General features: G+C 40.1%; 7 protein-coding genes across 8 annotated transcripts; 5 read left to right on the top strand and 2 right to left on the bottom strand.

The window, feature by feature from the left end:
- The first annotated feature begins 369 nt into the window (after positions 1-369).
- On the top strand, positions 370-26,644 carry ssh1a (slingshot protein phosphatase 1a). 2 transcript variants are annotated; one of them, XM_034692468.1, is made up of 15 exons: positions 370-589; positions 4,175-4,212; positions 13,959-14,059; positions 17,607-17,671; positions 18,324-18,445; positions 20,596-20,664; positions 20,851-20,916; positions 21,188-21,382; positions 21,493-21,586; positions 21,985-22,113; positions 22,309-22,355; positions 22,472-22,618; positions 22,881-23,081; positions 23,197-23,896; positions 24,020-26,644. In XM_034692468.1, exons 1-15 carry the CDS (start codon positions 509-511, stop codon positions 25,091-25,093), a joined length of 3,129 nt encoding a protein of 1,042 aa, XP_034548359.1. In that variant the 5' UTR covers positions 370-508; the 3' UTR covers positions 25,094-26,644. The 2 variants fall into 2 exon arrangements, with proteins under 2 accessions (XP_034548359.1, XP_034548360.1); XM_034692469.1 differs by lacking the exon at positions 370-589 and adding an exon at positions 11,717-11,933.
- An 8,427-nt stretch (positions 26,645-35,071) lies between these two features.
- coro1ca (coronin, actin binding protein, 1Ca) lies at positions 35,072-74,535 on the top strand. The gene is made up of 11 exons (XM_034692470.1): positions 35,072-35,218; positions 53,418-53,614; positions 66,202-66,324; positions 67,993-68,122; positions 68,277-68,458; positions 69,338-69,457; positions 69,804-69,908; positions 69,995-70,140; positions 70,377-70,434; positions 70,567-70,809; positions 71,824-74,535. The coding sequence occupies exons 2-11, from the start codon at positions 53,420-53,422 to the stop codon at positions 71,941-71,943; spliced, it is 1,422 nt and encodes a 473-aa protein (XP_034548361.1). The 5' UTR covers positions 35,072-35,218; positions 53,418-53,419; the 3' UTR covers positions 71,944-74,535.
- Positions 74,536-76,995: 2,460 nt separating this feature from the next.
- Positions 76,996-84,062, top strand: tmem119a (transmembrane protein 119a). The gene is made up of 2 exons (XM_034691528.1): positions 76,996-77,041; positions 83,332-84,062. Exon 2 carries the CDS (start codon positions 83,550-83,552, stop codon positions 84,060-84,062), a length of 513 nt encoding a protein of 170 aa, XP_034547419.1. The 5' UTR covers positions 76,996-77,041; positions 83,332-83,549.
- Positions 84,063-88,354: 4,292 nt separating this feature from the next.
- LOC117819386 (oligodendrocyte-myelin glycoprotein) lies at positions 88,355-91,416 on the top strand. Its single transcript, XM_034692704.1, has 2 exons — positions 88,355-88,374; positions 89,432-91,416. Exon 2 carries the CDS (start codon positions 89,438-89,440, stop codon positions 90,836-90,838), a length of 1,401 nt encoding a protein of 466 aa, XP_034548595.1. The 5' UTR covers positions 88,355-88,374; positions 89,432-89,437; the 3' UTR covers positions 90,839-91,416.
- iscu (iron-sulfur cluster assembly enzyme) lies at positions 91,055-93,607 on the bottom strand. Its single transcript, XM_034692706.1, has 5 exons — positions 93,453-93,607; positions 93,151-93,264; positions 92,020-92,130; positions 91,848-91,926; positions 91,055-91,468 (listed from the first exon to the last, which is right to left on the bottom strand). The coding sequence occupies exons 1-5, from the start codon at positions 93,552-93,554 to the stop codon at positions 91,377-91,379; spliced, it is 498 nt and encodes a 165-aa protein (XP_034548597.1). The 5' UTR covers positions 93,555-93,607; the 3' UTR covers positions 91,055-91,376.
- Positions 93,608-95,079: 1,472 nt separating this feature from the next.
- Positions 95,080-103,383, top strand: sart3 (spliceosome associated factor 3, U4/U6 recycling protein). Its single transcript, XM_034691222.1, is given in 21 exon segments — positions 95,080-95,235; positions 95,238-95,335; positions 96,646-96,772; positions 96,855-96,876; positions 96,878-96,957; positions 97,040-97,224; positions 97,463-97,568; positions 97,880-98,001; positions 98,129-98,284; positions 98,953-99,091; positions 99,282-99,389; positions 99,499-99,576; positions 99,670-99,728; positions 100,027-100,136; positions 100,237-100,349; positions 100,439-100,515; positions 100,602-100,770; positions 100,873-101,330; positions 101,642-101,795; positions 101,894-102,077; positions 102,174-103,383. Coding segments are annotated over 21 exon segments (2,820 nt in total). The 5' UTR covers positions 95,080-95,138; the 3' UTR covers positions 102,352-103,383.
- Positions 103,384-104,323: 940 nt separating this feature from the next.
- ficd (FIC domain protein adenylyltransferase) lies at positions 104,324-107,008 on the bottom strand. Its single transcript, XM_034691223.1, has 3 exons — positions 106,812-107,008; positions 106,384-106,711; positions 104,324-106,046 (listed from the first exon to the last, which is right to left on the bottom strand). Exons 2-3 carry the CDS (start codon positions 106,652-106,654, stop codon positions 104,974-104,976), a joined length of 1,344 nt encoding a protein of 447 aa, XP_034547114.1. The 5' UTR covers positions 106,655-106,711; positions 106,812-107,008; the 3' UTR covers positions 104,324-104,973.
- Between the last annotated feature and the right edge of the window lie 26,024 nt (positions 107,009-133,032).

A 133,032-nucleotide genomic window follows, 5' to 3' on the forward strand; every position in this document is an offset into this window, starting at 1 on the left:
TACCTCACTTACAGATGAGTACTGATTGGTTTTATGACCTTTTCTCCAAACCCAGCAGAAAAAAGGACAGTTTTTTACACCATTCCTACCAACTGCAGCTTTAAGATTAATTCAGAGTTTTTCATCTGACTGAATTCATTTTTTCATCAGATTTTTTCTGTTTTGGAGAAAATACCACATTTTATTCTCTGTCTTTATTTTATGTTAATCATACGTGTTTGTTTTATTAAAAAGGGTATTATTAGCTTTCTGTAATTCATTTTATTCACTTTTACTTATTCCTGATTATTATTATTTTTTATCACTATTTTTGAAATGATGATTTAATTTCTGTACGATCACAGACAGAACATGCCATGAGAATGGACAGGGGCTTGACATGACTACTTCCTGCACACACAGCAGGATCAGCTCCTCTCCCTCCCTCCATCCATCAGTGAACCGTTAGCAGAGCAGCTAGCAGCTCTCCAGGCCCAGCGGCCGGCCGGTGCATCCTCAGCCTCCAGCCATGGCGTTGGTTACACTGCAGCGGTCCCCGACCCCGAGTGCCGCATCCACCGCCAGCACAGCAACGACAGCCGCGGGGGAGGTCAGTCTCAGGTGTTGGTGTAACACGGTGCTCCGGTGTAGTGAGTGTGAGAAGCGGAGAGGCGGAGAGGGAGATGTTGATTGAAGCTAAATTAGCACCGTTGATATTATGCTAGCTAGGTCTTTAGCTAACGTTTGCTAGCTAACGCCTTCGTTCCTGATAACCATACATTTCCCCACAACATATACGACTCTACGGGGGATAGAGTCCTCATTTTCAAGTTAAATTAAATCACAAAAAATCCTAAATCTGTTGAGTCCGATGAAAATGTGAAAAAGCTAGTTGAGCGTGACATATATGAATGATATTAGCTGGGGCTAACATTAGCAGTTTCATGATATGACTGGCTGTCATTGAACATTACGTTTATTTTATTGAAAAATGCTTGTTTAACACGTACAACATCAGCACAGTGACATCAACGACACTGTCACAGTCCAATCACTGCTACAGACACATGCCAATATGAAAGCAGAGGTTTGGAGGATTAGTCTGTTTTCCTGGAGCTTTGTTCTCTTAGGCAGACTATATATTAGAGATAGACAGACAGGGAATGAGCATTACTGTTTTTGCTCCTCTGATAGTTCCTGGAGCAAGCACAGGGAGCATATCTAGACTGCTAAGCATACTTCTTGGGGCAAAATATTCAACTTTAAGATGTGCTTACACTCCCTCCGAGCAGTGGAGAGTCATAGTTTGAGCTTGCCTGTATTCCGGACTCTCTAACAAAGGTTACGTGATTACCTTAACCTCAAAAGTGCTATAACTGGAAGATAACTTCCTTTTCTTTTTTCAAGTACAAATGTTTTTGTCCACTGCCAGATGGGGGCGCTAATTACCAAGCATACTCACAGAAGCTCATCCCACACCTCTCTGTGTAACTATATCAATGGAAACTAAGTTGCCTGTTTTCCACCAACAGCACCAGATTCAAAATTAAGATCCAGTAACTTTAAAAAACACAAAAGGACATCCTGACATGAGACACCATCAAAGGATTAGAAAAACAGAAGCAGAGAGCACTACAAAATGGTGAAAAAAAGTATATAGTCAATGGTAAACACAGGTGCCACACTTCAGGATTCCTAATTTTTTGGTCCAATAAATAGCACAGAGAGAATCTGATCACTTACCAATCCATCAGCCAGGGTAAGTATGTATTACCCTCCACCATTAGAGCAGTATTGAACCAGCTATAACTGAAGAGAGTTGAAGAGATATTTGTGTTGGAGTGAGATAGTTTGTGACACTGAGCTATCCATTCAATCAGATTCATTTTATTGAAGCAAACTCTAGAAAAATATTTGATTGTCCCACAGAACGTTCAAAACTAGACAAATACAATGTCATGCCAATGTTGAAACTGCACATGGATTAGAAAGGATTTGGTTTTGTTGGTTTGGCTGTCTTTTCCCCCCTGTACCTTTTTAGTATTGCTGCTGTTGGTGGCGTAGTCCAGCTGCATGCTGAGGTGTGACAGATACAGCCAGCAGGGAGCTGCTGCAGCTATGATGTCATCTACTCATGAGGGGTGGGTGGGGTGGAGGAGGACTACTGAAGGAGAGCGAACAGTGGTAAACAGATTTGATAGAAGATGGCATGAGGGAGTTTATGAGTGAGATTATACAACACACAACAATACAAAGTTAGGTCTACGTCACATGCTTTCCTTGCAGAATGATTCTATTTGAATGCAGTCGTTTTCTCTGTTTCTCCGTATTCCTTATGATTACTATTTTTTCCCCTTTGAATGTACATGATGTGCTACAGCCACTGTTTAGCGAGTAGAAACGTTTCCTCCCATTGAAACATAATGCCTTCTTTCAGTGACAGACATGGCGTGAAATTTTGAGTCTCGCAGGAAACCAGTTTATCTTTTGTCACCTTCACTGTATTATTTAAATACATACCCTGCTTCCCTTTGTGGTACTCAGAATTTTTTGAATGCATAGGGTAGCAAAATTCCTGGAATTTTCAAAATTGGAAACTTTCCATGGGAATTAACAAGAATTTATGGGAATAAATCAGAAATTTACTAAATTGGAGGTTGGCTCTTAATAGGGAACTTAATTATAGTTGGGGAAAATATATTTTAGCATAATCCTGACTAAAACAACCAGATTTCATGGAAGTACAGTTGAATATCTATGCTATTCCTCAATCACATGCACGTATCACACTGTTTACTGTAGGGCTATGAGACCACGCCCCCTACATGCACTTTTTATTTGCATGTTGAATAGGACTTTGTTGGGATTGCATTTTTGTTAATTTTCAAAGGGGTTGGGTCGGGGGATGAGTAATATTTAACTCAACATTCATATTTTGGACTTAATAAAATATTTAACACTTGATAAAGTTCGACTTACAAATAAATCTGTTTTAATTGAATTATTTTGGATGGATGTCTTCTTAAAACATAACAATTATTTATGCTTGGATATGATACATTTCCATTAAATTCCCATAAATTCCTATAATTTCCAATTTTGAATATTTCCAAAATTCCCCAGCTTAACTTCTCATCGGAAATGTTCCACCCCTTTGAAACCCTAATCATGCATTGTGTTTTTCAGGCAGCATGTGTAGAGTTTCTCAAAATTGGTAAAAGAGGATTTAATGAAGATTAATCAGACATATGGTCCCTCCCTAAAAATAACTAAGATTTAAATTTTAATGTACCCTGGCTGGTTGTTAAACCACAAGACACAGTATCATCTTAACCATCTCCTGCATCATCTGTCTTGCCTTATAATCCTCAGCTGTTTGGTCAGAAATATGCCTCAAATTGTATAAATGAGGCATCTCTTTTATGGCACTTTTAGTCATAAAAAGAGACAGGTGCGTAACGTCACCAAGCAATGCTTTTGACTGATTGATGCAGTGTGTGCTGGCTGGTGTCAAAAACATGTATACAGTTCATCAGCCCCCATTATACTCTTACCATGTCATTGCTTGTCATTTAATTTGTACCGAATTGTGCTATCTGCTAGATGATCTGACTGATTTAAGTCTGCTTACTTGTTTTGTTCATGTCTGCTCCCTCTGCGTTTTACAAGCTCCTCAGGCTCCGCAGATTAAATGCATTTATAATACACACCTGCATTTACGGTGACTGCACTGGTATGTGCTCGCAGCAAAGTTCTGACAGCAGTGTGAGAAGGAAAAGACAAGATGAACTTTTATTGGAGCATACTGTCAGACTAATGCTGAAGACAAGCTGCTCTCCTATCTACCTACAATACCTGTTTGATGCCACATAAGCAAGCCAAGTTTCACAGTATAGTGGGTACATAAATAGGTCAATACATTATTGTGCTGTTTCAGGAAAAGTACACAGCTGTCTCACAGACCATGTAATAAGTGGTGTGATCTGCAGTATAAAATAAACACCAACATGGAAATGTAACCTTTCTGTAAAACATCTGGCCTTGTATTTTTTTTAAAAAAAGAACATATCTGACATTCTTGGATTAAAATATACAAACATGCTGCTTCTGTTTTAAGCCAGCCTTGAAATGTTTCATAATAATGCCAAAGTTTGTACAATGAGGTATTTATTTTTTGCCCTTATCTGCATTTCAGGATTTTGGGAGTGAAGATGAACGGCGAATAAATCAGAGGTAAGTTTACTCTAAGTTCAGTTATGCCCTTCTGTTATATGGTAGTTTGTAAAAGCAGGTCAGATTCGACTACCACCACAGGTGTTGTTGACTTGTTGGCTGCATTTGTTTTTGAGTCACTTGGTGACATTTGGAGTGAAGGCAGACAGACTAGCTTGCACCAATAAATGAGGATACTTAAGAGTCAGTGTAATAAAACACCTGCATGTCTGTCTTGTTGGCAGAGTCATCCGTTCTAAATAAGAAATTGTAAAGCAGTGTTTTTCCCCAGTAGTCTGTCAAGTAATATGTTGACAGATCTGTCTACAGTTCAAACAAACCTTAGATTGATGAGCTTGTTCTTGAACTGTGCATCATCTGTTGAGTCACTTTGCCTTTCCACAGTGGGCATGTGCCTGCATCCTTAGTCATTTAGAAACGTCAAACGTTTGCTTATTGGAGCTTGTTAAAATTAACAGATTTCTAAACTCCTGTTTTGTCCTGTCAATTGAAATGATTGAACACATTGTTTCAACCTAAAGATGAAGTATTCACTCAGTAAAACTATATGATTCAAAGCAGCTGTTGTTTCCATCTTGGATGGGCATAGAATGAACTGCACATATTCTAACCTACAGGAACATGTCAAGGTTCGTAGTGTGACACTAGGAAGAACTCAAACACGGACTGGTCTAATACACTGATTTATGTGCATTAGTTAGCTAACATGCAGGTATTGGCAGGTAGGCAAATCAGTAATTGGAAATAGGCGCAGAGGTAGGCGGGTAGGAGGAAGTCGTGAAGGTCCAAGCACCGGAGAACTCTGAGAACAAAACACAAATCAGGACAGCAACACCACATGTAGCAAAAACCATGCACTGTTTAAATCATGGATGCAACCACAGTAAGGTTATCTATGTATCGACTTCCTTTTTTTAGGCCTTAAGTTTAGCATGTGGTCTCCGCTTTATTGTTTTTTTCTTAACCAGAAGAGATAGTCAGTAAAGCCAGTAAACAATGTTGTTTTACACAGAATGAAATTATTTTGTGATGGTTGTGGACCATTGTTGTTTAGGCCAGTGATTCTGAAATGGGGGTACGTGGGAGTACTGCAAGGGGTACAGACAAATGTAAAAAAAGTATATATAATAATATTTCAATGCAACATCAAATAGGGCACTATTTAACAATTGAGCATATTCATTCATAAAATATATTATTTGCAAAACCGCATGGACCAGAGGGCCTCTGTCTGTTGACGTCAATCGTTCAGCGAGCGATCACGTACATTTGCATGCTAGTAAAAGTGCAGCCAGGATGATAACAATGGGCAGGTGGTTGAAATGCTTCTTGTTTGACAGAAATAAATCGGTGTGCTCCTTGGGCCATCAAAGGTACTAGCTGCTTCAATCTTTAATTGTTTCTGAAAATATTGCATTGCAAAAGTATAGATTTTATGTCATCTTTCATTTCAATGTTATTATGACGCTGTAAAACCACATGCATACATTTATTTATTTTATTTTCCCATTTTATTTGCTGAAAATGTTTCTCTGCCATGCTTGGCAATGGAACTTGTTAAGGCAATGGAACTTGCAGCCGACTCCCCCAGATGAGTGACGGGCAGGTGCAGTGACTGCCACAAATAAAATTTTGTATATGAAACACACAACAGTTTGCCTGCCAGAAATAGAAACCACAGACACAGATACCAGCTATTTAGTGCTAAGATTTAAATACAACAATAATAGATGTTTCACACAGAATAACATGGATTACACCTATTTCATTTAACAAACTTGTGCACAGTCCAATAACATGTACAGAGCCAGCTGAAAGGTCAAGTTCAGTGAATGAGTTAGCATATGTGACACCTAGCAGACAGCCAGCAGCACCCACTTGTCTTTAGAAACCACCCCGCCTCTAATTGTGCACAACTTTTTGCTGTTATGTAATTTAAATGGGTGAGGTTTTTTAGGTTGTTATTCACCCCTGTACAGGCATTATAAATGGAAATATTTGATTGGTCAAATGAGACGCAATATTTTTTTCATCCAATTATTTTCATTGTTGATTATTTTATCAGTTAACTGATTAGTTGTTTCATCTTTAAAATGTGAGAAAATAAGGAAAAATGTAATTTCGTTTTTCCTCAAAGCTTGTGTTGTCCTTATCAAATGTCATGTTCTGTCCACAACCCCACATAAATTCATCAAACTATCACTGATGAGTAATTAAACCAGACATTTTAATGAACCCAACTATTTGTCTCTTTAAAAAACTTCTCAAACTCATTCTCTTGTTTTTAAAAGAAATAACAATTTATATAGGAAGTTACTGTTCTTCCTCTGCCAGCCAACCACAATAACTACAGTCTTTGCAGGATGGACCTTTCTTTTACAAACAAGACTTTTTCACCCTAAATGTCAGCCAACCTTGTTTCTAATAATGCAACAAGGCCAGGGAATACATTTAAAGGAAGTAATGAAGTCAATAATTTCAAGGAAACCACTTGGCTGGAGTGACTTGTGGTTTTTTGTTTTTTTTTGTGCATTTGATTGTAGAAAAACTTGCTGCTCTAGGATGTATAACTTCATTATATTTGGGTAAGAGAAAAGTGCTTTACAAATTGTGACAGAGTGACTCAGTCGTGTTTCAGCCTGATAGAGTCAGTTATCTGTGAAAAGCTGCAGCCCAGTCCCTGGGGCACTTAAAGTTATGAGATCTTTTGCATTAGAAAGAACTGGCAGAAGAGAAGTTGTACTTTCATTTGTAATGTCATGTGCTGAAGGCATTATGTACATTTCCTTGGCAATTTTAGCTTAATGCGGACTTCAGGATTCCTTTTTGGACCTTATCTTCTAATGATCAGCCTTAAGTTAGTGCACTGACTGCAATGACTATGTACCAAATATCGTATTTAAAATGACCAACAAGTGCTGCTATTTTATTCTCAGTCTGCTCTAGAGGTGTGTGACTGTTGATAATGAATGTTCTGTGTGGCTTTGGAAACATGCATACTTTTATTTGAGCTACACTAGGCTGCGAGAACTCGATAACAACTATCTAATTGTGAACCAGCTGCAGTGAAGTTGTTTACTGGAGAGATACAATTTCAGTTTGGATTAGATCAGTACAAAGAAGCTTTTGGCCCCACTTAAAATACCCACTTGTCCATATGATGGGAATCATGACTACGGGGGTCTTCATGTGTCATTCATAATTACAGAGCCCTCTGTTCAAACCTGAGTGCAAATGTGTTATTTTTTTCATTCTTTTAATGAAATGTCAGGAGAGCCTATTCACCAACACAAGTGCACAACACCTACAGTGGGGCAAAAAAGTATTTAGTCAGCCACTGATTTTGCAAGTTCTCCCACTTAGAAAGATGAGAGAGGTCTGTCATTTTCATAAGAGGTACACTTCAACTATGAGAGACAAAATGAGAAAAAAAATCCAGGAAATCACATTGTAGGATTTTTAAAGAATTTATTTGTAAATTATGGTGGAAAATAAGTATTTGGTCAATAACAGAAGTTCAACTCAATACTTTGTAACATAACCTTTTTTGGCAATGACAGAGGTCAAATGTTTCCTGTAAGTCTTCACCAGGTTTGCACACACTGTAGCTGGTATTTTGGCCCATTCCTCCATGCAGATCTCCTCTAGAGCAGTGATGTTTTGGGGCTGTCGCTGGGCAACACAGACTTTCAACTCCCTCCACAAATTTTCTACGGGGTTGAGGTCTGGAGACTGACTAGGCCACTCCAGGACCTTGAAATGCTTTTTACGGAGCAACTCCTTCGTTTGCCCGAGCGGTGTGTTTGGGATCATTGTCATGCTGGAAGACCCAGCCACGTTCCATCTTCAATGCTCTCACTGATGGAAGGAGGTTTTGGCTTAAAATCTCACGATACATGGCCCCGTTCATTCTTCCCTTAACATGGATCAGTAGTCCTGTCCCCTTTGCAGAAAAACAGTCCCAAAGCATGAGGTCATCATGTCATTTGAAACAGAAATGACCTTCAAACTTCTGGAGTACTTAAGGTGTTCTAGCATTAAATTGACCATAAATCGTTCTGTCCATTGAGCATGTGATGATAGTTAGCTGGATCTCCACTGCTGAGGGCGTTAATGAGAGTCAATGACAGTGAGAAATCCCAAAAAATGTACCTTAACTGTTACAGTTAATGGATCTGGTTAACCAGAGCTGTGTAAGTCTGAAGCATGTCTTCATGGTTAGTAATGTTCCCTACCTTTCAGATTTTCTATTGTGAGATTGGTGGTTTCCTTCCTTTGTGCAGAGAATGTCACTTTAAGGACTCTTACAACTAGGTGATATTTTAAAAAGCCCAACACTTGTGACCCTCAGCAAACAAAGTGTGTCATTCTAAAAGTTCCCTTTCCTGTTCGTTATATAACAGCTTTTGCTCTGTCCCAAAGCGATCCATGTGTGTAAGAATGATCTATGTGTGACACAAGTCCTGTCTTGCCTTGAGATTGCTTCCATATTTTAAAGGGCTGGTAAGTCCAATTATGCAATTCAACTGCGGGTGAATTCCTGTTTTATAATATTATAGCGTATTAAGGTGTCCTTTATTTGACAGGTGTATTTTGTTTAAGATCAGCGTGTACTTATCTAGTGCTCTCGACAGATAGCTCCATATGTTGATGGACAGCTAAGCGACTGCCAAGTGGGAGTATTTGGTGTTCCATGTTCCCGACTGACCTTGATAATGATGACGAGCCTAAGGGGTTGATGGAGGCCAACATAAACACGGTGCAGGTGTCGTAGGCACAGGCCCAGGGAATGATTTCATCTTACCACCTTGTACATACACAGCAGAATTAGGCAAGAAGCACAACTAGACAGAAATGTGTGTGTGTTCGCATGGTGATAGGTGGTGCAGTGTTTGGACTGAGGAGGAGGGATTCAGCTCTGAGGGTAAGATGAAAGATTTACAGAGTATTACCTCCACAGGAAAAATATACAGGAACATTCCTGCTTCTTACATGGAGCCAGTTTAAACTCAGCGCAAACTTCCTCTTGTAGATATCACTCGTCAGGGCTGGTAGCGATTCAGATGGCATAATACATCAAAATACATCTTGTAGCTTAGAGCAGGGGTTCCCAAACTTTCAGCCTGTGACCCCTAAATATAGGTGCTAAAGACTTGCAACATCGACTGTCCCTCAAACTGATTTAATGTGGCTTCATGTAGCTGGTCTGGAGAAAATTAGCCTACCTATATGAACATGTGGCTGTGTATCCTGTGCGGTTATGAATTAACCTACCGCTACTGATGCTTTTGATAATTAACTGTTCACTAACCCTAAACTTAGGAGTCATCTGACAAAAAGAAAGGCAGAAAACTCATTACATTTTCTTTTTTTAACGTTTTATTTCAAGGTTAGCTACTATTTTGTTGATATTTTTTAATATCGACAAAATTATTTTTTGGAGCTCACTAGCCAATGGCATATGAGGGAAAAAGTTGATTTTACGCCCTGCTTAGGAGTCATCTGGCAATAAGAAAAGCAGAAAACTCATTACAATTTCTATTTTCAAAGTTTTATTTCAAGGTTAGCTACTATTTTTGTCGATATTTTTAGCTGTAATGGGTAAAATGTACTAATTTTAAGATAATAAAAAGAAAAACATTCTGAAAGACATCTCACGACCCCCATTTGAGTTTTGCGACCCCCAGGGGGTCCCAACCCACACTTTGGGAACCCCTGGCTTAGAGTATCGTTTTTTCACGATAACATGATGATGTCATGCATCTCAAGCCCCCATGTTTCCACTGACACCTGAGGAGGTTTATTCCCCCCTGTCCTGTCCTCTCCATCTATTCTCTACCCTTCTCAGTGTTGTAAGTGAGAAAATGCCAGCATTATGCAACTGGCAGCCCCAAGATAGCATTTTTTCCCCTCACTGTGCTGGTGTGTGCAGAACACTCGAAGACCCTGAATAAACTGGCCTGGTCACTGCCTCTGTGAACTAACTCCCAAATGTAATCCAGTGCACACCTCTCACATACCGTTGATACCTGGTGATTCAGTCCATGGCTTAGAGGACATCTGGTCCTATCGGTCCATCTGCTGCAGCAGCAAACTATACCTTACCTCTGCGACATGCCATCATCCGTGCCTGCTGCTCGTACAGCTTGACATCATGAGATAAGGACGATCCTAAATCCATCAGATCCCTCCACTTCTACATACACCTGAAACATTGAGCTGTTCCAAGTTTCCACCTGGAACACAACTGAACCTATGTTGGCTTATCAAGTTTGGTTAATGGTAGCAACAACCTATAACAGACTTTTTTTTGAGGAGAATGGGAGGGCTATCTTGTTATCTGTGCCGCAGTACTATTGTTAATGTCTGTCAGCAAATCCTCCCAGATTAACTGAGTGGAGCTGCTTTATAATGCACGTGTGGGGGGTTGAATGCTAAGCTTAGAGAGAAAGTTAGGAATAAAGTTGTAGCTTATATTAACTTTTACACCCCCAACAGAGTCAAATCTGCATACTCAACTTCAACATGTTTGAACTTCCTTTGAAAGAATATATTTGTACAGTTCTGTTTTTTATTTTTTATTTTGCAACTAAAAAAAAGTTCACTGTTGTTATAGATTATACTTCATCAAATGTAAATGCCCTCTATAACCTGTCATGGTACCCTCTAATACTCAAACCCACTGGGGTTTGTTTGCAGTACATGGGAGTGAGTGACAGCAGCTGCTGGCCACTTGAAGGAGAGAGACAAGATAATCCCTCCCTTTATAAGCCTGGGTATAATGAGATTTGGGAGGTTTTGGAGGAATGCCAGCTCTCACTGTCCTCTCCTCCAGTGCTTGGCTCATGTGTTAAGCTCCCTGGAGGCACTGTCTTGGATTCTGTTGACCCTTATTGTGGCATGCAGACCGAGACGTCCCATTAGGATTCCACAGTCTACTTTTTTTGTCTCCTACTGATTGAACAAGTGGTCCTACTTTTCTCCTTTAGAGACAGTGAGAGAAAACAGCACTCCAAGCTTGGTTGGGATATTGTTTCTATTGGATGACAACACAAGAGCCTGGAAGTGGACGTGTTTTACATAAAGAGGAAACCCGTTTGCTGATTTGGACCTGGTGGGTGAGGAAAGTAAAGACCTCATGCAAAAGGATTTCTTCTGGATTCATTGTTTGCTGAAGTTCGTGATCCGCTTTGTCTCTAAAGGGAATTTAGCAAGTGCTTTCTATTGTTATCTTTTGCTCTTGATGTGAATGTGTAGCCCAGGGTGTACAGTTGAAGAGTGGGACTAAACAGACAGAGAGCTCAGTTGCGTGAGCCTGAGGCAGCGGGTGGAGACTGCAGTACGTCCCTCCAGGCGGGAGTCTGACTCGCACACACACACTCTGAGAGGCTCAGATGAGGGAGGAGGAGGAGGAAACACGAGGGTGTGGCATCTGAACAGACGGCTCTGCTTCACTGAGCAGCACAGATGACTGTGGACTGTCATTCTGTCTGTCACTCAACAGTGGACAACTAAGACCTGATCCTGTCAGTCTTCTACTGTGCTCCTACTGCTGCTTCTTGAGACTGATGAAGAGGAGGTAGCTCACATCAGATTGGCCCTGGTTCTGTTCCAGTCAACAGGATGCATCTGGTTCTAGAACCCATTCAGGAGGCCATGATGAAGATGATACCCTATTTTGTGGAGAATGCTGTCTTGACCCAGAGTGAGATCAACCGCATGTGAGTGAAGCCTGATACTGAGATTTAGGATAAAACATTTGACTTCGGTTTAGATTTCTTACTCTATTCTCGGTGTTTAAATCAACTTCTGATGTATTGCCGTAACTTTGACTCATCCGTATAATGTCAGATTTGAGTGTTGGCTGAGCTCTTTTGCAACAGATGCCTTGGTGTCGTATCAGGCCAGCAGTCAGATTTAGCCTCTGCACATGTTTAGTTAAAATGAGCTGATGGACTTCAACAAACAAAGTTATCACACAGCTTTAACTGAGATTCAGTTATGGCTGTTTAACTGTATGACCTGATGTGTTGGTGTTTTTTATTTCTTTGGTCTCTATGACTGTAAAGGAGGAATACGTGCAGTAGGTTGTAATCATGTGGAATCATTGAGGCTATCTAGCGAGCTTTACTATCCTATTCTTTGTATGCTTTGATAGCAGTTGTATTTTTAGCTCTGGTGTTTGAGGAGAAGCTGATAGCAGGGTGCTGCAGGGCAAGAGACAGTAGAGCTGAGGCTGTTTAATTAGGACGTCTGAGTACAGCTTGTAAAGCAGTGGGACAGCCCTTGATTTACACATGAGAACATGGTTCACACGTCCTCAAATTTCATCATTAGATGAAACGGCTGTTTTAGATGTGCCGTTTTTCAGTGCCACAGAAGCAGCTTGGACTTGAACACATCCTCAATTAGGCCATAGACCTCTTCTTGCTCTTGCTACTCATATTATCCATCATTCTCTGACAGCAGACCCTCCTGACACCCTCATAAATCTCAAACAGAGAACAGACTGAAACAAAAAAAATCTACCAAAGTGAGACAAAAGCTCTCTTTGAGAAGTGTCCTCCCCCGTGCTTTGTCACTGTGGAACTGGAGAATTTATTGTGAGGTGCACAAAGCGAGGTCCATTGTTCACACAGAATCATCTGTTTAGCCCAGGCCTGCCCTCCTATGTGGGTTTTGAAATTCTGATCAGTGAGAGCCGAGTGAGGGAACAGTCAGAGCTGGATTTGAAACTGTGGTGACATTTGTAGTTATTGGTATCATAGTTGGAGAACATGGATATTTAAACCTCAGTCAAGAGGTTTGATATCTTTAAGAGGTATTGATATGCATCAATATAGGTCATACTTTTTACGTTGTTACAAATAACCAGCATTTTCCCACATTTGACCAACACAGGGCAACACTGATTTTAAGCATTCTAGTGTTGAAAACTACAAATGAAAGACTTTTCAAAGAGAATTAGAGACAGGTTAGTCTATAGTACCTTTTTGGGTTTTGCTTTTGTCCCGTCAGTCGTCACTTCCTTCAGTTCTTTGATGACGTTCTGGTTTCCCAGACTGCACACACAGAATACAAGGTGCCTGTGTTCCACCCTGCTGCCAGCTAGATTTATGAATGCACTCACATTGTTTTTCAGTAAAATGGAATGATTGAAATCACCATGAAAGAAACACCTCACTTCCTTATTTTATTGCGGTTACTTATGTAATGTGTTAACAGCTCCAAATCCTTCCCCCACCAAAAGAGTAATTTTTAAAATGAGGTGTGAACCGCTAATCTCTGCTTTCGTTCATTGTGAACAAACGTCTGCAGTTAAGTTGATTATTTGGGTCTGTGTTGCATTACACCAAAGCAGCAGAGACCTGACGAGTCAAATCTGAACGCGGCCCATTCAGCAGAAAAACGCCAGATAAGCACTCAGGATCAAAGCTTGATTCATGGCTGCTGCAGACCCGAGGTCCTCCTCTGTAACGTGGCAGCTGAGCTATTCCCCTCAGCTGTTGAGATAATTGACGAGCAGCAGGAAACCATGATTTATGCTCATCTTGTTGGCTGTGTTTCTCATGAACTGAACGTGTTGGAAACTGAATATTTCATTTGTGTCATGTTCCATTTTTCAGTCTCACTGTCCAACAAACAAGCTGGCCCGAATGTGCTGAGCTGTTCCTCTGCAGCGCTGTGTCTGATGTAAAGCCCAATGTCTCACTGCCGGTAACCTCTTTCTCCCATCTGTTCTGCAGCCTGAGCGAGAGCTTCTTCATGGTGAAGGGTGCTGCCCTCTTCCTGCAGCAGGGGAGCAGCCAACAGGGCCAGAAAGCACATCCGCCCCACAAACATGCAGGTGAGAACTCGGTACACACAAACTAGATGTGTGCTGATATTAATCTTCCCGTCACACTTGTCTTTCAGGTAATGAAGTGTGTAACTGTTGTGCCCTTACACTCAGCAGCAATTTGTAGCTGACTTGAGGAGGATGGAAGGTGCCTTGTTGATAAGCATGTTCCAGACGTATAGCTTAGGCCGATTAGAGCTTAAACCCAGCGCATGGTAGCACTGTGAGCAAAACTACTTTGGGCGATTAAAGGAGGCCCTGATTGTTTGCATTACCTTGTGTGTCCCCCATGTGTTCACTTTACCAAGAGAGGGTACATAAGGTAAATGTGAACTACTTTCTCAGCCCTCCATAATTGTCCTTTATGATTTATTTGGTTCATGTTACTGAAGAAACATCACAACTCTAAAATTAGTTTTATAGTAAGACAGTTTGTGGTAGGGATGCACGATATTGGCCGATATCCGATATGAGACACGTTTTTCCCATAGACTGTATAAAATATGGACGTAGTATCCGTGACGTCACCCATCTGTTCCTGAGAGCTGTTTTGAAGCAAATCGACGGCAGCAGCCATATTGGTAATGCGGAACTCAACCAGGCAGAGTGTGACGTAGTGTGAGCCTCTTAGCCAATGGCTGTGTGTTCCCGACCGGGAGTCACGTCAGTCATGTCCTTATTTGGGCAAAACTCGTAATCCTAATATCTTCTGAACCGTCACGTTAGAAAAAAATTCACTCCCCGTACAGTGTGTGCCATTAGAGAGATTAGCTTCATAGGGCCAAGCCGTTTCTTGAACCAGGCTGTAAACATGTTTATTAATGCTGCAAAGATCGTCTTTTTCCCATTCATATCTATGTGGTTTCCGGTGTTTCTGCAGCCAGCCTCAAGCGGATTCTCGATGTACTGCAGTTTATAGCACTTCCGCATTGGCTTCATCGTTTGAGACCGGAGTTTGCCGCTTGGTTTTTCCGCACACCTAATTGCAGAGATCAACCATTCTCTTCTGTATTTGAATTAGCATACAGTATTATGGTGATCCTCTTATCACATTTGTTATGTCATATTCATTTCTTGTGCAAAAGAAGAAAAATACTTAAAACTACATATTTATTTATGACAATTGTTTTCAAACAAAATTCATACAAAAAGATACATCCTACTTAAAACTTGGATGATGCTCTCCCTGAGACAATCATAACAATACACACAACCAGGGCAAAGTTGGCCAATTTCACATTTGACATAGTAAATAAACCTAACCTCTGTTCACAGGGAACATGTGAAAAGTGCAACTGTACAGCAATTAAACCCAAATTAAATGAAATGGTTTACTCTTTGAAAGTAAATGTGCTGCTTAAATTCAGATTTAACTTAAAACATGAGCCCATATCGGTTAATTATATCGGCGGATATTGGCGTGTTGGCCGATATCCGATAGTTAATTTTAAAGCCAATATCGTCCGATACTTATAATGTGCTGATAATATCGTGCATCCCTAGTTTGTGGTATTCTGTAAGTCAGGGACTGGATGATGATGATGTGAGCAGTTGGTAGTTGGCCTTACAGTTTTTTTTACTCAACAACAGTCACTAAAATGCTCACATTGCCCCAGTTTATCGTTCTAATGTAATAGTCAGGTTCTATGTCTTTAATAAAAGGTTTTACAGTAAAATGTCACCATCGAAATTTACAGTCATTGCTTTTAAGACATGAGCTTAACCTCACAGTGCACTGGCATGATGGGAAATCCCCAACAGACTACAGACAAAATGCTGCCAAGTCATTTGGCCGGTCAGGGCCAGGGTTGGCAGCTATGTCCAGTCTCCCAGCCACATTGTCAGGTAGACCACATATTTGCAGGCTCTGCTTTACTTTCCAACACATTCCGGTTACCCTGGCCTTCAGAAGAGCAAAGACAGTGACCTGACTCGTACAAAGAGCTTGATAAAGCTATCCCTGCTCTTTATACTTGTTTCTCATAGCCAGTGGCCATCCCCATTGACAGGATACAAATATGATCTGGTCCCATAAGGACATCTTGTGGAAGTAAACATGACACAACAGAGCTTCAAGATAGAATAGAAACACTGTAATCTGTGAAGCTTCACTCTAATGAGCCCACCAGAGCTTTGAAATGACATCTATTATCGCTAACTATAGCTGTATTTGATTCAGCCATCTTTTTGTGAACTGCTTCATTGTGGAGAATATTTGAAGCCCACTAATGCAGGCCAAACAGTAGCTTATCTCTAAGCTGAAGGTCTGTGGTGTCAGTCGAGGTTATCAGTTGAACTTGTTTGAACCTCTCACCCCAACACAGAAACATGATACATAATGCTCTGTTGATATATTTATGTATCTGTGAATGACTCGTATCCTGCAGATGTTGTAATTCAGAACAGATGCCAGTTTGGCTGCCACAGAGCTGTGAACTCACTTGGCTTTTACAGTTTGATATGTTTGAAATCTTAAATACAGTTAAAGGCGTATCACCTGATGTTTTCTCACAGGAGCCGTGGTCAGTGGAGTTACAGAGTCCACATGATTTATTATGTGAAGGTAAAAAAGCGCTCAGCAGGTGAACTTGTGCAAATATTCCTGACTAACCCTAGCCCAGTCACAGAGTATGAGTAATATCATACCTTGATAAAAGATGATAGGTGTAAAGTTTTCAGATTAAATCAACTAGTCACTGATGTTTTTTATATTTTATGTAATCCCTTGACAAGATGAGTTCTGAACTGCGTGTTGCCCTGTCATTTTTGGACGTGACATGACATGTATGCACTTTCTTAAACCTGCAACTAAAAATAGATATAGATAGATAAATGATGTCAAGACTTGAAACCCAGAACTGATACCATGACCAGTGTCATATAGTGGAAGAGCTAACACAATGTCACTTCAAACACGTTTGTGCTGTGATTTTATTAAAGAGGCATGCACCTGAAAATGACCTACAAAGAGCCACTTTCTGTTTCATGCACAAGGCCGGAATCAGTCGAGGTGATATTATTTGTCTACCTGTTGTGACATATTTCAACATGGTTGGCTTCCAATCTGCTGCAACTTTGAATAGCTGTTGTTCCGTCTCCACACCCTGTTTTATTATCCAGTTTCACTGACGTGTCTTACATCAGACCTGGCACAGGGAGCTCACATGAACAAAGCCTAGCTCTTAAATTGTGGTTTTGTGGTTGGGTAATTTGCTTATGTATAGACGAAACATTTTTTGTCTTTTCTTTTCGATGAACCTGTTGGCTGATAAAAAGCAGAACTGGTTCTGTCGTTGTCTAATAGAACCTGGGGAGGAGGGCTTTAACATGAAACACTAGGAGCAGTGTAACTCAAGGTATCTTCACTAGACTATGGTAGTAACACATGATGTTTCCAGCATGTGTCCTGTTCTCATCAATATTCCTGATTGCTGTTGTCAAAGTAAAACAGGCTTTATATCTTTGGTTCTTCTTAAAATGTCAAACTGTGCCACTTTGAATGAGGAGGGAGTTGATAATCACTGACGTCAGTTTTCTTTATGATCCTCTTCAACAGGCGACTTACCTCAACACCTGCAGGTGATGATAAACATTCTTCGCTCAGAGGACAGAATCAAACTGGTGAGAGACAACATAAGTATGCATGCATCAAAACAAAAACACACAAACACATACAGCGGAGTGACTAACAAGCTGGCATAGCAAACCCTGCAGAATGCATTTTATTGTGTACTTAAGAAGCTTATTTGTTCACTGTAATTACTGGCTCATGAGAGCAGGTTTGAACACACTTGGGAGAGCATTACCAAATGTTTCCATGGTGCGTTAGTGAGAGTTCTTTCATTTTATGTTTACCAGCTCTGAGTTCTCACACATCCTGAAGACCCGCTTATCCTATTACTTCAAATTTGTGTGCCAGTTGTCTTTGCACAGCCAGCTGTGACACTTGTGTTGGACACAGATTTTAGCAGTAGGGTCAGTGCATCAACCTTTTTAGATCTTTGAGGTGTTTGGTGTTGTGTATAATAAGAGTTTTGTTTTTATAAACTGGGCATGATAATCATTCTGTCACATCAAATTTATTCGAATTAGCTTTGGGTCAACAGAAGTGTAAAGGATGATCCCGAGTCACTGTTTTCTCAAGCTTGTTTTGAACACTGTTACTTTCTAAAAGTATTTCACTTGAAACTACACAAAGGAGAAACACATTTTTTTGTGTTTACCTGAATGTTCTGGTATTTAATTAGAAGTGTACTGTCTGTAATGTGTTCAGGCGGTGCGGCTCGAGAGTGCATGGTCAGATCGTGTGCGTTACATGGTGGTGGTGTATACCAGTGGACGACAAGACACAGAGGAGAACATCCTACTGGGAATCGACTTTACCAGCAAAGACTGGTAAGCATAGGCCCTCTCTTTGTGTGTGAGTGGGGGTTCTTATGATATTGTTTACAAGACAGATAACTGTCTGTTCAAAGCCAACACACGTAAATGTATGCTTCAGTTCTTGAGTAAAGGTCATGAGATGTTTGTATGTTTATGAAACAACAGTCACTTGTAAAGTTCTCCCTCAAACTGGAGCTGCTACATGAACTATGGCACACATATCTGTTTTTCTTCAGTCATAAAACTTCAGTTACTTCTTTCTAGAGGGACAGTGCTCAACTGCAAATTGTATGTCTGTTTTTAATGAATGAGTCACACATGACTTTATACCTGCAGGCTTTTTAACACTCTACATACAGTGTCTGACAAGGGCAGAGGATCTACAACGACCTTGACGATCTTGAGCAAGAGAAACATGCTGCAAATGCTTGAATGATGTAAATTCAAAAACACATGCTTAAGTCCAAAACAAATGCCACAGCTGGAAAATACAAAGCAGAAACAGCTGCATCGACAGCAACCACGCTGCAAATACTCAATTGATACAAAGTCAAAAACACACAACAGCAAAACACTATAGCTATAGCTATAAAAGTACAATGCAGCAAGACTCGGGCCTGTGGGGGTGCTCAGTGACACAGCTTTATGATTGACAGTACAGAGAAGACCAGATGTTGAATTGATTGTTAAGATGGGAGAGCAACATAGTTTGATATCAGGAAGTAGTGTTAGTAATGAGCCAGGAGCCAGGAGAGAGACGACCAACAGAGCTCCATCTACCACATGCCAGTGTCATCTGAGCCTGACACCAGGCACAGTCAGCTGAATGTGCTGCCAGCTGAGCAGCTAACTGAAGATAGGAGCTGGCTTCTCTCACTAGTGCAGAGGAATCCTTCTCGGGTTTGGTTCCAAGCATCCTAGGGCTTCTACCACTGGACTGCCTGTCCAGGTCTCCAGGAGTGGGGAGATGACTGTGCAGACATCCCTCCTCCTCATCTGTCATTTTCTGTGTGAATTCTTCATTCCTGGTGTCAGAGTCCCGAATGGACGCACTGTAAATTTCTTGGCTTCATTTCGAATGAATGGATGAATACATTTTATTTTAGCTCATTCATTGAAGCTGCTGTGGCTGTTAGAGAAGATAAGATAAGATAAAATATTACTTTATTGATCCCCAGGTGGAAATTCAGTTGTTGCAGCAACCCAGACATAAGTACAATCAAGAAAAAAAGTTCCAATTTGTAAAATAAAACAAGTAAAAATAGAAATAGATAAATAAAGATAGAATACAATTTAGATAAATACAAATGTTACAAATGTATTAGATAGTAGTAATTACAGGCAGTATTGAAAATCTTCAGGAGTGACAGGTTGACATGGTGTGATTATGGTTGGTAATGACAGATTAAGCACTATAATAAATAAATATGGGTATATAATATGACCATAAGTTGTAGTAAACAAAAATAATTTAATATAACATAATATAATATAGCAAAGTTATGCAGGTTTTATTTACATGTATACAAAGACTTGTTTTGGCACAGTAAACATAAGGACATAATTGTATGACACTCCCCTCTGGTTGTGTTAAATTTTACATGGTCTAATAACAGATCAATTCAGAGCTTGGTCTTTCCTGCTCCATCAACTACAAAGCTGTCACGTAGAGCACTTGTGTTAAAAGTCTTGATCTGCAGCATTTTACTTTTACTGTTTTCTGCTTTTGTGTGTTTTTGACTTTCCATCAATTGGGTATTTGAAGTGCTCTTTCTGTTAGGCATTTGTTTCACCCTTTTGTAGCATGTTTTTTCATGTGCAGTGTGTTTCCACTGATGTGTTTGTCTTGGACTTTCGCTTCGATGTCTGAATTTGCGTATTCAGGCATTTGAAGCACATTTCTTAAAATTAAGATTATCGGGGCATTGCGGATCCTCTGCTCTTGTCGATGACAGTATCTATATACTGGACCTAAACACAGAAGGCATTGTCTATATTCAACTCCTGTCATTAAAATGTCCTTGGGTATAACTGTAGTAGCGACAAGGGTTCTTCAATGTGGAAAATCATTTCATATTATGGACTTGCATGCAGGTCTTGACAAAGAAAAGTCTATTTTAATCCTGCTTGTTGGGTAGGTAATTCATTTTCTTCTGTTCCAGCAAAAGCTGTTCGATAGGCATGGTGCTACCTCTGTGGAGTGACACAAAGATCCATCTGGATGGAGATGGGTGAGTCCTTTCTCTGAGTGTGACCCCTGCAGCTCAGGCAGCCAACACAGCTGCAGCATTTTGCACAGTGATGTCTCCCTGTCTTTACCCACGCTGCATCAGTCCCTGACACTTGAACATTGAACATGATAGACTCAGAGCGTCATGGTGCTCAGCCAATGACCATCTGTTCTATCTCTTCCTCAGGGGCTTTACTGTGAACACAGCGGGTCGGACTCATGTCTTCAAACCCGTGTCGGTGCAGGCTATGTGGTGAGTAACAAACAACCTCGGGAGTCACTGTGGCTGTCTACGAAAAATAGCTTCATGACACAGCACAATAAATCTCCTGATAAACACATGTGCCACTCTGCTGCATTGAGGCAGGTAGAAGCAGCACTGACTCATTCTGCCCCCTGCTGACACAATGATGCATGTGCAAAGAATTGCACTGACCCTTTAAAACCCATTACATTACAGTTATATGATTGTTTTTATCAGACTCAAACTGTGACACTTATTTATCCAAACTACCACAATATAGGTCAGCCCTGCAGGTGCTGCACAAGGTATGTGAGGTGTCGCGCAGGTATAACTACTTCCCTGGAGGCATGGCTCTCACCTGGATGGGCTACTATGAGAGCTGCATCGCCTCAGACCAGAGCTGCATCAACGAGTGGAATGCTATGAAGGACTTGGAGACTACCCGGCCAGACTCACCCACCATGTTTGTTGACAAGTCAGTAAACACAAAACCCAACTGAAAGCATTTTTTTGTCAAGGAAATGACATCAGGAGCAGCTGTTGTGTGAATGTGTTGAGATTTTGATGAGACTTTATCCTTGGTAGGCCGTCAGAGAGAGAGAGGACAGAGTGCCTTATCAAAGCCAAACTCAGAAGCATCATGACGTGCCAGGACCTGGAGAACGTCACCTGCAAACAGGTGAACATATTACACACACACACACACACACACACACACACACACACACACAGAACAAAACCACTGCGTTGTTTGTGTCTTGTCATTTAGGATTTTCTGGTTGCATTAACACTTAATTCTTCTGTGATAAAAGTCGTTCCTGTATATACTTTTGATGGAGTAGTGATGCATAACTCTTCTTTAAAATGTAACGGCTGTTTACTACCGATTTGTTCAAACCATACTTAAGTTATTACAGGTATTTGGCGGTTTCAAATGCAAACCCAATAGTGTTTCTCACCAGAACTCTGGTACTGTTGTGTTTCACTCTTTTTAATATTCCCATCTTTTGACCGTTACATAAACTGCTCTGTGTGATTAATAAAAATCAACAAATGCTGTTTGATTTTCTTCGACAGATTCGTACAGAGGTGGAACAACACATGAGCTGTAACCTGAAGGAGTACAAGGAGTTCATTGATAATGAAATGCTGCTGATCCTGGGCCAGATGGACAAAGCCACTCTCATCTTTGACCACGTATACCTGGTGAGACAGCTGATACTGTCTGTTACATCTACTGACATCTGTTTCCTGTGAATAACTCCAGGATAAAAGGGTCCTTTTTTGTTGCCGCCTAAAGAAAGACTGCTTTCCTGTGAAATGATTGTTTTTGGAGAAGGAATAAGCTTGCAGAGATTTGAATCAGTCTAAACACTATTTTGCTTCATTTGTTTTATTTAGGGATCAGAATGGAATGCATCTAATTTGGAGGAGCTGCAGGAGACGGGGTGATTTATTTAATGTTATGGAGGAGCTCAGATAACCACACATAAAACAACATTTTCATTATGATTCGAGCAAGAAGGAATTTTGTTGATAAGTTAACATTATCTTTCCTCCCCAGGGTGGGCTATATCCTCAACGTTACCCGGGAGATAGACAACTTCTTTCCAGGCACATTCAATTATCACAACATACGTGTCTATGACGAAGACGCCACAGACCTCCTGGCTCACTGGAACGACACGTACAACTTCATTGTTAAAGCAAAGTGAGTCCTGAATGGGCCAGAAAACATGTTGCTTATGTACAGGATGGATCAGTTTGTGAAGACTTATCATCATTGCAGCAGACTCCCTCAGCATATCAGATATGTCTAAGCTTAATTTTTACTCAGTGTTTAGATCTGCAATTAATCTGGTATCTTGTTTCACATTTAATTATTTTAAAGAAGCTGATAAGAGACCCTTAAGTGAGTTTTCAGCTTTTTGTTAAAACTGTGTTTATTGTTTTGTCTTTAATCGTCCCAATAGAAAGAACTGCTCCAAGTGTCTAGTTCACTGCAAGATGGGTGTCAGTCGATCTGCTTCCACTGTCATTGCTTACGCCATGAAGGAGTTTGGCTGGTCGCTGGAGAAGGCGTATAACTTTGTCAAGCAAAAGAGGAGCATCACACGACCCAATGCTGGCTTTATGAGACAGCTGGCTGAATATGAGGGCATCCTGGACGCAAGGTACAGCCCATTACAGATTTGTTTGTGGGGGTGTGTGGACAGTGTTGTTTGCTTGTAGAAGATGACATGTTGGGTTTGACTTCTGTTTCCCTCTGATCTTTGTTTTTGTGTCCAGTAAACAGCGTCACAACAAGCTTTGGCATCCAGATGCAGACTGCGAGATGGCTGAGGGGCAGCAGGGGTTGCAGTGTTGTGGTGGAGAGGAGGGAAGTCACCTGACTCCCGAGCCAGGGATGTCTCCTTGCTGTGAGGAGGCGCTCTCAGATAAGGGAGCCGCCTGTCCCTCCCCCCGCAGGGCTGTTGCGCTGGAGATCGACCCCGCCTACAACAATTACTATTTCCGCCGGCTCTCTGACTCTGCACTGGACAGTGAACCATCAACTCCTGTGCGCGGCCCTCCCCTCGTCGGCATGGAGAAAGTCTTCATTGAAATCGATGACGTGGAGCGGGACGCTCTGCTGGATGACGAGGCTTTCGATGGACGCGAAGGCCTCCCTCTCCCCCACTTTGGGCCAACAGCTGAAGGAACTGCTGCCCAGACAAGCTCTCGGGGACCTGAGCCTCTTGAAGAGCTGCGTCTGAGGCTTGAGTTCAGCACAGTGGAAGAGGAGGATGAGGAGGAGGTGCAAAAGGAGGAGGCAGAGATGGAGGTACTCATGCAACCAGATGATGGAGGGGGTGGGGGAGCAGGCGGAGGAGAGGAAACGCAAGATGTTGAGGTGGAGGGGGATGCAGATGGCAATGGGATGGACCTGGCAACCCTAAATGAAAATTCCAACAATAACAACCATATGATCACTCCAATTAACCTTAATGTAAGTTTAGTTAGATGGTTAACTTAAGTTTTAAAATGGAAATGCTGATTTAATTACAATAATCCTTTTTTAATTATTACCTTATTCCCTCTGACACTTTTTCTTTTATCAATTTTTTTTTAGGAAACCGCTGACTCTGCCCCTCCTTCCAGGGCCAAGCAAAAAGAAGACTGTCCACCCATTGTCTCTAAGCTTTGCCTTAACTCCAGTCCTTCTGAAGTCCTAAGTGCTTCGTACCCACTGCCCCATTCTTCTTCTAAATGCCTAAAGTCTTCAGTTGTAGTGCTGCACCCCTGTGGCCCTCTTTGTGACTGTGCCAACTGTGCTGTCTCCTCTCCTAAAGCTCCACTTGACAGAGACATGCAGCCAGTAGACCCACCGCATTTAATGGAGCTGAAGGACGATGGTGATTTAGTCAAAGTAAAGACTGATAGTCAAAGTAGTCAATCTGCTGCTGCTGCCTCTGAGGCTGTCCCTGAGCTAGTGAGCATGGATGCAGAGGAGGAGAAACAAGGTGTGGCTTGTTACATTGGCCAACAACAGGAGACCCTTTCTCAGCTGCAGCGGTCTGGGCTGGTCCGCCGCCGTGCAGAGAGACTAGAGAGACTTTCAGGTTTATCCCAGGAGAGCCTGCACTTTCTGAAGCCTTTGCACGCATGCCAAAAGAACAGCCCCTTTCACCCTGAGGAGGAAGAGGAGTTCCCCAGCATTACCGGAGACTTCCCCAAATCTTCCACTCCATGCCAAGTGCGGTTAGAGCCTCTGGTGGTGCCACTGACCAATGAAGCCTTGTTGGGGGTGGTGGGCTCGGGGTTGCTCACACCCACCACCTCACCTCATGGCTCGACACTGACACGCAGCTCCAGCAGCGACAGCCTGCGTAGCGTCAGGGGGAAACCTGGCCTTGTGCGTCAGAGGGCGCAGGAGATTGAGACCCGCATGCGTCTGGCGGGCCTTACCATTCCCTCAAGGCTGAAGCGGTCCAACTCGCTGGCCAAGTTGGGCAGCCTCAACTTCTCCTCGGAGGACCTGTATTCAGCCTGCTCCTCAGACGCGGGAACGCTGCTGCTCCTCTCGCTGTCACCAGAGCCAGACCCGGGCCAAGACTGGGACTCCCCCAACCCATTTGCTGCACCCCGGCCCTGCAAGGACCTGCACACTCCAGAGAGAATGCTACCAGGTGAGCCCAGAAGCTGACACACCAAGGGGAGGTTGTGTAAACTCTACCCTTCCCTTCATCCGTCATCCTGTGGGGCTGGAGAATCTAATGAAACAAGAGAAAACATATAAACAATGCCAATCGTTGTTCTAAGGAGTGCACTCTCTCCTTTGCCACATTGTTCTTTAAACTGCTGTTCACAGTGATGATAGTCATATTGCTGTATCTGTGTAAGCCATCAGTTCACCTCTAACTTGGTTTGATTCATGGACAAACAAGTGCCTTACCTATGAGACCAGAGGCACAGAGCTGTGGTAGACTGCAGGATGAGACGGTACAAGACCCTCTATAACCTTTAACTTCACAGCCAGTAGAACCTGATATGTACCAAACTATGGTATTCGTGGGCACTTAGATTATTTTTACCTGCCTGGTCCAAAGTGGTAGTCTACATGGATGAACTTGAGTCCTTCAATGGAGCGTTGACAGAGAGCAAAGTGTTAATAATATACTGTATGTAGAATTGTTAACCACACAGTCCTGGTTCTAGATGCTAGAGGGTTGTAAATTGAATGGTTACCTCATGTTGCATTCATGGAGCTCTTTCCCAGATGAACACATGGCTAGACTTAAGTTTACTTCATTCAAGGAAATCAGTTTTGAACTCACTTTAATGTGGAAGTGTGTGTTTATGCATTAATGCGTAACTTTATGTGAGTTTGCGAGTGAGTGAATGGGATGAAATAAAGAGAGGAGGTTGTTACTTTGTTAAGCCTGAGGCTTGCTCACTGTTTTCAACAAACAGAACAAAACATTTCTGAGTTTGTTCTTACTTTGCACTGTTTTTTATTGAGTGAATACTGGTACACACAAGCTATCTTCCAAAATAACATTAGTGTAATGTTATTGACCTCATCATTCCCTACTGTGTTGCTGGGAGAGCAGAGTGAGGAGTCATGCTGCATGGCTTGAAATCATAATACAAATGCCTAGTGTGACAGAAACTGAGGATTTAATGGCACTCAAGTCGTGTAATATAAGTGACGATTTTTTTTTCCCATGTTTATGATATGAAATCAAAATATTCAACATTTTACTTCCAGAACTTCTTGATCTTAAAAATAGCTCATCCTGGACGGTTGCCAATGTGTTAAACTCATTTGTGCTTTTTAAAATGTGAAAGACCAAAGTTTCTTGGCTGTCTTGACAAATTGGAAACACCATTGAAGCTGTACAAAATGTGTGAACCATAATTTCAATCATGTTAGTATTTAAAGAAATGCTGTCACATCTTTTTTGCACCTTTTGGGAGAAACTAGAGCGACTCAGTGAAGTCATCAGGCTCATAGCTGTTAAGCTTTTTATGCTCATATCATCGGTGAGTTCTAAAGCTTCCTGTCACGCCTTCGTGACAACGATCACAACAGGTTACTTCACTGTATGTAACCTTTTTCTTTTTATATTTAAGTATGCAGTAACTTTTGTACTGTACATTGCTGTAGTTTGAATGCATATTGCACTTTTTATGTTGATCAAAACAATGTACTGTATGTGTTCATTATGGAAATAAACATTTCTTTTACATAAGATACACTGGATCTAACTTTTTTTTCATCATATAGAACTTTGGATTTTTTTATGTCTTGCAGGCAAACTGAAACACAAACCTCTGTTTATACTCTACATGAGATGTGATACTTACCATTCAGAAAAACAGCCTCAGTGTTATGGATGCTTTGATGAAAATCTCCCTGTGGGTAAAATATCACAGGCATGGTGTGTGTGTGTGTGTGTGTGTGTGTGTGTGTGTGTGTGTGTGTGTGTGTGTGTGTGTGTGTGTGTGTGTGTGTGTGTGTGTGTGTGTGTGTGTGTGTGTGTGTGTGTGTGTGTGTGTGTGTGTGTGTGTGTGTGTGTGTGTGTGTCCTGAAATTACATCACCATGCCCACATCTGTATGCTTTGGCAGGAGAGCTTTTCTCTAACAGCCAGGTTATATAACATTTGGCTCCCCATCACTGTTAGCATAACATCAGTGAATTACTTAAGTTACATGCTCTTTTCCTCCTATAAGCATGTGTGTACTACAAATAGTAGGCCCTGTGTGTGGTACAGCATTGATCTGCAAAGAGTTTTTTTTTAACACTGTTTGTGTGTAACTTGACACTTGAACTCAGCTCCTCTGTTTTTCGTCCACAACCTAAGATTTTAGAGAAGTGATGGAAACTGAATATGTCTGACTACTGTAAACTTGTAAACATTTGAACCCACATAGAGTCTAAATTAGAAGCTTCATGAAAACTCATCCGCAGTGTGCCAAGAGGCCTGTGGAGTCCGTCTTGAATTAATGGTGATCTTAAATTAAACCCAGATTGGCTGTTGTCTAGACGAGACTTAGTGTGACCTGTAACACTTTCCAAACATAAGAACACTGAGCTGGCTAACTGTCTGTCAACGCTTTAACCTTCACTTTCAGCCTCTGGGTGTGGGCCGGACCCTCTTCCACTAATTCTACCGGTGAATTCTTGGCGGCTGTACTGCCACTTTTGTTTTATTATCCAAGGATGTATCCTGTTTTGGACGTCACTATAGAGACCAAGAGAAACAAAAGAAAGAGGTCTGAGCTATTTTTCAGATGATTTCCCACACCAGGCTGACTAGATCTCCCACTTATCTTAACTAAGTTCCTGGAGTGAGGGAGTATCTATGTAGCCCATGACTCTGGTATGCAAACAGTGTTGAGAAGGGAAAACACAAAATTTTGATATTTCTGTTTTTCTCACTACTCTATCAAAACATCCATTTTATCCCCATCTTTACTAAGAAGCATAGTAAATGTACCCAAACAAATTATCACTGAGCCTGACTCCACAGTAAGGGTTGAAGATTCTTAAGATACCTTACCAAACACAGCAAAAAGTACAGCCACAAGCCTGAGTTTCCCCTGATTGTATTAGTCAAATGTGCTGTGACATCACATGGATGTAATATAAGGCTCCCATTGCTTGTGCATTTTGAGGGAGGACTAAACATCACCAAACAACCAACAAAGAGCACTCTGTGGTCCAGAGAGAGAGAGAGATAGAGAGAGAAAGAGGACGACAGACAGGGCTTCTAACTGGTAAGTGTCAATACAGCATTTGATAAGTGATCAATACTGTTATATGCATAGTGGTGTAGGAGTTGTGAGCTGTCATCTGTCAGGCCTATGCAATGCTTGTTGTGCTGTAATGATGAAAGCTCTGATTGAACAAAATCGATAGGTTCTATATATTCCTGATGCTGAAACTTTTCCGAGCCGTTGCTGCTTCATTGGTTTTGAATTCCTGTATGTCTGAGTATGTGGAGAGAGCAGAGCACATGGTGATCAAGTGATCATCTTTGGCACTCAGGGTGGATGGACAGGATAATGAAGCAGTTGTTCAAAGGGTCACACTGCCTGAGGGGAACAGGTTCCCCACACTAGAAGGTGGAGGTTTATCAATGGAGGAAAATTTCCCCTGTACTCTGAATTTGACGTGATACATTTGAATGATCTGGAAAAACCTATTTCCTCCAATTTCTTCGTTGCTTTCCCACCCTCAGCCGGAAAAACAACAAATTAGCTTCTTCACACTCAGCTGTGCCTCCAATAACATTATCTCCTTCAGCTATGTCTCTGGCCAGATATAGGGGCCGTCAAATGATAAGACACCAGCAGTCATATGTCTTCACACAGACAGGATCCAGACTCATGGTCCAGATCATTGTTCATTGTGTCTTGTAATTTTCTCTGCTCACTGCAGCAGTTTAGAGGACAAAACCCTTTATAACAATCTCAACAGACAGTCTCAGGGAGCAGTTTGTCTCTGCAGCATGCAAGTTATGTTTTGCCTTATGTTTTTCTTTCCTGCTATCTTTCCACCTCCTCCTAACGCTACTGCTATAACTGCTATAACGCTTTTTGACTATTAATTATAATCAGCACCATACCCATAGTCATGGGCGTCGTGGTGGTGGAAAATGTGGAACTGACAACCCAGGGCCGCAGTGGAGGAGGGAGGCTCTGGATGGGTCTGAAATGAAACTTTTTTTTCTCTCTTCGGGTGAAAAAGTAAAGTTAAATTGGCTGAAACAATAAACATGGTTCTAAACCTATGTACTAAACTCTATCTGAAGAAAATGTAGAGTCCCTTTCACCATAACTGTAATGTCCATCCCTGGCACAAGACGAAAGAGCCAAGTGACTGATGCTGGAGCACCATGTCTTCCCCTAAAATCAGAATATGAAAAACATAAAAAAAAGGAGAAAGACAGCAGGATGGGTAAATATGTTGTTTACAAATGTAGTATTAAAGGAAGGTGAGCACAGCTAAAGAGTGGTTAGAGGTAATACAATCAAAGTAGATCTAAGGTAGTCAGCTATTCTGGCTCGGATCATATTGATGTTGTACGTACGTATGGCCTTCAGCTCACAGGACTAAAGTAGGTAAAAAGTGTGCTTTCAAATTATCGTAATGTACAGATAGAATGTTCTGACTTCTGACGACTACAGTCTGAAGCCTTGAATTCCCATAATGTACTGGAAAGTAGATAATCCTGAACAAGCAGGCCTTGCAAAGCAACACGTTAGCATGGTGGTTTGCACTGCTGCTTCACAGGTTCTGGGTTTGAATCCCTACAGGAGCCAACTCGTGTGGAGCTTGAAAGTTCTGGCTATCTACCACTGTAGACGGAAGCAAACTTTTGAAATTAACAGTGAACTGGGAAATACTTGAACCCGATCAAGTAGATCAGCAAAGTAACTGTACCTTGCAGTGTGGTGGTTTTGGGTTAAGAATCAGGCAGGGTCAAGCATATTGGTGAGGGATGTTCTGGATTCTGCCACCTGCCGTCTGGTCATGCTTTTGAGCTGCCAAAATGTCCTTGAAACTGAATAAAACTGAATAAATAAGCATTGACCTGCATTTTAATGTGGTGTGGTTCTTAAGACTGCTGTCTTAAAGTAAGAAGGTCATTGGTTTGAAGCTTGTGCTGGCTAACTGGGTTGGTTCCTCTAGTAAAGAACTCTCTCCATTCCTAAGAGGGTAGAGTTTTATTCTTAAAAGAACAATCTGATACCCTGTTGGAATGTCATCCGACAGCATTATCAACAAGTTTTCTGACATACAACACAATACAATAAATGCTCACCTATAATTACAGGCTTTCATTATTTTTCCACTTATACTGTTTTAATACTGCTAGAATACTTTTTGTGAGTTAGTTTGAGGCCAGTTTAGCAGAGACTATCAATCAGTCTGTTTATTTCATGCAGCTTAAATAGAGTGTACTTCTCTGTACTTCCCCTCCCCCACTGAGATATATTTTTATGGTACCCAGAATTCCTTATAACACCTCATGTTATGAGAGCAAAACTGCAACAGCACAGGATAATGTGTCTCAAAGAAACCCAATATGCCACACAATGTATCCAGAGCAGGATCAAATTGATGCACAGCCTTTTGTTACATACAAGTTTACATATACAGAGTTTTTTAAATGGAAATTTTGCATTCATGTTCCATGTTGGAAAAAAACTGTGAATAGTGGTGACCCATGTATTAAATGGGTCACATGAAACCACATTAGTAAAATATTTTGCCTTTCAAAATTCAAAGGGAGGAAAAACATTTTTGCTTGTACTCTGTCATAAGACTTCACAATGAACACAGAGGAATTAATCAGTCAGTGAGACAGAGTGTTGGAGCCTGTCTTATCTGCACAGATACTGATTATCCAAAAAGATTGATCTAAAGTTTTACACTTTTTAATATGGTAGGCATTTTATCTTTAATTTGAATAATCCATTTAGTTTGCATGAGTGAAAGCAGTTGAACAGCGTTATGTAAGTATACAAGATAGATAATGCTGCAGTGATTCTGCTGAATCATTCCAAAACAAATGATTAAAATCCACAGGTCATATTGTTCCTAAATCTTGTGACTAATTTCCCTCAAACATGAGCAACTATGGTCATCGCAAGTGCATGAATAACCCAATACAGGCCATACAATAGCTGCCAAAGTCATAAGATACTCTAGTTCACCTCCTCCATGCAAATGGCTCCTGTGTGACTATGAATTGTTTGCTACATGGCCCAAGACTGAACACATTTCTAATGCACAGACGCTGATGGTATTCCCAGGCATCTGCTCATTATTTCCCTCCTGTTTCAGCAGCTTCCAGTTTCCAGTGTGCTATTGAAGCAGGAAAAATAAGTTAGGATGCTGAGAGTATTATAGGCTGTGGTTGAACACAGATCAATCACGGTCTGCAAGGAAATTAAAATAACGCATGGCCTGATTTTAGAGGACTATATTTTTGTTGTGAGGTTAACTATGTCTTTCCTCACAGACCAGAATGGGACAGAACCAGGTCAAACAGGAAGGAGGAGAACCAGCCCACAGGGAAGGATTGGAGGATGCAAGGCCAAGCCCTGATTCTGGAGATGTCGTCAGTCACACAGGTGATGTCATGGAGGGAGGAAGCTCCTGTGAGGCAGAGGTGGAGGAGGATGGCAGCACCAGGAAAAATTCAGGAGAGCCAGACGCTCAGTGTCTGGACGAGAGCCCCGGCCAGGAGCCAACAACACCTTCCAGTGAGAAGCACATAAACTTGTGGGTTAGTCCTTCTGCTGCAAGGGAGGTGAGACAGGGAGGGGCTGCAGGAAAGGAAGAGGGAGGAGGAGGAGAAGGAGGAGGCAGAATCGTGCCTCTGGTTCCACAGGAGACAGACAAGAACCTAAAGAGCAGTGAGAAGACTGAGGAGAGAGCCAACACGTACAAGCCTTTCGAAGAAGTGAAGAGAGAGAAGAAGAAGGAGGAGGAGGAGCTTCACATAACCTCAAAGGTCAAGATGGAGAATCAGGAAGAAGAAACCATCCCACAGGAGGAGAAGCAAGATGAAAACTCCTTAGATGAAGTTTTGAATGAAAGGTATGCAATTGCTGTTAGTTCAAAAGATGCAAAGTTATTTATCTCTGAAGAAGACTCTGCAAAGGTGAAGACGAGCAGATTTGGAGCTCATGCGGGGAGTGAGCTGTTACAGTCTGCTCAACCAGATCACAATAACACCATGGTTGATGAAGATATCAAACTCTGGGCAGGAACAGTGGGCCGCTTGACTGAGAGGAAGGAACCGCCTACAGCTCAACAACAACATCCTTTGGAAAACAGTGTGCAGAAAGAGTCTCTATTAGACATGAGTGATACCATTCAGTGTGGACCTCCAAAAATGAAAACAGAGGATAATACAAAAGAGGAAACGCCAGCCTGTGAGGTGAAGCCAACTTTTAATGACTACTCTTCGAATATAGCAAAAGTCACTGACACTGATGATCAAAGGCATTCAGTGAAGCCTCATCCATTGATGGGTTCAACAGAAGACAGCACGAGTCAATCAATAGACTCGGCTCAGGCATTAAATCCAGCCTCACCTAGTGAACCCAGCTCTATTTTGGAGAAGCTGTTGAAGAGGAACAGAAAGGAGGCATTCCCAAATCTGTCGGAGATGAAAGAGGTTTACATAAATGACAAGGACACCACGGATGGTACAGCAGAGACGCATATCATTTACAGTGCAGCAACAGAACTATCTGCTGATCAAATCCATCATTCAGATGTAAGCACACCTCTGTCATCATGTGACATAAAGGAGCTGGAAAACCTCCCAGAAAAGGAGCTGCACATTAAGGACCTGAATCTGAAACAGATAGATGCTTCTGACAGTACAACCTCAGATGTTCCTGAAATGATTGGAAATATTGATAGTGAGAGCTCACTCACAACATCAAATCATTCCAAAGCTGAATGTCCAGAGGAGATACTCTTAACAGATGATAAACCAGAGGAGGAGGTGGAGATAAAGCTGAATGAAAAGCAGCCACCAGAACATTTACTATCAGCTGTCTCACATGAAAGAGCGTCTATTGAGTTGAGTTGTTCGATCACTGAGGAATCTGTACCTTCATCAGTGTCTGATACAAAGTCTCACCTGACGAAAAGTGATGACTCCGGCTATTTACATGTCTCTGAGATCACAGACAACAATACCATTGGCCCTCCCCTACAAATAGAGAGTGAGAGAAATAGCAAAGCTGAACAGGAGTCATCTGGCTCTGCAAGCTCAGAGGCACAACCTGTGAGGAAGAGGGAGGAGGACTCCACTGAGGACACTGTCAAATCTGTGGATACTGGATCAGTTTTGGTTGAAGCCAGCACAGCCATTCCAGAGGAAAAACACCAAGTCTCTGACATGAAGCAGGATCTTCATACTACACCTAACAGAGAAAAAACAATGCCAGAACAACCTGATAAAAAACCTGGCATTGAGAGAGGCGACGCTGTTGTAAAGAGAAATAAATCCCAAAGCACTCCCAGAACTAGGCCTGTCTCTGACCTCATAAAGGAGTCAATTCAGCTGCATGAAAAGCTGCAACACCAGGACCGGCCCAAGCCAGCTGAAGTCAAGTGTGATGATCAGGGCCACTCTGTCAAGGTGGCACAGATGAAGGCAGCTTTTGATTCCACTCAGAAATCCCCAGAGAAGGCGATTGAGAGGAAGCCATCAATGAGAAAAGGTAAGTGTGATATCTGGCTTACAGTATACATGATAGTATATGATGTGTAGAAACTGTGTAAAGTATAGAACACATATAATACTGACAGGATAACAGGTAAAGGGATTAGTGAGGCATTACATGTTTAAACAACAATTCACCAATCAAGTCTGCAGTCCCTTTCCCTGAACCAGGAGAATTGGGGCTGCCAGATTCACCACAAACACTTGCATCAACCCTCATCTATGAAGAGTGAAGAAAAAATAGATTTGATGATGGAATACAGCTGTTTTCTTGTCAGAAGTCAGCATTAGTCTGGATTTGTGAAATAACGCCATCTTGTGGCACTGTGATACACTTGTGGTACATTGTGTTCTTGAAATAGAGTTTTAATATTATCAAGCGATTCCTCGAACAGACACATTACATAAGCATGTCCTGTTGTTTCTGCATACATCACATACTGTCTACTGTAATGGTTATGTGAGGATATTCAATGGAGCCTGCATAAAAATATCTAGTGTATCAAGGAATCATTTTCTAAACCTCCCCACAAACAACCATAACCAGGAGAGATATATTAAATATACCCCACCTCTATCACACTTACATAAACATTTTACCTACCCAATTATAATTGGCTCATTATTGTCTTATCTTAAAATAATGTGCCACATTGGCTCATTTATTTTGTTTTCGATACAGTCAGATGGGTGGATAATATACTTTTTTTTATAAAAGAATCAAACAAAGCAAATACAAATTGTCTGTGTTTTGTGAAACCGATTAAAAATGCAAAGAATATACTGTATAAAGAGGAGGATTTATAAAATCACATTATGTGTTCATTTTCTATGATGACTATCACAACAATAGAAGTACAGATTTACATGAAGTCACACATTTGATTATGATTTTCTTCAACCGGCTTCCTGAAAAAAAGCACGCTTATATATACGTTATACCTACCCAATTATAATTGGCTCATTATTGTCTTATCTTAAAATAATGTGCCACATTGGCTCATTTATTTTGTCTTTGATACAGTCAGATGGGTGTATATACTTTTTTATTATAAGAGAATCAAACAAAGCTAATAAAAATAGTCCTTTTGCATATTCTGTGTTTTATGAAAGGTGTTCCAACCGATTAAAAATGCAAAGAATATACTGTATAAAGAGGAGGATTTATAAAATGACAATATGTGTTCATTTTCTATCACGACTACCGCAACAATAGAAGTACAGATTTACATGAAGTCACACAATTGATTATGATTTTCTTCAACCGGCTTCCTGAAAAAAAAAGCAGGCGTGAGTCCTGTTCCCTGTTAGCCAAAAAAAAAGCCACTCTTATTGGCTGCTGCAGCTGCCCATCAAACCTGAATGATCCTATCACGGCTCGCCAAGCGAAAATAAAGGGCGGGCTTATGGACAGAGTCGGGAAAGAGCAGACTACAGAGCGGAGTGGTGTCAGCAGCAGCAGCAGCACAGCAGCGGCACAGTCATAGGGAGGAATCAAGTGGGATACGCGTTGGGATCTGTTATATCATTCGGCTTTCAGGAATACTTTCATTTTCCTCTTAGAAGGTAGGTTTCAGACTAAGCTGACTATATTAAATCACTGCAGGGATGATACGTGTTGTAGTGTTCTTTGTTTGCACACCCGACGCCTCAGTCATCCAGACAGGAAAGTGCACGCGCTAGCTAAAATGAATTGGGCAGTCTGTAGAATGCTAGCCGTTAACGGCGGTTAACTGACATTGACCTGAAGTTTCTCAATGATCGTGTTAAAAATTATGCTTTCACGACAGGGTTTCTCTCTCTCTGGGGCCGACTGGGTTACGTGGACAATCCAGGACATGGATTGTACGTTACAGAGCTGGGTGGGGTAGCTAACCATAGTGCTGCAGGAAAACTTATCTCCCAGACGATAGATCCACATACACGGAGGTGCAGGCAGCAGAACAACCGCGCCCTGGCCCGTGGCATTCTGACTCTTAATGTAGACACACCTGGAAAATGAGCCCCAGAAACTCACCAATGCAATAATAACATCGTTTTCTTACATAGGTTGTTATGTACTTTCAATTTAAATAATCCCACTCGATTAATATATCAAATCATCCAGATGCAATATTCAGATTTGACCCACTAACACACTGGCATGGAAGATAATAGGAAAGGGCTGAAGTATACAAGCTGCTGGATGCATAGACATTGTGGCTTCTGATCGTCTGGTCATCACACGTGGAGAATTATACAGTGTTAATATGCACTATGTGCTAAGAGCATAGACTGTATGGCTAAGAGATAAAAGTAGACTAGATCTGGTGGTTTTTAATATTTCATGAAGGCACGAACACAGACTTGGACATATAAATAACATGTATCATGTATATCAACCCTCCTGTTATGTTCGTTTCTCTGGAACAGCAATAATGTTCCTAGGTCAATTTGACCCGGGGGCATATTCAATTATCCAAAAGTGTCAGAACCCCAAAAAATCCCAATACACATTTTTTTTAATCTAAATTTAACTAAAATTTTAACCATTTAAATCAAGATTTGGTCCATCGGTGTCTTTAATTCTCACAGATCATGGTTCAATAAGGATAACTCCTTTAACGTTTTTCATTAGAATTCATGTTAAAACTTGTTTAATGTACATTGGAAAGCCCTAACTATAAATTCAACAGTTTTATATACTATATTTTTGTTTATTTTATTTAGAATTTTCTTATTTTTTATTTTATGAAGTGATGTTGATAAATCAACAGGACTCCTCTTCTGTCACATGCTGCCCAGATTTTTATGCTGCATTTAGCAGGCTGGGAGGCATATATTGACTAAAATAGACTTTAAAAAGGGTCAATTTGACCCGCAACATATTGGGGGGTTAAGCAACTGAGTGCAATGCTGGGCCAATCCGTATGAAGTATTGGTAATTAATAATCATATTCTTACTCTAAATTATATAGTATATGTTTTCAAGCATTTTTAAGTAGATCAGTAAGAAGTGTGAATTCACAGTTGTATTTCCATATCAGTTTGATCTTGATCTTAAATCACATAGCTAGGCATATATGTTCTAACACACATGAGATGGTGACAGAGAAACATAGTTACTAAGTATCATAAGTGTGGCTGCTTCTGATTATTATTTCCAATATTGATGAATGGGTCCATTTATTTTCCACTCCAGTCACTTGGATCATTGTTCATATTAAACTAACAATATGATGCAAAAGGCTGCAAATGTTCATGTTTGAGTTGTGGAACAACATCATTATTTATTATCAATCATTTATGCATTTCCAGTCCCTCCACTGACCAACTAACTGCCTCAACTATGTTTCTAAGTGTCATGAATTAGCCTCACTTATAACTGTTTTTATTATTCTTAGATACTAATATTATTCTGGGATACGAGTGTATTTAAAATGTGTCTTAAACTGAAGTTTGTGGGAAGATCTTAAATGATGACCCCCTAAGTACTGTCTTTGCAGTCGAGTCTCAGTGGTGAGACTTGACCCCAAGATGTTTTTTGTGTGACCCCTCTGTATGCCTCCAACAGCTCATTTGCTTGCTCATGACAATAGGCCAGTTGGATTTGTGACGAACGTGGTCAGTGAGCCAAAAGGGCAGCATGATTTGCATATTTGGCCCCCTTTCTTGAACTTGGTTACTCAGCATTCATGTGTAATCAGCTTTTGAATTGCAGGATTTCCAGATCCACTGTGGGATGTAGAGCAGGTGAAGGCTGACGGAGTGACCTTGGGGTCGACAGTCAACCATACGACAGCTGTGTTTGGGCTTGTTAACCATACCAGACACATCAACCTCTGGGTTGTGCTGCGGTACAAGGTCTTCAGTAGTGCATAGCCTGCCTTCCTATGGCTGGGCAGGGGGAGAGGAAGTGGGTCAGGAAGCAGAGGGAAACTAAGCGTGAGATGTTGGGGAGTGTTGGCTCCTATCAACTGCAGTACAGGGTGCTGGTTTCAGCCTTGGGTGTAATATGGAGTGCTTTTTAAAAAAAATGGTGGCAGGAAGATCATCAATATTTATATCCAGTGTGACCATTACATGTATTTAATCTGAGTTGATAGCTGGCCATCTCTGTTCACTGTTTTTGTGATAAATCATTAAATAGTAGCGGTTCAGCCCACATTTCACATGTAATTGATATCTACCCAGGTAGTGTTAGCTCTCATATCAGTCAGTTTTAATAATCCACATCCTGTGAATAGAGGCTAAATGTCTGGTGAACTCTACTGCTCAGTTTGACTGAAAGATTGCATTCTTTGAACATTTCTGACACACCTCAGTTTGTGTCCAGTCCTGTCTGTGCGAGATGCAATCTCAGTCTGCAGTCCTATGAGAAACTCTGAGGGTGCATTCACTTAAAGATTCTGCAGATTTTCTCTCTGCATTTGATGTGCAGAATTTTTTTTCCAGACTAGGTGTCAGGTGCGTCTTTTTCTCAGGACAGTCAGAGAGACACATCTCATTATCCGACTGCTAAGCATATTAGGGTGTTTGTTTGTTTGTTTGTTTGGACCAGCCTGGGAATGAAGAGGATCACAAGCCTAAATCTGTGCTGCTTACGCTTACACAGTGGAGACACTGCCTACAGACGGTTAAAGCACTTAAGATATATGAATCCAAATATTTGTTTCTCTCAGTTTGTTTGATACTTTTGTATTTGTTTTACTCAAAGATGAAGATGTATGATTTTCTTCCTCTTGAATCTTTGAGAGAAAAATTATTCATTTTGCTTGACGAATCAAAGATTAAGTTCAAAACCCCTCGATACTTTTAATGCTTTGTAGCTTTTTTTAATGCTTTGTAGCGTGCATTTCCACAGGCTAATACTGTTTCCTCCATTGGTTTGTCCCACCACAGCTGACAACATCTGTTGAAAGGGAGTAGTGGTTTTTACATTGCTCACTGGGGGGGGGGAAGTAGCTGATCAGGAAGAGAAGACACATGCTTTGTACTCTCAGGCCATATTATAGGAGTTGTTTTTTTCTGATTGAACAATAGGCACGGTTCTTGAGTTCATCCCCTAGTTGTGGTGTCTGTTGTGTTGATCATCTGATAACTGAAGTGCAAGTGAAAACTTAGGTTGTGATCAGTATCTTTCTTTTTTTTTTTGTGCTTTTTGAAAAGCAATAATACTGAACACAATGCTCATAAAAACCACAGCTTTTCTTGTTGTGATTAATTTTATAGGACTTTATAAAGGCTCTTTTAAATCTTGACTCTAAAGTAGGATAAGACGTTTAGGAATTAGTCCCTTAAGTCTCACAGCACATTAATGAAAGAGAGTTGGGAAGTGGATTTGTGCCAAACTACAGCTATAAGACATGTACAGAAGCACACTAAACACACACAGATTTTCAGACAGTTAACTATTTTGGAAGAAAAGTAGTCGTCTGTTTTTCCTGTTTTGGAATGAGGAAGTTGGTAAAACCTCAGCTTTGACTGCTTGTGTTAAAAATCTGTTCTTCTGTAAATGTCCTTTACGCTTGAGAAATTCGATAGTCTGATCCTTGGTTGGTCTGTAAGTTACCTGGCACAACTCAAAGTTACCAGTCCAACTTTGATCCTTTTGGCTCTTGTGTCTGCAAATCCCATTTCCTCTGCAAAGTATAAGAGAGCACAGTAGCTTTCTCTGAAACCCTGATGAGTAATGTATTGTTTTTCAGAAGGTTTTGAACTTCGCAGAGCACAGACTGCATGGTCACTTGGGGTTGGAATGAGGTGAAAAAAACCACCTTATCTCATTGTTGCATAAAGCAATGGAATGTGGCTGGAATCTGATTACAATGGTGGTCCGTGGCCTTGGTTACAGGAAGGGGATTTAGGTGGCGTCTCATGTGGTCTTGGTGACAAAAGGCAAAAGGCAGCCAGTGTATGGGAAGCACTGAGGCGACATCATTGGTGCGAGTGTGTGTGTAGTGGCGGGCAGTGAGGGGCAGCGTGGGTAGAAAAGTGTGGGAAAAGAAAAGTCTGTAACTATTAATGACTGTTGAATATCTACAGTTACAATATGAAGCTCTACCAAATAACACTAGCAGACACACGACAGTGACTTTTGGAAGAAGCAACATGATGAAGTACTTCAACAAATAAAGAATTGCATAACTGAACTTTCAGCAGATAAGACCTGTCAGGAAACTGAAAGGTTGGGTCTTGTTTTACTTTCTGTGTGTCATATACTGTATATATCCACAGTGAACTTAGCTGAATGGTTTAAAATGACACGTTTGTTGTTTTAAAGCTGAATGAGACAATAGATGAACAAAGAATCAACTTCTATTTTCTGTTTTAGGTTTGTAGTGCAAAATCTTCTGAGGTTGTATTTTTTCTTGTAAAGAAATAGCCGTTTGAATAATCAGTTTTGTCTCACGCTTATTCGTAAGTGCTTTTAGTTAATGACAGAAAAAACAACAACCATGCTAGCTTCATCATACGTCATTACACACAGACTCAACACAATGGTGACTGAGCCAGTGACCTTTTAACAAGAGCCCTTGCATTTGCATAATTCCAAGCTACTAAAGACTGGATGTCCAGTCAACAATCTTGAGAAAAATCACAATTGACAACCATCATTTAAGGCATGTTTACTCTCCAGAGTTGTTTTGGAAGCCTGCTTTTGTTTAGTTGTGAGTAAATGACTAAGTTGTTGGTCAAGCAAAATAAAAAAGGATGTGGTGACCACCGAAAGGTGGATGGCGGAAAGTCCAAAGAAATGAGGTGCATTCAACATAAGCATACAGAGACATTATGGGTTATCAAATGCATGCTCTCCAAGCATATTTTCCATTACAACAGCTGAGTTTGGGCTTGTTAAAACACTCTTTCTGTTGAAACGTGCACATGAAGAGTAATAGTAATATTGAAATCTTGTTGAGAATTAAAACATGTTTAGAGCCATACTTTTGACACCTTGAGCTCTCTGCTGAAAAACAAGTCTGTTTTGCTATGACATGACATTCAGTACCATTTAAGAATATTCAGATGTGATCTTTGTGACACGATAATAACTAATTGAACTGTATCAGAGATTATTTTGTGCATGTGTATCATTCATTAGTACATACTAGTACAGTAATGTTATGATATAACTATGTTGTAGTGGATGTTTTGCTGTTGTCATAATTCTGCTGCCCCTCCTTCTCTTGAGTCAGCTCATCCCATTTGTGGCTGGGATTTTCATGTTATGTCACATCTTAGTCATGACGCTCAATGGAGCAGAGCACTAGGGACAGTTCTGCATTTAAAAAAAAAACAGGTCGTGGAAAGATATCTATAAAAGCTATATGTTGTTTGTATTGAAACATACTGCCCACTTTTAATCAATTTTCAAAAATAAGCCTTTACAATTGGGTTTCAGGCAGTGTAACACTATTTGCCTTATTTGCTATGAACAGTTTAAAAAAATCATCCTTTTCAGACATTACTCTTGGAGCTGCTGCCAAAAATGTTTCCCTGTAAACAATTTTCTTCTACTACCGTCACATCTTTGTTTTTAAGGTGAGGCAATAATGTTAGTAATTTGTGGTTTGTGAGGTCTGTCAATTAAAAACCAGTTTGATGACAAATAGCTGCTGACAGAATGGGGTGGCTGCTTGTTTTAATTGGAATGTGTGAATATAACAGAACGTGGCAGGGACACGTCCCCACACAGGGACTCACTGAGTATGTGCTATATAATCTTATATGGTATGCAGGTGCTCCAAAATCATTTTTCAAAGGGTGCAAATGTAGGGACATCTGATCACTCGGTAGCACAAAGTAAGCAGTTTTGATTCTTTCATTGATCTGAGTGTCTAGTTACTGGGATACATGTTGGATCAAATTACTAAAAATATGTTTGTCCTAGTGATAATCCAGTAATAAGAGATGTTACTGGACTAAAATTCTGGCATACACCGCAAACATGAGCCACGCTAAGCCTTTTTTTTGTTTTTTGCTTTACTTGTTTCCTCCCTGTAGCAGTTACGCAGTCTTATGTCAGAGCAAAACAATTTCCCCCTGGATTAATGCAAGGCAGCAGTCTGCACTGTGACTGTGAGGTAGAGATAAGAGAGTCTAAATGCTACTATTATAACTTTGCTATTCATACCATTTCCTAACTGTGTTCTTTAAATTCAAGATAGTCTGCTGCTTTTTGTGCTGGACCGCAACAATGCACCCCATAATAATGATAAAACAAGGAAAGGCACACCACTGCATCATTTGCTCATTTTGTACCAAAAGACTGGTTACATTAGCAAATAAAAGTGACGTATAAGACCCTTATAAGAAGTTTAAGACGGATTTCCTAAACAGAACTGGCAGATGTAAATGACGTTGAGGAATGCAGAGAGGACTTCAAATTGTGTCACACTGGTCCCATTTCCTGTTGGTCATTCCCTCAGGCTGTGGGGTCCTCCTTCTGTCTCTGCACATCAGGGTCAGCTCTGCCGGCTCAGGAGGCAATAAGGTACACAGCTTCTCTTTCATCTGAGCTGCCCAACACATACTTGAGGGGGTTTTGCTTGAATTTGGGCTGGATCAGTGAGCTGTAAATCTCAGGAGAGTGTCACTGAGTAGCGTCGGATTCCCTCAAGGTGTGTGTGTCCATCTTTCTCTGGTGAGCCGGATGTTTCCAGACTACTGCCTCAGAAGAGCCTCTGCTGACAGTGTTACTTTTTGACAGTAGTGTTTTGGGGAAAATTGAAATACAGTTTTGTTGCCCGAGTTTAGCCCCAGTATTTGTTTGAATGTCTGGTTATTTTAAATTGGACTAAAAAGCAATTTATGTCAGTTATTCTCAATGTTTATCACTTTGCATTGAATCAGGACTTGAGTTGGGGTTATAATGATGTTCTTACGCAAGAGCTCTGCCAGATAGAAGCACTTTTTCTGTGATGTGTTCCTGTGGTGGGGTTGGAATTTGTCTTTTAGAGAAACCCGAGTGCATTCAATTGTTTGGAGCTATCTCTCAAAAAGTACGATTTGTTTGAAATGTTGAAGGAAGTTGTGCAAAGGCCATCACGGGTCCTGCTGTGTTTAACTTTTAGGTCTGAGGTAAATGAGGTCTGAGTGATAAATATGATTTCAGGTTTGAATTGTATTCAAGAGAGGCTCAAATCGGGTGTAAATCCAGGCCTTGAGAAGTAGGGAAATTGGTTGATGCAGTGCTTCTGATATAAATGTATAGATAGCCTCATGGAGGTTACCTAATGTTGACGGAGTTGACACACATTTCAGTGGGGAAGGCTGTCTGATCTAATGCTGCGTCACCACCAAGCGGTCAAGGTTGGTAAGGTATGGTACACAATTGTTGCCGTTGTTAAAAAAACAGATGTTAAAGAAGACACCAGCTGAGCAGGAAGAGAGGTACAGAGATGGGTGTAAAGGGAAAGGGAGACGTACAAGAATATACAAGACAAAATCCTGTAACCTGATGTCATTAAATACTTAACATAGCTTACCTGCAACCTACCTTTCCCAATGACAGTTCACCATTGACTTGATTAAAGCGCTACACAAGTTACTTGCATAACTGTCCTTGGCAAAACCTCAAAAATATGCATTGTGTCATAACCAAGCAGCAACCTCCGGCCGCGAGAATTGAAGCCAATGCGGAAGTGTTAAAAACTGCAGTTCCTGGAGTGTCCACTTGATTATGGCTCCGGAAGTACTGGAAACCACATAAACACAAATTCAAAAAACACAGATCTTTGCAGCAGAAATAGACATGTTTGCAGCCTGGTACAAAAAACGAGTGTAGTCTGGATAGCTCATGTCTCGATCGGCACACACTGTACGGGGGCTGAATTTTTTCATAACACTGCAATTTTTAAGATTATGATTTTTCCATTTTAAGAGGCACAGCTGACTTGATTGACAGGCAGGAACACTGTAGCTGTTGGCTAGGACGCTCAAAGTCTGCCTCTTTACCTCACACTAGCTCAACAGCAGTTAGGTTAAGTTCAGCATATCCAAAATAGTCTTCAAAACAGCGCTTCAGAAACAGATGGGTGAAGTCACGGATACTACGTCCATTATTTATACAGTCTATGAACAAAACAAGAGGAGTCTTTCCACAGAAAAAGCAGAATGGGATTTTGATCTGAAAAGCAGTTCAAAATATAAACTTAGCTGATATAAAGCCAATACAGACTGCAGTATAATTTCTGTCTTTTAGTCAAGATCTGCACACAGCTGCGTAAAAAAAAACCTTCAACTCTATATTTGTGTGAGACACACGTGAGACTAGCTGCTCACAACAGCAGAATAAACGATATCTGTTAACATACACCAAAACAAAAAAAACGAACCATTCTGGAGAGCCGTCACCACTTCTCTTTCTGAGTGAAGCGCTGAAGGTAAAGTTCACTGTGGAAACGCAAGATCAGGCTTTACCATACCAAACTGTACTGAACCAAACTTGACTGCTTTGAGGGAAGTACCATACCCAGCAACTGTGGTGGTTTTTTTATTATTATTATTCTTTGGATATACACTACCAGTCAAAAATTTGGACACACCTTCTCATTCAATGGTTTTTATTTATTATAGACATCAATACTATGAAATAATCTGGTTTTGCCATAATATGGATTACAACAGTAGTCAAATAGGGCTATCCATTGTGTACTAACCCTACCTCTGAACAACACAACTGATGGTCTCAAACACATTAAGAAGGCAAGCAATTCTACAAATGAACTCTTGACAAGGCTCATGTTAATTAGAAACCATTCCAGGAGACCACTTCATGAAGCAGACTTGGAGAATACCAAGAGTGTGCAAAGCTGTCATCAGGGCAAAAGGGGGCTACTTTACAGAATCTATAAAACACATTCTGGATTGTTTAACACTTTTTTTTGTAATTCAATAAATCCATTTATGTTCTTTCATATTTAAAGTGTTTAAAATAATTAAGATAAATAAAAAATGTTGAATGAGAAGGTGTTTCCAAACTTTTGACTGGTAGTGTACATCTAACAAACAAGGCTTACTCACAAGGAGGACCCAGTGTTACAAATTCAGCTGCAGCCTCAACTAGTCTACTGGAAGGAAAACTGTCACTGCCTGAGTTTGCTGTTGTCAGAGTGACTTTGTTGCAAGATCAACATATTATATTAAACACTTCCTGCTGTTTGTAGAGCTAAAGGATTGTGTGACTGGGGATCTTTGTGCAGACTCAGGCAGACCTCAAGAATGCAGTGATTGTTTTGTCTAGTCTAGTCACACTATTGTGGTAATAAAACAGCACATCTCTCTTGCAGAAAACAACGTACTATTCTGCTTCGAATGAACAAAGTTTAAGGGATCCTTTTTTCATCTGCTTCATTTTAAGAATGGGCAAGACTCAAGTGACTATCAATGATTTCATCATCATCATCATTGTGAAGCTGCACTGCACCTGATTTGACCGTTGCTTCTTCAGATGTGGTAGTTATTGGGAAAAAGCCTAATTTCACCTAAACAGTCCCAGAACTCAGTTGAGATTTTTGTGGAGAAATGACCGTGCAGTCGGGCTTATTTCTTTTTAACAAGGCAGTAATTCTTCTCAGGGCTGAAAGTGCTTGATAGAAACTCTGAATACAGATCTGCTTATTCTCTTCTTCATCTGAACCCTTTCCAGTAATTTGCTGATCAGCCTGGCTTCCAGCTGTTCAGTGAAGTTCATTATCAGTGGATGGTTCCCAGAAAAAAGTCTCACAGAGAAACCACTTGTTGTTGAAAAATAAATTCCAAACATAGAGATATAAGTAGAATACCTTAGTCTGTATTTTAAGTTTGGTGTTGCGATTTTATTCTTGGTGGGTATTTTCCTGTTGCTAGGCAGCATGTGTGTGTTGCTAAACATGTCTCAGAGACAGATTGCCAGTAGCAACCACAGAATTTTTGCTTTACTTGTACTTTTTGCTCTCTTGGAGAATCAATGGAGGTTGGTTCAAAGTTAAAATGCTATTGTGATTTGTATCTATTCATACTGTGCAGTTCTTGTCCACCAGCCTGAATCCATTTAATTCAAATTCACTGTCGGGCTTCAGCGTGTAGTTCAGCTCCAGCCATGATGGAAATGATCATTTTAAATCACTGAAAATTACTCTTATGAGCAAACAGCCTACCATGGTGGATACTCAAAAGTCAGACAGAAACATATTTGAGCCAGTTGGCCATGTTTTTTACGTTTACAGCCAAGAGAGCATGAGGCTCCATTGGACAGTCAGTAGGGACTTGTTTGAATTGATGTTTAGTAGCCAAACATTAGCCTGTCAAACACTCAGCAAGTGTTTAGATATAGATTAAAAACCAGATTCAACTCTCCTATCCCATGACATATATTTTTCTGACATTATTTTTAAAGGTTTCATTCCCAATTTGCTCCATTTAAAGCTGGGGTTGGTAGTCTCGGCAAACTAGCAAGAATTTGAATGTAGCATTTACCCAGAACTCCGTCTAACCCCTCCCCTCCTCCCCCTCTCCTCCAAAGTGACCCCCCCCCCCCCCCCAGCTGTTGTTAGTACTCACAACTGTCATGTTAGCATTATCCAGTTGTACTGGTGACACGATATCAGGAGAAAAGTTGGAACACATATAATACTGTTACTGTCTGTTAAATGTGTTCAGTGTAGATGCTCTTAATTCCTACAGTGTTGACGGTAAAGGCTGATTTATACTTCTGCGTCGAATCGACGGCGTAACCTACGCCGTAGGTCCGCGTAGCTCCCGTACCTACGCAGAGGCCTACGCACGTAGCTGACGTGCACCTCCTCCAAAATGTAACTACGCGTAGAGCCGACGCGGACCGCAAGCTCTGTGATTGGTCCGCTCGACGGCTTTGTCTTTCCCGCATTCACAGCACTTCCGGGGTCCCGGACATCGGCCACACATCGGCCGTGTATTTCATCTCCTCCTCTATTCTTCATGTAATCATGTCTGTATGATAAACAGCAACATGTATCAGCTGTAGATTAACATAACACGCTCTGAATCGATGTGGAAAAGTAAACAGAGATCGTAGCGGGACCGGAAGCAGGCGACCGGCTATCAGAGAGACCGCACTGCCCTCAGGCGTTTCGGCGGAGAATTGCTGCGCGACACAGACACACCGACGCAGAAGTATGAGGGGCTCATGTCCGCGTCAGCCCCTGCTGCGTAGGGCGACGCAGAAGTATAAATCAGCCTTTAGTGAAGGCATCAGGAGAGTGAGGTGTAGAGAGTGCGAGTGGGAGAGAGGAGAGACAAGAGGAGAAGTTTTTCATTTATTCAAACATTGATTGTTGCTTTGTTGGTTGGCGTGATCACGGCCGACAGTGACCGGTTAGTAAAGCTCAACGTGTTCACAAATCGGCTCGTCATCCCTACAGCGTCCGGACAGACGCTACAATACAAATACATTTTCTGTAGGACTTACTAAATGTCATTCATTCTTCTGCTTGTCAGAGCCCCCATGGTGAGAGCTTTTTAGACTCTGATCCGGACTACAGTCCTGAGCAAAGCACCTCATCGGGTCAGAGGGGACAGGCCCGAGGTCGAATGAGAGGGGCAGTAAATAGAGTCAGGGGAAGCAGAGGCAGGGGACAGGGACGAGGAGTACATGCCGGGGAAATGTACGTGCAGGAGGCAGGCAGAACGGCAGGACGGGATTTTTGGCACCCAAAAACGGTGATTGGTTGGTGTTTTCCCAGGTTTACTCCAGCTGTAGATAGCAGCTCTTTTTCGCTCTTTTTTAAGAACAAATTTTGTATTGATTGCCATCGGGACATAAAGATCATTTTAACCAGTATAACAAAAAGTGTATCTAAATCTGATTACCAACCCTAGATAAACAATGTGGTGGTTATATTGCTTGTTAGGGTGTGCATCTCTCCTTTTAGGATAATCTGTTTGTAGCTTAGAAAAAATGAAAGAATATGTTTTTCAAATAACGCGCTTTTGAGTTTATTACTTTTCCAAGAGTCCAGGGCTCAAGACAAATGGTGTCAAGTTGACATGAGGACAATAAACAATGTGCTTGGGATGATCAGGGATGTTCCTTGGATGTACTATGTGCAATTTTGAGTAACTTTTGCTTAGTAAATCAAAACTCAACCTTCCACTAATTGTATTAGAACACATCTGTTCATACTGTCATTATGTTCACTCACTATTGCTGGCTTGCTACTCAGCACGAGACCAATGGAGATTCTGAAATGTTCCCATGGCACCTGTCCATTCATTCCCTCAACCACAAACACCTTACTGGCTGGGGCTTGGTATGTTGCACTGGTTAAAGGCTAACTTTGATCTGTGCAGACTGGCTACAGTGAGGCTATTTAGCTGCTTACTTAGTTGTTGGATGTTTGTAACTGGTGGCCAACATAGTGTTCTGGTTTTCGACAGAGCTTACCTCCCCTCTTTGGCTCCATAATGATGACTGCTAAAACAGAGCTAAAACAGACTACTGCTACATTAGCACAGTTACCAGTAACATAATGGCCCCAGGACCCTGGAGCCCAGCAAAAGACAAACTTGTTGTCCAAACTTGAATATAAAATAGATAAATTGAAATCTATCACACTTGTGCATAATTATATGGAAGGTAGTTGGATGGAGAATTAGGAAAAGGTATAACTAAAACCGAAACATGGAAACTTGGTATAACTAATACCGTCATGGACATAGGTGTACTGCTTGGTATCTCATAACTCTGGTTTTAACATATAAACCATGTCACAAAGTCATCGCTCCAAACGTCACCGTAAGATCGGAAACCTTAGTATCAACAAGGGCTCACCAGTTCACCATCAAGTCAGAAAAGCCTGAAGTTGCCAAAACATGATTCTATTCTCACATTAATGAATAAAGATTGTTAAATCAATACCAGGATCAGATCGGCTAGTATCATTATCAGCAGATACCAAAGCCCAGGTATCGATATCGGGACCGCAAAAAGAAGGATCGGTGCATCCCTAGTCTTTACAGCAGAAATAAACATGTTTACAGCCAGGTACAAAAGACGAATGTAGTCCGGATAGCTCATTTCTTGATCGGCACACACTGCACGGGGGTGAATTTTTTTCTAACGCGGCAATTTTGAAGATATTAAGATTATGAGTCTTCCAATGAGAGGAACAGCTGACTTGATTGACAGGCGGAAACACTGTAGCTGTTGGCGAGGAGGCTCAAAGCCTGCTCTTTACGTCATTATCGCGCGACAAGCAGCAATAACGGCTTCCACCGACAATTGGCTTCAAACAGCTCTTCAGAAACAGATGGGGTGACGTGACGTTACTACCTCCATGTTTCATTAGGGATGGCTACCCTACACATTGAACCGATACGGTACGATACCCGGTACCTGGGAATCGGTACCGGTACTCAACGGTACCAATTTTCGGTACTTCGTGTTGTTATGTAGTAATAAATATAATTTTTTTTTTAAAAATCTCAAATTTGTTTGATTTAACATATTTATTTAATTTAACATGAAATGAACAGAAACAGGATTATATAGGTGATTAGATATATTAGCTGACACGTGCTCGTGGCGTCTAATTGCTCTTTCGGGAGTTTATCAAGTACAGGTGAATGCCTGCGGACAGGAAAACGTCAGTTCTCTGTCTCTTTATATAACAGGACATACAACTTACTTGTTGGGCATTCACGCACACAGGAACGGTTTATAAACGGGGGCAGGTAGTCCTGAGCGAGAGGGTCCGTCTCAACCATAGACTGTATAAAATAAACTTAATCCTCAGTGCAGTTCTGCCTCGGCCGTGAGTGCGCGCGCCGGCGTTCGCTGCAGGCTCCGTTTGGCGCGCTCCCGCGCAGATGCAGAGAGCAGAGAGCAGAGACATCCACCCGGTCAGTCTCAATCTTTATTACAGGGCGAAAGTATGGAAAATCACCTGCTCTTCCACTCCCTCACAGTCACAGGGATGCGTTTAGGTACCGAAACATGGTACCGTTTGATTTTACGTGAGTCGGTACTCGGTAGTACCGACGGAATTCGGTCGGTACCTATAAAAGTACCGAATTTGGTACCCATCCCTATATTTAATACAGTCTATAATTATAGCACAGGTGTCATCATGGGGTCTTATAAGGTAGAACTGGTCTTGCAGCTGATATACATGATCGCTTTTCTACAAAGCTTTGACAGACGGGCAGACGGGCAGAATTTCAATAGTTTTCCATTTAAGTCAACAAGACTTGATTTCTGAAGTGGAGGCTGTAAATCATTTTAACCAATTTTGGACTTAATTGTTTTCTCTCACTGTGTGCCAACTAACGCTACCTGACCAGCCCCATACGCAAGATTGAAGATGCTGAGCACAGTTTGAAGAAAAAAACAGCAGCAAAACCTCAGTGAACCGTATCACAACTTTGAACCGGGTCATCAGCCAGTTCATATGACATGGATCAGTTTATACAAGCATACTAAAAAAGTACAGAGGGCCATGTCAACCCAATGGTCAACACCCGTTACGTCTAACATGTCTAAACCCATATAGTACACACAGTTCCATGTCAAGGATTTGTGATACTTTCTGCAGATACAGTACATACCAGAAACTCGCTGCTGAAGCACCCATGCTGTGATAAGCTGCTTTGTGCAGCTGTTTGTCAAGTTACAGAGGATGAGAGGCTGAAAAATGCTTGTACATGGTAAAGAAACTTTGTAAATCAACAGGGTGAAAACCTGCACAACTATAAGAAAAAGTAGCAGGGGCATAACAAATCGTGTTTGGCCTTTCTGACCTTTTTTACTCCACTTGACAGCTCACTGATTTAGGTGTTTGTTCACATGTAGCTTCTATTTTAACAAAATTATGTGACACATTTACAGCTCAGGAAGAAAGCCTATGTCCTTATCACAAAGCTTTCGTTGTCAATGTTGCCAAGCCTGTCACCATATTACTATAAAGATGAACCTTACTTCTTAATTCTTGGCAGCAGATTGTAAGCTGACATTGTAGAAAATCTACCTTATTTGTCAAAGGGTTCTTTCTGCCCTTTAAATTGAATTTAGTCTTTTTAACAATAATGAATATCTGTAGGACGTTTCTTTCTTCATCGGATGCCAATGATTTGCCGTTGGTCTGCATCAGCCTTTCCAGCAGAAATCAAATTTAGTTTCCTCGACAAATGCACTTCTGATCCAGATGAGTTTAGAGCAGGAATTAGAGACTCTTATGTAACTCAGTGAAAACTGGAAAAATCCAAAATTTAAAGAAGATTAACCCTTAAGTGTCATTAATAAGTTTTTTAAAAAGGATCAGTGTTTGATGGCATAAAACAAATGCACTGTAATGACTGACGTGTTTTACTGGAGAGTTGTGCTGTAAAGACACTCCCACATCCCGACAGGAAGAACTTCCTGCTTGGTGTTGTGATCCTTGTCCTGTCAGAACACGCATTTCTCACTTACTCTTTCTTTTCCTCTAGCCATTTCTCTCTTTTCACACACACACACACACACACACACACACACACACACACACCACACACACACACACACACCACACACACACACACACACACACACACACACACACAATGGAATCACAACCACAACATGTCTCAATCCTGTGCTGTGATTTGATCATGATGTCGATTCAGGCTGCAAACAGTCACCATGTGCTCTGTCAAAAATTGAAAGAGAGAAAAAAAATAGAGAGTTTTACAAAACCAATGCCACGAACATGTTTGTGGCTGTGTTTGGGTTGTAGGTCGTAGTTTTGGAACTTGGCTATTGTCGTTATCTGAAGCTTGCCAGCTTTCTATTATCTTTGAAGTGGTCTGTTATTGTAAGCACAGAGCTCTTGGACTAGTAGCTTTTGAATGGGCTTTTTTTTTCAAAGCTCTGCGTCTGCCAGGAGATTCTTGTCTTGGTAAAGATTTAGCTGAAACAGCTACATAGTCCTGTTTTTGTTTGAAATGGTATGTCCTATTTTCCTTTGGAAGTGGCTCTTTCTTACTGTGGCACTACGAGAGCATGTCAGTGTTTCAGATGTTTAAGACTTGGCACAGCTGTACATGAAAGAAACTCCTCTGTGAAATTTCATCAATGATGTTTGTGTTTTTGTATTTCATTATTTAGAAGCTGTGTTTAAAATCTGAAAATGCTGAATCCCCTTAAATATAAAAACAAAATGCAGGTTTTGATGCTAAAGGCTGATTTATACTTCTGTGTCGCCCCCTACGCAGCAGGGGTTGACGTGGACATGAGCACCACATACTTGTGCGTCGATGTGTCTGTGGTCGCGCAGCAATTCTCCGCTGCAAAGCTTGAGGGCGTGTGGTCTCTCTGATCGCCTGCTTCCGACCCCGCTACGATCTCTGTTTACTTTTCCTCCACAGATTCAGAGCGATTCAGAGATGTTATGTTAATCTACAGCTGATACATGTTACTGTTTATCATACAGAAATGATTACATGATGAGAGGGGGAGATGAAATACACGACTGATGTGTGGCTGAGTGTCCAGGATCCCCAAAGTGATATAAATGCGGGAAACACAATGCTGCCGAGTGAACCAATCACAGGGCTTGCGGTCCGCGTCGATTCTATGCCTAGTTACATTTTGGAGGAGGTGCAAGCCCTTGTTGGCCCTAACTAGAAGAAATTGTGTCTTAAACTGGAGAATAATAAATGTTGAACTGTAGTTCCTTGTTTTATTTAGATTGTGATTAATGATCTAAATGCTCGCCATGTGAATCCAGGTGTGAAGAGAACTTGCACGGCACAGGATGGATGAGTGCTTTTGGTTTCAAATGATCTCTCAGCCGGCATATGTATGTTAGTTAAATGAATTGTAGAAAGATCCATGTGGAGTAGTAGGACTCTCCTTAAAGCTAGGGTTGGTAGTCACGGGAAACTAGCATGAATTTGAATGTAGCATTTTCTCAGGACTCCGTCTAATCCCCCCCCCCCCCCTCGGAGCTCCTCAAAAACGACGCCCGTGCTCACATGAACGAGCGCCGCTGATTCGCGACAATTTGAGCGTGACTGTTTCAAAACGGTTCTCAGCACATTGTTTGTGTTTTGCACTACGTCAACTCATGTCTCACTCAGCGGTAAGAAAACACCAAAACATTATCATAGTGAAAGTTAAAAACACAAACAAACATGAAATGTACATGCAGGAGGTGGGCAGAACAGCAGGACTGGATTTGATTGGTTTCATATTTTGGCTCCTGATGGCAGGGATTGGCTGGTGTTCTCCCAGGTTTACCTCCGGCTGTAGTTAGCAGCTTTTTTATGCTCTTCGGGACATAAAGATCATTTTAACCAGTATAACAAAAAGTGTATCTAAATCTGACTACCAACCCCAGCTTTAAAGAGTGAAACGTTGATTATTTGTTATCATGTTGTATATCAATATCTCTATTTCAAACACATGATGTCAAAATCATATTTGTAGGTCACAATATGTGTTGGTAATACTCTTTAAAACTCTCAATGCCACAATGAATAATGATTAAAAAAAGAACCCCACAAAGACCCTTGAGGTCGGGGATAGTAATGGTTTGTATGAAAACATCCACGGGGAGAAACAGTCAAACACATCTGCTATTGCGTAAAGAAGCTGTATGAAAGAACTCAGATGTTCTGGCAGCTGTGCTGGAGCCTATGAATGAGTGTTGGTGCTTGTTGCATTTCTCTATCCTGTATAACTGTGTTTTTAACAGTTCTAACTTACGCATTCATTTTGGCACTCTGTCTTTGACTTCATTTTTAACAAGCACATGTTTATGTTTCGTTGTCCTTTCTTCTCTCCACACAGATATGAGACGAGTTGTACGACCGAGCAAATTCCGTCACGTCTTCGGCGCGGCGGTGAAGAATGACCAATGCTATGATGATATTCGGGTGTCAAGGGTCACATGGGACAGCTCTTTCTGTGTAGTCAACCCAAAATTCGTTGCCATAATTATCGAGGCCAGTGGTGGTGGAGCTTTCCTCGTTCTCCCTCTTAACAAGGTAAGCTCAGAGCTATGAGACAAAGTGGATGTGTAAGCTTGTTTGCTTTACTGCTTGGTTTTGTAACACCAGTAGTACACACTCTGTACCTAACAAAAGATTTGTTAATCAGTTTTTGCCAAATGCAGGTTAACATCAGAGACGGCAGACTGCTATGATACATTGAGTGATTAGTCATTTTGATTTTGGTGATCAGTAGTAGCAAAAAAGTTCACATTAATCAACCGTGTGACCTCAGAGACATTGAACCACTGACTGTAGGTTTGATGTCTGATATGTCACATTTTCCTAATAGGATGGATGGTGGAGGGAAAATCTTTGTATTGTCCAATTATCAGTGACATAAAGGCTCTGAAGGATCACATTTAGACTGACATCAATGCAAACATATATCACCTAAAAGAGCTGAAACAGATCATTTTGACTTCTTTCCTCCTCCCAGCTTGTTTCTTGTCTTTTGTTTACAGTAAATAATAATTTGCATCGGGGGCTTTACCTCTTGCAGGCAGGACTGCTGACTCCTCAGTCAGTGTACCTTAGGTTAATGTTTACCAGCAGCTGTTTCACACACCCTCATGTGTACAGCAGAAACTACTCCAAAACCCAGGAGCCAGCAGTCTCCTGATCCTTACCTCCATATAAGGAATCTCTCCACTCCAGCTAGAATTACTTTTGGGTTAGGCAAGACAGCATTTGAGGAGTGTGCAGCAGTAAACAACTGAGCTGTGTGAATACGTCTCCCTTTTTTTTTTAAATACTGGTGTCATAATTGGGCTAATTAAAGTCCAATAGAGGTCAGAGGGGGCCCGGCATCTCCTGCAGACAAGCTTTGGGTGCCATTACAGATGATAGTCGTGAACTTCTGCCTGCTTGTGTTTCTGTTTGGCAGCTCCGTGATATGGCCAAGTGGCAAGTCCTGACACTGTGAGTGACATAAGTACTGCAACACTGTTGACAGATTTAACCTGGGCCTGTAATTAGTGTACACCAGTGCATAGCCATGTCATCTGAGAAGGCTCTGGCACAGGCGACCGGATCCTTAGGCCTGTCATCACACAGCTTCCACCTCTCAGCACCTCATTCAATACGGAGCTTGCACTGGAGGTGGGCTACGAGCTCGACCGGTTTCACACTCCCTCTGCCTCCTCCTCCTCTTGTGTCTGTGTTTGATTGGAGCTGCCCTCTGCTTTCCGTGTCCCGGTACAGTTGTGGTGCTTTTGCTGAACAAATTCTACTTTGACTTCTGCTTTAAGAAAATGTGAGAGACTGAGGTCTTTATATTCTTACTTAACCTCAGGCAATTTCCTCAACTGAGAGATTAAAACAGCTCTCTTGATTTTTGGATTTTCCCACATGCAAGCTGGTAGGCTTGACGCAGACTAATCCTTCAGATTTAGTGTTTTCCTCATTTCAACAGGCCATGCATTGAGACAGTGGAGCCAAAGGGGAATACCATGCCAGTAGAGCATTATAATATGGTGTTTATGTACGGTGTATTTTTGACAGTGTGACCTGTACTCATTGCCACCATACCAGTGTCACAGCTCAGCCTATGAAAACGGTCAGTTGTTAGAAATAAGGCACAGCAGTCATTCCTGATCTTAAATTGATGGTCATTTCCCTTTAATTTGTTTCTTTTTCTCAATGATTTCTTTTTCACGTTTATCACTACAGTATGCTCAAATGATTTTATCTGACAAAGCAGGTCCATCTGGAAATCTCAGTATAGCCTCAGCTGGCAATGCAGGTCTGAAAAGTGGGGCAGGTCTGTTCCTACAAGCGATAATACTAGACTGCACTGCAGTGGTGTAGTAATACAGTTACTCTGAGCACCTTACATTATTTTTAACACACAAAAGAAATCACAGCTCATAATGTGATGCATGTTTAACTCATTTGTCAATGCTCGGCGTAGTTGTCCGTCTGTTATTGTGCTGTCCTTGCAAAATATGTTTTACTTTTAGAGCTCTGCTTTTTGGATAAATATTTGGGCCTGACTGAAGTATACTTCCAGTTTAAATCACCTGGGTCTCATTTAGATTTTTAAGGGCACATTTCCCTCAACGCCCCCACCCACCCTTTCCCCGTTCTCAATGTGAGGGTGCATCTGTCTGACTAACCCATCTGCCTGTGCTGTGGTCCTCCCAGTCCCTGTGGGCAGCCAGCTGCTCGGGGGCCTTTGTCCTACGCTTGCTCTCAGCGCAACCCTTTGTCATAATCACACTTTGGTTGGGGGGGAGAGAAGTGAGATGATGCTCCTTCCCCCTTCACAATTAAGCCACACGCAACTGTGCACTGTCTTTGTTGTAGCAATTCAGTAATGGGAGGAGAATTAATTATTAAAATTATGAGTCCTGAAAAAAAAAGCACCATACTCAACTCTTTGTCTGGATTTTGTGAATGCAGAAACAAACAGTAAATCAGCTCTTCGGGTTTAGAGGTTGATGTAGAGGATCGTCTCCCTGACCTGAGGTCTTACACTCGTTCTGAGTAGTCAAACCGAGGGAACCATCTCTTTGTTTGACTCACTGGAGTGTGGTTTCTGCAGCAGGTCCCTGTGACTCAGCACAGCCATGAGTATTGTTACTTCCTCCTGTCAGAGCACAGGGATTTATTGAAAGGGCATCAGATGTCCAGCTCAACACGTCATCCCCTGGCCTTGTGCTTTCAATCCCCCCCTTTCTCTTTCTTAGCGGGATGCCTGCTAATTTATTCCCTGATTTCCATATGAAGGAAGCTGTGGGAGTGAATGCATCAGCTAGAGAGAGTTCAGTGAAACATTCCCGATAATTCCTCTCCGTCTACTCACCATAAGAGAAAAGAAGTCTCAGTAAACTATAAACTACTCCAGATTATATGATTTGTATGATTTATCTTTAATGTCCTAATTTGATATATCCTTCTTCATCATTCTATCACTCTTGTTCACCCATAATCATTCCTATCCTGTGTTTCATTTTAAGATGAATCTACAACAAACTGTAGTCTTATAGAGTGGATAGCTTATGTTCCACATTGGTGCATCAAACACTGCCTCTGTACAGAGCAGATGATCAGATGTGAAGAATGTGTTTGATTTAGATTCAACCCCTCAATGCACCATTCATTCGTTGCTCAACCGTTGCTGTTAGTAATCTCTGGGTGTGTGTGCATAGTGACACATTATTTCTGTTCTGTCTCACATGCACCAGTTTGGCTGCTAACTACGCTTTGCACTGTCCCTACACACTAAAATACACTGTGTGTATATAATATCCATGGTCTTTCCCCATACTTTGGTCAGTTAGTGTTCCTATAACTCTGTAACGCTGGGTTGCCTCTGCCTTTGCCGCTTCTGCCGTTCAGTCCTGCTGACTGCAGATTTTACCATATATGGTCATTCACTGCTCCCTGCCTGACAGCCTTCCAAGACCATTTCCTCCCTGCCTTGCCATTGGCTGCTTCATGCAGTGTCAGTACACATGTGAATTCTGGGATAGGCCGAAATATGAAGAGTGGCCAAGATGAGAGAACTAGGTTGAAGTCAGATGTTGTCTCTGTCACAGAGTCACAGACTGTATTCAAGGACTATATGAAAAATATTTGTATTAATGTAATAATTATTATGGCTTCCGGATTACTGAATAATTTATTATCAATGTAATTTATTAATTAATTATTTATTATCCATTGTGACGGGGCTGTGATCCTGGACATTTTTAGCTGCTCACTTTGGGACAAAGCTATGATCTGTTTTAATCAGAGAGGATGCGTGCAGTGTCATTTTCATGTCATCTTTGTATTTAAAGTATTCTGTGTAACTGAGATTAATTCACAAATTAACAACAGAGGCAGATTAATGCAATTATCTGTCTGGCAATATCATTGCATGTTTTTATTAAAAATGTCTGAATTGATTTGTTTCTTTATCAATCTATTCATTCTCTCACTCATTCATAAATTCACTCGGCTAAAGGACGTGCTTCCACTTGATAATTTTTCTTGCTAACAGGTGACTGTATCACAGCATGGACAGGAAGATTAGGAGACCTTGTGAAAATGTTGTCCTTCTTTCACATAATTTACAATCCACAACAAAATAGTAAAGCAGCATATCTATGTCTCACATATTTGTATAGATATATTTCTTTTATATTTTTAGGTTTAGGTTTGTTTATAAATTATTACCCCAGGTTTCAGTCAGGGTGTAGACCACTGCACTGTGTTGTTCTGGTCATACAGACGGAGACTGGTAATAGTGGAAATTTCCATGGAGCTCGGAGCAGCAGTGGACAGCATGCAGACCCTTTTAGTGGTGTGCATGTGTGAATCACATGTTGAACTTCAAGGAAAGGAAGGGTGCAGGCCTCTTGTGTGAATGAAAAGAATGTCGTCTCTTGCCTTCAGGGAATGTTGTTCATCCATTTTTTGTGCGTTTTCAGCGTTGTGCTTTGTATTTATCCGTGTGATTCACTCTCATTTTCTGCAGGCTTACTTGTTGCTATGCAACTGGTTGTTTTGTAGGCATCTAACATTCCTCTGGAAGGATACAAATGTCCAAAGTGTTGTTATGGACATGTAAGGTACTCCACTGCTCAGTTTCACCACATGCTGATAGCGTGGGTGTATTTCTTATGCTTGTGCTGTTGATGTTTTTTTCCTGATCTCTGGACAAAATTAGTCCCAAGCTGCTGAGCACATGGCTGCTACACCTGTATTCTGTTTGCCTTGGAGAGGATGTTCTTTCTTGGTTGGTCTCCTGTGCCTGGGCCTCTTTTTTCTGATTTACTTATTTTATTGAGATGTGAAAGTTGTGAAGGCACTAATCATGTGCAGTAGGAGGACAAAAGGGGAAGAGTGCTCTCCAGTCGTCACTTTCAGACTCACTGAAATATTCTTCTTAGTGCCTTGATCTACTGTGTTTGTTAGGTTTTCAATAACATTGTAATACCTGCAACATAAATCCTTGCCATAGGGCTGTTATGATAACAGAATGTCAAACTCTGATACAGCAGAGTTGGGGACTCGAGTGATTTGAGTCAAATCACACCTATTGTTTATCTGTAAAAGACCGCTGTCTGAGATCAATACATGAATTATCTCCCCTTTCTTCATACCCTGGTATGTTGGGCATAGTGTCTGCACTGCAGGTGATCCGAGAGGCGGAGAGGGGGAGAGATATATTGTTTAGTACGTCCCACCATTCAATTAAATTATTGAGGTCATGGTCTTGTGTTCAATATAAACCTTCTTAGCCTGTTTTAACAGTGTTGTGCAGCTGGTTGCTGCACTCTCAGTTTTGGATCTTCATTAACAAGCCTATTCCACACACAGATCACCTGTTGTGTTAACGGAACGTTTACTTATTTTGGCATCCTACCGAAGAGTCATATCAAGAGTAGACACAGATGGACATAAAGAAACTGTAGGATAAGAGGCAGGACACACTGCTGCTAAAAGAAGAGAGGTGTAGATTTGACTTAGACTAGTGACAAAAGACTTAAAACTTGAGTTGAATGTGCAAAAAGTGATTTGTGCCCAGCTAGCCTGCTAGTGATCATAGTGTCTGTGCGATGTAAGATGCTGTATGTCAGTTTTCTCTTGCACTTCATTTTGCACAGGTTTGGTAAAACATTATCATGTCTTCATATCAGAGAGCAATCCTATATCACACAGATTTGAGTAGGTGCCAAAGGGTTATGAGTAAGTCTTATACTTGTTCAAACCTTGTCGTATACAAAAAGCTCTTTTCTGTTTTTGAGGTTTTGAGAAGAGTAAATGCATTGGATATTAGTCTGTTGGTACTTAAAGCTAGGGTTGGTAGTCACGGAAAACTAGCATGAATTTGAATGTAGCATTTGCTCAGGACTCCGTCTAACCCCGCCCCCCCTCCCCTTGGAGCTCCTCCAAAATGACGCCCCCTGCTCACATGCACAAGCGCCGCTGATTCGCGACCATATGATCCTGACTGATTCAAAACCGGTCCTCAGTACATCGTTTGTGTTTTGCACTACGTCAACTCATGTCTCACTCAGCGGTAAGAAAACACCAAAACATTATCATAGTGAAAGTTTAACAAACATGGATATTGTTTGTACTCACAACTGTCATGCTAGCATTATCCAGTTGTACTGGTGACACGATAAAAGGAGAAAATATATAATTCATATAATACATCTACATTTTCTGTAAGACTTACTAAATGTCGTTAATTTTTTTGCTTGTCAGAGCCCCCATGGTGAGAGCTTTTAAGACTCTGATCCAGACTACGGTCCTGGGCAAAGCACCTCCATCGGATCAGAGGGGACAGGCCCGAGGACGAGCAAGAGGGGCAGTAAATAGAGGCAGGGGAAGCAGAGGCAGGGGACGGGGAGTGTACGCTGGGGAAATGTACGAGCAGGAGGCGGGCTGAACAGCAGGAGGTGGGCAGAACAGCAGGACGGGATTTGATTGGTTTCATAAATTTGAACCCCAAAAACGGTGATTGGTTGGTGTTTTCCCAGGTTTATTCCGGCTGTAGATAGCGCCTTTTTTCGCTCTTTTTTAAGAACACATAATGTATTGATTGCCATCGGGACATGAAGATCATTTTAACCAGTATAACAAAAAGTGTATCTAAATCTGACTACCAACCCCAGCTTTAAGTTACATTTGATTCTTATTGAGCTCCATATTTCCCAACAGCGCTTTCATATCTGAAGTCCATGTAAATGTTGTTTAGCTTTTAAAAATGAAAACTTTCTCTGTGCTGACCACTATTCTATCAGCATTTCAGAAATAATCTTTGTCCACTCTTCACTCAAATACATGTTAAATAACCATCCATAGGTGTCCAATATGTGTCTCTTAGTGATATAACAAATTGTATCCTCCCCACCTTAGTGACTGTAACTTCATGGTTGAAGATTCGGTTTATTGAGACAATGCAAACGTATTTACCCTCATAATCCCTGCTCTCGCAGGTACAAAGAGAGTGGAATGCAACAAGTTGCCACAGGCTAACTTACCTGCACTGCTCTGCATGAACTATCCCTCTACAGTGAGGTTTGTGTCATGAGCTGCCTTGGGCACATCTTAGGTCATACATTCAGTTAAACTGTTGACTGACTGTGCTAACACTTACAGGGATATAACTCTATGCTAACTGCTTGTGTATTGTGTTATCATATGTTGAAACAGGCTAGAGGCAAGAGCTACTTGTGTCTGCTCTTCAGACTTTGGTATTTCTAATTATGTATATCAGACACAAACACAATGAACACCTCAAAGGGTGCAATATTTAACACTCTAGCGGCCTTCTTGCTCTCATTAGTCATACTCATACCAGAGCTGCCCGGGGCCGAGGTGTGGAATGTGAAGAACGTCTGACTCTCAGGACGAACTGTCGGTCCTACTCTGCCCTGCCGGGTAGATCAGAGGGTCGAGCTCCAGGGCTCAACTGAAGTGTTAGTGGGGTCATGGGTCAGTGCTACAAGTCCACCACAGAAGCCAAGATTTATTCAAAATCAAAAGATTAATATTATTATAATTCACACTCATATTAAGGATTACAAGTATTGATACTGAGACAAATGTAGGAGTTTTTGTAACATGCCTGAAATGTGTTTAACGTAGGATATCTTCTAAGGTCGGTCTAAACTCGGCTTATATCAGTTTTTCAACAGGTGATACCGACGCCCAAAATTAGAGAAAAGGATGGCTGATATATAATGCTATCGCATTGGTGTTCTGGATGGATTTTTCATTCATTCATTCGTTCAAAAATACAATGATAATGCTATATATTTCAGAACACGACTGATATTTATGTCAGAAGCAATATTGAGCTGCATTATTTTGTACAGTATAATAGAATATAAATTAAACACTTAACCAGTAACTGTTTTAGATCTGATCTGCCGTCATTTAGAATGGAAAAAAACTGTTATCGTTTAGGAGGACGTTAACATTGATTGACAGCAGACATACTGACAAGGATGCCCAAGTGTCTGCAGACAGGAGCACCGGCATCTGTAGATTCTTATTATTTCAAAATACCATTATTGGTCTGTCTCTAGTCTAATCACTAAGTTTGAAACATTACTGGAGGTGATGCTTATCTTTGAGAGCACTATGTACAGAAATATCCTGTTTACATAAATTGAGCATTAAAAGCCTAACTTTTTAAAAACCCTCCCTTAGTGGTGACATTCAAATCTTCTTCAGTCGACTTGCCTGTTACAAAAACCACACGGTCTGTTTCGATGGCCGTGCTGTTTGGTATCTTTAAAGTAAAGTGGGAGAAGATCGACATAAAAGCACAACATTGAATGAAGTCTATGTGGATAATGTTTCATCATAGTGCACAGACATCGCTGAAGCAGCAGAGCACCAATTCATGTTGAAAGAGACTTATCCCTCTTACATAACAGAACTGGGTGACATTGCCAAAACTAGTGGTGTAGGACTAAACTGAACATAATTCATAACGCTTATGATCTGTCAATGTTGTGGAAACAGTTTGAATAAATCACTGCTTAAAAAGTTGTTGATAAACAAAATATAATAATATTGTATGTTCCTGTAGTTACACCTGATCACCAGTCTTTATCCCTCCTGCTTTACATCTGGCTTCCTTCAAATCACTGTGCATGCAGCTTTCATAAATCTCTTCTGTGTTAGTTTGAATGAATGTGCATAATAATCAAACCTACATTTTAATATCTTACTTTATGTTTTCTGCTCTAACTAAATGAGAGTGAAAAATTGTGAGACAAAGTCACTGGTGTCATATTTAACCATAATGTTATCTGATGCAGGCTGATGGTTTATAGATCTCTATTGACAGCAGGGTCAAAGTCTGCTTTCTTTACAGTCAGGGTGGATTTCAGGGTGTGTTCGGTAGTTAGGGTGAAACTGAGACAAGATCTTGTGATATATTACACTCACGCACACACGCACGCACACACTCATTCTCACATACACTGGAATTTTATCTCTAACTCTGAGTATGTATCACAACCTAATTCTGACTTAGTCAGCTGACTGCATGGTTACCATAAACAGTTCATGCTGGTTACAAGCCTGACATTTTCACAAACCATAGGCTACCTGTGACTTGTATGAATCTCAAGCCTTTGCAGCACTGTCCTGATCCAGTATGCATCTATTCAGTCTTACTAAACATACTTAATATCAGTTTAGATGAATCTAAGCTTTCTAAAGGTGAACTGTTGACATAAACAGGATGTTAGCAACCAAACCTCTTTGTTTTGGCCTCTTTTGCAAAATCTCGACATAATGTTCTGTAGGCAGTATTTACTGTCTCATGGGGTTTCTGTCCCTTTGAAAGCTTTAATTGACGGCCTGCAATCGGTTGACTACAAAAACCATAATGTACAATTTGGGGTCAGCATGGTCATCAAGAGCCCTGTGTTTTGTAGCCAGGACTCACTCGCCAACAGTGGTGGACAAAGTACACAGCTTCATTACTTAAGTCCAAGTATAGATACTCCAGGTCAAATATTACTCCAATACAAGTGAAAGTTGCTCTGTCAGATTATTACTTGAGTTAAAGTACTGAAGTACTTGCTTTTAGAAATACTTAAGTATTCAAAGTACTTCTTAAAAAATCTCAAAACGTTGTATTTTCACAAAGCATGAGTGCAGTCAAGAATACAAAGGAGTACATTCTGTTACATTCTGTTTATTATAGAAACCGTTACTTGAAATCTCTAAAAACTATACCAAGGAATAAAAACAGAAACTAAGTTCCTCCAAGCACAGACACCTTAGTTTGAAATGTTCATCTGGAATGAAACAAATGTTACGGAGCTCATCACGCTTTCTCAGGTTGGACTGTGAATTTTTGTATGTTTGGCCAGAGAGGGGAACAGGGAGAACATTTCAAATGATACGTATCATTCTTCATTTTAAAAACCTCGAACACAGGCTGAAGATATGGCCATGGGTGCTCAGGTGAATAATTATAGCCATCATTACCACCTCTAAATTAACTGCCTTATCTGAGTGAAATTTGCTCTGTGTGTTTGCTCCACGTTCAACCGTGGAGACCTACGATATACAGGTATGACTAAACCACAGAGACAATCAGAACTACACAAACACATTTTACTGTCTTAGGGATCTGATTTCAGAAAAGAGAAGGAAATTCATGAACTGACTTCAAAGCAAAAGTAGTGAGTAACTAAAGCATTGATAGAAATGTAGTGGAGTAAAAAGTACAATAATTGTCTCCTGAATGTAGTGGAGTAAAAGTAAGTTTTCCCAAAAAATAATACTCAAGGACATCTTTGGAGTATCTGTACTTTAGTTAAGTACTGTACTCAAGTAAATTTACTTTGTTACTGTCCACCACTGCTCACCAAAGTGACGCGCAGGTCTGGTAGTTCACAGCACCTCTGTGTTAATATTAGCTGTTTAGTGTAACGTTTGTTGATTATAGTGATTTGAATGAATGAATACAAATGTACTGCTGGTGATCAAGATCCAGTTATTTAGAGAAATTTGGGTTCAACCAAGACTCAGTTAACTGTATTAAGACATTATATCAGGATCCAAGGACAAAAATAAAAATAAATGGGAGTCTAACCAGAGAGTTTAAGTTAGAAAGATCTACAAAACAGGGCTGCTGTCTCTCCCCTACGCTCTTCTCAATCTTTATTGAGCCGCTCGCTCAAGCAATAAGGCAAAATGAAGAAATAAGGGGGGTGGAAGTGGGAGGGAGGGAGCACAAAATTGGGCTATTCACTGACAATGTTTTGATTCATCTAAAACAATCAGACATCTGTCTCCCAAAGTTGATGAAACTATTGGAAAGGTATGGTTACCTTTCAGGATATAAATTAATGTGCAGAAAATACAAATCTTGTAATTTAATTACTCACCGTCTAAAGAAATACAACAAATATATAATTTGAACTGGAGCAAAAGAATAATTCATTACTTAGGAATAAACATTACAAATACACTATCCAAATCGTTGAAAATTAATTACAAACCTCTTAACCAGGAAATGTTTAAGAATATAGATAGATGGTCAGTACTGATGTTAGATTTCAGCTCAAGGATTGAAATCATCAAAATGAATGTGCTACCACGACTCCTGTACTTGTTTCAGTGTTTGCCGGTGCAAATTCCCCCCTCTCAATTTCAAGAGTGGGACAAAAAAATTCCACGATTCATCTGGAATGGACATAAACCGAGAATTAGATTCCCTACACTTCAGATACCCAAAGACGAGGGAGGCTTGGCACTGCCGAACCTCCAAGAATATTATTATGCCGCTCAACTCCGGCCCTTGATAGGTTGGTGTGATGCTAATTATTTTACAGTATGGAAGGAGATTGGACTGAGCATGGAAGGGTGCCACGTGCAGAGAAGATCCAGTTATTTGATATCCACACACCAGGCGACATCAAACAACTAAACAAACCAAACAATAACATTACATACAGCTTAATTAGTGTCGCTTTGAGTCATATTCTCTGAAGTCTGTTTTGATGAAAGTCTGGTTCTTTTTAGTTACTGAGTATACAGTTTAGAGATTAAGTCGTTCTTCTTTAGTGTTCTTGTTGCTATTCCCACTATGATTGTTGTGTTGCTGTGGGCAGTGAGGGATTTTTTCCTTTTTTGTATTAAGGAAGCCATCATGCTTTAAATAGGGCTACAGCCACTAGCAGGACTCTTTCCACAGTTAGTGAGTGACATCATCCCTTCAGCCCTGTAGTGGTGCTTAGAGTCCAGACGGACTTGGGTGTGTCTAAGATGCCCATCTACAACAACAGCATGTAGAGACCACCTGGTACTCAAAGGAGTTGAAAATGATTTGTATGTTTGAGCTTAATCAACTTTTGTCCATTATTTGCGTGAGTGGGTTATGTAAAAGGTCCAGTTTAAGGTTTGATTCAGGGTTATAATTTTACAGTAAGAGGAAGTAATGGAAAACTAAGCATCTGTTGGCCTGCGTCTACTGTATATTGACGTCACCACCACTAATAACTTTCCTTAATTACTGTGGGTGTTCCAAAACCGGCTAAAACTGATCTAAGTTTGATTCTGTGTAGCACCAATAAAACCTTGAATCTTTTTTGGCTGAGTGACGAAACAAGGCTGGAGAGTTAGAGCCTGTATGCACTTGAGACTGTTCTTCTCTGTGCACGAGTACATACTTTAACAATGGTTTAGGAATAATTCATGTCAAATGTTAGTTTAAAGGTATATATTGGTCTACAGCTTTTGACTGAAGATTTGTGGGATGGGGAATTTGCCTTACATCTGAATAAGGTTCCCTGACTCAAGAGGAGCTGAGAAAATGTTTACATTCCAACTCATTCCAATGTGTTCTTTTTGAAAGTGTTTATTCATTTTATCTGAACTATTTCTTTTATGGTTTATCAAAGGGTATGTGTGAATTTATCTCTGTGTGTGCGTGTGTGAATGTGTGAGTGTGTGAGTGATTGAGAGAGTGAGAGAGATCTTAATTTCACAGGTGGGATCAAGGATTATACTGTAATGGTCCTTTCCAAAACATGCTATTTCCTTCAGCAGGAAAAATCTTCTCAAAGACTAATCTGGTTAATCTGTTTTGTTGATCTTTGTCATTACAGACGGGCCGCATTGACAAATCCTACCCCACAGTGTGTGGTCACACAGGCCCTGTGTTAGACATTGACTGGTGCCCCCACAATGATCAAGTCATCGCCAGCAGCTCTGAGGACTGCACAGTGATGGTAAGCTTTGCCTCACCCTTAATACCTGAACTCAGATCTTTTAAATTATGCTTAGACCAGCCCATTCTTGAGCTAATAAGTGACATGATACTACATGTTTTTATTGTGAAAGGCCAGACTGATGTAACACAGGGATGGGTGCAGACTTCACCCTTAAGATTAGATTGGGCTCAAATATGTGTTGCAGGAATCAGAGCTGGGGAATGATTTAGCTGTTTATTGAGCTGAGGTCACCGACTTTTCTGAGGCTGTGCTTTCCTCCATATGTCCATGTTTGGGCTGGGAAAGGCCGAGATAAGTGTGCTGACTGTTAACGTATGCTGCCACCACTTACCCGAAAGTCCCGACTTCCTGCTAAACTCTGAATCAATGCCATATTCATTTCATGTTTGCAGAAGTATAAGCTGTGTCAAAAAGGAACCATCAATGGTTCCTCTCTTCATAGCATTTAACCTTTGTGAAGAGGAAGGTCACAGCCTAAGAGGGCTTTTGGTCATGTTTGGTTTAGATTAGGTGGAGTGGGCGGTGTTGCTAGTGCATACACAATACTGTTAGAGAGACACCATGATATGGACTTGACTACAAGTCAAGTTTTCTGTTATTACTAATGGATTTTTATCGTGACAAAATACTGAGTCACGGCAGATATCAGCATGACTCAGTGCATGTTATCTAGTGCTGCTGTGCATGTAGATTTTGTCATGTATTGCCCTTTTGAAATGCACACATACAAACATATAACACATTAAAACATGGCAATGATTAATTACTAAATGCTGCATGCTAAACAATACTTTGATCAGTTTGGGCATGTCTTGTTGATACATAAAACAGAACAAATTTAGCAACAAAAGTCACCGATGTATCCTATTGCCAGAGAAAGGGATTTAAAAAATCCTTTAAATCACTCAAAGAAGAAGAATGTCTGTTCATAGCACAAATACTGTGTTCGGTTTGCGTGAGGGATGGCGCCAGGTTTGAGCTTGCAGGAAAAGATGGAAGGCCTTCCTGTAATGATGACTATTATACTGTATAAATCAGAAATCAATACAAATGCAAACAGAAAGGATAAAAAAAGCAGTCTCTCATACATTATCATCAACATGGCCACTATCTTGCTGGGAATGCATCAGACAATTACCTGATCAGTTCACACATCAGCTCAATCAGACGTCACACAGACAATGTGCCTGTGTGACGTCTGATTGAGCAAGTAAAACATTTGTGCAGCCTCCCTGGGTAATGTCAGGAATCGGGATAGATGTAGCTTTGCATATGGAAATGGAAATCAAAAATCCCATTGAGTGAGCTCTCAACCACACCACATTTTCTTTTAGTTGCGTGCTTTTTTTTTTATCAAAATAACTATTCATGTTAAATTTATTGTCAAGTTATTAAATCTTACTGTTATGAGCTAAATGTAGCAAATATCTGTCACTTAATTTGCTGCTGTGTCAAATGGAATTCCTGGTAACTGCTGCCCCCCTCAGGCTCTTTTCAGTAACTACACTCTCTAGTGTGCCAAGTGCAGTCACTACCATATCTGGGATGGTGTTGATGCATTCTCATTCAAAACGTATATTTAGAGATCAGGTATAAAAATGTTTGTACTTTCACAAAGCTTTAATGTCTGTTTCCTGATCTCTTTCCTGGTAATGTCTTCGACAGGTCTGGCAGATTCCTGAGAATGGCCTTATCACTGCCTTGTCTGAGCCTGTTGTGGTTTTGGAGGGCCACTCCAAGCGTGTTGGCGTCATCACATGGCATCCAACCGCACGCAACGTCCTGCTCAGTGCAGGTAAAAGGACACCGTCTTTGTCCTGAAATATGACAATGCAAAATAAGTTTGTTGAATCTTAAAACCATGACAAGTTTTTGTGGTGAGAGAAATCTCAAAAACAAAATAATGTGTCTGACTTGTATGAAATGGTGTCCTGCTCACCCTGTCATAGGTGGCGACAACCAGATCATCATCTGGAACGTAGGCACAGGAGAGGCCATGATCAACCTGGAGGACATGCATCCTGATGTCATTTTCAATGTGTCCTGGAACCGCAACGGGAGCCTCATCTGCACCTCATGCAAAGACAAGACTATCCGTGTCATCGACCCCAGGAAGGAGACCATTGTTGCTGTAAGCACTTTTCAAAAGCTTATTTGTTGTCACACACTCTCTTTTGTTGTGTGATATATCTGAAGTATGTTTGGGATTTCCAACCTTAAGAGACCAGCTTAAAGAAGGGATGAAATAAGCTTGATATGTAAGGCAACTGGACTGGTAGAAATTCTGTTTCAAGAATTTCTACCAGTCCAGTTGCCTTACGGATCAAGCTTTGGTTTACCATGACCTGGAAGACTGAGAACCTTCACAGACAAGGGATGAAATAAAATAAGGTGTGTGTGTGTGTGTGTGTGTGTGTGTGTGTGTGTGTGTGCGTGTGCGTGTGCGTGTGCGTGTGCGTGCGTGCGTGCGTGCGTGCGTGCGTGCGTGCGTGCGTGCGTGCGTGCGTGCGTGCGTGCGTGCGTGCGTGCGTGCGTGCGTGCGTGCGGGGTTAGCTGCATCTCCTGCTTTGTCTCCTGCCTGATTTTTGAGTGCGTGTGTGTGTGTGTGTGTGCGTGCGTGCGTGCGTGCGTGCGTGCGTGCGTGCGTGCGTGCGTGCGTGCGTGCGTGCGTGCGTGCGTGCGTGCGTGCGTGCGTGCGTGCGTGCGTGCGTGCGTGCGTGCGTGCGTGCGTGCGGGGTTAGCTGCATCTCCTGCTTTGTCTCCTGCCTGATTTTTGACACTGGATTTATGATCATTGCTGTGTCTCACTCCTATTCAGAAGAAACTAATAAAAAAACATTTAAGTCAAAGCGGACTAATGATACCTGAAAGTGGAGTTTAGACTGTGAATAATACACATCAAACCATGACCTGTCACGTAAACAAACAAAACTAAAATAAATGTGGATGGATTGGAAACTTAAGCATCAAGTGTCAAGTCTCGTGTTGACCTGTAAACTGAATTTCACAGGAGAGGGAGAAGGCACATGAAGGTGCTCGACCAATGAGGGCCATTTTCCTTGCTGATGGCAACATCCTCACCACAGGCTTCAGTCGCATGAGTGAGAGGCAGATCGTCCTCTGGAACATGGTGAGCACTACAGCAATCCCCGTTTCACAGTACTTTAATATTCAATGTGGAATGTGGAAATGGTTAACTAGAGAACTTATAATATTTTATTTTTGATACTTCTTGAGTTTGTTCACTTCAAACAGCTTGCTTTTCAGTAATAGTTAAATCTATTTGTTTTATGAAATGGTACACCTGTCACATATAGATAAACAGTACATTCGCAACATAAATGTTTGAATCTTGTCTTAACCACTTCTTCCTGTTTGGAAAGGCCTGTACTTTTTTTCTACACTACATTTTTGTATTTGAAATCTCTCCAGAAGAACTCTTCTTCATCTCTTTTGTTCTGTTTCTTTGTTTTCAGCAAAACATGGAGGAGCCCATGATTGTTCAAGAGATAGACACGAGCAATGGAGTGCTGTTGCCCTTCTATGACCCTGACACCAGCATTGTTTACCTCTGTGGAAAGGTAAGTTATCTTCCAAGCACTCAATACTCAAATCAAGCTTTAATCAACAGAATGCAGAAACAAAACTTCTCTGTATTTCTTGACAGGGTGACAGCACCATCCGTTACTTTGAAATCACGGATGAGTCTCCATACATTCACTATCTCAGCGCCTTTTCCACCAAGGAGCCTCAGAGAGGCATTGGCTACATGCCCAAGAGAGGCCTTGATGTCAATAAGTGTGAAATTGCAAGGTGGGCGAAATCAGAAGGATGGTTAATCAGCATCTCTGACATCAGCATGTGTTTGTAGTTTTTACATTGACCAGTAGTAATGTGCAGCTCCCAGCTTCACCACAAGGTGGCAGAAGATGATCACTGATCTCTCTCTGGACTGTTCAGCATAAAATATTCCAGAAGTACTGCTGCACTGCTGAAATAAAGTTGTGATTGTGCTGAATTATGGGTAATTTTATTTTGTATGTTGGCAGGTTCTTCAAACTGCATGAAAGAAAGTGTGAGCCCATCGTGATGACTGTGCCCAGAAAGGTTAGTTCACAGTCTAAGTGACCCCTTCACACATGACAAAAGCTCTTTTTTTTTTTATAATCACAGGATGCATACTGAGTCTGTGTCTCTAAACGAGCTGGTGATAAGACTTTTTTTGTCCTTTCCCTTCAGTCTGACCTCTTCCAGGATGACTTGTACCCTGATGCAGCTGGCCCGGACCCTTCCATCGAGGCAGAGGACTGGTTCGATGGCAAGAATGGGGACCCTATTCTCATTTCCCTGAAGAACGGCTACACCCCCATCAAAAACCGAGAATTCAAGGTCGTCAAAAAGAACATTCTGGACAGCAAGGTGACCAAGAACTCAGAAAACTCGAGCCCTGCCAACAAGTCTGCCTCCCCAACTCCATCAATCGTGAGTACTTGCTTTATTCTGGTAAATATGTCATGTCTGTAACATTCGATTTATTCCAGGAATTTGTTTTGAGTCAGTTTGGTCGTGGATGACCGTTCAGAAAGTTGGCGGGGAAATTGTCTCTGAAGACAAAAATGGGCTATTTTCTGAAATAATCCATTTGTTAATAAAATGTCTGAAAACAATGAAAATGGCAAACACAATCTTCCAGAAACATCCTATGTCTTATTCACCTGAAATCTTGAGCCAAAGAGAGGTCAGTTAATGATCACACAAGGCACTAAAGCAGCATACTTTTGCATCTGAGAAGCTAAAAAGATTTTTTTGTCAATAGATCAACCAATTAAGTCAACAGTTAACTTCATGACGTTTAAGCTAACATGCAGCTTTAACATCTTTGTGGTATGTGAATAGATTAAATCATTCGCCTAAAGAAGACCTTACAGGATACATTTTGTCTACCATGATTTCCAGCTGATTCCTCACATGTTGAGAATAATAGACAATAAGAAGTGTGTATCTCAGTCCTTCACTTATTCATCAGACACCAAAGTCCTTCTGACTCCCACCCCAGTCTCAGTCATTAATGTCTCCCACTTCTGTCTTGTAGCTGTCAGCCTCATAAAGACAAATTGTATCAGTTCAAAGCGCTGCAGATTGCTGACTGTGTTCATAAGGTGGTTTGTAAAAGTTGTTCAGCCCACTTTTTGACCCACAAACTGAGGGGTCTGCTGCTGGGCGTCCTACTGCACCTCACCCACAACACAGCCGCCAGCTCGGGACCCAGCCCATGTGTCTCTGTGCAGCTCTGCTCTGTAATCACAGCCCACTGGGCTCCAGTACTGACCAAACATGTTAACCCCCGGAGTACCAGACCCTGCCAGTTTACACAGTTTTCCAGTCAGTTAAGGTTTGATATTGAATGTCACGTGCTGACTGGTCATAGAAGTATTGTAATAGAAATCAGAACAAACATGGCAAAAAAGTCTCACCAGTTTCTTGTTTGTTCCACAGAAATCTGAAGCCAAGCTGGAGGAGATCTTAAAGGAAATCAAATCCCTAAAGGACATGGTCAGCAGTCAGGAGAAGCGAATCATCAACCTTGAGGAGCAAATGTCCAAAATTGCCATTTAGGGACCCTTTCCCCAACCCGCTACAATTCAGGACGTTCCATTGGTTGGGGGTGGGTGGGACCAGTCACTGCCTATCTCAATGACAGTGTTTCGCCTGAGGCCTGCCTAGCAACGATCCCTAGCAACATTCCAGATGAACTTTTTCTTAGCCAGCCCCTGACCCTCACTTTAACACAGGTGGAATAAGGACGTGTGTCAAATTTAGCAGAAAATACTCTCGCTTTTTGTGACAAACGACTCTATTCCTTTTATTGTGTGGCAGTCTGTTTTTTATTCAGTCTACCAGTCTCAAACAATCTTACATATTCCATATTTTAGAAATATGACTAAGATAGCTCCAGTGTCAGTAGGCTCTATTTTTAAACTAGGTTCAGTAGTTTCATGTTATTTTGCCCAAAATGATAAAGTTGCCAAATTTGAAATTGTGTGAACACCTCCTTTACAGTATTTCTTTCTTCTTCTGTCTGCGGGAAGATTTAAAATTCAAACAGGAGGACTCATGCAGTAAAATTGTTATGTAAGAACTCAGAGGATTCCATTGAAGTAATGATCATTTAAGATTGGATTGGTATGCACAGAAGTTGGACTTCTTCAAAATTTGAAATAAGGAGGAAATCAATTCTTTAACTGCCACACTCAACACCACACACACAGACATTGCATAAGTGAAGAGTCTGCTGTCCGTGTTAAAGCTGCTCTAAATTAACGCCTGCTTTCTGCCATTCCTGCAGCTTCCCATCATTCTGACTGTGGACAATGGTCCATGTAAACATGCATTCCTTTCTATCTTCCTCATTAACATGCACTGTGTGCTTCGCGCAAAAACATTGATTTCACTAGCACTTCTTGATGCAGGGGGAAAAATACTTCTTAAAGTCCATCTCTGTAAAAACTCTGCTGTAGTGACTCAGTTACACCGTCAGCAGTTATTGTGACATTGTTGTGCTGCTCATGAAAAGACCAACTCTGTGGACCTCAGTTCTGCTTTGTTTTTGTGAGAGGTTCGGTCAGCCACCTCAGTGTTTGGCATCCACAGGTTTCATTTAACACACCAGTGCGGTCAGGGGTAGTGGGATTCTTTTTTTGTCACCGTTCCTTTGCATAGTATGCCATCTCAGATCTGTATCCTCTGTACAAAAACAATCAGGACGTGACTTGAAATGGAAAGTTAGCACACATTAACGTGACTATTTAAACCATCTGGTGAGGATTCTGGACATGGCTGCAGACACTTTTCATGATCGATCTCAAAGGCCTGGATTGTGTGAAATATGTGCCTCATGTCTTAGGTCTTCTGGGGTTACTGTCACTACAGATCTCTGTGCTTTGTTTCTTTGGAGGGGGGAACTCAAATTAGAAAGTCCAAGATTTGACTCAAACTTGGACAAATTGAATATTCGGGTTATTGCCTCACTGTTTCTTTTAGCTTGTTTCTTGTCCCAGCTGTGCTTATATCCCTCTTAGCACTTCCACTTCTTGGATTTTTAAAATATTTTTTCCCTGATGCCCATAATTTGTGTAGACAAAACAAAGTCAAGGAACCATTTAAATGTTCAAACTGAGCTGTTCAGACCAGACAGCTGTGATAAAAGCTCTTCCTGATGTTTTCAAATTGTTTCCCGTTGGGAAGCTGAGACGGGTAATGGTTCAGTCTGTTGTTTGCCTTCAATATTTGTTACCACTGTAAAGACCTGAAAGTGCCATAGAGGAGACCACGGATGTGTGTAGGGGACTGTTGTGTGATAGATTTGTGTAGTAAAGTCGACAGGTGCCCAGATTTAAAACCACTTTGAGGTGCTAGTAAAAAAACGCTCTGTTCAAAGGACCCAGTTTCTTAAGTACTGTATGTCGGTCCCTATGGGGTACATCTCAAAGTCCTGCCAATTCATTCCACAATCCACCAGGCAGTGTTTTCTGGTCAGGGTTTGTTAAAAGCTTTGGTGCCCCTGACATTCAACTCTTTCCAGCTCGGTACGGGTATTCAAATCATCTTTAGAAACAATGTCAGATTGAGAAGCTGTTTGTGAACGCACAAGTCTTTTGAGGCATCACAAGCAGCAAGTCTCTGAGAATTGGGACAGGAAATCTGCAGCGCTACAGAAACGTGGGTCTGATGCAAATTACACTGCCCTGTCTTGTATCGTTTCTTTACAGCACTGTTGGCACGAGAGTGGAGTTTTGAGGAGTAGTGAGTAGTGACCCAAAGGGACTCTGTAGGTTGAGAAATATGCAGTTGAGAGATGTATGTTTGTATTAAGGTCTAGGAAATGTGTGAAAGCTGTGTAAATAACATGACCATATTTCTGTTTTTTTTTTTCCATTTTGTTTTGTGGTTGTGCTGAAGAGGGTATTTGTGTGGTAGGTGGGTTTTAAATGTTTTCCCTTGTCCGTGTTCCCTGCACCTTGCCATAATGCATCATCAGAAGAGCAGAATCACTGTTATGTTAGAGGTTGTGTGAATATCTTGAAAGACATCCAGACTGAAATGAACCAGGTTGATGCCTCATCTCTGCTCAGCATTTTTGTTCATTATTCTTGCTTCAAGTATCAAACATTGATTATAAGAAAAATTAATAAAGAATTTTTAAAAGTGGCTCTCTCTGTGGTTTTTGATTGGAAAATGTATGTATTTGGTGGTTTCTCTTGTGTCATACATTAACCCAGAAATACATTATCCCAGTATGTAAGTTAAATTATCAAATTGAGGACATCTGGATCAGCAGTCTGCAGATTTTAATGATGAAGAAAAACACGCTCGACTCCCTTATAGAATACAACAACTGCATACTGAATCCCAAATAAGTATCCAAATAAAGATAATGACAGCACTCCAAATTGTACTTGTAATTACCAGACATATATTTTGAGCAGGCGACCTTCATCAGCGCGTATCAGGCAATGTTTACACGTTGTGAGGTGGGGAATCTCGTTGCTTGGATTGACCAGTACCTGTTCTGGGCATGTATAACTAATCCCACCTGTGTAAGATTGAGAACAATGCAACTGAGAGGTATACTGAGAGGATCTGAGAGGAGCTGATGGAGATATTGAGACTTTTAAACGTAAACTAAAAACGTATTTATTCAGTCTGGCTTTTATGTAGGGTTTAACAATTTTATTACCTACCTTTTAATATAATATTGATTTAAATATTGCTTTATTATTTTAGTAATTTTAACTGTTATCTTATTCTATTTTTATGTATTTATTCATTCATTTATTTTATTTTATTTATCTACTCAGTTTTATTGATATTTTTCAGCCTTAGTTTTATTTTTCAACTCTTATCCTTACCTTTTATATCTATTTATTTTAACTATTTTTATTTGTTAATTTTGATGCTTTAACTTATTTTAATTACACATATTTTATTTTGGTGTGCATTGGTCTCTATTTTATTTTATTTTTATGTTGTTCTTATTTTTAATTTGTATTTTTATTAGTTTTATTATTATCATTATTATTATCTTCCACTAAAATGTCTTAGCATTGTTTCATTTCTGCTTCTTTCTTGTTTTCAATCGCTGTAAAGCACTTTGGGTTGCATTTTATTTGTATGAAAGGTGCTATATAAATAAAGCTTGATTGATTGATTGATTGATACTACGAAGCGAGTTCAGCATATCCTAGATCTCTTCTCCTGGCCCGGCTTCACTGAACCTGACAAAGGAGATCGCGCTAAACTGTCACACGAAGCTGTTGAGTCAATCCAGAATTACCCTGAGCGCGTTCACATGAACGGGGCGGAGAAGGCAACATGTGACCAATCACAGACAGACAGTCTGCCGTCAGCACATCGACATGAATTTCAAACCCTGCACTGATATTAGAAAAATAGGAAGAAGTTAAACACATAATCCAGATTAATTTATACACAGCTGTGTTTGAAACATGAAGGAAGAACTGAGGAATAAGACAAAAACAGTTTGAATGCTCAAATGACGTCTTATTTCTCATCATTTAGTGCAGATATGTCTGACTATAATAGCTCTGTTTATTGATCATGAGATATATCTGACTATAATAACTCTGTTTATTGATCATTAGATATATCTGACTATAATAACTCTGTTTATTGATCATTAGATATATCTGACTATAATAACTCTGTTTATTCATCATTAGATATATCTGACTATAATAACTCTGTTTATTCATCATTAGATATATCTAACTATAATAACTCTGTTTATTTATCATTAGATATATCTGACTATAATAACTCTGTTTATTTATCATTAGATATATCTGACTATAATAACTCTGTTTATTGATCATTAGATATATCTGACTATAATAACTCTGTTTATTGATCATTAGATATATCTGACTATAATAACTCTGTTTATTCATCATTAGATATATCTGATTATAATAACTCTGTTTATTCATCATTAGATATATCTGACTATAATAACTCTGTTTATTGATCATTAGATATATCTGACTATAATAACTCGTTTTATTGATCATTAAATATATCTGACTATAATAACTCTGTTTATTGATCATTAGATATATCTGACTATAATAACTCTGTTTATTCATCATTAGATATATCTGACTATAATAACTCTGTTTATTGATCATTAGATATATCTGACTATATTAACTCTGTTTATTCATCATGAGATATATCTGACAGTGATCTCTCTCTCTGTTTAATCTTGTCTCGTGTGTGTACATTTTAGACGTAATATTTCAGCTGCAGTCCTGACGGTATCAAACTGAGCGCTGTGGTTATAGGACTAATACAAATGAGAACATGGTTCAAAGTGATAAGCACGCTCAGTTTTATATTTAATGCAGTAAAACGATTTCATCTGAATAATCTGACTTCAGACTCTGTTTTATATGATGTCAGGAAAGATAATCAATAACTGTCATCAGAATTTTATATATAAAGTCATACAGGTAGACAAAGTGTCCTGCCCGTCTCTTCTACACTCCCGTCGCGATCAGCTCACAGAGCTCCGTGATCGAGCGAGCTGATTGGTCAGTGGTTGGAGTTTACTACAAACTGATCTCTGATCCTGAGCATAAACCTGCTCCGGAGCAGGCTAGGAGTTCAGCATGAGTAACCATGATGATCTACCCTGGTAAGACGGGAACCACCTTCGTAGTACTGAAAGTCCAGAGTTAACGCTGAAGTTACCTCGATAACCGCAAATCCGGCTTCGTAGAATACCCCCCTGGTCTGCACGTTGATGCAATACTTTTAGCACTGTAACCTCACAGCAAGCATGGAGTTTTCATGTCTCCCCGTGCATGTGTGGGTTCTCTCCAGGTACTCCAGCTGTCTCCCACAGTACAAAAACATGCTTGTTAGGTTATTTGGGTACTCTAAATTGTCTGTAAATGTGTGTGTGCATGAATGGTTGTTTGTATATGTTAGTCCTGTGTGATATGCTGGTGACCTGTCCAAAGCGTACCCTGCCTGTCTCCCAGAGACAGCTGGGATAGGCTCCAGCCATCTGCAACCCTAAATGAGAAAAGTAGTATAGATAATGGTTGGATGGATGGACGCTTGAATAAGGGCATCTTGAGGTCTATGTGGCAATTAAAAATACTTATCATTTGGAAAGCTTCCCTTAAAGCTTCAGTAAGGAACTTTGTTTTTGTCAACTTTGGCACTTCCTGTTGACAAAGTGATATCTCTTATCTCATTTGATTTCCATTTTATTTATTTAGCACATTTTAAAAGCAACAATGTTACCAAAGTGCTGCACATCAAATACCAACAGTAGAAATAAATAATAGTAAAATTTAAAATACACTACATTAAAAGACAAGCAGAGGCCAACATAAACTCTCATGCTGTATTAAAAGCCAAGGAGTAAAAATTAGTTTTAAGACGTGATTTAAAAGTATCCAGGGTGGGGGCCATTTTGACTCGGGTTGGTCGCTCATTCCACAGTTTAGGAGCTACCACTGAAAAAAGCCCTGTCACCCCTCATCTTTAGTCATCTTTTTGGCATGACAAGAGGCATCTGATCAGCAGACCTCAGTGCTCTGTAGGGGGAGCAGATGTGTATGAGGTCAGAGATGTACTGAGGTGCCAGACCATGTAGTGACTTAAAACCAAACTTTAAAATCTTAAAATTAATTCTAAAATGGACAGGGAGCCACTATGTTGCTTTTTTCAGCTTGTTGGCGTTCCTCTAGCCTTGCACCTTTCCCTTGCAGTGGTAGTTGTCACTCTTGTTGCTGATGGTCTGGTTTGCTTTTGTAGGTCATAAAGAGGCATCATTGTAAATTTCAGCTTGTTACTTAACCAGCTGAAACTCCTCACTGGAGCTTAACAGCAGTGCTCTGTAGTTTTAACAAAAAAATAACAGACTTATCAAGCTGCACATATAAAAGGAAATCTATCTGTCACCTGCAACTTTCAGTGCAAACCAACACAATCCAAAGTGTGAATATGAACTGGTACTGTTTGTCTATGTTGACTGATAGCATGAACTGCTATCATGTTTGACCCACTACAAAATAACTAAACTATTTCAGTACGTTGTTTCACTTGATGACAAATCACTGTGACAGCCCAGATTAGAAAAATTACCAATTTAGGTCACAAAAATAACAGTTCGACCACAGTGTGTCACATAGAAGTAGTACTTTTTTGTAATTGCTTGAATCATTTCTAACTCAGGTTTTCTACATTGCATTCCAGACCTGAATAAATTGCCACCTTGTTCAAACAGCTCTAAAATCAACATCTCACAGCAACTGTGAAAATAAAAGAATGAAATAAAGGAGGTATGATCAGCCTAAAATAGACATCCTTCACGTTTAGAGACATATCTAGAGACAACCGCCCCTGAAAGACCGTGAAGTTTATATGGTCGCTGTGTACATATGTTTGTGGATGAAAGGGGTGCTTTCTCTGTGTGCTGGTCCTCTATGCTCAGTAGAGACAGGCTGTAATCAGCGGGGACATAATTAGAGAGGACTCAGTGGGAGGCAGAGTAGTCTGGGGACTCGCCCCGCCAAGTACAGAAATACCCTGAAACATGGGACTCATGTACAAACTACAATGTGTCTGCAGTGAGATGTAAAGCAGAAAACTCCAAACTAGTCAACTCAAAATGTGCTGAACTGATATTTCATGCAAAATTAAGACCTTCTCCTGAGACAGTTTAGATTTACTGTATGACTAAAAAACTCCTAAAATGAATTTTATGCACAAATGTATTCTAAATCTGAACAAGAACAAAGATCTGTACCACATGGCTGCCTTGTAAGTACAGGATGAAGGCTGGGAGGGAGAGGAGGGAGGAGAGGCTAGAAAAAGAGGGATGGACATCATTTTGCAGTGAGCAGAACTTTTAGAGCCCGGTTAAAAAAATCAGTCAGTATAACAGAGAAGGGAGGGCGAATGTTCCTAAACTCTCTTTCACTCTTACTTTCCTCTTGCTATTCTGTCTCCTTTGCATTTCCCTCCCTGTCTTGCGCTCTGAGTCGGGCTGCTCAGAGGACAAACCCAGGATAATACTCTCTGTGAGTATACTTTTACATTTGTTTGTTATCAAGTTAAAGAAAGGAAGGAGGGTTGTGGAAAGGTTTAATTTATTTCATTCTTCAAATCCATCAAGCAGCATGCCATGTAGTTTAGAGTTATATGATCCACTTGGTTTGTACTGCTGTTAGCAAAGTTAAAAGGCAGTCTAGGATTATGTCCACTGAAGTTCAGACAATTGTACTTACATTTCAGTGAGGAATATTGCATAACTAACTTTAATTGACTTGTTTAATTAATAGCTAAAATTATTTAATATTTCACATAGGACGCTATTACCAGTCAGTAAAATGTTTTCCAGATTAAACTATCAATCTACATACATCTATACATGTGTAAAAGTTAAAATCAGCCCCTGCAACTCTATAGTCAGACTATATGATATATTATAATTAAGACACCAGAACACTTTAATTGTTATAGCACATAACACTCTGAATTAATTGTTGCATGTCCTACAATCTATGATTCAAGGATTTTAATTGAAAATTATATATTTGATTATTTTTGTTTGTTCATTTTCCTTGTAAAAAGATCTGAATGCTTCTTTGTGTCATCCAATTCCAAATGAACCCCTAATGATGTACATGAAGGTAATCCTGTGGCGCTGATTTCAAGTCTGTTCTTGCTTCTAAACCACCAAGACATGTCAACATTGTTAAAGTTGATACTTTGAGATGGTCCAATCTCTCCTGGTGGCTTTGTCTATGCAGATTTGTATTGCATGTTAAAACATGCTGACATTTATTTTAGTTTTAAGGTTTAATACTCTCCATATTCTAAAACCACTAAAATGAGTTATCTTTGATTAATGTGTTTTAAATGATGGCCAAGACTTGTCGTGGTAATTTCTGTTTGATTTAAAGATGCAGCCATAAAAAGCTGTGGGTTTGAGTTTCTCTCACGATGCAAACTTAACCTGGCAGTATATTAAATTTTTCTATAAATCAACAGAAACTTAGAGGCAAATCAAAAGTTTAGATGTTACATACTCAAATGTAATGAAATTGATTATGTTCAGAGCTTGTGTCTGAAGGCCTTCAGTTTAGGACCGTGTCTACCCTCAAGTGAAATACAGAAATGTAACTGTGGTTGAAAGAGGGCGTTACAGTCCTGTAGATTAGCATTCAAGGACGAAGAACCTTCCATATGTCGACCACACAGGGAGGGATTAAACACTGTATAGTTTAGATGACAGCAGCAGCAGGTTCACTATAAGATGTAGCTGATTAGAAGCTTTTTTAATAGCTTAGCACTCCATAATTATACACCGTGTCAGGACTTAAACAGGTTTAAATGCTGACAGACAGAGACTTTCACGGCTGGTTGCAGTTCTCCTTGTTAAAGCTCAAACTCATAATAAAAGATGAAGACAGAATAATGGAAGAAAGTCATACAGGGTCGGGAGTTTATACAGGACAGTTGTACAGTCGGTAAATGCAGGTTTCCCTGAGAGCAGAAATATCTTCATCAGGTTTATGCTGCTGTGGGCTGCCATTCAGTACAGCAGCTGCTGCCCAGAGTAAATATAGAGACCACAGCCGCAGGTCTCCCACGCCTTTGTGCTCCCTCTGCCATATAGCTTCCTCCTCGCTTTGCTGTGGTGGATGGGTGGCCTCCCTCTACTTTACAAATTATAAGGCCTTCAGCACCAAACTCGCTGCCTCCACCCCAAATAAGTAATGGCTACTGTGCTGCTCTCTAAAATAGATCTGATCCAGGAAGGGAGACGGCAGAAAACCTGGAAATATCTGAGTAAGGGTTGATAATAGAGTAAAGGTATATGAAATGAGCACATTTTACTCTTTCAGTATGTGTTAACTTCTTAAAAAAACACTTATTCAGTTCATCATTAGCTAATCATTGAATGTTTTCCTATCCTAGGGTGGATTCTGTCAAAGCAAAATGAAGTAGTGGAGATCAAACATTGGTTATTCCAATTAGTGGACAACCCACTGTATCTTTGAGCTATAGCTCCCCTCACTACAGTCCTCGTCAGTCTATCCAGGGAAGGTGAGATGAGCGGATCATTACCACTGTCACCACCTACAATTTGAACCCTAATCTGCCAATAATTATCAATCGATCAGTCATACAGCTTTAGTACGTCTAACGGGGGCAGTTCACTTGGAGCGGACAGAAATACAAAACATAAAAACTTACAAACAACTAATAATATTCACATGTACCAAGAGGCAAATAACCCACATTGTCATAATGAAAGAAATACATTAAAACAAATGAAAACAGACAGATACAGACAGCAGATGGTCTGTAGGGTGGACTAGGCGGTGAGTGCATTAGCTTAGCATAAGTAATGGGGACATTAGGAAAACAGCTAAAAATTACACCGCCCTGAGAAGTCATTACACCAGGCGGCTAATGTCCAGTGGATTGACCAGATTTACATAGCAGCCATTTTCCTCTGACATCATGCTCAACAGGTGGAGCTATGCTGTAGTCATCACCTCAGAAACATGTGTTCCAGGCATAGACTGTATAAACTATGGAAGTATCCGTGACGTCACCTATCTGTTCTGAGTGCTGTTTTGAAGCCAAACGTCGGCGGCAGCCATATTGGACATGTGGAACTCAACCAGGCCTAGTGTGACGTAAAGGGGCGAAGTTTGAGCCTCCTAGCCAACAGCTATGTGTTCTCGTCCGGGAGTCAGTCAGTCCTGTCCTAATTTGGGCAAAAACTCGTAATCTTAATATCTCTGAAACCGTCGGGTAGAAAAAAAAAATCACCCCCCGTACAATGTGTGCCGATAGAGAAATTAGCTACGAAGAGCCAGGCCGTTTTTGAGCTATGCTGTAAACATGTTTATTAATGCTTGTAAGATCGTCTTCTTTGAATTGGTTGTCTATGTGGTTTCCGGTGTTTCTGCAGCCAGCCTCAAGCGGATCCTTGATGAACTGCAATTTATAACACTTCCGCATGGGCTTCATAGTTTGAGACCGGAGGTTGCTGCTTGGTTCCAGGTCACATGTTGTATAAATACGGTTCTCTGACAAACCTGATCATTTCATTGCCTTTTTATTAACCCACAACTGTAAAGAGACTGAAACAGCAAGAATACAGAGGGAATGGGGCCATATATCAAGACAAAGCAACACATTTGATAACCCAGCTAATGTTAGTATTCAGCCACTTGCTAGCTTATATCCCTGTTAGCTAATGCCATTATTAGTTTGCAGCAATTACATTTAGAAGAAAAGATGTCAATTCTTGCCATTATTTTGTTAGAATTTACTTCCAATTGAACATATTGTATGCAAGGAAATGGTTGAATGCTGGCGTTAGCTCTTAGAGGAGCTAATAGGTCATCAAATAGAACACTCTAACTTGAATATGGATATATTTCCCTCCATACTGGCACTATTTATTTACTTTTTTATCTTTGATTTATGAAGCAGCTACAAAGGGATAGCTAAATGCACTACATTTAAACAACTTACAACCAGCAGTGTGGCATTAAATCCTGTTTGAGCAGAATTTGTGGGAAATGGCTGTCGGGTAACAACGGAGCAAAGATGAGGATCTAAACTCCTCATCAAAAATGTCTGTTTGTGTGCAGAAAAAATTAAAATAAAAATTAAAGTACTAAGACATGCAGATAAATGGTAAAAATCAATTTACAACAAAGCTTTGCTAGCTGTTCTCATACGTTTCTAATCTTTGTTGTTAGCTAAGCTAGCAACCTCCTTGCTTTAAGCATTATTCATGTACAGTAACTAGACTGGTAGATTTTCAACCTAACCATTGTTTGACAGGAATAGGTATAAAAAATGTCTCTTGAGAAGCAACTCAGCTAGTTGATTTATACAAGATTATATATTTAAATATTGATCTAACTGTTGTTATTGCAGGACTCAGAAGAGAAGATGAAGTCCCGTCTGGTTTCTTTCCTCACTCTGCTGTCACTGTGGTGCAATGTGTGTCACACCACTCCCCTGTTCTACAACATATCCATGGATGGCAGCGGTGATGAGCAGAGCTGGAACTTCTTTTCCCCACCACTCGTGCGCCGGTTCACATCTCGGCTGCTACTGGAGCCCCCACCCTCACCAACAGCATCACCACCACCATGATCCGCCTGAAGGACTTTGTCCTGACCCGAGTGGTGGATTTCCTGCAAGACAATCTGCTCATCATCATCGTGGTGACCTCCCTTCTCATCGTCATGGTCTTCATCATCTGCTGTGCTTCTGCCATGAGTCATAAGCGTAAGCGGAGGCCTACAAACCCCCTCCGCAGCAACCCAAGAAGTACATGGCTGATAAACAAGGTGGACGCAAGGAGTTCAAGCGAGTTCAGGAGAGACCGTACGCTGGTTGACCACGTCAAGAGGGTCCAGAATCAGAGCATGGCATCCCCCAAGCACCTGCGCCAACCCTCCAAGGCTCTGGTGGGAGAGAAGGGGAGAGATGTCAGGTCGTCTCCTCGCCAGGAGAGTTCAGAAAGGTCAGGGATGGGTAGAGGAGGTGGAGAAGAGGAGAGGAGGATGCCAAAGCACAAGGAGCAGCCCAAAGTAACAGGTGAGGAGGTGCAGCAGAAGCTCCAGTTCCAGTCAATCCAGTGTGCACCTGCAGCCACCTGAAAAAGAGGCCATCACTAGTGCGATTGTACAGCTGGTGTCATCTGAAGAGGGGTGAATGAAATAACATTAAAGAATGAGCAGAGAGGTTGGTTTCACCACACAGATGAAAAATGTGACAGGATCAGTATTATTTCTTCAATTAAACCTGCTAGATATATTTTGGTGAGGCTCAAAAAAGTGTATGGTTATTTTAATAATGAGATGTTGAAAATTGAGCAGTAACCTTTAAGTTATCAAAAGTGAAATTCCAAAATAGCAAATTAGAAAAATGTGACAATAAATTGGCATGATTGCTGCAAAATTTGGTCTGAAAGTTCTTGAGAGCAAACATGTATTATTCTGGGATGTGAAAATATACAACTGATTTCTCTGCATACTGACAGCCTTTTAGTTTAAAGTTGGCTAAGAGTTAGCGCAAACATAAAAAAAAGTCTGAAACTGCCCTGATATGAAAATCACTGTGCCTAGGAAGTAGCATAACTTACAATGTTGGAATAAAAGTGTTCTTAATCACAAAAAAAATATGCTTGCCAAATAGAAGGGAGAAAAGAACACGAACATATTCTAACGTGTTTTTGATACAGATATGAATTACTCTGAATGCCTGCCGAGACAGAGGAACCTCCTCAGTATGTCCTGCTGTATGTTTGTCATTCAGAGCAAAATCTTTGCTGCTGTTAACAAGCAAAGTGAGATGCCAGTAAACTTCACTAGTTGGACTGGATAAGTACAAACAGTTCTCTTTTTCTTTACATTTTTCTTTACTTTATTCTGTTCCATAATGTTATTTTATGTTGTGTATTTTATTCCTCTTTGAAAACCCAATGTACACAAAGCTTTAAACCAAATGTAAATTTTAGAACTGAGCCTGCCTGTTGCCGAAAGTACAAACATTATGGTGAAATAAGGGAATACAAAATATTAAAATATGACATGTAAATAACGAATGCCAGCATTTCTGCTGAATCCATCGCTTTGTCAGATGTTTTTAGCTGCCACTGAAGTACACCAATACAGCTAATCTGTATTATTAAGCCTCTTCAATCATTTTGCCATTTTGCAGATGTGTGTGTGTGTGTGTGTGTGTGTGTGTGTGTGTGTGTGTGTGTGTGGTGTGTGTGTGTTTGTCTCTGTGTACTTGTGAGATCCACCCCTTGATGGACAACCATAGTTAGAGGACATTCTTACTTGTGTGGACATTTTACAAAGTCCTCACCGGTTAAATGCTTGGATGAAGGGAGTATTTTTTATTTTCTTTGTACCATTCCAGCTACACTGGAAATGGTCATCCACACAAAGAAATTATAGAACGTTGTCCGCACAAAGTATTTAAGTGTGTGTGCGCGTGCCTTTCTCTCTAGAGGTGTATTCTGATATTGTTTATATAAAACAGTTGGTTCAAACCGAGTGATCTGATTGGACCACAGACCCATGAGTGCTGATATAATGTACAACAGCATCGAGACTTTTACTGTGGACACTCCAACTCAGATATCTAATTGGTAATTGGATGATAAATAAAAACATACAGAAAAGTGTGTATAACACACAGTTTTGTGGTAATGTATAGACACACAAAATAGAAAGTGTGTAGAACAACCAGGGTTGTCTTGATTTTAAAAATCTTTTTATTTATTATTACTTTACGAGTTAATGCTGCTTGCTTGTAGAGCATAGTCACACTAAAAGATCTTGCTGTTATACTGAATATCAGCACTGAAGCAGAATTCAAAGTAGTAGCATCATTGTGAGTGTCATATGCTTGCTTAAATATCTACAAACCTTCAAAAAGTTTATGGTGTTGTAAATCTTCAGCTTGATTAGTGAAGGTCTGCATGAAGGTCTACTTGGTAACCCACAGCTTCTGATATCTCGTAGGAAACAATGCTCAGGTCAATGCAGATTTACAAAATTTACAACATCATCATTTTGAGGTAATGATTTGTTAATCTGATAATGTATTTAGCATTTGAGAAAAGTTTGTTTCATATAAGATATCTTAAATCCTGACTCATCACTCATCTTTGAACTTTCAACAGTTCAAACAGGCTCTTTTGGTGTCAAAGCTTTGTGATCTGGGTTTGAATATTTTAAGTATATAGGTATTAAGTATTAGATTATTTGTATAGATAAATGATGAGTTGTATTTTAATGTTAGAATTTGTATGAGTCAAAACTTGAACACAAAGATAGACAGTTGGCCCGAAAACACAATAGCTGATAATGTCTGTGTGCCATAGAAATTCTGTTTATGTGATGTCAACTCTGCTAGTCTGTCATCATTTGTTGCTATTGAGCATAACCCTCCTGCTATGTGCGGGTCAAATTGGACCCTCTTAAAAAGTCTATTTAAGGCAATACATATCCTTCCAAACCAGCTAAATGCAGCATAAAACTCTGGGCAGCATGTTGAACAGAAGAAGAGTTGTGTTAATTTATCAACACTCACTTCATAAAAAAAAAAAATCTAAATTTAAAATATATAAACAAAATCGTGTCATGTAAAACTATGGTATTTATATTTAGGGCTTTTCAATGTACATTAAAAAAAGTTTAAATTAATTTAAATGAAAACGAGTTATCCTCATTGAACCATGATCTTTGAGAATTATAAACACCAGTGGACTAAATCTTGATTTAAATGGTTAGTAATGGAGTTAAAAATTAGATTTAAAAAATTGTTTATTGGGATTTCTTTGGGTTCTGAAATTTTTTTTGTATAATTGAATATGCGCCGGGTCAAATTGACCCAGGAACATTATTGCTGTTCCAGAGAAACGAACATAACAGGAGGGTTAAACAAATTTTTTGTGTTCAGCTTTGTGAAAAGTATTTGTCCTCAGATGTTACCCAACAGTCATTTTCTTTTGGTAGTTTTATGTTTGTAAAATGTTCGTTTCCTTTTATGTTTAATAAAGTTGCTGATTTTGATGTTTTTGTCATTACTGGAAGAGTAGCAGTGGAAACAGTTGTATGATGAAAGACAGTGCAGCCCAAAAGAAACCCTAAAATTAGTCAAGGCGAGGAGGATCTAAAAAAGACGATGCCAGCTACTTGCACATTATGTTCAGCTGTGGAATCTGTAATTTTGAGCTGCGTCCACTTACAAATCATGGGTAACTATTTTTAAGATATGCCCAAATGTCAGTCTTTTTATATTTACTCTTTGGAACCATGAGCTGTCTTCTAGCTCAACATTTCAACCCAAGCTGTTCATTCACAACACGGTTACACCTCCATACTGTTATGACTGACCTCAGTGAGGTGACTGGCACCATCATTCCAAAACACAGGACTGTAGAGGGTATCACAGCCTGTAGATGACTGGAACTGTTTTTTATCTTTCACTGGCTACTGTACAACATTGTTAATAATTAATCAGGTGTAAACCAGATACATACAGAGCCCTTTGACCCTGAACAAAAGCTCATGTGTTATCTATGCAAATCTAGACAACATTGATTTGTCCCACAAACTAAAAACAACTTTGCTGTTGAACAAGCAATGAAATGCTGCCCTCAGTGAGGATTGCAAGTATTTTATCATTTATGTGTGTTAATGTTTTGTATTTTTTACATTGATACACCTTGAAATGGATACATTATGGTGACATTAAAAAGACACGCTAAAATGTTTTCAAATGTGAGCAAACATCGCTGAAATGTATTGCCCACTGACAGCTCTTCAAATGAAAAAGGCTGATCTATATAATGTGGGTCAATGTGCCAGGGATCAAAGATCAAAGAGGACAGCACAGCAGCTCAAAAGCGAGTGTAACTCTGTGGCAAGAGAAACCTGAGTCCTGACACAGCCTCACACTGGGGTCAAGTTACCTGATCTTTTGTCAAAGAGGTGCTAAATAATTTGAGAAAATACTACCCCTTCACTTTCTCTCTTTCCTCGAGGTGTGGAAAAAGGCCACAGGACCACCCAGCAGCAACCTTTGCCTAGCACCTTGTTTGATTGATTCTGAGTACCTTTGACTTCCAGGAACACTGATCATTGGTTACCTGAGACAAGGGAATGTTTTTGGACAACTGTGAAGTCTCTTTTCTCATTTTTCTTCACTAAAGTCTTGACTCTTTGTATTTTGACCCCTTTCTCTGCCTGCCACTGATAACAATAGACCCTCTCAGTCACTTTGAATGGTGAAGAGGATCCAGAACAGGTAACACAGCACCTTAAGGCTGTCATTAAACTTTGATGAGCATCTTCCAAGAAACTCTTAAGAGCAGCAACAGTAGTCATCTTCAGATCATGTGAGGATAAACCTGCACATCTCTAGGGAGGAGCAGGAAACTCAGGAAAAATGGTAAGTACATGTGCCTTTACTTAAGTGACTCTTTGTTAGGGTTTACAAGTTTTAAATTAATAAATCATTTATCAGTTAGAACTTTTAGGTTGTCAGGTTTATTTTCTACCAAGTGCGCCACTTACAGCCTGGTCATGAATTAATTCTTGTTTTCCACTTTCTTTAAGCTGAAAGAAATACCCTTGACTCACTTTAAATCCATTAATACATCCTCACATTTCTCCCACATCTAATGAGATGGGAGAAAAGGAGGCAACTCATCTGCAAGGCAGTAGTTAAAATGTTAATGAATTGATGCACTGGAGCTGCTTTAGAATGGAACACCCCAAAATATATAATCTATGAATCTTTATGATATATTAAGGGATTTAAAAAATGAGTCATGCTGTAGAACAGGTAAATTATTTATTACTGATTAATAAAGCTATTATCAGTTATATTAACCCTTTTTTAAGTGTGCCTTCTCACATGGGGTCCCCTTTTTTATTCAAAGACGATTTTCTGGCTGTACGGTATATTTTATTTAAATTGTAACTCCATAAAAAGCATAGTTTCAATCTGATTTTGAAATGTTAAATTACTGTTCGCTAGTAAGTAAGTTATAATTTTCTAAAGCATAGTAAAATTGACTGACTGAATTAAAATATTTCTGATTTTTTTTTCTTGCTCACACCTCTTACTGATGCACAAAATGGTTTAGTCTGCCTGCAATAGGATTGATCTGACTGCTGTTAAAAGAGCAAAGTGATTAATTCTGGAGCTCCAGGCTTTCACCTAGCAGCAAATTCAGAATATCCAGAGAAAAGTCAGAAAAGAAACAAGAGCAAGCAGGATAGGGAAATAGGTTTTGTATTTGTTTCTTCGTAAAATGACGTTGAGGATGGTGATAGATGGTGGTTGAAGATGATGATTTTAATTTAGATGTATAGTTGTCAGCTAATAAAATAGCTTGGATTGAAATGTGCTGCCCCTGCAAACCTGTATGTTAGTGTGGTGATTAGCGCTGCCCCTGATTGACACACTTGTCATTTTCTCTCTCCTTCATTGTACCTTTCAGTGAGCCATGCTTTGGTGCAGATGTGACCTCCTCTTGATTCTCTGCATCGGTCCTGTAACCTGCCTTGTGGTGTCTCCCTGTCCTCCTGGCTGCTGCTGTCCTCGCCCAGGATTTTTGGTCTTGTGTGAGTCCCTTGGTCTCCGCTCCCTCCCTCGCTCAGTCCCCCTCAGTACCTCGGCTCTGTCTGTGGCCAGAAACCAGCTCTGCAATGTGGACAACCTGCTCCGGCCTTTCTCTGGTCTGCAGGAGCTGAGCCTTAGCCACAACCTGCTGGCCCGCTTCCCTCGCGGCCTACCTCCCAGCCTGGCGTCCCTACTGCTGCAAGAAAACCGCATCACTTACATCACCTCCGGTGCGCTGCGACACCTGGGGAACCTCACCCGCCTGGATCTTGAGGACAACCGCATCCGTGCCATCCAGCCTGGAGCACTCAAAGGTCTTAACAAGCTGCAGGTCCTGACCCTGAAGGGGAACGAGCTTACAACCCTTCCTTTAAATCTTCCTCCATCACTCACCAACTTAGACCTCTCTGCAAACTGCATCTCTGTTCTAGACCTGCCCTCACTGTCTGCTCTGGTCAACCTGCAGGTCCTCAAGATCAATAGCAACTGCCTGCGATCAGTCCCAGAGAGGGCCTTTGACAGCCTGCCTCGTCTCAGGTCTGTGGACCTCACAAACAACCTGTGGGTGTGTGAGTGTGATATTCTGTATCTCTACCGCTGGCTGCTGAATGGCAGGATGAAGATGGCGACAGACCTGGTGTGCAGCGAGCCCATCCATCTCGCTCACCGTCTGCTTCTTAACCTTTCCATTATGGCCATCTGTCCCCGAGTCCTTACACCCAATGAGAGGACACAGCAGCTGTATATCAACTTATCTGCCTCAGAGCGAATGCTGGAGATGCTGACAGTGAAGCCCACAGGAGTAAAACCTTTTAAAAATAACATTTCAGAGAAAATGTCACAAAGAATCACTTCCAGTTTCCTCTCAAAGGATATCCCCAAAACTCGTGTTCTACTTGACCACTTCTCTTTAGAGACCCTCACCTATGAGGACTGTTTGTCTCTGAATAAAACACCCACAGCTAGCCCCCCTCTTTTAAAAACTCTTTCCTCTCTTCCAACAGACGTGCAGAAATGCAAGGACAACATCACAGCTCGGTACTCTCAGATTAATACAACCTCTGCAGGAGAAACTCCACCTTTTCTTTCCACTAACAGAGATGCAGTCTGGCCCACTCCCAACCCAGGACCCCTTGTACAGCAAGACTCTTCAGTGGTCATCACTCTGCTCGCTGTGTTATGTGTGTTGGTTTCTCTCCTTATTCTTGCAGTGCTGTTTGTACTGAAAAAGGTTCTTCTGCAGCGGCAGAGAGTGGCTCCCCTGGATGTAGGATCAGGTGGATGACATCAGCACAGACACAGTGGAAATGATTGTAACAGTTCAATTTAACAACAATCACAGTCTCATACAGTTGTCTGTATCATGCTTTTGTACAAGTGTTTCAGCGGTTGACTGAACTGCTTTTTTACAGAATGCTCCACAAGGGCCCAGAGATGTTTTACAATCAAGCCAAATAAAGTTTTAATGCCAAAATATATAAAACCACAACCAAACCAATAGTTTCTGATTCATGATGTGTATTTTTTTAATGAGCAGAGAAACAAAAGAAGGAACAATGTTTTTAATTGTAGGTTATATTGTCTTAAATGAAACATGGACTACATAATCAGCATGAATTAAGAAAATACTCCTGATCATATGAAAAAAAAGAAACCCCTGGCACTTTGACAATGTTTATCTCTAATAAGATTTTTTAAGGGTCAAAACACTCCCAGACATCTGATGTAATATTATTGTAACTATTCTTCCAAACATCAAAGCGGTGAAGTATTATCGGGCAGGTGCAGAGAAGTGACTGTCTCAGCTTCTTCAAAACAACATATTAATTTGTAGCTTTTGCACGTCCATCCTTCTTGTCCTGTTGTTTTATTCTGTAGTCTGAGAGCGCAGCTTTTATGGCATCTTCTGCAAGCACTGCAAAAAAAAAAAAGGAGGTTAGAAATAACTTTGAAAATGAAAAGGTTTTGATTTACAAATAAATTTGCAAGCGTTTTTTGGGGGAAGGTAGAAGAATGACTAAAATGTCAAACTACATACTTTGATTTGAGGGAAATATTAACTTGCATGGGATGTTCAACTTAGCTGGACAGTCATCTTCACAACCATGATCATCATTTAACACACATGAGGGACAACCATCAACCATAACTGGGTTTTTTTTATTGCTCTGATAGAATCACATAAATCTATAACATCAGTCGAATGCAGCACTCATGATGTTCTGGCACATTTTGGGTTTTAGTTTTGATCTCTACACTTCTTTACTTCTATGAACTGTGTTTTTGCATCTTACTGGAGCAATGAAGCTTGACTGGAGGAAGGCAGAGTTCTTTGGCAATGTCTGTGTTCTTGATCTTCAGAGCTTCATCCACCTGCAGAATAACAGCAAACTTATCAGATCATCAGCGACAAAAGCAGTACTAGTCAAGCCATTATGGTCCTTTCCTATCCATGTGTCAACTCACCGACTTCCCCTTCACCCACTCTGTGGCCAGGGAACTGGAAGCGATGGCTGATCCACAGCCGAATGTTTTGAATTTTGCATCAACTATCTTCCCATTTTCGTCCACCTGGATCTAAAAAGAATATGAGGTCAAAACTTAGTTGTGCAATAGGATGTAGAAAATACAGTCAGCAGCAGGGGTGGAAAGTAACAAAGTACATTTATTTGAGTACTGTACTTAAGTATATTTGTTGAGTATCTGTACCTAACTTGAGTATTATTTTTTGGGGGAACTTATTACTTTTACTCCACTACATTCAGAAGACAATTATTGTACTTTTGACTCCACTACATTTCTATCAGCGTTCTAGTTACTCACTACTTTAGCTTTTAAGTCAGTTCATGAATTCCCTCTTTTCTGAAAGCTGATCCCTAAGACAGTAAAATGTGTTTGTGTAGTTCTGTTTGTCTCAGTGGTTTAGTCATACCTGTATATCGTGCGTCTCCACGGTTGAACGTGGGGCAAACACAGAGCAAATTTCACTCAGATCAGGCAGTTCATTTAGATATGGTAATGATGGCTATAATTCTCCACCTGAGCACCCATGGCCATATCTTCAGCCCATGTTAGAGTTTTTTTTAATTGAAGAATGATACGTATCATTTGAAATGTTCTCTCTGTTTCCCACTGTGCCCAAACATACAAAAATTCACTGTCCAACCTGAGAAAGCGTTGAGCTACGTAACATTTGTTTCATTCCAGATGAACATTTTAAACTAAGTTGTCTGTGCTTGGAGTAAGTTAGTTGCTGTTTTTATTCCATGGTATAGTTTTTTAGATTTCAAGTCATGATTTCTAAATAAACATGATGTAACAGAATGTACTCCTGTGTACCGCACTTGTGCTTTGTGAGAATACAATGTTTTAAGATTTTTTAAGAAGTACTTTGAATACCTACGTGTTTTTAAAAGCAAGTACTTCAGTACTTTAACTCTAGTAATCATTTGACAAAGAAACTTTCACTTGTATTGGAGTAATATTGACCTGGAGTATCTATACTTTGACTTAAGTAATGAAGCTGTGTACTTTGTCCACCACTGGTCAGCAGTGACAGGACTGCTTTGACCCCACTGCTCTTGACCTCCCACTTACCTGTAGTTTCATCACATCTCCACAGGCCGGTGCACCCACCAAACCAGTCCCCACATTCCTGCTGTTTTTGTCTAGAGAGCCCACATTTCTTGGGTTTTCGTAGTGGTCCACCACCTGCAGAAAATACACAACAGACAATGACCCATTTTTCCTCTTTCGATTCGAGTCACGAGTAAACAAGATCAAACAGAGCTGATAACATTAGCTGCGCTCCTGTCGGGCAACAAGCTCCAATGTATGCGAACTGTGAATACAAGATTATTATAAATATCAGTGAACCGTCTACAAACACATGATCTTACCTTTTCGTGATATGAGCAGAGAGTAGTCAGCTGCGGGCCGAATAACCTTCTGCTAAACAACAACAGCGAGGTCGCCGAGTTTCGTAAGGAGACCAGCGCCATTTTCAGCAAGCGATGATGAACGGAAATCAACGAGTCCACACGAGCGAGGACGACCAATGTTTTGTTGACAAACAAGTGAAGAAGGACGAAGCAGCCCCTTCTAGCGGCCGACGGTGGCCGGTGCACATAAGGGATCCACGGTGGGTCCAGTGCAGTGCCAGGCTCCTCCTCTCACCACACTCCTCCAGGCTGTTAGCTTGTTACCAGGCAGACAGTAGAGATGGGATTCATGGCTCTTTGAAGGGAACCGGATCTTGAGGAGCCGTTCCTTCCAAAGAGCCGTTCAAGTGACATGGCTCTTTGTCTCATTGTTATATTTATTTTATTTTATTATTTTTTAGAAATCAACCAGGGGTAACTCGTTTTTATCAAGGAAACAATCACTGGTAGCAGTTATGAGATAAAATTTGGATCAGAATAATTCAAACTTACACATATTGGTGGGAATTATTCTGAAATATTGATTATAATTTCATTTGGCATTGTAAACATTCCATAAGATGGTGCCATATCCCCATGCTTCGACAGCGAGATCACTATTTTGAATTTTCCCTCACCTGAAAAACTTTGTGGCACTATAAAACTACACAGGTTACAGATAACTTCCATGCAAACCAACTTTACTGTAAAATTTTCCACGAAAGAACATTTTAAGAATACAGAAAAAATATAAAAATAATAATATGAATAAATATATGTATAAAAAAATATAAATACAACTAAAAATTTGGAGACATAACACTGGGAAGCTCGTTCAGTGACAGACTTCTTCACCTGCGGTGTCTCATGGAGAGATACCGCAGGTCTTTTTTTCCTGCAGTGGTCAGACTTTATAACCAATAACCAATAACATCACCAAAATGGATTCTAGTGCAATATTTCCCCAATCTATTTATTAACGTGCAATAATTACCCATCCCTCTTTTCCTACATGTGCAATACGTTGTTCTACTCATCTTCTCAGTTCTGTTCTGTACATTGTTTTATACTGTGCTACAATTCTGCACACATTTTCACCGCGTCACTGGTTTTGTAAATTTTTGTACATTTACTTATTTAGTTGTGTATATACGCCGTCGCCATGAGATATGCTTATTTCTACTTCTTTAATCTTAATTGCTAATATATTTTTAATAACTGCTTTTTAAGCTCTTGTTTGCTTTATACTGTTTTGCACTGTCTACTTTGCTGCTGTAACACTTAAATTTCCCCGTTGTGGGACGAATAAAGTATATCTTATCTTATCTTATTAAAAATGTGAATGCAAAATTGTACTAACCCACATGGTGTTTCTACACCTAAACTACTTTACAAACAGGAGCTCAGCTCTTTGACTCGAATCCACATCAAAATAATGTAAATAATAACAAAGTGTTGTCTACTCTTTGTTATTGTTTACATTATTTTGATACGTGTGAATAAAAGACTCATGGGCACGCAGGTGACACGTGAAGTTAGCGTGGGCAAACTGCATCTAAAAACGGCTCCCAACTGCGAATCGGTTCTCATCGTTCACTTAAAAGAGCCGTTCAAAAGACCGACTCGTTCGCGAACGTCACATCTCCAGCAGACAGCCTTTCCAACATGGCAGCGTCGAGTAACGCAGAGCAAACGCAGTTGCAAGACATGGAAGAGGAAGATGCGGGGATGGAGGAGAGAGACATGGAATCAGACGAAGGGGAGGAGGTATGGGAGAAGAAAATTCAGACGAGGAGGAAGAGAATGATTCATCAGAGGATGAGAAAGAAAATGAAGCTGAAATCCAACGATTGGAGGAGCAGGTAATTAACTAAGAACGCATCAAGCTTAGTTAACGCTGACTAACGTTAGCATCGTGCTAACGAGAATGAATGGATGATCAACACAGCCTGCTACGACAAAGACAGCGGCGTTGTTTTTCTCTGTTTTTGAATATATAGAAATGTCACTGATTTATGTGGTTATTAATTTCTTATCAACACAGTTAGTGTGATACGACGTCACTCTGGTGGCTACCGTGATTAGCTGTGATGCTAATGACTGGTCTCGTGCAACAACGCGCCGTTTTACACCAAAGCTGTCTGTGCAGCTTCTAGTGCTGCAGCTGCAACAAAGTTCATGCTGTCCCAACTTTACAGAGTTTAATATGCTCAAGTCTTTACGATACACAACACTCAACTCAACTTTATTCATATAGCACCTTTCATACATTAAAAACATGCAGCCCAAAGTGCTTCACAGAATAACAGAGACAGAAAACAACAGCCATGATAAAATGATAAAAGGCAGGATTATAAACAAAATACTTAAAAATGAAATCAATACAGTAAAATTAATAAAATAAGTAAGAGTGGGAAGAAAAGTTAAAATAAAGTAGCGTTAACAAGACCAGATGAATACAAGAAATATAATAATTATTATTATTATTAATTTAATCATTATTATTTTTATTTATAGATAAAAACAACTTTAAAAACAAGTAAAATAACTTTAAAATCAATTATAAAAGAAACAGGGAGCCAGTGCAGAGTTTGAAGAAGAGGTGTTATGTGATCAGTTTTCTTTTTCCTTGTTAAAACTCTGGCAGCAGCGTTTTGAACAAGCTGCAGTTTCTTGAGTCTTTTTGGGCAAACCAGTAAAAAGGGAGTTGCAGTAGTCGATGCGGCTTGTGATAAAAGCATGAATTAAAATTTTGGCAACACCTTATAACACAGTTATAACATCATTGAAACATTGCCCATTTTACACTCGATTGACATTTATCAGGTACATCCAGCCACGACTGGAGTAGCCTAACACAACCTACCTTTCGTCACTCATCAGGCTGCAGCTTATGGTGCCTTTGCATGGTATAGTTTTTTCCCCATTCATCCTACACCGAAAATAAGTACCGTAGAGCTGGAAGAACAATGATATTGTGAATATAAGACACATAAGGTTATATCATCACATCACTCTATAGTGTGATAATTTGATGTGTACCATAAACGTGGTATGACTTTTCTCTATGTTACTGGTACTAAATCACAGCTTATTGAAATAGTTAATTAAAAGTATTTAAATTGTTTTGTTCAACATTTTACCTAACTTTGTTTTTCTTGGTATGTTTCAGCTGTCGATCAATGCTTTTGATTACAACTGCCATGTGGATCTCATCAAACTCCTAAAGCAGGAGGGAGAGCTTGTTCGCCTGCGAAAGGCAAGGCAAAAGATGAGCGAGCTTTTCCCACTCACTGAAGGTTGGTGTCGTTCTAGCACAGTTTCATGGTCAGAAGTTCAGCATTAGCTAAAGCCTAATTCACCTTCTGTTGAATCCCACAGAGATCTGGTTAGATTGGCTGAAATGAGATCCGTCTGACTGAGGAGGAGTCGAACCGGGAGAAAGTTTATGAACTGTTTGAGAAAGCTGTGAAAGACTATATCTGTGAGTTAATCACACCATTGTTTCCACCTTCGATTTGACGTCCTGTTAGAAGATCTTAATATCTAATTCTCCTTATACTCAGGTCCAGATATCTGGCTGGAGTATGCTCAGTATTCGATTGGTGGCATGGGCTCTCCAGGTGGGATAGACAAAGTGAGATCCATCTTTGAGAGAGCTGTCACAGCTGTGGGGCTTCACATGACCAAGGGACTGGCTGTGTGGGAGGCGTACCGGGAGTTTGAGAACGCCATTCTGTCTACAGTACAGGTTTGTATTTCCATCTCCAGAAAAGGTGTTATGTTTTTCTGTTTTGCAGTTTGTCTTTCCAAGTGAGTGTCAGAGAGAGACAGTTAGATATTTAAAATAATAAAGTATATTTGCAGGCAATTTAAATCAAAGGATGTCTTTAAATCACAACCCGCACACTGAACTTCAGAATGCATACAAATACTTCAGATGCTAAATTTCTTTTGATGCTTTGACATTATTCCCTCTTTTCCTTCAGCCTCCCCCTGGCAAGATTCCCAGCCACCAGGAGCAGGAGCTGCTGAACACCCAGCTCGGGAGAATCCATACTCTGTTTCGCCGCCAGCTGGCTATCCCCCTAATGGGTGAGTCTGGCGCCCCTCCTGTCCAGACAGTCTGCTCTAAAATGGGCAGCCTCCTGTTGTGAGGGGCTGCATGTTTACCTGTGAAATACCTTATCCATGACAGATCATGCTGACTTGTGGGATAAGTGAAGATCAGGCAATATACATTCAATAACTTCAATAACTTTCCTGTGACACAGAAACATAACTTTAACTTTATGCTGCCTTGTCACATTTTCTAATATTAGGGTTATATGTGGTGTTCTTATGTGTTCTTACTCATCTAAGGAGAAGTTCCTTTAAATGTAAAAAAGTGCTGGGTTTTTTTTCAGAAATGGAAGCCACCTGTGCAGAGTATGAGGAGTGGTCTGAAGACGGGGTGTCTGACGCAGTCACACATAATTACAAAAAGGCTGTGAAGCAGATGGAGTGCAAACCTTTTGAGGACTCACTCGTAAGTCACTCAAATAAAACATTTTGACCTCAGTATCTGTTATTCTGTTACTCCTCCTTCTTGAATTTAACTGTTTGTGTTTAGTTTTTGTATCATATAATATGTCCATGCTGTTGTCTTTCTACAGCTGGTAGCAGAACCTCCTAAGCTGGCTGAGTATCAGGTCTACATCGACTTTGAAATAAAGGAGGGTGATCCGGCACGGGTCCAGATTACCTTTGAGCGTGCTCTGGGGGAGAACTGTCTGGTACCAGACATGTGGGCAAAATACACAAACTATCTGGTGAGTTTGTCTCAGTGTTGACACAGTGCTGTCTTTAAAGAAATCACAGTCAGACTGTCATGTTTGCATCAAGTGGCAACCTCTGGTCTAAAAATATGAGTCCAATGCGGAAGTGCTAAAAGCTGCAGTTCATCAAGGATCCGCTTGAGGCTGGCACCGGAAGTACCGGAAGTCACATACACATGAATGGGAAAAAGACGATCTTTACAGCAGAAATAAACATGTTTACAGCCTGGTACAAAACACGAGTGTAGTCTGGATAGCTCATTTCTCGATCAGCACACACTGTATGGGGGTGAATTTTTTTCTAACACAGCAGTTTCGAAGATATTGAGATTACGAGTCTTCCAATGAGAGACACAGCTGACTGCGGGAACACTTTAGCTGTTGGTTAGGAGGCTCAAAGCCCGCCTCTTTACGTCACAATCGCTCGACAGCAGCAATATGGCTGCCACCGACGATTGGCCTCAAAACAACGCTTCAGAAACAGATGGGTGGCGTCACGGATCCTACGTCCATATTTTATACAGTCTATGGTTTGCATGTGAGAAAAACATGGTGGGATGTTTAAACATGTGTTTGTTTTTGAAAGGGGCTTGGATAAAATGCATCTCTCAGTTTTAAAAGGTTATTGTAACCATTGATTTTTTTTCACCGGGGATCTACAGGATCGTCAACTTAAGATCAAAGACTTGGTTCTTCCCACTCATGATCGTGCTGTGAGGAACTGTCCATGGACCATGGGTCTGTGGAAGAGCTACCTGCTCGCTCTGGAGAGACATGGAGCTGAGCACCACACTGTCTCAGGTAACAACAAATGATGACATTGTCTCTGTTTTGACCATGAAAGATGCAAAATTCTGAATGTAGAGAGCTGTGATCATCTTAAATGTAATTCTTCTTTACCAATCCTCTTACTGCTTCGGAAATATCATACAACCTTAATATTGTAATGCTTGCTTGGTCTCATTGAGTTGTTTCTCTGTCTGCCTCACAGATATGTTTGAAAAGGCGCTGAATGCAGGTTTCATTCAAGCAACGGATTATGTGGAAATTTGGCAGGCGTACCTGGACTACCTGAGGAGACGTGTGGATTTCAGTAAAGGTGAGTGCAGCTCTATGAATGAAACCAAACTTTTTGTGTGTGTGTGTGTTTGGACCGAACAGCTGACTTCAGTCATGGCTCCTTGCTTATGGAGTTCCACTTTTTTCAGAATCAAGTAAAGAGTTAGAGGAGCTACGAGGAGCTTTCTCTCGGTCTCTGGACTACATGAAGCAGGATGTTGAAGAAAGTAGGTGGATTTCAGGTAGACTTTTTTTTCCTTTTGTCTCTTTTGTTTGCAGATAACTCACTGTTTTGTTTTGTTTTGTTTTTGTCACTGCAGGGTTTGGTGAAAGTGGAGATCCTTCTTGTCTCATAATGCAGATCTGGGCCAGGATAGAGGTATGATTATTATGTATATATTTTTACTTTGCATTGTTGTCCCATATTTTGTTGTTTTATGGTTGAAATTAAATTAGATTTTTTGTGTAACTGTTTAAATTTCGGGGCATAGGACAAAGGCAATTAGCTTTTCCATTTAAACTTAGTAAAAGCCTAAATGTTTACTACTACTTAATGTTGTACTAAAGCTATCAGACAAAAAAATTGTATTATTTTGATTGTGTTTAAATGGCCATATAAACTATATGAGTAAGTCAGAAACGGAATAATTTGTAATTCTAATTTTTCTACCCACCAGGCTCTTCACTGCAAGAACATCCAGAAGGCCAGAGAACTGTGGGACAGTATCATGACAAAGGGGAATGCCAAATTTGCCAACATGTGGCTGGAGTATTATAACCTAGAAAGGTCTGTCAGTCTGTGTGTGATGCATCTTTGACTGCTAAGTGCTAACTTTGTCAAAACATGAATATGTGTTCCTTATTGTTTTTTTTCGATGTATCTTTAGGTCTTATGGAGACCCTGTTCACTGTCGGAAGGCTCTCCACAGAGCAGTCCAGTGCACCACAGACTACCCTGAGCATGTGTGTGATGTCCTGCTCACCTTTGAGAGAGTGGAGGGTACGTCACCATGTTGAGATCAAAGCTTTGCATAAAATTGAAGCAGAATAGTATGAATTACAGCTTGTCTATGTTTTTTACGTCTTTAGGTTCTCTGGAGGACTGGGATGTGGCCGTGAACAAGACAGAGACCCGGCTGAACAGGATTAATGAGCAAAGAGCAAAGGTAGGTGTACATATCAGCATTGCACCTGGCCAGTGTATCATTTAGCTGCTGTAGGCTAATGTTTCTCTGTGCGGCCCATCTGTTAGGTGGCTGAGAAGAAGCCTCCATGAATCGCCAAGAAGACGAGAGCTGATCAGAGGCGGAAGGCCAAGACAGACAAGAAGGCTCAGAAGAAGTTCCAGAAAGGAAATCGAGTCGGGGAGAAAAGGAAAGCAGAGCAGGATGATTATCACAATGAGTGGAATGAGGACCCAGGTAAATACAGAGAGTTTTGTGATTAAATATTTGTATTAACAAACAAAAAGGGACTTTTGATAAATAATGTCTCTGCTAATGTTTATTTCCATGTGTGAATAGAACAAGCTCCTAAGAGGCACAGAGGAAACGGTGATCAAACTAAAGAGGAGTCCATGGAGACAGAGACGGGACGTTATGGGAAGAAGGCTCCCCCTGGCTATAAACCTGCTCCACCTGGCACCAAAAGAACTCAACAAGGAGTTCTAGCAGCTGCCCCGGGGCAGAGCGACGACAAGCAAGAGCTTCGTAACGACAACTGCAGTGTGTTCATCAGTAACCTGGCATACACGCTGGAGGAGCCGGAGGCAAAGCTCAAGACTCTGCTTGAGCCGTGCGGTCCCATCAAACAGATCCGGCCCGTCTTCAACAACAAAGGGACGTTTAAAGGCTACTGCTATGTACAGTTTGAAGCTCCTGTGTCTGTGCCTGAAGCCCTGAAGCTGGACAGGAGGGAGGTGGAGGGCAGGCCGATGTTTGTGTCACCCTGTGTGGACAAAAACAAAAATCCTGACTTTAAGGTAAATCCTAAAATAAGTGACTTAACCTTAATGATTAAAACAGATTCAGTTGTCTATGCTTTTGATTTTATTTGGACCATTTGGTTAAAGGTGCATGAATTTACTCATTCCATTAGATTTTATTCTTACATACTGCAGGGGTGTGGTAAAAATGTGATGTAATATTGGTAATCAAGGTCATGTTGAATTTCTTATACTGGGGCTGCTATTCCCAGATAATACATGAATGATTTAATGATTATCATTTAGTTCACTTGATGAACCCTCCAACCTTAAACCATAACTGACTGTTTCTATTTTTATTCACTTAGGTGTTTAAATACAACTCAGTCATGGAGAAACAAAAAATCTTCATCTCTGGGCTGCCCTTCTCGTGCACTAAAGACCAACTGGAGGAAATGTGTAAGAGTCACGGCTCCATTAAAGAAGTTCGTATGGTCACTTATCGCTCAGGCAAACCCAAGGTGAGGCTTAAAGACGAGGACTCAGTCCAGGTGTTCGGCTAAAAATAGAGAGCAGAGCCGTTAAGAGTCTGATGTTAATGAGTTAACCTTCTCTCTGCAGGCTGGCTTACGTTGAGTTCGCAAATGAAGCTCAAGCTTCTCAGGCGGTTTTAAAAATGGACGGCATGGAAATGGAGAACAGCAAGATCTCTGTTGCTATCAGCAACCCCCCTCCCAGAAATGTTGCGGATAAATCAGGGTCCAGCAGGCCAATGGCAGACATGGCTCGCCAGGTCTATGGATCGTAAGTTTATTAACTAATTTCTCTCTTGTGCCAGAAGCAAGTCACCAGTTCTCGGACATGAAATAGTAGAAACTGACCAATTTTTTCTTCTTTTAGGAGAGGAAGAGGACGTACCCAGCTGTCACTACTCCCTCGCTCACTGCACCGACAGAGCGCACCTGTAAGCAAAGTGGAGAACGGGACGACGACGGCAGCCAGCGCAGCAGGGAATGCATCTGGAGAGACTAAACCTTTGTCAAATGCAGACTTTGCCAGAATGCTTCTCAGTAAGTGAGAAGACAAGCGAGGGAATTGGGCAGCCTTCACACTGAAAGCCATCCTGTGTCCTTACAAATAAGTGTTGGTGAATTCTCTGTGGTTGGTTATCCGGCTCTTCCCTTTAATCTTGTTCTCATCGTCTGTTCTGCCTAAATCTTTGAGTTTCTTCTCTCCATTACAAACCATCTCAACTAAGACTTTCCATCAATATGAAAGATTTCTTATTTTGGTTTCCTTAAAGATGGCTGACAGGCTATTTTATAAAAACAAAAAAAGTGTATCATACTCGTATGTAAATATACTGTACCTAAAATTGTTTGCCTCATGTTGCAAAGTGTCTTCTTCTGTTATGTAATGAGAGGGATCTGAAAGAACCATATGAGAGAGTATTTTTTTAACAAGTCAGCCAAATGTGTGAATGTTGTTTCAAAAGGCTTTATGCAAAAGTTCTGATGTGTAAAAAAACTTACTGTGTGTGTGCGAGAGAGAAAGAGAAGATGAAAAGACTACTTCTTTAGGATATTTTAGGAAATCTAGGACTCATGTTGTGATTCTCTTCAGACCTCTGACAGCGAGGCCATCAGTCATTTTCTGTTTCTGACTGTTCAGTAAAACTAATCAATTATTTGATATACTACCATATCTGATTTACAATAATGTTCAATATTTTGATGCTTTAGAGTTTTCAATACAGGACCTGCATGTATTAGTTAATTGGCTTTATCTTATGATGGTATAAGACCTATCCTAATGTTATGTCAACCAGCTCAAGCTTGACATCAGTTGTAGTTTTTACAGAACGTCAGTCTAATTTGTTCTGTTTTCATTACATGTTTTACTGTTGATGTGGCCTGTCTGTTCAGGTTAAATCATCCACCGTCAACCTTTTAGCGATCAGTCTGGTTCATGTGCTGTGGACTTAAAGAAAACTGGAGAGATATTAACCACATTCTTCACACTGTCTTTTTGAAATTCAAAAATTGTGTATGTTTTGGTTTGTTATAAAGTCATAAAGTCATAAGTTGATAAAAAAAATGTTGGCAGCTTTGTTGAAATGTACATTTTTTTCGTCTAATTTTGAAGTATCGTGGGCAATTTATTAATTGAAGTTTAAGATTGTGATGACATCTATGGTCCCAAGAATTGAGATTGTCATTTTGAGTTTTATCAACATTTGAAGACCAGACAACTAAGAAATGAATCACTACCCTGAATCCTCTGGATATAAAAGTCAACACCAACTAGTTAAAGGCTTTGAGAGTGTTGATAGATGCTATAACTGCTCTGTGTAAACTTTAAACGTGAATTCTTAGACCCTTACAAACTCAAACCTGAGTAATGTTTTATAAATATGGTTCAACTTTTCCTTTTGAAAAAACTTCAACCCAAGGTTAGCTGACAGTGTTTAGTCTCCTCATTATTTAAGCCTTGCAGCTCCACCTACTCAAGAATAGAGAATCTATGCAGTTTCTCCATTTCAATACACAGAATAGATCTGTCATCAACTTTTCTTGTTTGGATATTAACTATTATGTAAATATTGTTCAGGATAATATTCAGAAGGTCACCATAGTTTGTTATAAATATAAATCTGCGTTTTAAAAAAAACAGATGGGATATAAGCTATATGTAATGCTCTCACCACAGTGGCCTAATTGAAAAAAAATAATCTAAATGTTGGTCTCTTGAAGTCACCTTCTGTTTTATGTTCAGTACTACAAAGTGGCGTGAGTGCATTGCTGTTTTGTATCATTTCTATAGTCAGTGTTTTAAATTTGCTATACAGAAATTATAGCTACTCTTTGTTTAGCTACAGTATTTATTTTTCTGCGTGTTTCATTATTGACTCGTGTTTTTGGTTCCTGTAAAACAAAGTGAATGTTATTTTTTCCTGTCAATTTTTAAAAAATAAAGTTGTAAAAATCATCCTTGATCCCACTTTGATGTTCACTGCTGTAATTATTCTGAAGAGGACTGAAAAGACATACTGATGTTAGACTCCTTTATTTTAAAATAGAATAAATTATCAAATAAATGAAAGTGCTTCATAATGTAATGAGACATCATCAGGACCCAAAGGTGGACAAGAAAACATTCACACGTTGTACACTCAGGTCACATGACAGGATTAAAAAGCTTCCCGTTGGCCTAGTGGAGATCGCAGGCTCAATTCCAGCCTTGACCATTTCCTGCATGTCCTCCCCCACTCTGTACTCCCCACATGTCCTCTCTCTCTCTTCAGCTGTCCTATCCATTAAAAGGTGAAAATGACCAAAAATAACTTAAAAAAAAGAAGCTTCCTAACCTCACATTACCAGTAGTCAAACTGCAGGATGTTTTCTGACGGGAAATTAGATGCATTAAACACTCAAAGGGAATGATTAGAGCAAAAAGTATGAAAAGGTTTCTTCTAACTCAGCAGGAATGAGAAATGAACAAAAGCTAACCTAAAAACAGGTCTTCAACCAGATCTGAACTCCTGCAGGAATCCAGCAGAACCGCTGGGTGATTAAGTGGGATGTGGCTAAAAAACGAAGCAAATGAACAAGTTCTGTAGATATTAACAGCTTTTCATGAATGAAAATGTATCTTTCTGCATGCTAGCCCTTCATACTCTTGTTTTTCTCCAGTCCTTCACTCAGTTGTGGATGGGGATGGTCTGTTTACAGTCAGGACAGGGCTGGTCGGCCCCCGGCAGCCCCACAGGATGCTCTGTCGTAGAGATCAACAATGTGTCCAACGTGATCTCTGTGCATTTGGCTATAAAGCGAATAAAGGGCCGCACATCACCCTCATTGGCTGTGTCTAGAGCTGAGTAATATTCAGCTCTTTGTTCTTTTCGGATTGTGATTGGTGGGTATCGTGCCTGCATGAGCACAAGATTCATGAGCAGACGGGATGTGCGCCCATTGCCATCTACAAATGGGTGCACGTATACCAGTTTGTAATGAGCTAGGGCTGCATACTCCACAGGGTGCAGCTGTAGGGCCTCGTCCGAGTTGAGCCACTGCACCAGCTCCTGCATGTGTCTCTGCAGGTCCTGAGGATGGGGGGGGATGTGGTGGCCCACAAACACCTGGTTGGTGCGCAGCCTGCCGCCCTCCACAGGGTCAACGTAGCCCAGCACCCTGCGGTGAATCTCCAAGATGTCATTAACAGATATGGCTCCTGATCTGGACAACAATGTGGTATTGATGTACTTCATGGCTACGTCCACGCCTATTGCCTCATTCTGCTCCTGTAAGCTCTTCCCTGGGACGGCGTAACGTGTCTCAATGATGTGACGGATCTCAGACAGAGTGAGCGTGCTGCCTTCAATAGCCACTGTGTGGTAGATGTGGTGATAGTAGGTTTCCTCCATCACTCTGCGAAGGGCAGAGTTGCCTTTTGGAATGGACATTAACCTACGCACCTTACTGTCAATGATACTGAAGTAACGCTGGTCAATCTCCTCCACCAAGGGAAGAGTGCGGTCCCTGCTGACCAGAGCCCTCTCATTACACGGTGAGATGGCCAATGCTTTGGTGTAAAGGTGGTCTGCCTGGACAATGTCCTCCTCCTCCAGGATGGTCCCCAGCTCTGTCAGGGCATCCACGAAACCTGGATTCATGCTGAGTGCATGCACAAGCAGCTTGTGAGCCTTCTCCCTCTTCCCCAGTTTCTTCATCTCCTGAGCCTGCTGCAGAGCGGCTTTGGCCTCAAGCTCCATCTCTGAAATCACAGGTGGAGGGAGTGCATCACTGTGAATACAGGTTAAACTGCTATACAGGGCTATTCAACAACATGGCAGAGCAACAGTGACAATATAATGAGATTTTGTGGACCACTTAAGGAAAAAGTAAAAATCTCTATTATGGATCCTTAATGAAGAGTGTATCATTTGTACTTTTTAAATGCAATCAATGACAAGTTGTGCCACTTGTTGTAACTCAGAAGGTTAATAAATTAAATAGGCACACTGAAGGAAATCAACAGGTGGTCCTACTTTACACATGGTACTGAGTTGGACTGTGGATTTAGGGGACAGTTCATCTTTCCTTGTTCATACCTATGCTGGGCTTGGTCCTCTGAGGCAGCAGATCCAGGGCAGTGAAGGGGATAGTGAGGCTGGTGGACTGCACAGCTGGGGTCTGCTGAGGCCCTCCCCACAGCTGGCAGCGAAGCTGGGCAATGCCTTTTAGGGCAGCACAGCACTCGTCCTCCACCCCCACGAGTGGCATCAGGATGGCCACCAGAGAGCCGAGGAGAACACATAACAGCGGGCCCCATCCTCCGAGGAGACGGCCACTGGTGTAGCGCCACACCGTGATAGCAGCCATGATGATCGCAGGTCAAAGCCTCCATTCTCTGGTGTCGCGGCCCCCCATGTACCCCAGCTAAGTGAGCCGAAGAGCGGTGGACAGGAGGGGAAACACGGTTAACATGACAGCTGGAAGTCACAAACACTGCCGCGAAAATTCAGATAAATCACCCAACCTCTGCAGCTCGTATGTTAGCTGAAGTTATCTCCCTGACACGTTTCAGTGACAGTGAGCTGAAACTCTTACACACTGACTAAACTACAGATAAAGCTGCGATTTGTTTGTTCTCGGCGTCAGCACAACTGTGTACAAAATATTCACATAATCAACTTCCTCGGTACGAGCCAACATCGTGGAACGCGATTGGTCAGAACACTATTAAAGACCTGTGCTGATTGGCTTAAAACGCAGCAATACAAGAAATGGTTCGTAGTTCAGTTTGATTGGTGGATTCAGAAACACCGGTTCCTTAAGTTTTATCTTTAAGGAACATATCAACAAAGTCGAGAAGTAACAGAACATATGTACTTAGACATTGATTCGGTAAAGTGTCAGATATCGTTCACGCACACTCAAAATATCCTTCATTGAGCTTGAAAAAAGATATATTGCATAACTTTTATTTATTTCTGTCTCTGTATTTTACCAATTGCCATCTTTATTTTATTTATTTTTCAATTTAATATTATATTATCCAACACTAGTTATGATGCTGTTGTGATTAAAGCAGTTTAGTTTGTGATACTTTTACAACAGCTTTTTTTTCCAACTTTATTTGTAGAAAATTTTGAAACATTTTAGACAGACAGTGAATATACAGCATAAGGTACAAAAAATAAGAATAGGCGTCAGTTGTCACTCTGAATGTCCACACCCTTCCCCACTCACCCCCCATTACAAGGCCATTCAACAATTACGAAAATTAACAGTAAATAATAGAAAATAGATACAGAAAATAAATAACAAATAAGATAATAATGATAAGAAATAAGTGGGATAAAATAGTATTAACTTACAATAGACGTTTTAGCTAAAATAGATAACAAGAGTAAGTTAAGATTGCACATATCAGTCCTCCAACTCCGAGGAGAAATCTAAAGAATGTATATGTTCAAAAGGGATCCCAAGTAACATGAAATGATTTCCCCGTGTAAGCCTAAGCTTCTCAAGCTTCAAATTGTACAGCCACAGATTCAATGATAATGTGAAGGGGAAACAGCTATTTACTTGCTTATACAGCCCAAGATACAATGATGACTGAACATTAAATGTGTAAATTGAGTTTTCCTCATAATGAGCAGGCATTTACAACCCTATTCATTAACAGATGGTTAGAATACTTGTGAAGGGGGTCTATTCTGGTGTTGTAAGGTTACTTTTTACTTTAACCCTAAAGCTGGATTTGCCATTTTAATCACAAACTTCTACCAATCTGACACTTTGTCATCAAAGGGGGCTACACAACCCCAACTCCCATGACTATGCCAGAGCTGTTTTGCTATGATACTCTTCAATACTTAGAAACTGCAACTTTATCACCAGTCATCCCTCCTCAATTGTCTGAATGTAAGTATACTAACAAACAGAAGAGGGCAGCATGCTCTGTAAATGTCACAGTCATGCTACAGAGAATCGTCTGGAGACTGCAGTAGAATTCCTGGCCTGAACTCAGGTCTGGATAAGATATATGGATGCAGTTTGTAAAAGCAGCAAAATTGACATGTTGATATTTAAAACGAGAATGATATATATTCCTTTTTACCTCTCTGTGCTTCCTTTCATGTTTATATCTTAGCTCATTGACAAGCTCCTTTATATAGTGAATTATTATTTTAGTTAAGTTGTATTTATTCTTATTAAAATCTTCTGTAAATAAAATATGCCTGCTTTATTCATAGTGAATTAATCTTTAGGGAAATGATATCCTGCTGGAAACAGCCTGTGTCTATTAGGATTGATTCCTGGCCTTGTGTCAAAGCCAACATTATTAGATACATCCTCAGCAGATGGCAGACTCTTGCCTCTAAATAGCAGATATTCAGCATCGCACCACTAGCAGACAGTCAGAGAGAGTTATGAATGAGCTTCCATGTTGGTGATTTTCAGTGGAATGGAAATGTACTTAGACAGTTTGAAACTTTGGGGTTTTGAATCTGTGAAGTTCTGTTGCATACTGTACTCTCAGTGAGCTGCACACTGACACAGTTTAACACCACAGAGCCCCTCTGTGCTGCTCCGACCCACAGCAGTTTCACCTTGGAGGATGATCGAGCAGCCTGTTCGAGGGTGCTTGAGCTGCATCAGTCCTGTTATTTGAGCACTCACACACTTCTCAAAACAAAGAGGGGACTATAGAGAGTGCAAATGGCCAAGGTAATCTTTAAGATATCTTGTTATAATCTCATTCTCCTCTGAGTTGAATTTGACAATAAACACAGAAAGAGAAGTAGAATGATTAATTAATATACTGCCAATGATAAACTGTGATGAGGAGAGGAGGAACTAACTGCTTGTGGGATTCAGTTACTGTATGTATCTTTGGTTCCAATCAGACACTGCACCAAGACACTTTTATTATTCCTTTGGCATGGACACATTTTTCATTCCATAAAGCTGTAAAAACATGCCTAGAGCTGGTTGTAAAGAGAGGTTTGTAGTTTCCCATTAGTTTTAGTATTATGACAAAAACACAGAAAATAATTAAATCCTCTTATCTCCACTATACATACACTATTTTTGATACACCTTAACAACTCAATTTCCAATATTATATCAATGGTACTGTAATAGAAAATTAGTAGACAGCATGTTTCCCATCTCTGTTGTACATGTACATGTGCTAGTGCATGTTAGGCCTTGAGTGCAGCTATGAGGGAGCATAGAGCAACTCCCTGTGTCTCAGGCCCTCAAGGAAGTACACCCATACATGGTTTAGATCATCTACTGTAATCCCTCCTCTTTCTCTTTTTGACTTCTTCTATATAATATCAGTGCACATTCTCCATTTGGTCACTTTCCTTCGGCACACTTGATGCTCTGTTGAACATTTGACCTTTCTTGCAAGGAATAAATAATTTAAAGACAAACTCACATTTGTATGCAAATGGAAAACCAAAGGTATGTTGGTAACAGATGACCAAACCTGAATTCATGATTTTTGATTAAGGTAAAATAAAGGGTTAAAGGCTCTAAGGGGCTGAGGCCATGATGAGACTTGTGAGTTGTGGGGGAAAAAGCAAAAAGGCAAATGGTAAAAAACAATTTAAAATGTAGATGTAAAAACAAGGTACAAGAAGTTTAACTCTAGTGGTGAAGAAGCTGCAGAGAGGGTGATGTATACAGCAGATAAAAAAAGACTCTACTTCCCTAGGGGATAAAGATATCATCCTCTTTAAACTCTGAGACTCCAGAACCTCACAGAAAGGCTTAGACTGTCAATCTGAGATCGGATATCCAAGGTATCTACCCAAGCTTCTGGCTTAATATTGGCGCTCAGTGTGCATTTGATCAGTAGCATCTTTTATCACATTATCTCAATGTAAAATGATCACCTCATCATAGACTCCAACAGTTTTCTGTAAAGACTCACAAATATTTAAGCATTCAGATCAGTCTCTGTTTATCAAAACAGAACCTGCTGGGACCCAGGAGAACTGGTGATAAAAATGATGATGATCTGTAGTACTCCCTGCAAAGACTTCAGGTTTATGTTTCCTCACTGCATTATGTTTCAGCCTTCGATACGATCAATATTAACCAGCTCTTGGAAGAGCATGTGGTGAAGGCTTGGTGTAGTCACAGAAGTGCTGATTCAATGGAGGGTATCTTGTGGTCAGTAACAGTCCTGAGAGTATTCTTCGATCGCTTTGGTTTGGAGCAACAATCTTTTGACCAATGTGCATCTGTGGCTAATATTTACTGACTTGACATACTGAGAGGTACTCTGCTGTTTTTATTTATCAGAGTCAATCTAGTCCCACAAGGAGCCCTGTAAGTGTGTGTGAAAACAGTTTAAGCCATATGTTTTATGGCTTTCAATGACTTTGCCAAACATGAGAATGAGCATAGTTATGTGAAGCCATCATGGTTATCACACAACAGTATAGTGGATGGATTTGCACATTAATTCAGACTAACTTTTCTTTTAATCTGGTACAACTTGCTCCACATTTAGGTTTAAACTCCAACATATGACAATTTGATTCTGTTTTTAATGCCTACAACTCTATTTTTAGAGTTTAGACTGTGCTGTAATTGAAAAGGACAAACACTTGCAGAATGAGCGACTGATGAAGGAGAAATGGTAGCATGAAATAATCTGTCCTCAGGCCATATTGTGGATAGCATATGCTCACACAAGCTTAAACCTTCAGCTGTGGAAACAGACTCTGTTGTTAAAGTCATCAATGAGTACTAATTCTGTTTTCTCTGTGTTGATGTAATTAAACGCCTCATGTCACTCTGGGATTATTATCAGAGCAAGGCTGTTTCTAGAAAGTGAGGCGTTCACTATCTTTCAAACTTTCTTAAAGTGGACTTTTATCATCTGTATCAGTGTTGGTAAATGACTGTGATTGCAGGGAACATGCATTACAGGCTTTATCATTAATCTGTGTAAAAAAAAAGAAAGATGCTTCCTCTGAACATTTGCAGGTTATGGAGAGCATCTCCACGCTATCTGACATGTGAACTTGAAGCACCCTCCACAGATGACCTGTCACAGACTATTAAAATAACCACATATTTTCTCTACTTGCTGGAACTGTGCTTCAAGAGGTTGAAAATCCATCAGTCTACCTGGAAAAGAAGCGACCTGTCAGAGCAGGAAATAAATCCCTCTGGCACAGACTCCTCTCCTCCTCCCCTGCTGGCTCCTGCTCTCTCTCTCCTCCTCTTTGGGGCTGCAGTCTGCTCGCCTTCTGTCTGAGGAAAGGCTTTGTTCAGGGTGACAGAGCCTGGTGTCAGAGATAGAGGATCTGCTGAAACAGTCAGACAGAGAGAGTGAGGGTGGCCCTCTTTCCCCTCTCAGACTATTGATGGCTTAGAGAGCAGGATGAGGGGTAATATGGATGACTGTCCTCAGCATCCAAAACACCAGGTCTAAATAGAGCATTTTCTCCAATACGAGATCCACAACCTCGCCGGAGGACCTTCCAAATTTGGGATCACTCTGTAATGCTGACTAGATTACAGGCTTTTGCAACAACAAAAATCTGATGTCTCGTCCATCTCTTTTCAACCCAGTTACCTGGTGAGCCTCACAGTGCATGCTGGCTGCTGTCCATACTCAGCGAAGGTCAGACAAAAGAGAGATGTTGCTGCCTAGCTATCCCTGCAGTTTACCTGCACTGGGAGAAGGGATTGTGAAAATGTCCCTTTGAGATGTTTAAGTTTGATCTTGGGGGGACTGTACGATAAGAAGGTAAACTGAGCTGAGTTTGTTGTTTATTATTGATATGATACCCAATTAGTTATAACCAGGGCTACAACTATAACTTTTGATAGTACTAAAATACCTCGTATATCAACAAATCTTTGTTTGGCAACCTCTGGTACTGGAAATTGAAGTGCATGGGAAGTGCTTGAAACTGCAGTAACTAAAGTGTACATTGGAGGCTTGCTGCAAAAGCTAAGGAATCTGCATTATGTCTCATGTCAAAATGCCCAACAGTAGAAGTAAATATGTTCACATCCTGGTTAAAAAAGCGGATTTGAGTTTGTAGCTCATTCAGGTTGAGCATATCCAATGGCATCGGCCATAATGTCTCTTCAGAAACCAACATACATATAAGTATAACGTGTAGGATAGAATAAAGTTAAAATTACAAATACATTGAAAGTCATCGGTTGAGGTATGTGGGCTGACAAAATGTTTCTAGTTAGCACCCTGAATCATTTTATAAGGTTGAAATAGTTTGTAGGTGTTATTCGTACAGTTTAATTTTAAATTCTTAACATCAATTTAAAAAACACAACATGTCAATCCTTTTACAAGCTTCCAACTATGATGACAACCCAGAAAATCCATTCGCTTTTTGAATCAGTTGTGTATACACTAACGTAAATTGAGATAACTTTTAAAATAGCAAATCTTTGTAATCCACCACCTCCTCTCTGTAAAGTGAAAGTCTATCAGCCAGCATATGTTGGATATTGACCTAAAAGGTTATTGAATAAAAGGATATCTGTGAGTTAGTTATAGCAGAAAAGTCTGGCTGGGCTTCAGAGTATCTTACCAGCTACAGCAAACAAAACATATATCCAACAGATGCTTTATTCTGAGGTTGTCTGTTTGAACTGTTAGTTTTCTGCCCCCCGCGCTGCTGCTCAGTCCCTTTGTGAACTCTGCTGAAAACACTGCAAACATTCCCTGCTGCTGCTCCAGTGTCTGTTCTGGCATTTTCTGTATCAGCAGTCCTAACAGCAGTCTGTCCTGTTCATAAGTAAGTCTTTGTGGTACAATCTACTTGAGATGGCTGACTGAAATGACTTCTTTGAGAAAGTCCACATCAGCTACTCCTAAAACAGATCATGGATATGTTCTCATCACCCATGATTTAGAAGTCACTACATCAATGTTAACAACGGATGCTGTTTTCTTCATGACTTCTGGATGCAATTTATTAAATGAATGCACCTGTACCTCTGTTCCTCCCTAATTGTCACAAGCCTTTTCCTGAGCCGTGGCACACTCATGACTGACTGATTAAGGATGAAATATTTGTGCAAAAGACAGGCAGGTTTTTGTTTCTGACCATTTTCCTTGTTGATGGGCTTGATGTGCTCAACACTGTCAGATTTTCCTGTTTGTCTTTGCAGCATATTCCCTCAGACTTAGACCCCCTCCCTCCAGCCCAGTCTCAGGTGCTCCATCAGCTCCTTCAGGAGGGTCACCTGCTGGAGGGCCTCAGGAAGGCCAACAGATGAGTAAATGATCTTGTAGAGAGACAGGAGACAGAAATAATTAGGTCCTCACTGAAGGGGCAGCCATTAGACAGCACCTCCCTCAGGCTCTTCCTGATGTTTCACTTATTATCTGTCTTCCACACTGGCCTCTGCGGCTCAGTGAAGTTGGTGTGTGAGCCGCTGGATCTGTCAAATGTACCAATTCCAGCACTAACAGGCATATCTCACAACACACAGCGATGACTCAGCATGTGTGGGCGGCTCATTATTTTCCTCACCCACCAAGAGATGACTGGCCTGTGACTTTGTTTGTTTCTTTGGTAACATTACACGGGGGAGAACAAAATAAAATCATAGCTCCTTACAATACGACTAAATCAGACACAATACAACTGGCTGATGTGTTTACTTGTTTGTGCGTCCCCTGAAACTGCACGCCGATAGCTTGTTGTGTAACTTGTTTATCAGACTGTGTAAATGCAGCCTGATGATTCTGTGGCAGAGAGAGCGAGTAATCACAGTGCCTGAGTGCTCTCACAGTCACACTTTGGATTGCTTTTTAAATGTGAATGACTTCAGCCAACACACACAGACAATATTATATAGTCAGTCATTTTGTCAGTGCAGAACACCAGCTGCCTTCCCAAATCAACCATCAGTTTTATCTCAGTGCTTTTTTGTGTTTCGAAGTGGGTTACCAAGCAACTGTTCAGTGATACCTAAAGTGTGCCTTATTATATTGACTTCACTATACACCTGCAAGGTTTCAATGCGGAAACTTTCATGAGTCTTTGCCTTCAAGGACATCACTGTATCTCTTTCCTCTTAATTGAATCATTTAAACCAACTCAGCAGCTAGTAGGCATATTCACATGACATTCATAGAGATATTCATGGTACCCAGAGGATGAATTATAAAGACGTTAGTGGCACCCGACTTTCCTCTAGGAGCAAAAGACGGTTAATATTCTGATCTTAATGGTACTTTGAAATATGACCTGTCTCCACAAAAACTAAAGACATCAGTCTCACTATCATACCAGTATCAGTGTCAGACACTGATATGTCCTAAAACTTGATAAAATGTAATGGGAGTACCCTGGTAATATTTATTTAGCCCCCAGTATTTAGTGAACTCATTTTGAGTAAAATCATCTGAGAATCATAATCATAACCTCGCTGGCTGTAAATCAAATGTGGCTGCACAGTGCTGCAGTGATGTGCACTAGGGCTACACAGTTACAGCAAAAGGTGATCCTGATTATTTTCATCAGTATCGAGATCAGGATTATTAAACAAACAAATGTCCTGTGCCTCACCTATTGCCAGTGCTGGACAAGGACAACAAATCTGCCCTAGCTTTTTTGTCCCACACTGGCAGCCTGGGGCGGCTGTGGCTTAGTGGGTAGAGTCGGTCTTCTATCAATCGAAAGGTTGGCGGCTCGGGTATGAATGGGTGAATGTGACGAGTAGTGTAAAAGTGCTTTGAGTGGTCAGAAAGACTGGAAAGCGCTATATACGTACAAGTCCATTTACCATTTACTGGCCAAAAACATTTGGTCAATAAAGCATCAAACTGCATCCTAGCTTTACTTTTATAAGGACTTTGGCTATTTTTTATAATATGATAATATGTTGGACACAGGGCTTTAACCTAGAGTATCTCCACTATGTGGTACTAAAAAGTAAATTATCCATACATTTTAACACAGTGCAGTTACTGATGTAGCCCTCTTGTACAGTTTTGTTTGTCTGCCTTTATCTTTAAAATGAGAAGACTAAGGCTGATAACTTTGTATTTATATCTAATAATGATACAGATTTATAGGTCACTTACTGTCTAGCCATGCAAGTTTAAGCTTGTTAATGCACATTAATGCAGTAGCTTCACTCTCTGTGCTCACTTCATCCCTCTGCTTTACTAACACACACACTCTGCTCTTAGCCTGCTTTACTGCTGCACATGTTTTTTCTTCACTCTCAGTTTTGGATCATTAAGATACACTACGTCATAAAGGCCTCATCAACACACAGATCACCTGTTGTCTTTATGGCATTGCGATTGAAACTTTTTGAACTGCGAGTTTTGTTATTTTGGGGACCTTTGTAAATGAACTGCTAACAATGATTGTCAACAGAGCAGACTAAACACCTCCTGAAACAGCTCTGTCAGGAAAACCTGCAGGATGCTTCTAATGACAGACTGAGGAGTGTATGATGCTGGCAGGGGGTATTTGTGCTCCAAAGGCATCCAATGCCACTATCATGCGATTAATTATTGTGGGCCCATATAGTGATCATACAAAGACCCCATCTGGAGGGTTGCTTCAGCTTATTAAACAAAAACAAGTCACCAGCGGCTCCTTCCTCTCCATTCTCCCCTCACATTCACACGTCCTGCATGTCAGCATGAGGGTGTCACAACTTCACAATCTCTTCTCACGGTACTGCAGGAGGCATCAACCAGCAACAAAATGAAGAATAACTAACAAAATTTGAAGAATTTAAGATTCCTGTTTTATTCAGGTATATGACCTTATGTACCTTACATTATCACATTATCTATCTGTTATGTAATTACGAAGGGACAGTGTGATTATAAGAAGCAGCTCATCATACGTCACTTTGAGGATTAATTCAAGGATTAGGATTGTTAATTGACTTTTTCTGTGCAGGATCTGTCTAATCACTCTAACAGGATTTTGGTGGTTAAAAGCAGAGCAGAAGATCACATCAAACCACATCCAGAGCCATGTTGGATTATGAGAGCTATATATTACATTATCTTTATGCTATTCTTTAGCTCAATTTTCCTAATCTGATACAATTTTAGTGACTCATGCTTCAAATTGAATTAAATAGATTTACATTTTATTTATTCATGTGATCATCTGTGCAGTAATAACCATACCAGGAAATGTTTTTGTGCAGCACTTAATGAAAGGCAGAGTATTTTTCTTGACCTGTGTTATTCTTTGGATTTACTTTATGCTCAACTGTAGCTGCAAAAGGTAAAATATGTTGGTTTTGTTGTACAAATATATGAACAGGCAGATATGTTTTGGTAGAGTAAGTGTGATGACCTGTCACAAATGTATTCTTACATATTCATCCATCAGATACAATACACAAAGTATAAGTCTCATCGAACCTGCACATATGTATTTTATCTTTACCACAAAGACAGATGACAATTAATGATTTAAACACTTTAACATTTTTATAAGCAAAAGAAACGTGATACATCAAAGTCACTTAGTCACAATGTTCCAATAAAGCAATAATAATAAATCCAACAAGAACATAACAGAAAAGAAGGATGAAAGACAGAGACAAGGTACAATAATTACATCTGTGATGTAACATTGCAGGCTTCATAAACAGCTGCAAAAGCGTTGCACACATGGGACCATTTTAAATTGTTTTGATATTAATTTGCTTAAGTCTCAAATTTTTTTCCCACACTTCGACTCCACCAAGGTTGTAGTAGTGGTGAACAAATGATTTCCTATAAGTATTTTGCTTGTGGTTATCTTATCATTTTTTTGCAGATAGCCTTTGAACAACATAGATAACGGCCTCTTTTTGAAGTATGTAGGCTACTGTCCCTGATTTATCTGGAAATTGTGCAACTGTATGCCACTCTGATGTAAAGTTGTAGCTTTCTTTCAGACAAAAATGTCAAAGGCACCGTCTGGAGAAGCTGTCAGACCCAGCTCTTTTTAGGCTCTTTTGTGTTTTTTCTCCTTAGTGTTTATTCCTTAGGCACTCTTCTGTCACCTGATCTCCACTCCTGCAGGAGATTTCACATGTGGTCGACCTCCATCTGTGTCTTGTTGGTCACAAATTTCTAGTTCATCAAAGTAAAAGCAGAGTAAGACTTGCAATGTAAAGCATTATCTGCTTCGCATGCCTGCTTTTATGTGCAGGAATGTTTTGTCTTCGTCTGGGATAAATCTTAATGAGGTCATATTTTGGATTAGTAATAGCATGGCTGATAATACAGAGCAGGTCCTGTCTTTTGTCTGAATGTGAGGCAGATATATCTCTGAGCTCTTCTCTGCCCTCTGCAGATAAAAACCTGATAATGTAAAGATTTAACATAGAGCCATGTTTGTCCATCTGTGCATATTACTGTTGGCACACAACCAGCTCTAATCCTCCAGAGTATATTGTGTTTATGTGTGTGTGTGTGTGTGTGTGTGTGGTGTGTGTGTGTGTGTGTGTGTGTGTGTGTGTGTGTGTGTGTGTGTGTGTGTGTGTGTGTGTGTGTGTGCCCTCTCTGTTTCAATAGAATCCCATAGAAAAGACACATAAACCTTTATCCCCAGAGCCTGTTTTGGTCTCAAGTCAATTTCCTGAGATCATGTTTTGCGTAGCTCACCAGGATTCATCCATCGCTTATAATGATTAAAAAACACGTCAGGGACAGTCTCCATAGGGCTCTGTAAGTCAAGTAATGAAGATGATTATCTGTTTGTTCATAAATCTGTTTCCTTAGTCTCTTGCAGTGTCAGTACATCATAGCACTCATTTTTATCCTGAATTGTATTGTAAAATCTTTGAGAATTTATATTTATAAAACAATGAGAAATAAAATTAGGTATTTTCCTCCTGAAAATAATCCATGTAATAAACACAAAGAGTTGTCCTCAACAGGAAATTATCAACAACATGTTCCATAAAAAATATGAATACATTTTTTTAGAATATTTATATATGGGAGAAAACACAGTATGGCTAAAGGGCATAATAGACGCATCCATGTTATGCTATTTTGTTCTGGTTTGAAAAAGTGAATCATTATTTGCTTACTTATTTATTTGCTTATATATTTTAACATTCCATTTTTATCTACTTGTTTACTTTGTTTAATTTATGTTAGTATTGTCATTGTAATTGTTATTATTATTATGTTATGTAGTCAATTTTCTATGTTGTATTGGATGTACTGTATAGCAGTTTTGGGTGGGGGGTATTGTGCACAGTTTTGTGTATTGTAATTTTGTTTGTTTAAACTTAATTAAAAGTTATTAAAAAAAAGAGAGAGAGAGAGAGAGAAAAAAGTGAATCACTGAACAGATTTCCAAGCATAATCTTGTGTCATCATCATGGAGAGAATAGATAAAGCAGGATATTTAAGTGTTTTAAAAACAGATACATATAAAACCAGTTATGTTACAGACAGATAGTCTGTGTCAAGTTTGGCATTTGACTAATTCAACAAGCTTTGATCAGCTTTAGCCATGCTAGCAGCGCTGGCATGCTCTAAGCTCAAAAGCTAAATACTTTGGTTACAAGCTAATATTCTTGCTATAACAACATTTAACAGATATACTGTTTATGCTGGTAATGAAAGTGAAGCTGTAGTGCAGCACTTATAAGATAAGATATTACTTTGTTCATCCCAAGGTGGAAATTCGGTTGTTGCAGCAACCAACATAAGTACAATCGAGAATGAGTTTAAATAAATAAAATATGTAAAAATAAAATAGATTAATTAAGATAGAACACAAATTTAAGATGTATACAAATGTTACACATGGTGTAATTAGTAGTAAATACAGGCAGTATTAAAAAAAAAGATTCAGTAGTGACAGGTTGACATAGTGTGATTATAGTTTGGTTATGACAGATTAAGCAATATAAATAAATAAATATGGGTATGTGATGTTTCAATAATCAATAAAGTCATTGAAACAGTTCTGATGCCAAAAGTTTGATGTATAGCTCAGTCAAACTAAACTATAAAATCAACGCATTTGGTATCAATCAATTCAGTGGGAAGGCATTTCAATCATTTGTGAGGTACTGGAGCTAAACCTCCACCACACCCACTTAATCTGAGCTACAGCGCTGAATGGGGATCAATGATGGTCACTCCCAGATTGAAACCCTCTTTTAGAAACTTACAATCAGTCTGAATAGATCTCAGATAGAAAAGATTGTAAATAAAATTCTCCCCGAAGTGGCTTTACATTTAAAAGAGTTGAACTGAGGCAAATGTGGGTGGAGCAGAAACTGTGGGCTGCATCTGATCATTAAAAAAAGAGCTGAGTCAGCAGATGATGTTGGCCTCACACAAAACTTGCTCTTATTAATCCTGATATTAAACATGTCAACAGGGTCTGGGACCAGCAGAAAATATAGCGCTAAAAGTGAAGCAAACACGGATAAAACTTACTGGGACGTAGGGCACATAAATCTAAAAGGCGTCTGCAAGAACTACATTTTAATTATTCTGTACACACCCAAACACAGGACTCCTGCCAAGGACACCACTGTCCAGATCCCTCATGAGACAAATATCACTGTTGGAGTTGATATTTTAACCAATAACAGATACTTGACTAAGTCGTTTTTGTGACTAACAAAAAACAGGTTTGTGGTTACCATAAAATGTCACAATATTGCTAGGCCCACTGGGATTAAGATTTACCTCAACATATGGGCCAAAAGACCTTCTTCAAATTGGTCAACCTCTTGTAAGCAGATTATAAAGCCACAATTTCATCCAAGATGCTGGGGTTGTTGGTTTTTGTTACACATTGCAAAATGTTAGTGATATTAACTTTTCTTTTTGGCTAGCCAACTCCAACACTAAAAATATTATAGCTACTCTAGCAAAAGATCCACAGCGCCTTAGCTTAGTGCGTCAGCATGCTAATATATATGCTTGTTAGCATGTACATTTATGTTAGTATATTAACGCTTAGTGTGTTAGCATGCAAATATTTGTTTGTTAGCATTTTAATATTCAGGGTCTAACTATACTTACACTTAGGGCCTGATCTACTAAAGGTTTGCATGTATAAAAACACGTGCAAACCTGATAGCGCACGCAAAGCTGATTTACTAACCGGGTGCACCGAGGATTGTGTCTGTCAAATGAGCAAAATGGCACTCGCAATCCATTTAGTGTGTTTGCCTTCATGAATATACAGAATACATGCAGATTATCAGAATGCGCGAAATACTGGGAGGAGGAGATGCAAATGTAATCATTTAGCACACGCAATGTGATTTATCAAACCTGAAACAGATAGCGGTAGGTGTTTTTGCGTCTATATTTAGCACGTTTGAAAGGCAGGTGCAAACTGGCACAGCGTTATGCACAAATGGCTGCGGCCATTGTGGCGAGAAGGAGGAATATGTGCATTGACAGACGATGGAGAGAAAGAATCCTCTGTGCGCGTGTCAACATATTTGGACAGTCAGATAGACATATCTTCTATCCAGCAATGCCATTTTTGAGCTGCTGGATGACCTAATTAAGGGCTGATTTGGAGCCAGTCACAAAAAGGAGCCATGCCATATCTCCTCTGGAAAGACTCCTTGCAACACTGCATTCTCTTGCGAATGGATCATGCGCACCATCGCAGTTAGTGCCAGCGTCTCCCAGTGTCCACCCGTGCATAGTGAAGGTTCATCTCCTGTGCTCTCCCCTCCCTCTTCATTCGCCGGCGGCTCAGTTGAAGGACTGCCACTGAATGACCTCCCGACTTTTGCCAGGGCATTGACGGCCATTGTCAACCCAGACACAGCACTGACCAGCTGCCTCCTGTGCGCAACGATGGTCCGAGTGTCCCGGCGGAGCATGCACGCAATGTTGGACACAGCTCTCACTTCCTGTGCAATGGACTGTAACTCATCCGTCTGATTTCTTTGTTGCTGCAGCAACTCTCAATCAATGTCATCATGGGGGTCTCTGCTGAGGTGTTGTCTGGTCTGAGCTGATGTGAGGAGTACAGCGGGAATTGTCTGAAATTCGATAAAGATTCTCAATTTAAGAAAAAAGAGAGAAACATTATTTTTACGGTCATTACGGACAACTTACTTAAAACTTCAAATAATGAAAACACTATTTTTTTTCCATTCTATATTCAAGGAGACACACGAAGCAAATTCATTTTGAAGTAATTAAATGTGTCCAATATTAGAAATGCGCTGAGATTTTATTAAAGGAACGTTTTTACTTTTTTCTTCTGCAGATATCTTGCCAGCTTCTTTTTATTTCATCGGCAGATCTTCTGTTTTTTCTCACAGCATTCGCCTTTTCACAGATTGCCTCCCAAATCACGTTTCTTCTGGCAACGCTGAGATGTCTTTGGTGGAGTTCACCGATGTGTTTATTTGCCTCCTCCACCAAGACCTCCAACTCCATAGCTTCAAACTTCTTTTTTCGTTTACGGCCACTCTGCTCTCTCAAACTCTCCATGGTGACAGCTGGTAGCACACGCAAAATTCTCATTAGAATATGGCTGTCCGCACTACTTTTGCACCTGTTATCAATTGCACATGCAATCGTAGTAGATCCCCAGCAACATGCCCACTTATAGCACAGGCAATATTATAGTTTGCCCACGCAAATTAGCGCTTGTTATTTGGGATCTTACTAGATCAGGCCCTTAGTGTGTTAGCATTCCAATATTTTCTTGTTAGCACTGAATTAAAAGTACCTCTTAGGTTAACTGTAAATGTCGTTTGTTTAATAATCGTGATAAAAAAAGAGACTAAATTAATACTTGTCCAGATAATGGGGCTACATGAATGATCAGGTGACTGGACTTCTGTAAATTCCTCCTCTGTGTTTACAAATTTGACATCAACCATCCAATAGATGTGGAGATATTTGATAAAATAAAACAAACAGCTGTTGTGCCAGTAGTAGAAGACATGCATTCCACAGTCAATTTGTCCCTTTGGTCTTTTTGTGTTCACACTTAATGTTATAAAGCGGGCCAAAGCTCACATCATCACAGGGCTGTCCTTACGTCAAAGCCTCCTTTGGTGTGTAGGTGAACAAATGTCATGTCTAATGTCAAATGATGCATCCACATTTGTCAAAGGTTGGACACACTCACAAAAAAAACAGAAGTTTACAAACTTGTGAGTCAGCATATGAACGCAAGGGGCTTTCATCACTCAGCCAAGCAGTGTTGTGCAAAGGCCAAAAAATTCAGCAGCAGTCTGTGAAGGAACGAGAACGCCTCAGCAAAGTGGAGGTTCCAGTGACAAGAAGGACAAATTGTTGCTTCATCTAGCACCAGCTCTTCTGCTGATGTTGAATCGGATGGAAACAATGAATAACGTTAGCTCATGTCGTTTTTTATGCCGGCTAGCTCACCTACTACTGAAGCGTGATGAGTCAAACAACTATTTGTTTCAGTTGCTGGGTTGATTGTTTTCTCCAGGGTTCCAATGGAAGCGAGCCAAGACCACCTCATAGACAATCTTAGTTTGCTTATTTTGTTCTGCATTAGAGTGCAATGGCTGTGTTCACGTATGTCCAAACGTCTGGGGCCATAGAAAAACTTCTTCAAACAATCTAAGTGCAAAAGGACTCAAATTGATCTTCTTGGGACCATGAATGTCTCCACAGTGTTCATTCACTTAATTTGTTCTCTGTGATTTTTAGTGCAGACAAAAGTGACAGATTGACCAACAGACAGACATAATCCCTGGAACTGAAATGCTACCTGACAAGAAATGCTCCAACTCTTTTTTTGTCATAGCAAGCACAGGCTAATTAGAGTTCCCTGTAGATTTAGACTATTGAATTCAGGCTGTCTTTTTTCCACGTATAAAACTACTGGCCTATTTCAAAGAAGCATGACTACAGTCGATGACACTCATGTCACATTCAGAGAAAATCAATATTTCTGTAATTGAAAGTGGCTGAGAATCCAGATATTGACCTGTCTACTTGTTATAGAGCTCAGCTGATTACTCCAATTAGCCACTGGAGTGCTCAGTTGACATCAATATGTACAAACATAACTTGATGTTAGTCTATGCTTAACAGTGTGGAATTGCTGATTTGTTGAAACTTAAAGTAAAACAGGGTTAAAGTGGGTCTATTGTAGGGTTTGCTACCATTTAAAATATGTTGCCCATGAAGAAGGTTACCATTTACATCCAAGCTGGTGAAATGTTTTATTTTTTCAGTGCTTTTCAAACCTATCTTTTTATTACAGCCAGTGATATTTACAAAGGACATTTCTCATTTTTATATCAAGTGTTACACACACCACAAACAATACCTCTCCCTATGACCTTTTCCCCTTTCGAATACAGTCCTACCAGGATTACAGTTGAATCCCAGTAGGCACAGTTATCTACATCCGACAACAACATGGCCAGTGGCGTATTCAGGCTGTTTGAGGGGCAGGGGCTAAAGTAAAAATAAAGGACAGCTCCTTTCAAACCCCTGATACTCACAGTTTAGGGTTAATTTCAATATATGGAGACAGAGGTAAAAAGAGGGGGGGTCTTGGGGGCCTCCCTTAGAACATTTTGAGCATCTAACACTTAATCCCCTGCATTGTGGTGAATATGTTTGTGACAATCTGGGTGAAAATTGAATAAGGTAAAAGTAAAACACAAAATGATTTATATATTACTTTATTATCTATTATATTATATGATTTACTAAAAAGGGATTTGACTCCCTACATGGAGGTTCTTAAACTTAACTCACATACCTTGCATGAAAACCAAAAATAAAATAGTTAACGCACTTCCAGGAGGCATTTTAACATGTAAACCAGAAGTCAGGCATCCAGAGGGCATTTTTTTATGTGAAGTTTAATAAAGGGGAATTCATAGGGTACTTTTTCACGTTATTCACCAAAAAAGTAATCCAGTAGGCATTATTTTAAATTCAATTCACTGGAGGGGCATCCAAAGAGCTCTTGTTTTTAAACTTAGTTTTCAATCCAATGCAGAGACATCAAGAGGGCACTTTTTAACAATTTTCCGATTGTAAGGGGATCGAGAAGGCATTTTATTAGATTTGTATCCACTGGAAAGGCATCCAGAGTGTACTTTTCTACATTTAGTTCACTAGAGTGGCATCTGTGGGCTCTCTCTTTTTTTTCTTTTAGCATTTTATCCACTGCAGGGGCATATAGAGTTGCCCTTTTTTACATGTTATCAAAAGAAGGGGTGCAAGAAAAGGCAAAGTGTATCATTCTATCTATACAGTGCAATCCAAGAGGGTATTTCAGAGCGGTTACTTTTTGACATGAGTATACCACTACACATGGCTCACACAAACACAGAAAAGTCACACAAACTGCTTAGACAGAGAACTTGTGAATGTAATTAAAAGTTGCATTAAATCACATTTTGGACAACACTGGAAATTGATTTTTAAATTGTAAAAGTTGGCAGGACTTTTGATCTAAGGCGGACAATGATGTTTATTTGGTCAGGCTAAAATGATGTTTGCTGCAGCTGGCTGACAGATTTCAATCAATAATTTGATCAATAACCTTTTCAGAATCAAATTTGCCGACAGCGCTGATCAATATTCTGTCTCCCGTTGGTTCTCTTCAGTACATAGTCACACCAATGATGATTGCGTTGATGCATGACATGCACTTTCCAGTGTTCATAATTTGTACAGGAATCAAGACCACATATTAAGGTACATACACACATGTTTTACATAAAGTACAGGCCAACTAAATGTCAACTAAAAAAAAAATAAACACATTTTTCAAAAAGATACAAAGAAAATATGCTCTTAACATGGAACTACATCCATAATTTGAAATACATTTCCATGAGAAGTTACTTTTTATTGTTGGTGTCTCTGCTGTTGTATGGATGTTTATTGTCTTGTGCATCTTCCTTGTGTTTAAATGACTGCATAATGAGAATGATATTGACCTTCATGATAAAGCCACACTATCCTTGAGTTTCTAACAATAACTTAATTGAGATATAAAGTTACAACATAATTTCCTTGGGGTAATTTTCCTGCTCGGCCCCGCATATCATTTTGACTATCTATCTGACACTGTGACTCAAAAACTAAGTCCATTTCAACTGTCATTGTGGAGGTGGATTTCAGCTTATCAGGTTTATTGTATCTCTGCTGCACTCTTATCTAAATAACAGACCCCAAGCAGGAGACACTAATTCTGTAATAATGCTCAAGTTACTTTAAAATTTGATTCAAACAGCACACAGGCTGACCGTATGGAACCCGATACTGAAAAGCAGAAGACTGCAGGGAGGGAAGGGGGAGACCAAGCCTGACTGCAAGAACAAATATGTATTCAGTGGCTCGTTGCAGGTCGGACAGCATGAAAAACCCAACAGATGATTGGTGTTGGGGTTAATATAAGAGGATATGTCTATGCTTTGTTACGGTGTGGCTTCCAAGTTTGACAACAAATTATACAAAGCATATAATCAAACAACACATGAGTAATGCAATCTTTGAACTGTAAGCCGTTTTCGGAGTTGAGTAAAAGGATTAGTTGCATTATTTTTGTAAATCATGACCCAGCAAAACCATGGTAACATCAGATTTAGAGTCTTAATATCAGAGGTTATACAATAAGAAATACTTTAACTTTTCTAAAAAGATTTAAAGCCAAGCATTTGACTTATAGAAAGGACTGGCCTCATAGTATGTGTGCAACAACAAGGAAACACTAAAATACAAGCTGCAGTTTACATTGTGCTTTGACTCCTTGGTGATTTATTGCAGTGTATTTTGTTGTTTCCTTATCACAAAATAACTAAATAGTTTTACAAAGGCCATTTATTAATCAAAGAGGAAAAACAGGAAACAAGAAACAGGAAGCAGACGATCTCTCACAAACTCACCCACTTGCAGTGTAAGCATGAAACCTTCAGGTTGAAGGAGGTGGAGACTCAAGATATTCCCTCATTGAGTAAACAGTATTAGGAATAGGAAATGCTTCTGTAAGCAGATGGTGTTTGCTGGTCAGGATATGAGCTAACAAGAAAAGAACTGTGATAGTGGAAAACATGTCAAGGAAACTAAAACAAGAGAGAGAAGGTTATTTACGTCCAAACTTGTCAAGACATGGCAAACCCCCACCTATCTTATCTATGTTGTTTTAGATTTGACAGAAAAATAAACTCATAAGTGTGGCGTAGGCTACACTACCCTTCATAATCTGCTGCAAACCTGGTACTTGCTTGCTGGGAGTAAATATCAAAAAAGGACAGAGTCATTTCTCAACCCGTTCTTGTTTCAGTGCATCTAGCAAAGAACTCCACACAAATGGAACATAGGTACATAAACATTACTACTTTGTGACATTGTTAACCTTTCAGTATTTAACCCCATTGTTGCTCAGTAATTTCATGTGTAATTCATATCTATTAAACAAATTCTGCCATGTGTTTCTGTTAAACAAGATTTGTTGTTTAAACGTTTGCAGATTAATAATTCATTGATATTCACTCATTAATAATTAGAAATTTAGCTTTGGATGAAAAAGTATGTTTGTATTTCTAAAGTTACACATTTAATAGTACATTTAACAACTCCTTACTGTGGTCATGTAAATGTTGATCAAACATTCAATTATTTTTCTGGGTTATGTATCATTTTTCATCTGTAAAAACATTTGAGTATCAGAAATAGTAAGAAGGTCATCTTTAATCCAACTCTCTGCTCTCCCCCACTTTAACTGCAGAAAAACTGAAAAATCAAATTAAAGTTCATGTAGTGTTTTATTTAGTCTTCATTCCAGCTCTACTGCTCTTCAGGGGGAGTCAGAGTGCAGCACAGCCTGAGTTTCAAGGACTCTCCATCATGATACAGAAGATGCTTGTGCTGCTCTGCTGAAGTATATTCAGATACAGAGTACAGAGCCCTGAGTGTATGTCATAACATGGACTGTATACAAACATGGACAGCACAAAAGCACCCTCAAAGTGAAGCCAAAGTTTCAAAGCTCCCCCTGGTAACAGGCTGCAGTATGGGTCTTTTAGCCCACCTCCTCAGTAATAACAGATGGAACATGGGCCAAACTGGAAAACTGAAAAACAAACCAAATCATTTTTCTCAAACATGCTCTCTGTCGTTGCAGTTAGTGCTTATCATGCAGGATTATTCACAAGTGTTATTTTATTGGAGATGTTTAATCTCAATGCACTAGCAGAGTAGAGGAGGAATGGTGAGCGACAGCGTAAAAAACACTGACAAAAGAGTCATTGAACTTTCCATAGCCGTTAGTGTCCTCTCCAAATTAACACAAGAATCGATTCCTTGCGAATCTTTAATGTTTTCTGAGTTAAGTGTTTTGATGTGACGTCAACTCTGTGGCTTCACTAGCCTGATGACTGCACATGCTTTACTAATGCGTCACAGGCACAATATTTCTGTGCTCATTGAGGCAGTATTTTGCTTGTTTACAATGAGAGGAGATGGTGGTGCTCATCCACAGTTATATACAGCTAATGGTAATGATACTAAATAGATTTAGGACAAATTAGAGGAAATGCTAGTATGGATTTTTGAAACCAAAGCCATGTGGTTCTAGGAATTCTGATATTTAAAAGACTTCTCACATCAGCATGTAAGATCTAGGAGCATCTTTTGGCATAAATGGAATGAAATCTTCACATGTAAATATCTATTTGTGTATATTCACAGGAAAACTGGAAACTTTGTGCTTTGTGACTTTAAAATGAGGTCTCAGAGAGAGTATGTGTTTGTACAGTAGCCCAGGGGGGTCATAACAAACACTTGCTTTGTTTTCTTTAATTTTAAACCTTTACACACATCTTATTAAGGCTTGAATGTGTTTATCATCAAATCAATTTGCAACTCCTTCTGTTGTTTGTTTTTTTTTGTATTTTGAGTGAAATAGGTTGTAAAATCACTCGAGTAGACTTGGTCAAAGTGTGAAGGATATTCTGAAACATAAAAACATGACTCTACACCTCCTCATTAGGCTTTGAGTGCACATCATAGAGAAAATGACACCTTGTTATTTTGTGTGTTTGATTACTTATAACCTCAGCCTTCATTATGTAATGTAATCTGCAGGGCACCAGCAGGCCTGTTTCCTCTGCAGCAAAAGAGATTTTGATGAAATGGATCTAAATGGGTCAGCTAGACATGCTGCACAGAACCAAATGTAATATTTCCTCATTTACCAGAGGGCTGCATGGGGCTCTGGAGTTTTGTGCAGGAGCTCATTTCTCAAGCATGATAAATGTGCTCATTCAATGTAAGAATTTAAGAGAAAATTCACAATGAATGTTTTCAATGGTGCTTCCCTGAACACGCAAGGTTCAACAAGAACTCTGTCTCTTCACACACTCAAAGGAACATCTTATTAAAAATTACTATACCTAGTTTTAGAACAAAGTAATATACAGTATATCATACAAGTCTGAAAATGTAATACTGTGATTATTTTATCATTTCAAATTGCAGAATGATAGTCAGAGATAGGGCGCTTTGCAAAAGATGCACCTTTGTTGATCTAGTCTTGCTGGAGACATCAAGTTTCCTGATATGACGTGTGAAAGATAACAAGCATTACTTGATTCAGTTTGTTTTTCAGAAAGCACAGAAAGAGTCATTAACACAGGTTCAATGAAGTACATCGCTGGATCCTGTTTCACATTTGTAGCTTCCACATTCTTCAAAATTCCAACCCAGAACAACATAAAAGAAAGTTGAACCTCTTCAGTAGGTCCAGTTGATTAGACCTCTGCTCAGGCTGAAAGAGAACAACACAATGTTGGAAATGTGATATCACTGGACTCTTAGCTAAGGTGAAGATGTGTCCACCTACAGTGTGCAACAAAGCTAACAGGAGAATCAAGCCAAAGATTTTTGTTACAGTAGCTTTCATACTGATTTTTTTTAAAATTGCATATGCTTTTTCTTAAAGATGTATTCCCTTTTACTTTCATGTGTAAGCAATTAAAGAAATGAAAGTCAGTGTTATTTTTTTCTTTTTGTAAGTTTCTTTTTGATTTCCTTGAATATAGATGTCATTGTGCATTCAGTGTGACATCCTCCAAAGTGACGTTAATTTATCATTTAAATTAATTTTCCTTCAACATCTTTTTAGTTTTGCATTGTAAATAGTCTGTAAAGTATTTGTAAACAAGATTTCTAACTTTATTTTGAGTGGAAAGTGAAAGAAATGTGTATTATAATAGTTCATAGGAAATGCTGGTTAGTTTTTTTTTCAGTCGCATTAAGTATAAATGTTTTCTTATGAAGATGTTTTATAATCAGATAAAAAACTTTTCATTATGAGTGAAACCTCCTCCTTCACCTCAGGTCAAACAGAGAAACAGCAAGGAAAGACAAACAACTAGCTTTTACGGTTTTACAAATTCTGCCTATTTTGAAAAGTGTTGTTCCACACACTTAAATTCCTGCATCAGATCACCTCATCATCCCACCACATGTAATCAGTTTAACATTTAGACATGTGGGAGTTTCAGATTAAATCAGGAACCCAGTGTTATGTCAGAGGAGGTTGCTGTCCTCCTTACTCATGATATCTTCATCGGAACTGAGTAACTTAAACATCTGTGGTTCCTCATCCTGCTGCTGCTTCCTAGTCTGTTGCAGGAACAGAACTGTGTGGACGGATGCATCCGCCTCGATGATTACGCCTCCATGATTACGCCTCCATGAAACAAGATAAAGAACTAATTCAGTCAGTACTGATCGTCTGTGACCTGATTTTACAACAGCTGTTGCTTTCAGTGTGTGTGTGTGTGTGTGTGTGTGTGTGTGTGTGTGTGTGTGTGAGTGTGTGTGTGTGTGTGTGTGTGTGTGTGTGTGTGTGCGTGTGTGTGTGTGTGTGTGTGTGTGTGTGTGTGTGTGTGTGTGTGTGTGTGTGTGTGTGTGTGTGTGCGTGTGTGTGCATGTGTGTGTGTGTTGCTAAAAACATCTGCATCAAAAGGCTGGGGTTAAAATATTGAATTAATATCTGTGTTTACTGCATGAGAGAGTTGTTTCTCCTTGCTCTACTCCTCTGTCTGCTTTGAAAAGTTACATCTGGATCATGAGACACATCTGGCAAAGAAACAAGGAAACACGAGCAATTTAATCAAACTCTGACAGTGGGGAGGACATAGAAGTGTGTTCATTAAGATACTTCACTTTATTAAAGCAAGCAAAAGACTTGTGCTGTGAAGTATCAACACTGTAAAGCCTTACTTTTAACAAATAAAGTACATGATTTATTGTCTTGGATAACTTGGTAACACTTTATATTAACTACACACTTTTAAGCATTAGTTAAGCATTAATTAATGCTTAACTAATGCTTAACTCATCATCTGTAAAGCATTGTTCATATATTAATACTCATTTATATATCATGTACAAACACAGTTATAAATGTTTTATTATTCATGAACATGAATCTCTTTAATGTGTTAACTAACTCTTTGTTCATAATTTACAAATGAGCTATTATGGTCATTTAAACCAGTTATAAACATATTTACATGTTATGATTCTAACATTTACTAAGGGTTAGTGAACACCTTATTACACAGCAAATTATGATTAATTAAGGTAGTAACAAAGGACTTATAAGCTGCTTGTTCATGGTTTTGTGAGCTGATCTAAAGTGAGGACTTTTTATGCTTTACAAAGCATTCATTAATGAGATTTAAGACCAGCAGCACCTTAAAACACAGAAGTCCCATAGCTAACAGGAGAATCAAGCCAAAGATTTTTGTTACAGTAGCTTTCATACTGATTTTTTTTTTAAATTGCATATGCTGTTTCTCAAAGACGTATTCCCTTTTACTTTCATGTGTAAGCAATTAAAGAAATGAAAGTCAGTGTTATTTTTTTCTTTTTGTAAGTTTCTTTTTGATTTCCTTGAATATAGATGTCATTGTGCATTCAGTGTGACATCCTCCAAAGTGACGTTAATTTATCATTTAAATTAATTTTGGTTTGAAACAGACAGAATAAGGAAACAGACACAACACATGTACTTAAACTTGTATTTATTAAAAGAAAACAACCTCTGTATAAAACCATGTTTATCAAAATAATTCTTCATATGAACTTAAAATACTCTGAAACTGAAAAAGAAAATCTTTCAAACTTAAAGTGCTCACAGTGGAAAAACTCAAATAGAATATGACATCAAATATATAAAAATATATTTTCTTAAACATGCTTCCATATGTCAGAGGCATTACTTATATTTAAATCAGCTACTGCGTTTCAGTGCGCTGCAGAGACAGTAGTTTCTTTGGATTTTACTATTGTTTTTGTTGATACTGTGACTTTGGACAATCATCTCCATTTTGAGTCCTTTAAGAGCAGATTTAAATGTTGACACCGGGTTGACACTGTCGAGTTAAATTTTTTAATGTTAACATTAGAAATTGACAAAAATGTAACACTTGTTAAATTATTTTATAAAAATAAGTTAAAGTAGATGTGATTATTGGAAGTAACCCTCCTAGGTTTGGGGTAAGCCCCGAATGTTTTCCACGTCTGGCCAACCCCCATTTTTATTTGCCACTGCCTTCCTATCTTAGCTCATTTTAACTCACTTTAAATGCAAATTTTAATTTTATTTTTAACATGTTTCTAATTTTCCTTTTTCTTTTCTGTTTTATTATATTTGTCATTTTAATTGTGTTCTTTTATGCTTGTCTGAAAGTTTCCAATGCTTTTAATGTTTTAATGTAAAGCAAATTAAGTTGCCCTCGTGTATGAAATGCGCTATACAAATAAACTTGCCTTGCCTTGCCTTGCCTATAGAAATAAAATTAACTTGACTTCAAAGGGGGTGGGTGCCACTATTGTTATGAAAAGTGGCTATACAATAAAGTTTTTGATATTAAATCAGATAATGGAACATTATATATTAATTCAATAATGAACAATTTGCTTTTCTTAATTTCATCCATGGCCTCCACTGCACAGCTTGCTGTTGAAGGGCGAACCTCTGAGCTCGACATGTGCAGGATGAGGATTGAGTGGCAACAGGATAAAATCAACGAACTGACCAAAGAGAGGGACTATTTGAAAGAACAGCTAGCATCATGTAAGTCTTATGTCTTCCACCACACTGTATGTAGTATGAATTATAGTACAGTTGGGCCTTATTATTGGAGTTTATCTCTGGGATGCAAACATGTTTTCCCTTTTCCATGTGCTTCCAGCCATATTTTTATCTCATCTTTTGTCCTTTGAACAGGTCTCAGAAAAGATTATCCACGTTCCATCCAGCCAGGCCGTATGTCAGATACACTGAGTGATAGCTCGGTGGAATCTTCCACAGATTCCACGTCTGACTCATCCCAAAGGTCCTCATCAGAAAGTGACGAAAAGAAGAAGAGGAGGAATAAGAAGGGCATTGAGAAAAAGTACAGGAGGAAGTCAAAAGGGAAAAAGGAACCGAAGGCCTTCCAGAGAGGTAAAATGATACTTTTACACACTTCTCACACTGAGTCCTTGGTTTGCTCCTGCATAGCTGTGCTGTTCATTTGCTGATTTCCTTGCTGGTTCCTATGTCATGACATGACATTGCTTGCGTTACTCTTCCTAGCCCTAATTGTGCAGTTGTACCATGGTAAATCGTATTTTCGTATGGTATTCATCTTGTTTTGTATTTCTTTCTTTTGTAAAACATTTTTTCTTCTGTCATATTAAATGAATAAATATATTTTCTAGAAATGTTTTATCAACTGAAAACTAAAAACTA

This window comes from Notolabrus celidotus, chromosome 9, assembly GCF_009762535.1.
Source record: "Notolabrus celidotus isolate fNotCel1 chromosome 9, fNotCel1.pri, whole genome shotgun sequence".
NCBI classification, from domain to species: Eukaryota; Metazoa; Chordata; class Actinopteri; order Labriformes; family Labridae; genus Notolabrus; species Notolabrus celidotus.

Coding starts and splice junctions, on each gene's coding strand:
- tmem119a (XM_034691528.1), top strand. CDS start 83,550: ATGATCCGCCTGAAGGACTTTGTCCTGACCCGAGTGGTGGATTTCCTG.
- ficd (XM_034691223.1), bottom strand. CDS start 106,654: ATGGCTGCTATCACGGTGTGGCGCTACACCAGTGGCCGTCTCCTCGGA. Junction 106,047..106,383: donor GAGGACCAAGCCCAGCATAG/GTATGAACAAGG, acceptor CTGTGATTTCAG/AGATGGAGCTTGAGGCCAAA.
- coro1ca (XM_034692470.1), top strand. CDS start 53,420: ATGAGACGAGTTGTACGACCGAGCAAATTCCGTCACGTCTTCGGCGCG. Junction 53,615..66,201: donor TCGTTCTCCCTCTTAACAAG/GTAAGCTCAGAG, acceptor TTGTCATTACAG/ACGGGCCGCATTGACAAATC. Junction 70,435..70,566: donor TGATGACTGTGCCCAGAAAG/GTTAGTTCACAG, acceptor CTTTCCCTTCAG/TCTGACCTCTTCCAGGATGA.
- LOC117819386 (XM_034692704.1), top strand. CDS start 89,438: ATGCTTTGGTGCAGATGTGACCTCCTCTTGATTCTCTGCATCGGTCCT.
- iscu (XM_034692706.1), bottom strand. CDS start 93,554: ATGGCGCTGGTCTCCTTACGAAACTCGGCGACCTCGCTGTTGTTGTTT. Junction 92,131..93,150: donor GAGATGTGATGAAACTACAG/GTAAGTGGGAGG, acceptor TATTCTTTTTAG/ATCCAGGTGGACGAAAATGG. Junction 91,927..92,019: donor AGTGGGTGAAGGGGAAGTCG/GTGAGTTGACAC, acceptor GTTATTCTGCAG/GTGGATGAAGCTCTGAAGAT.
- ssh1a (XM_034692468.1), top strand. CDS start 509: ATGGCGTTGGTTACACTGCAGCGGTCCCCGACCCCGAGTGCCGCATCC. Junction 22,356..22,471: donor GAGGAGCTGCAGGAGACGGG/GTGATTTATTTA, acceptor TTTCCTCCCCAG/GGTGGGCTATATCCTCAACG. Junction 23,897..24,019: donor TCACTCCAATTAACCTTAAT/GTAAGTTTAGTT, acceptor ATTTTTTTTTAG/GAAACCGCTGACTCTGCCCC.